This window comes from Anastrepha ludens, chromosome 2 (assembly GCF_028408465.1).
Source record: "Anastrepha ludens isolate Willacy chromosome 2, idAnaLude1.1, whole genome shotgun sequence".
Lineage (NCBI taxonomy): Eukaryota > Metazoa > Arthropoda > Insecta > Diptera > Tephritidae > Anastrepha > Anastrepha ludens.
This window is the reverse complement of record NC_071498.1, coordinates 53,677,732-53,821,910: the sequence shown is the minus strand read 5'-3', so window position 1 is coordinate 53,821,910 and position 144,179 is coordinate 53,677,732. Positions and strand designations below refer to the sequence as shown.

Here is a 144,179-nt window from a genome sequence, read left to right as displayed (position 1 = left end):
CCCAGCCACCAGAGGGAGTCTCCAGGTTCTCCTACCCTGACGGTTGTACGATATTGGCGTTCGACAATGACATCCATGACCTGTGCACCAAAGCAACCGATTACTTAACTAATCTCTCTCGCTTTTTCACTGCGAGGAATCTTACAAATTTGTACCACTAAGTCCACGGCAACCCTCTTTATCACCTCTACAAAGGAGGTCAAACTACAGCTCAAGGTTAAAGTCGACGACACATCAATACCGACCGTAAACAACCCAAAAATTTTGAGAATTACCTTTGATAGTTTGCTCTCCTTATCTGCGCACACAATTGCTACTAAAGACCAAAACCGCCACAAGGTCCTCAAATCGTTAGCCGGCAGTACTTGGAGGCAATGCAAGAAATGTTGCCGCTTCTAAACGCCGCTTCTCCGGTCTGGTCGCCTGGAACTAGTGTCAGACATGCCAAAACACTACTTTTAGTATAGCCGCGGAATGCCTCCCCGGGATGTGTCCCCTACAACACCTACATAACAAGGCACAGATGCTCCCTGTCAAGTAGCACACCAACTGCTCAGCAAAGAGTTTCTACTCGGGTGCTACTGTAAGTTTCACCCCTGTAAACACCAGCTAGAACCAGAACCACCTCCCAACTACTCTGACGAGATCCACGACAAAACTAACCGACAACTATTGGACCGGACAGTGCTTAGACATACACTCAACGACATTCATCGGGAGACACTTACCAGCTTTTAAACTCTCGACCACCAAATGCCGTAATCGGAGTCCGATCACCACTCAGCTACCCCCAGAGACCAGCGTAACAGTGGCACAATTACGTTCTGGATACTATAGCAGATTAAACACCTGCCTATCCAGAATTGACCCCGCACAATACTAACAACCTTTTCAGATGCCCCATAGAACTTACTTACCTAACACCCCTTTCCCTCTGGACGCAAATCGTCGGAAAGGCAAGTTTCGTTGGCCGACTGTTAGAGGAGGTAGATGAAGACTACCGGATGTCTTGCACTGACAGGGTTAAGTAATGAGTAGCGGTCATTTATTTGCATTTTTGTGAAAAACGCATAAAATCTCGAGAAAAAATTTAACAAGTAAATGCTTGATACCTCAAGGTGAAGAATTTAACAGGAATCAGCTCTAATAGAATGCACTGGAGATAACAAAAAGAGTCTTGAGATAAATTAAAATAGCCCAAGAGAGGTTGAGGCGGAATATTCCCGCTTTTATTTGTGCTGGGCAGTCGAGATTTGTCTTCACTTAGTGAAACGACTGGCGCGCTTTGTTATCGCACCAATCAAGAAGACGAAGAAGAAGTCAAGATTTAAATTCTGTTAATTACTAGTAATAGTTGGAGTTATAGGGTATATTAAAGAATCTGAGGCAAGCAGCTACGTCACTCAAGTCCATGAAAACAATGCGCGCCTCATTAAAACAATGGTCGAACCATTTAGAAGCAAATTAGAAATTAAAGCAAAAGCCGGTATTCTCAATAACTTTTTTAATTTCTCAAACATTATTGCTTAAAAAAAATTAATTACAATAAAATTTAAAATCTCTTTCTGTAAATTTGTATACAATTTTATATTTGTAACAGAAATTTTGGCACAACGAAGTAGGTAAGAAAAGGGAAAGTCAACACATTCTTTAGTAGCCCTAAACCAAGAAAATGTTTTTTATTTATGCACCCAATACTGTAACTAATGCAACAGCGACCATTTCGTTCTTCTGCTAAAATTTTAGCTTTCATTTCAGCAGTTTTCATAAATCCGTCCACTTTTTATCATCAACAAAACGATGCTATCCTCTCGCTAACTTTGCAGGTTAGTTATGAAATCTCTCCCTCTATGTACACTAAGTTAAAAACTTGGCACAGACATTTATTGGCAAGTTTGAACAATTTATTTATTTCTTATTTAATTGTAATAATATTTTTATGAAAATGCAACTCATTTTAAATTATGTAAGTCTAAGGTGTAAACTTTGTGCAAATTAAACAAAAAAAATTTATTAAAAAATGTTTAAAGATTAAAAAACAAAAAACATTTTAAATTAATTTTAAAAAGTTAAAATTTTTTTATTTATTTAAATATATTACTAATTTTTTTGGTATAAAAATTTTGAAGGACCTAAAAAAAAATTAAAAAGATATTAAAAAAAAAAAAAATTTTATATGAAAAAAAAAATTTTTTTAATTTAATTTTTTTATTTTGTAAAAATTTAATTTTATTTATTTTTTGTTTTTTTTTTAATTGTATTTTTTTTTTATTTTTTTTTTTAATTGAATTTTTTTTTTATTTTTATTTATTTTTTTAATTTTTTTTTAAATTTAATACTTTTATCGAAAATTGCAAGGTACATTTTTGGTATACAGTTTCATAGCCTATTGAATTTTTGACCGCTCCAAACTTCTTTTTGTGGGGTTTTTTGAAGTCGCGGGCTTATGTCAACAAGCCTCAGACTCTTGCAGCTGTTAAAGACAATATCCGTCAAGAATGTGAGGACCTATCGCCAGAAGTTTTGGCCAAAGTGATGAAGAATGCCATAAAAAGGGCTCAAATGGCAATCAACTGTGGCGGCAGCCATTTACATGACATCATATTCTCATATTCTTAAAAGACCAAATAAAATAATCCACAAGAAGAATCAAAGTTTTTCATTTTTTTTTAAATTACAGCCAAAAAACATCGCAAGGTTACTTTTGCGCCACCTTGTATAATAAAGTGCAAATTTCAAGTAGCTCAAAAATTGCGTTGATTTATGAAAAATTTCTTTTCACCGCGGTCTTTTATATTTGCTTCAAATAACGAATATTCGACATTTTCATATGAAAGATAACACCCAATATCATGAGGAAAAAAATGTTGTCAAAAATTAGCGCACTTTCTGAACCACTTTAAAATTGCATTTTTTTTTTCAAAATTCAATTTGCCATAAAACTGCATATCCGAATTTTTTCTGAAGAATCTGATTAAAAGGAGTGAAATTTTAATGAAAATTTGTCAATTTTTTTATATTTGAACAAAGCCTGGATTTGGTTGAGTTTTTTCCTAAAAAAGCCGAAATAATTGAATTGCCAAAAGTTGTTACTAAGTCCTGCTTATTTAGCGCAGTGTTTACTATACCAACCCCAATGTAAAGCAAATACAACTACCTTTCAGTAAAACCGATATCGTTTGCAATCTGTTAATATGCTACAATGGAATTGAATACTTATATATTAATTTCGCTGTGAATTCACATGGGCAACCATGAAGAAGTATTGAACAAAATTTTATCGCTGTTGGCCTGGGCGACTGTAATGGACTTTATGCTCACCAAGCGTGCAAAATCATGGCTCAGTGCCAAGTGAATAGAGCGTGAATGCCAACACAAACAACCAATAAAACATATAAAATAAAGCAAACAGAAGTTAGAAACATAAACACTTGCCAATCACCATACAAACACATAGCCATACCATATACCAACTACACACACACATTTACGTTCTATACATGAATTTGCACTACCAAGTGTGTGGGTAAACTGGAAATGCACATAACTGCCTTCCGCCGCACATTTATCATACAACAAAGAATATCATTAATGTCCAGATAAGCAGAAAGCAAATATCGATAAAAGTAGAACTATGCTAAGTCACATTAAAATCCAGATATAAGTACACGATGCCAAACACGCCGAGGTCTAAATAGCAAAGCAAATCAGCTCTCTTTCCACACATTGATTTGCTTGGGCTTTTGTTTGCAGAAACAAGGCGGCTAGTCAAATAGAAAGTAGACTTGAGTATTGAGAAATGGTATTGAGTATAGGCTGTGATAAAAGCGCTCACGACAGCCAAGTGACCAAACGCCAATTGCACGGAAACTCCCACGCACACAGGCAAATTTCCAATAAAAAGAGAATAGGCAAACAGAAACACAGAGCAAGCAAAGGAGGACTCCGAACAAGGAGAAGGACTTCGAACAAAGCCGATTTGTTTATAACCAGCGCAAGTTTCACGTGAAATGTAGTATTCACAGTAAGATAAGGATAATATATTTATAACTTTAGAATTTGGGTATTATTAATGCTTTACTAATTAATGATACCGGAAATCTTACAAGTACTAAATTTTATAGAAATGTGTGTGGGAGTAACGCCACAAAAACACACAAAAAACCATTTTAACCTAAACATTTACATGACCTCATAGTTTTACAGCTTAAAGTACTAAAGGGATAATAAAAATTTGAAAACTAAATCAAAAATTAATATGAAAAAAAAAAAAAAATTAAATTAAAAATAAAAATTAGAAAACAAATTGTAAGAAAAAATAAAAATATAACATTTTTTTTGTCATAATTTTAAAGTCCATTTGAAATTTATATATACAATAATTGACGCGTGTACCCTTTTTCGGTGTTTGGCTGAGCACCTCCTCATATTTGTGGTGTGCGTCTTGATGTTGTTCCAAAAATGGAGGGACCTACAGTTTTAGGCCGACTCCGAACAGCAGATATTTTTATGAGGAGCTGTTTCATGGCATAAATACTTTCGGAGGTTTGCCATTGCTGCCGAGAGGCGATTGCTATTAGAAAAATGTTTTTCTTAATGTTGGTGTTTCACCGAGATTTGAATCTACGTTCTCTCTGAGAATTCCGAATGGTAGTCACGCACCAACCCATTCAGCTACGGCGGCCGCCAAAATTTAACTAAACTAAATAACACTCAGACTAAAAAACTCCATTGTATTTAAAGCTTTGAGTAGATATTCAAGGAGAAAAGGAGAGAAGTAACAGAAGGAAAAAGTTAGGATAGAATAGAGAAATAGAGGTAGCTAGACCTGTGAGACTCTTCGAGATTCTTTCGGCAAACTGAAAATATCCCCCAGTTTAAGAGAACGAATTTTACTCGTTCGCCTGACATCGGAACCCAAAATTCGCAGCCTTGCTCTAGCAAATGCAAGATACTCACAGAGAAAATGGCCAATGCCATTCGCCTCCTTTAAGCAAGACAGACAAATAGGGTTCTCAACGATTTCCAATGGTGGTCATATGTTGTCCCATGGAGTGTGTCCTCTTGCAACCTATCCCTTTCCGACCTATGACAAATCTAGCCAACCAATTGGTATTAATTTTTGGCCCCTATCTCTTTGGTCAGTGTAAAAAATAGCTAAAAAGTTTATTTCGCCGAATCTTCTGTGTATCCTTTATTTCCAGGATACGCACAATTGTTGCGTTTCGGCCTGAATACAAATAAAAATCTATAAATAAATACAAATGCACGTTGCTAGAAATGTTAATTTATTTTATTTTTATTAGGCACTTTTATTATTTTTCTGTATGATATTTCGCAGAACAATTTTGTCTCTTATTTAAACACAAATAAACGTTACATTTGGTACAAAATAAACGTGTGCGGGACTTACAACCAACACGCCTGCAACATCTTGCTGATGACAAATCATGCTCCTCTGGTATATGATTGTACCTATCAAGCCTCTTATCAATGCATGTCTGTTCAGATGGTCGATATTTTGGAGTTTCTTCTTCTTCGGTGGCCTTTTCGCGACAGCTATCAGTTGCTCAGCTAATGCTAATCTAAAACTTAGTAAGTCATGAGAATCCGCTCAAGATTTCGATTTATTTTGCAAGGTTCTCTGTACTGTAGCCAAGAGTTGCAGCATGCAAGATCAATAAAATGAATGAAAACTTTCAACGTCCACTTACGAGTTTTGAAAAACGAACGGTATGCCTCCATTAATTGATCACATATATCTACCCCTCCCATAGACTTGTGGTATTCTCGCACTATCCTTGGAGCCGGTACTTTAGCATACCTCTTTTCCTTTTTTTCCCAGCGTTTTACATTGGAAACGGGCCCGCAACCATAAGCTGATGATGCTAAGATTACCGCTTTGGAATCCTTCCACTGGACCACGACAAAACTATCCTCGCTATGACAAATTTCTTCCATATCACCCCTTTTCATTTGCCTTTCATTGGTAAGGTGGATGTTTTTAACACACTTTTATTAGCTCGGGTTGTATGTATGTTTATATGTAACGGAATCTTTGAGCTTAATTTTCACTGGCTTCTAAAAATCTGATCGACTTGGAATTTTGCACACCTATCAAGGACCGATGACAATGCAATAATTTGATAAATTACCAGGATTGCCAGGAATAATATTTTCCTTTTTTAGACCGTCTGTAGAAGAGTAAGAAAGACAGAGCCAACGCGCGGTCTGCGCATGCCTGCACTCTCCGAGTTACTCTTACTGATTTAGAGAGTCTACGATTTACTCTTTCGAATTCGAACTTGCTCGGGCACGCGGCACTGCAGTATGAATAGAAGGCTAAAACGTTTTCAGGGTAGTTGCATTCTCACTTTGTATAGTCTTTACACATGCGTAGATACTACAAGTCTCATATACGCAAATTTACTCTATTCAATGTTCATATATGATGAAATAATTTTCATATAAGATGTAATTTTGTTAATTACAATAATATAATTAAAACATAAATTTTGAAATTATTTTACGAAACAAAATTTTGGCAAGTATAGAAGGAATTTATCATTACCATAATTTCATTTATAAAATTTTATCGATTAAAGTGCAATCCACAACAAAAATGAACTAAAAAAAAACAAACTGGAACTTTACATCTCATTTTGATGGTGTCAATATAATCCACGGTCTCCTTTTTCTGTGCTGAGAGTGTCTATTCTGTGTCAAGGCCAATGCTGGCCTTTCTTTGGACATGTAGTCGGTAAAGAAGCAATTAAATATAACACAATTAAATCGGACTATAAATCACTGACTAAATGAAAACAATAATTTTCATTCAGAAAAACAAGACTCGACCTTCAATCAATGATCAATATGGGAAAAAGTATGTAACATATTGATTATGTCAGTATATTTTGTTGTTACCTCTCCGTTTCAGGAGTGGGGTAGCCGTTTCTCAGGCTCCCTCCACGAAATAAGTTCTTCATCCCGATCACTTCTTTATCACGGCCGATAACTGCATAGCTTTAGACACACAGTCGATAAGAAAGGAATTAAATATTGCACAAATATATCGAATCATTAATTCATTGACTGCAATGATAACAATAATTTTCTTTCATAATAAAAAATAATAGGTCTATTTATAAGTTCGTGCGGTTTTACAACAGATGGCGTAACTTGATTATTATTCCATCGATCCACATTTCCAAACATTCATTGGAGAGCTACTGTCGTAAGGCACAAACGTCAGTATAAGTTTTTTATTTGAAGCGTAAACAACAATATTTTTACCACACTTGAAAATGTCGAATTTCGTGCCAAATAATGTGTTTTTGCGGGGAATTCTTCTTCATTATTTTAATATGAAGAAAAAAGCAGCCGAAAGTCATCGTATCTTGGTGGAAGTTTATGGTGAGCATGCTCTATCTGAGCGAACGTGCCAGAAGTGGTTTGCACGCTTTAAAAGTGGTGATTTTGGCTTGGAAGACGAAGAACGCGAGGGTGCGCCGCCAAAGTTCATGGATACCGAATTGGAGGAATTGCTCGATCAAGATCCGGCTCAAACGCAAGAAGAGGTTGCAAAAACTTTGGGAGTTGATCAATCAACCATTTCCAAACGTTTAAAAGCCATGGGAATGATCCGAAAGGTAGGCCATTGGGTGCCGTATGAATTGAAGCCAAGAGACGTTGAACGCCGTTTTATGGCATGCGAACAACTGCTTCAACGGCACAAAAGAAAGGGTTTTTTGCATCGAATTGTGACTGGCGATGAAAAGTGGGTCCATTACGACAATCCAAAACGTCGGGCAACGTATGGATACCCTGGCCATGCTTCAACATCGACGTCGGCGCAGAATATTCATGGCCTGAAGGTTATGCTGTGTATCTGGTGGGACCAGCTGGGTGTTGTGTATTATGAGCTACTGAAACCGAATGAAACGATTACGGGGGATGTCTACCGACGACAATTGATGCGTTTGAGCCGAGCACTGCGAGAAAAACGGCCGCAATACGCCGATAGACACGACAAAGTTATTTTGCAACATGACAATGCTCGGCCACATGTTGCACAAGTGGTCAAAACATACTTAGAAACGCTCAAATGGGATGTCCTACCCCACCCGCTGTATAGTCCAGACCTTGCGCCATCCGATTACTATCTCTTCCGATCGATGCAACATGGCCTGGCTGACCAGCACTTCCGTAACTACGATGAAGTCAAAAAATGGATCGATTCGTGGATTGCGGCAAAACCGACCGAATTTTTCACAAAGGGAATCCGTGAATTGCCAGAAAGATGGGAAAAAGTAGTAGTAAGCGATGGACAATATTTTGAATATTAAATTTGTAACCATTTTACGTCAATAAAGTTTCAAATTTCGAAATAAAACCGCACGAACTTATTCATAGTCCTATTAGTTAAAAAAAAAACTAAAAAACACGCTTTTTTGCTAATCGAACTAAAAAGTAGAAAATAAATTTTAATGACAAAGAGACCTATAATGAAGTAATATCAAATCGAACGATCAGTCATAGTCAACTGGGTGCCACAGCTTTTAAGGTACCCATTGGATTTTAAATAGTGTGACTGGCGTACTAACTTGCAGCAACAGCATTATGCCCGCCAACTTCCCACGTCTATTAGATGACTACATAGCGTGCCTGATCCAGTAAATTAGTATAGTACTGGGAACTTTCTTCTTCTTTATTGGCGTAGTAGCTATCTAAGCGATTTTGGGCGGGTTTCATAAAGCGCGCTAGTCATATAGTTCGCGAACTAACCGACGCTAATTGGAAGTGAATCTAAATCTAAGTGAATCCAAGTCATTCTCTACTTGGTAGATACTTCCAACTTTAGGAACTTTTTCTTTCTCTGCTACCACCCACGAGCATCCTAACTAACTCTTCCAGAGCCGATGCGTTTGTGTCCATTTGTACGACACAACGTAGTCAGTGAAGCCATTGAGCCAGTTAGTGCTACCCCGTCACTGGCAGTTGTAAATTTAGAAAATTAGAGAATAGACGAATATTTGGGAGCCAGAATCAACATCAATAGTATCACGCCAGGGTTGAAAAACAAAAGCAGAATATATCTTGCTTACAAGTGCTACGTTTGTCTGTATGGACGATAACAACGCGGGATGTGACGGCTCGTGGAGTATTTGAGAGAACGATTCTGAGGGTAATTGATGGACCTTTGCGCTTTGGCAATCGCAAATATCGTAGGCGACAAAACCATGCGCTGTAAGAGATGTATGCGAACATGGACATAGTGGAGCGAATTAAGGCTAGTAATCAATTAATAAGATTTCTTTGCTATGTTAGCAAATGACAACCATAATCTTCGATGGTTGATTGACGTTCCCAAGACAGTCGGTCCTACGTAAGCGGTACGACCCGGATTTATATCCAGTCAGGGACTGTCACCTCAGCAGCATTCCTCGTATACTCGTATGTATGTTTACGCTGTTACAACAACAACATGGTTGCTTGTCCATTTTGAATATCTTGTGACCGGCCTTTGTACCTTTTACCCTCACTAATGAACTCTTATGCGGTCCAGGAGCTATACTAATGAGTTCAAATTTCATCAGAGGTCACAATTAGTTTATAAATTTCGCCCTCATAGTTTTGACATAAATCCAAAGAATGCTTACAACTCTCCAATGTTCGATGTTTATTGAGCGGTGTAAGCATTCATATACCTATATAAGCATTCACGCAAAATTCTTGTGCAAATGTTCATGCCAAATTTTTCCAGTTCATCCTTCGACATCTGTGGTTGTTCTGCTTTTCGTCACAATTTAGTTCTTCGATCAGCCAATCCTAATTTTTGTTTTTCTTTTTACATTATATTCAATCGCAACTGCCACTGGACAAGCGTTCGATTTTATAGGCCTCTCTATCTCGTTTAAATAACCTAGCAGATTTTTTTAACATTGTATCTTAAGTTTATTTTCCCGCTTAAGAACTTAAAATGATAAAAAGAAACAGAAGTTTTGCTGGAATTTTTTTTTTATTATAATCTGCAAGATAATTTCATGGCATGGTATGGCGTCAGTGATGACTTGAATATTGCAATAAATAGATTATTAAATACGCTGTATGGAATTTCACTGCCTTGTTGGAGCAAAATACCATCGATGTTTAGGTGATAAATTTTGTTAAACAGAAATTTATTCAGCATGGCTCAATTGCGTTCACCGCGACGGCAGCTCCTTCCTCATTTCGAAACACTAAGATCCGATGATGCCGCCAGAGCTCTATGAGCTTCGCGAATAGATTTATTTAATTTTTTTAATCTATATGTCCTCAATTCGGAAGCGTTGTGTTGGCGTGAAACGATTCATAATGACTGGCCAAATCTTACTGAACAGAAATGACCACACAGTTTGCCATCACGAACTAATTAAACCATAGTTACCGATAGCGGCAGTTCTCATGCAGCTAAAAAACACCCAATATATGTATGAAGATGTAAAGTTTCCAAGAATCGATGACATTTCTTTAAGCATTTTTTCCGACTTAGTTATTTTTGTAAAAATGAATTTAATCATAGCGTAGCTTTTTGAGAGAAATACCAGCTTCCGTTGACATGCTGGTTTTACCTTTTTTGGGCAAAGTTTTAATGAAGTGTTAATGAACCAAAAAAGGTCGTGATATTTATATCAACAACAAGTCACACAAAGTGCCTACCTTGGGTAGCCCACCCATCTTTCATCTATTATTTCATGGAACTAAATATCTTTATTCTGTAATGTACTGCCCATTTTGATCAATGACCTTTTGCCATCTTTCAGGCAGCATCTTAATCCAATGTTCATAAAACTTCTGGTTTTTATTAGCACAAAACTGAATCAGGTACGGTTTGACATCATCATCATTATTGAAATTTCTACCATTCAATGAGTTTTGTAAAGATCGAAACAAAAAGCAATCAGATGGTGCAAGGTCAGGACTATATGGTGGATGTGGCAAAACATCCCAATCAAGCTCCAATAATTTTTGCCGAGTGGCCAAAGATGTGTGTGGTCTTGCATTGTCATGATGCAATACAATACTTTTTTGATTTGTCAATGCGGGCCGCTTTTCTTCAACTGCATTGCTTAATTTCGTTAGTTGTTCAATGTAGACATCAGAATTGATCGTTCGGTTGGGTGGTAAGAGTTCAAAGTAGACAATTCTTTTGTAATCCCATCAAACTGATAACAAAATCTTCTTTTGATAAATATCCGCTTTTGATGTTGTTTGAGTTGGTTTACCTGGCCTGCTAAACAACCAATTTTTCATCGCCAGTTGTCAGTCGTTTTAAAAATGGATCATTTTCATTACGTTTCTTTAGCAAATCGCAGCTGTTAATGCGTTGCCTTAAATGCGTTTGTTTCAGTTCGTGAGGAAGCCATGTATCGTTTTTTTGAATATAGCCAATTTGTTGAGAAAAAGTGGCGGGGCAACAGTATTGGAATTTGTAGTGATAGTCAAGCTGCACTGAAAGCCTTTGCTAACCCACGCTGCTCTTGGAAGTTAGCCGGTGAATGTAAGACAAAACTGAACAGTGTTGCAAAACACAACAAAGTTAGTCTTATTTGGATGCCTGGACATTGTGGTATTGCAGGGAACGAGTTAGCTTATAAATTGGCAAATGAAGGTTCTGCAAGTATGCCACTAGGCCCTGAACCCTTTCTAGGTGTCAATTCCGCATCGATTCAACTATGGATTGACGCCTTCATGAGGTCTACCCGCAGAGGTCGTTCGTCTGAGTTGAACTTGTGCCTAGTAGCCTAGTGCTTTGTGAAAGAACCAAACAGGAGAACAGCGACCTTTCTCCTAAAACTCAGCAGGACTTGAGAGTACTGGTGGGTGTAATCACAGGGCACAACGTCTGTGGTCAGCATATGGCTACCATGGGGGTCGTAGGCAGCCCGATATGCCTATCCTCTCTTAAGAATGACGACACTGCGAAGCACTTTCTCTGTAGCTGTCCTGCATTTGCCAGAATCAGTCTTAGGATATTGGGTTGTGATATACTGAGTATGGACAAAGTGCATACTCTTCCTCTTTCGGATCTCTTAAAATTCATCAATGAATCCAAGAGATTTGTGGAAGAGTGACCTCAAACTAATTTATCCGTCGTACCATCCATTTTTTATCTTTCATATCTCTTTTCTTTCTACTGAAATCTATCCGTGTGTAGTACAATGGTCTACTGGCTGAGTGCTTGGACTTGTGCAACCCCCCACAAAGCTAATATAATCTAATCTAGCCAAGTTGCTTTAAGTGATTTTTAATGTGTCTATGTGATACATGAAACTTCTCTGCAATCTCACGTGTTGTACTGTGACGATCCGAATCGATTATTGCTTTGAATAGGGCGCCATCAACTTCTACTGGACGACCAAGAGCATTTTTCAGCTTTGAGTGAAAAATCACCAGAATGAAATTTAGCAAAGCAATCTTAACGCTGTCGTTCTTTTAAGGCTTCGTTATCATAAACAGCACATAACTTTTTATAAGCTTACGATACGGTTTTCCCTTTGCGGAAATAAAAAAGCAAAATATGCCGAAAATGTTCCTTTTGATTTTCCATTTTTGCAAACCTAAAAATTCAACAGAAGCCATCTATGAGTGAAATTATTTAGTTGCCAACCCAATATTTACTTGTATCTGGATTGTGCCAGGTCATGTAAAATAACCACAAAGTACATAGCTATAATACCTTAGTGATTAGTTGTCATGGGTATAAATACAAACAAGCCATTAAAACTACATTTATTTCTACTATTTTAGATATATTTTGTATGTGGAAAGGAAAAATATCGATTGAGAAAATTTCCGAAAATTTAATCAGTCATCATTGAAAGCATTTATTACTTACTTACACATCAGGCGATAGATTTATATTAGCTCTAGCTTTCAGTTAACCCACACCCATATCCTTGCTAGTAATTGCATGAATTCATATGTGCTTAAAGCATAAAACACAGACATTTCCTTGAGATAAGAAAAGAGGAAATTTGGTAGTTGAGCTGGAGGGATCCTGTGAAGGTTTCACTAAAAGCTATGACTTGCTTTTGTCTAGTTCAGCCAGCCTTTGTTCATGTACATCTTATAGTCATACAATTATTACGTTTTTGTTTGTTGTTGTTTTTTTTAACGTATAGAAAACATACACACATACGCCTCTTACGTATACATATATAACTATTTTTAGCACAGTGCCAAGCAATTGCACATCAAAGCCGGATATAAATTATTGAAAAGTTTTGTTACGCGTGAAAGTTTACGCATACATAGACACACACATAGATACACACTAGTGAATTTGATGCGCGCGGAACATCGCAGACGTCAACAATAACTAGCAGCCTATGAGCTAACCATCCACGTGGGGTAATACCTTTTTGGGCAGCTTAGCGAGGAGAGGGGTAGATTCTGGGAGGTGTTTGATATGTAGATGTAGCTGTGAGCCTACAAGCCGTGCATATTGCCATGCCAGTGTGGTAGTACTCTTAAGTGTTTCCTCTTCACGGACGTCATTCCAAACGAAAAAAACACTAGTGAGTAAGTATCCAAAGTGGGATATGCATTGATTTCGAAGCTATGAATTGCTGCTTTTCATAGGAAAATATTTTTTAAGAGGCATAAATTTACAAGATGAAATAAAGAGCGCCAGCGTGATGGAAACGAATTTTTATTTCAGAAATTAATGCTGGAAAGTAATTTCGGGCATATGGCTAGTATGAGTGCGGCATGCCATCTTGGAGTGGCATTTATAACCACAATATTTTTTCGAGTATTACAGGTCGTATGTTATGTATGGATTTTGATGTTTTTTTGTTTCTAAGGCTGCAATAGTTTTAAGAGATCTGCCCAGTTTGCGAGACCGAAAGCATATATCACTTTATTTGCGCTTACCCGATTTACAAAAACATTCGTGTGTGCAGAAGTTTTAATCGATTAGAGGGAAAAGAGTTAGAGACAAGGATGTGACGAAAATTCACAGAACACACGCAGGAAGTGATTGATATGACACTATGTATCTAACGATAAAATATCAGATCATATCACTGATTGGAAAGTACTCCATAAAGATTCCGTGTCGGACCATCGTTATATAGAGTTCAGGCTTGTGGCGGATACAATCCCAACCCCAGCAGACCGGAATCCCCGAAAAGCGAACTGGACACGATATGAGGATCTCACCAAAGAGGAAATCCTTGATGTTCCCAAACTCCGAACAATAACTGCGATTGAAGAAGCCACAAACTCATTGGGGCGAACTTTAATCAAGTGTTATAATAAGGTGTGCCCGTAACGTAGGAGAAGAGAGAGTAAGACAGTCAGTCCCTTGGTGCAACGCCGAACTCTCGAAACGTCTGAAAACTTCGAGGAATCTTCTTAACACAGTTCTTAAAACTCAATTGGAAGGGGATTGGACTGCCTACCGTAAGCTGAGAAAGGAATATAAAAAGAAAATTAGATCATCTAAATTGGGCTTTTATAGAACCTTCTGCAGTGAACTGGAGGAATGGAAGGTTATGCAAGGGCCTCCAAAGAGACCGGACGGCTAGGCTGGACTCACTTCTCAAACCGGTTAGTACTTATAGGGACTCAAAATCAGAAGTGTAGGATGTTCCCTTTTCAACACATTTCCCTGGCTCCAAGAATATTGCTGATCAAAGCTCTATCGTTCAATCTGATCATGTCAATATAATTACCAGCAGACGTGATTGGTTCGTTACGTAGTTAACGAGGAAACGATAAGGTTTGTCTTCTGTTCATTCGAAAATTTTAAGTCCCTAGGACCAGATGTCATTTACCCAATCATGCTCAAGTGTGGCGAAGTACAACTAATGAAGGTTCTGAAGAGAATCTTCACGGCATGTCTTGCGCTCGCTCGTTTGGGGACATTTAAGGAGCTTTTGACAATGATACCTTTGACACTATGTGCTCTTCTATCAGAAGTTATGGAGTAGAAAAATGGATTCACTCCATGCTATCTAAAAGACTGCTAACCATGGATAGAGAAAGCGATGAAGGAGTCAAGGTTGAGGTTAAGAAGGGTTGCCCACATGGCGGTGTATTATCTCCCCTACTTTGATGCTTTGATGAGGACTCTCTTCTTAATGATCTGCAGGAAATTGGAGACATCCAATTCTACGCGGACGATGTATTCGTATTAATATCAGGACAATCACTTGAAGCTTTATGCAGGTAGCTCTAAATAAGATTGAGCATTGGTGCAAATTGCATGGTCTTTCGGTGAATCCTATAAAATGTACCTTAGTGTTTTTCACTAGGAAACGCAATATGGCCGGTCTGTTACTGCCCACATTGAAAGGAGTAATACTGCAACTGTCTTGTGAGGTTACATACTTAGGAGTAATGCTAGATAGTAAGCTTACCTGGAAGAAGCACGTCGAGCAGAAGGTCTCTCGAACACTAAAAGTCTTCTGGCAGTATAAGAGAACCTTTGGCAAGACTTTGGGTCTAAGACAGAATATTACACTGGTTGTACATCTCCCCGATTAGACCCATTATTACATACGCCTCTGTAGTATGGTGGAAGGCTACAACGGTTAACTCCACAGTTAAACCCCTAAACAGACTACAGGGAAGTGTGTGCTTGGGTATCACAGGTGCCATGAGTACGATGCCCTTAATGACATTCTGAACTTGGCACCTCTAAATCTTCAAATTCGCAAGGAAGCGATGAAGGCGGCTTACAAGCTCAAGTTAAACCGAGTCTAGGGAAATGAAGTAAACACTGGCCACTGTCAGATATACCGCCAGTTGTCGGAGTGGTGCACACTGTTTTCGATGCCAGTGAACAATCGGGAGCCTTTCATTAGCTTCAGTAGGAAGTATGACGATTCGGTGCAAAACGAGTTGTTTATGACCAGGTGTTGCTCGATGGCGGGCGAGATGCTGAGAAACAATTTGAAGGCGACTTCCTTTGTGTTTTTCGTTGGGCCCGAAAGGCACCCAGGCTCCCAATTTTTCGAGAAATCCCATTCAATGAAGGTGACCTAGATTCGTTTTATGATCGCCGTTCTTTTTTCCGCAAAGTCATGACTAGTTTAGCAATCGTTCTCCTTCAAAAGTGATTTGAGACGTTGTTCATCGAATTCAGAAGATCTTGCGCTCCGGGACATATCATCGACGTCAAAGCCGCCATTTTCGAGCTCTACAAACCATTTCCATGCCGTAGACTCACCTATGACATCTTCTTCATACACGTCGCAAATTTCCCATGCTGCTTCGGTGGCTTTTTGACCTCGATGAAAAGCAAAGAAGAGGAGGTGTCGAAAATGTTGATTTTTGCCTCCTAGATATTCCATTTCTAAGTCTCAAAACTAATAAAAAATTAAATAACTCAAAAATACAGTTAACATTGTTTTATAGAGCAGAAAGAGTTGTATCGAATGAATACTTGCTCTTTGCCAAACAGTAAACAAATCGTTGTAAAATGCAAAAAATACAAAAATGCTATGAACTTATTCCCCAACCCAATACTAAATGAAGAAAGGTTGAATGAACACATGATGACCATTCATAACAGAAGGGAAATAAGAAAACATGCGAGTAATCGGGGTCGCAATTTAATTTCAGTAATTAATACGGGAGAGTACAGGCTATAGCAATATATGTACATAGCCGCAAAGTAGTTACCAGAAGTTTACTATCCTGCAGGAGACTTACTAGAAATAAAAAGTTGCTTTCGAAGAGTTCTTTACACGCACGGGAGATTTCTCTCACAATCACTATTTTTCAAAATGCTTTAGTTTAATCAGCTGGCTGCAAGTATGTTTTTCCCCACATCTAACGGCTCGTAAGTGTATTTTTGCATTTCCGCATGTGAATCCCCCGATATTCTATTATTTCGTTTTTCTACGGAAGAGCAGTTAAGTAGGTCATAACTTTTGTACGCAGATTAGAGTTACCAAAGTATTATGTAAATGTGGCAAAGTCAATATTGATTTGCATCTTTAAAACACGCACACATTTTACTATTATTTTTGGATATTTAAGTACATGGATGTGAGTCGCTACGAAGCTGCTTTTCTTAGTGTTTAGACAATTTTATGAAATTCTACTCATTTCAGTATTTACGTATGTATGTATATACATATATGTTTACGTACTCCACTTTCTTGCCACGAAAACAAATAGGCAAACATATTCTTCGGCAAATAGATAGCTTATATCCATTTCTTATGTACTTTTCATTTACGGAAATATTGCATAAAACTAATACGTTGAAGATTAGCCTTCACGCAGTGTAAATATTAAGGGTGCCTAATCCTTACTACAAATATGAGTGTCTTACAATACTTGCTCATGGCTTAAAATAGAAACTTCTTCTTCTTAGCATCACTGTCCTTGATGAACCACTGCCTCACAACCTCATCCACAACAAAATAGAAACTCTGCATGCCACATTTTAAAGAATATACAAGGTGAAGTCGAAAATAAACAAGACTGGCGTCATAAAAACGTTTTTGAGAGCGCTACCTTTTTAATAAGTTAGTGCGTTGGTTAGTTCAAGTTACATCCCGAGCTGACTTCCAATGAAAGCTTGGTGACATGTGGTTCAGTGGAAGTGAAGTTATTGCGTCTAAAGTGTAAGTATCTTTGTGTGATCGGTACAAAAATGAGTTTCGAATAAAGAGCTTATATACAATTTTGCTTTGAAATCAGTAAAACGTTTACCGAAACATTTGAATTGATGAGAAAAGTTTACGGCGATGATTGTCTGTTTCGTGCCAGAGTTAGTGAGTGGTTTATACGTTTCAGAGCTGGTTGTGGGGACATAAATGACAATGAATATACTGGCCGTCTAAAATCAGTAATCACCGAAAACTCAATCGAAATTGTTTGTAAATTTATGAAAAATTAACCGAAATAATCTTTGAAATTCATGGAACTGGAGTTGAGTGTCTCCAAAACATCGATTTATCGGCTTTTAAGTGATCATTTGAGCCTGCGAAAGGTCTGTGCACGTTTCATTCCGCACAAGTTAACTGAGGACCATAATTGCTCAGAAATCAACATTGGAAAGACCTCATTAAAGAAGCGCGAAGCGAGAAAAGACGAGAACTTCCCTTACAAATTGCGACTGGTGATGAAACGTGGTGTTTCCAACATGAACCTGAAACTAAACGTCAAATTGTCGAATGGAAGGCCCCAGACGAGCCACCACCCAAAACATCGCGTTTGGAGGAATCAAAAATCAAGGCAATACTCATTTGGTTTTACGATTCCAAGGCAATTGTCCACAAGGAGTTTGTGCCAACGGGCCAAACCGTCAATAGAATTTCCTATCTTGCCGTTTTGAAGCGTTTGCTTGGACGTTCGGGGTCCGTGAGTCAAAATTTTTGCACATTCAAATTAGTACGTAAAATATCTAAATATATCACCTTTGTTAATATATGTTGACTTGAATAATTTTAATTTCACCAACCTTTTTTCTACAAATACAACCCCATACCATTACACTTAATTTCCCAAACTTCACTGTGGGAACAATTTTCGCGTTTTTAGGGCTGTTAGCGGAAGAAATATTTTTCTTTCATCTCACATTATTGATGAAATTTTGAGTTCCAAGATAACTTTACGAAACATTTCGTGACCTACTTTCACACTCTCGCAGTGTTCCAAATCGGTAGCTAACATTTTAAGGCAGCATTACTGATCTCCGTCAATTTGTTTGACTATGGGTTTTTCTATATATCTTTGGAGTGAAATTTTTGGTCTACCACTGGAGTTTTTTAACAATAACCGATTATCGACTTCTACGTGATTTATAATGTTGTACTCTGTCCTCGAATTAATAGAAAACATTTCAGCAATTTGTCACTATTTTAACTATTGTAACTACCTGACCCATCGTAGTTCAGCAGCAACCAAAAAAACACACACAAAAAATCATAGTATACCGTTAAGTTTCTGGTGTTTTTATATGATTCTTCGAGTTTTGAAAACAATTTTCAGAAAACTCCAAATCTGACCTCTACTTTTCCTGTTGGTGATCAGCGTGGCATTCTATGGAAGCCTGACAACACCATGCTGAAATATCTGCCCGATGACATCTGCTTACCCAAGTTTTCTGATCTTACGCTTATAACAACAATCGTGCATCAGCAGCTTCGTTCAACTGGACCAAAGATCTGTGCCGCTAAAACTAAAAGCCCGCATCTCAACGGTACAACCTCGGAGTCATAGGATGTTGACGGCCAACAGCCCGAGTGCTTACAGAAGTTTTGTTATCTTGAGAGCATTGTCGACGCCAGAGGAGGATCTGATATAGAATTTGAGCAAAGATGATGCAAAGCGAAGTCTGCATTCGTGCCTCTATGGGAAAACAACAACATAAGCGTTAGTACAAAATTAAGGATATTCAATGAGTGCTTGAAATTTGTGTTGCTATAAGGGTATATCACTTGGAAAGTTACACTAACAATCACAAAATGCCTCTTAACTTTCACCAACCGCTGCCTCCGACGCATAATAAGAATCTTCTGGACCCGAATAATGAGCTGCTCCGAGTTGCTTAATGTAACCAATCAGGTCGAGATTGCCTGTGACGGGACAAGAAGCAAATGTTAATGGATTGGTCAAACACTTCGAAAGGACGACGACAACGGGGCCAAACATGCATTGCGGTCGAGCCCGTTCTAACAAATAGAACGTGCAATTCAAGGATTTGCGATAACTTGGCGAAGATCAGCCGAAGCCGACAACTCTCAGCTTCCCATAGAGTGAATTGGGGGTCAAAGCGCAAAACCATATCCGATGGCGTTCTGGAGCAGTTGACGCCCTATGCTCCACTTGCAGTTAAAGGAAAACGAAATATAATTACGTTGAAGTTAATATATATATATACATATATATAATTGGCGCGTACACCCTTTTTTTGTGTTTGACCGAGCTCCTCCTCCTATTTGTGGTGTGCGTCTTGATGCTGTTCCACAAATGGAGGGACCTGCAGTTTCAAGCCGACTCCGAAGGGCAGATATTTTTATGAGGAGCTTTTTCCATGGCAGAAATACACTCGGAGGTTTGCCATTGTCTGCCTAGGGCCGACCGCTATTAGAAAAACTGTTTCTTAATTTTTTGATCTTTCACCGAGATTCGAACCGACGTTCTCTTTCTGAATTCCGAATGGTAGTCACGCACCAACTCATTCGGTCACGTCGGTCGCCAAGTTAAAGTTAATATACCTATTACGTTAAAATGAATCAAAGAAAATGTGAAGAAAAACAGGCAGCATCTATAATAAAAGTACAAGAAGAATAACAAGAAGAAAAAGAAGGAGAAGAAAAAAAAAACTTGTTAATTCAAAGTCTCAACCCTAGATGGGCCACTCTATATAAGACGACTATTCTTAGAGTATTCATTATGCTCAATGTCAGGGCAGATTTCGTCCATCAATTATGGAAGTATCACGCGTTCTCATTACCAGTTTTCTGTTGTCAACACCAATCGTCCCCATACCACGAGTGAAAGTATTGAGCTTGGGAAGGGTACAAGGCACATTTATTAAAAGAGGTCGCATTAGACCAAGAATACATTACAGTGGAATATGTTGTACATTGGAATATGATTACAAAAACAGGTATTAAAGAAAAAGAAACGTACGAACTATGTTGCACAGCCGACATCCAGTTGAAGCTAGAAGCAAACGACAATAGTGCGAATAGAACGGCTTGCCCTGATTTCATTCTATGCTTACATCCGGATGGGCACGGCGAAAGAACAAATCAGCTGGTTTACCGCTACCACTCTAAGCGAATTTAGTAACTTAAGTGGCGCCTTGTGAAAACAGTTGCTTTATTTTTCGCGATTTTGACAAGTCTGAGGTCAGCTCCCTTTCCTAACAAAAGAAGGAAAAATTACATGTGTGTGAAAATTCACCAATCCATTCAGGTAATATTGAGATTTGTGAGATTTAAACTAATCAAACTATTGATAACGAAATGCTGTGTGTTAAATTGTGAAAGCAGAAATTAATTTAAAACCTCCAAATGCCGTTTGTTTGCGTTTTTATACAAACAACTCTGTGATATTTGTATATGCTTATAATTTCTTGCATTTGGGTCTTTCCATTGCTTTCGCGTACTCTTCTTCTTCACAAACAAGGTATTCCCCTTCCTTTTGTTTGTTTATCGATGGACTTTTACGACACGGCGAATTCGTAAGATGTAATCTCTTACTGTATTATTCTTGGATACCATCTATAATAAATTCATTTTGGAAAGGTATCATAATTACAAAAGCGAACTCATACAAAGTGTTGGCATTAGAGCAACAACAACATTAACATATTTATTTTTACTTTTTGAATATTAAAACTTCAATCAGAATGTAATCAAACAAAGCAAGGACAATGAAGCAGGTCACTTTGCCGTTCAAAATACAAACCGGAAAAAAAAATCAGATACCCACACTGACGATTATTTTCAAGTTATCCGAAGAATAAAGTGGCAAATCTAAATACGTGTAGTAGTGATTTTTTAGCTACTATCTTTTTAAACAGTTGGTTTAAAGAGCTGACGCACGTTTCGTGTTTTGTTTCACCATCAAACATCTTTAATTTGGTCTATAATTTACAAACGAACAACGCTTGCAAATCATTGAATTTTATTATAAAAATCCATGTTGTATTAAGAAAGTTTAAGATCCACTTTTTCACCGAAAAATTGTGTTAGGCGACGAAGCTCATTTTTGGATCAATGGGTACGTAAATAAGCAGAATTGTCGATTTTGGAGTGAAGATCAGCCAGAAGAATTGCAAGAGCTACCAATGTATCCAGAAAAGGTCAAAGTTTGGTGCGGTTTATGGGCTGGAGGTATCATTGGGCCGTACTTCTTCAAAGATGCTGCGAATCGTAACGTAACTGTGAATGGTGAGCGCTACCGTGAAATGATATCCAACTGTTTTTTGCCCAAAATGCGAGAGCTTGACTTGCATGGCATGTGGTTTCAGCAAGACGGTGCCACATGCCACACAGCACGCGTAACAATGGACTTGTTGAGAGGCGAGTTTCGTGAACATTTTATTTCACGTTCGGAACCTGTCAATTGGCCACCCAGATCATGCGATATAACGCCTTTATATTATTTTTTGTGGGGCTATGTTAAAGCTCGTGTCTTTTCAGACAAGCCTGCTTCAATTAATGCATTGGAAGACAACATTAAAGCATTTATATGTGAGATACCGGCCGAAACATTGGAAAGAGTATGCCAAAATTGGACTAAGCGGATGGACCATTTGAAGCGCAGTCGCGGTCAACAGTTGCATGAAATAATCTTCAAACGTTAAATTATATGGACTGCACTATGGATTTAAATAAAAATTGCATGCATTTTTCTGAATTTTACGTACGTTTTTTTGAAAAACTTTCCTATAGCTCTTAAAAATCACCCTTTATTTCACTAACCTTTCTGAAGATTTTTATATACGAATATTTATCTAAGATTTTCTCTATCCAGTATATTACGATTTCAATCGCTTCTTTTGCTGTTTTATGAAAGTCAAACCTAATACCGTAATGCACTAGCTTGAACGCTGACTATGGCGGATTTTAATGTGACTAATTTTAAATTAAATTTCATCTACTGCCTAATACAGCGCAACTTTCTAAGCAAACCTATTAAAGTCAAAGTGCCCAGAAATAGGCTGTGTATGTGTGCGTGTTTAACAATGACATCTACATTTCTCCGTGTTTTCGCCAACATTTTAAACACTTTATGCCACATTAATATGGCTCGTAAATCTTCACAGGAATTTCTTTTGCTTCTAACAGCGCAACTTTCTTGCACTCGGCTTAATTTTTTTCCTTTGTTATTCCATTTTCCCATTGACTTTACCTTCCGTTGTTAGAATTGTTAGCGGGGTAAAGAGCATTGCCACACCCCTTACCACTCAGGCAGTGAGTGCAAAGCGCGTTAAAGTGCTAAATCCAAATCATGCTGCAATGGCAGCTACATAGCAACAAACGCCTTTCAGTTTTTGTGCTTCTTAATTCTTTCTTCCTTTATTTGCTTGTAGTTTTTGTTCAACGCTGCCTTTTGATTTCTTTCTGATGCATGGCATATGCACACATACACACACACACACAACAACACCATCTCATGTATACGGCCATGTTTACCAGCATGTATGACCATTGGGGCGCACTGTTTGCTTTTTTGCCTCTTCGCTGTAGACTTTGTGCCTACTCGCATGCTGTGTGTTGCTTCTGCTTGCCGCCAACTTAGTTCTGCTGTCGCTTCAATCTTCCATATATTTCGTTTTTAGTGTTGATGTGTATCTCAAAGTTGTTGTTATTTCATTGTTTTCGTTATATCTATCTATCTTATTCCGCTGTTTATTTGTGCGCTCGTTTTATGCTACGCTTGAGGGTACGCTGCCAGCTTAATTTAGACAACTTCATACTTTGCTTTGCTTTCCATTACGATGTTTTGCCTTTCTTTCTGTTTTTCTAACATGAGCCGTTGTTCTATTTTACTTTCTAAATGCTCATAATGTGCATACCCTGTAGGGAAAACTGATGGAATATCGTCAATTCTGCACCGCTTCGCTACCCAAACTGCTCGTAAGCGGCATCTGTCGGCTGAGTGAGAAAGTATCGGCGCACCAAAATGAGTGCAAACTACCAGCCTGCCCTCATAGTGTATTATGATCATGATGTGACTACGGCCTCTGGTATAGTAAATGATTATTTATGACTGGAAGATTTTTTTTTGCTCTATTAACTACTCTCACATGTTTTTTTATATTAGAATCAACTGCATCTAGTATATATACGTATATATACAAGAATCCAGTTGAAGTAAGCTGAATGCAAAGTAAGAAGTTGGTAGCCATGAAGATTAAATGAAGGTTTATGGCCAATGAAGCGGGTCGTTGGGACAAAAAATATAGTCATGCCAGTCTATTAATGCGACAAACTCAATGCGCCTCGAAAAGGACTGATTACATCTTTGCGAAGCTAACATTCAATAGCAACTCTCTTCTACAGTACAATCTCTTTGCAACACTACGGTCTATTCAGATCAAAAATGGTTCCATGGTTCAAAAATGGGCGCTGTTTTTGGAGCAGGTATATATTCTCATAGACTTAAACTTGAAAAATCTGAGCATCTTCCTAATACTTCTAGGGAACCTTGTAAACTACTAATCGGAGATTTCTATTTTAAGGGCAATATCGCTGTTCGTTCGGATAGCCAAGCTTTAATTGAGGCACTTAATTTAGCCGCCGTAGCCGAATTTCATTCGGAATTCACAGAGAGAACGTCGGTTTGAATCTTGGTGAAAACCCCAAAATTAAGAAAAACATTTTTCTAATAGTGGTCGCCCCTCGGCAGGCAATGGCAATCCTCCGAGTGTATTTCTGCCATGAAAAAGCTCCTCATAAAAATATCTGCCGTTCGGAGTCGGTTTGAAATTGTAGGTCCTTCCATTTGCGGAACAACATCAAGACGCACACCACAAATAGGGGGAAGAGCTCGGCCAAACACTCAAAAAGAGTGTACCCGCCAATTATATATATATATATATATATAGTTCAGCTGCAATGACCTCTAAACTGGTAGATCAAAGTTGGAATAGCCTAACCACTTTATGTGAAAACCATAAAGTTACCTTAATCTGGGTCCCAGGGTATCGGAGCATTGAAGGTAATGAAAAAGTTGATGACCTGACAAAAGGGGATCTTGAGGAACCAGTATTCACACTATTAGGTGCACTAAAGAATATAATTTATCTAAAATATCTTCAAATCGCAGATTGCAGATGAAAGGACTAGACGATGCGCAAAATTAGCCAAATGTTATAGCCACCTACAACCTCAAACAAACATCAACATTGAGAAACATGAAACGATAGGACTCTTAAAGATTTCCACCAGTTATAACTGTCCTAACGCTTAAGATGATGGGAATGCCCCGCAATTCAATTTCCAAGCTCATTGCGGTGTTCACTGGGTAATCGGTACTCATGCGGAGAAGCTTGGAACTCCGTACAACCCCTATTGCGGAAGCTGTGAGGATACTGCAGAGAAAGAGACTGTTGAACACTTTTTCTGCAAATGTCCGGTTCTGGCGGCTAGGCGCTTGAGATTCCTTAGCATGCCCTTTGGGGATGGCTTGAAGAAATTCTCCAGCCCCTTTCTCCCTTTTCTCTCCTCCACTACATCAACAGCACTGGATGGCTGTAGAAGGTTTTCTCTTCCCAAAAATTTTTCTTTGCACATTATGAAAAATATCGGTACCTGAACATAATGAAAAACATCGGTATTAATTTTTTCTCCTGGGAACAATGAATACCATTGATTTTTATTTTTTCTTTCACAACATAAAGCGCAAAATCTTAAATCATCTAGACCAGGGCTTCTTAAACTGTGGGTCGCGACCCCCAGGGGGGTCGCAAAGATCTGATACTTTTTAATCATTATAAATAAAATTTTAAAATTAGTATACGCACTACGTACAAATATAAATATAATACAAATAAAAATCATACAAAATACTATTGTAGTTTTATTATAACTATTTTTTGAAAAAAGTGGCAATGCAAAACTGTTATGTAGGGCCTATAAATGAAAATATGGAAGTAGCATTCAAAAAAATAAATACAAAGCGCTCCTCGATTTTCAACTGAACGTTCGACATTGATGTCTGGCCGCCGGCGTCAGTGTTTGCAAGATACAGTGAGGTGCAAAAATGGAACATAAATAACATAAGTTACGTTTAGTACCATATCTACGCAAACAAGCTTGTTTATTTGAATCCAATTGTACATGTATTATATAATTAGTGTGTAAGCTTTCAAATGAGCCCATAACGGTTAAAATCTAACAACAACAACTACTCATTGGAAGAGCTGAAAATAAAAACACAAATATTCCAATTATGCACCGCTTATTTATTTATAAAAAAAAGTACAAAAAACAAATTATTTTAATATTTCGTCCAAAGCCCCTTCGATTTTTTAATGCCTTTATACGGTTTGGCATACTTTCTGTATATTTAGCCACAGTTTGTGGCGAAATGGAGTACCACACATCCTGGACTCGCTCCCAGACCTCATTCAACCCTTTTGGCGGGTTTTTAAAGTGTACGAGCTTTTGTTTTACGAGAATCCACAAATTCTCAATGGGGTTCATGTGAGGGCTTTGTGCTGGCCACTGCATAACCGAAAATTTTTGGGACTTCAGCCAGCTGGACACCATTTTTGCCGTATGTTTAGGGTCATTGTCTTGTTGAAAAATATCTTTTTCAACAGCAAGACCGGTTTTGTGGATGGCAACAGGCAAATTTTCCTGCAAGATCGTCAAGTACTGCTCCTTTTTCATTCGTCCTTCGATTTTGATCAAAGGACCCACCGATATCCCGTCAACGTTTTCAATTATATATATGTGAAATGAATGGGTACGTATTCTTTAATCCTTATTTTATTTACATTGTAAAATAGTGCGATATTACATCTACATCTACAGTTAATACAATATATATTTCATTATATGGAGGAGGGGGTCGTTTAAAATTTCCTAAGCTTGAAGGGGGTCGCTATATAAAAAAGTTTAAGAAGCCCTGATCTAGACTAGAAAAATTAACTAAGAGAAACTTTATGCTTTCATACCTTTATCATTGAGTGCGCATCTCTGGTATTCGAAAAGTCAGGAATGGATTTCAAACGTACTGGTGTGATTGCATTATATTTGGCTGGAAAGTCACAAGAGCTCGAGTACCTTAAAGTAAATAAAGTTTTTGTTTATCGCACCATTACTCGTTGCAATGATACTGGTAGCGTCGCGAAACGTCATGGAGTTGGTTGCCAAAAGGCTGCAACGTCACGTGGAATGGTTCAAAAAGTGAGGAAGCGACTTCAGCGAAATCCCCGACGAAGTGCCAATCAAATGGCGAAAGAATCGAAAATATCTGACCGCTGAACGCCACATACTGAAAAATTTTCTCAAAGTAAAGTCTCACAAGACCCAAAAGACGCATGACGCACACCAAACCAGCAACAAGTCTGACTTGAAAGAGCGAAGGAGCTCCTTCGCTTGGCCGAAAGCGGTCAATTTCCGTGTTTCGAACAATGTGTTCTAACGAGAAAATTTTTCAAATTGATCAATTCGTAAACTCCCAAAACGATAGGGTTTATTTGACGGACCGTCATTTGAGTCATCGATTGGCCATTGGGTCGCTGTAACCGCAGATAGCCGCTCTCCAATCGTTTTCATCGAACCCGGTGTCATAGTAGATGCGAAATATTATCGGGAAAGTGTTCTGGAGCTTGCTTTGAAGCCTTGGGCAGACAAACATTTTACTGGCACTGTCACGTGACCGTGGACGTTTCAACAGGACTCGGCACAGTCTCCCAAAGCTCAAGTGAATTAAGAATTGTTAAAAAACTACCTTCCGAACTTTATAACAACCACACAATGGCTCCCACATTCATCAGACGCGAATCCGATGGACTATTCTCTTTGAGCCATTTGGGAAAGCAAAGGTCGAACTATAATATTCACCAGTCTCGAGGTGCGGTGCTGAAATAAGCCATTGTCCACGAGTGGTCCAAAATACCTTCAAATCACATTCGAGCAGCTTACGATTCATTTCTGGACCGTCTCAATACCACAGTCAAGACAAAAGGTGGTTATATCGAGCAAAAGTAAATGATTCTTAATTTTGTGTCATTTTCACAAATTTTTTACTTAGAATTGAATAAAAGTAATTTTCCAAACTAAACGTATGGCCTTTTTAAAGGGTTATTGAAGAGATTTTTATTGAAGAGCTTTTTCACAGGAAAAACACAATCAAAGGTTGCCTTGCCGCCATTTGGTGTTTCATGGCTGAATTTACTCCTGTGCTCTCTCCCACCTAATCTATTGAGAGCGACCTAGAACACAGTTTTGTTTTCGTTACACAGTTTTGTTTTTGTTTCGGAAAAAAACGATGCTAAGCCTACTAAGCTTGTGTGTGAGTTCGTCTAAATTTTATTACCAATAATAATTTTATTATTATTTTTGGAAGCTGTAAAAGCAAAAGAAATTTATGAACGAATGCTGGGAGTGTATGAGGACTTTTTGCCAGTACAGTAAGAGTGGTTTGAGGAATTTAAAGGGTTGGTCATACAAGCCGATCCGCGCGCAGACGATCCACGCTCAGGGCGGCCAAAAATAGCAACGGGACAAAAAATACAGAATATGGTAATGGAAAATCATCGAGTAACTGAAATTCATTTAGCAGAAGCCCTAGGCATCTCATTGAGCAGTGTAGGCAATATTTCGACTAAGGTATTGGGTTTCGGCGGCCGCCGTAGCCGAATGGGTTGGTGCGATATTACCATTCGGAATTCACAGAGAGGTCGTTGGTTCGAATCTCGGTGAAAGCAAAATTAATAAAAAAACATTTTTCTAATAGCGGTCGCCCAACGGCAGGCAATGGCAAACCTCCGAGTGTATTTCTGCCATGAAAAAGCTCCTCATAAAAATATCTGCCGTTCGGAGTCGGCTTGAAACTGTAGGTCCCTCCATTTGTGGAACAACATCAAGACGCACACCACAAATAGGAGGAGGAGCTCGGCCAAACACCTAACAGAAGTGTACGCGCCAGTTATTTATTTTTTTTTTTTATTGGGTTTCAGAAATCTGTATGCACAACGGGTGCCGCATTCGTACAATGGAACAAAAATACATTCGAATACGATTTTCTCAGCAACATTTAGAGCGTTTTCAAAAGTATTAAGTGGAGATTAAACACTATAGATGAGACTTGGGTATATCAAAATAGTTTTAAATCAAAACACGAGGCTAAAAAGTGGTGTAAACCTGGTTCTTCGACTCCGAAACGAGTTCGTGTCTAGAAATACGCCAAGAAGGTATTCCCATACGTTTTTTGGGATGCGGAAGGAATTTTGTTTTGGATTACTTGCAGACTGGTTAAACAACAAATTTTTAATAATCTGTTAGATCACCTGAAGGAAAAAAATAGTGGAAAAATACCCAATTTGCTAAAGAATATAATTGTTCTTTATCAGGACATTGCACAGTGTCACCGGTGCATTTTGGGAAAGGCCAAAATCCGTGAATTAAAGTTCGAATTGTTGGAGCATCCATCGGATTTACGAGTTTTGGCTTCTAGCGACTTCCATCTGTTTGTAGACCTAAAAAATTCGTGCGTGAAAAGCGGTTTTCATGAATTGTGTGGAGGTTTTAACAGCTGTGGAAGCGTATTTTGCAGCCCTTTCAGATTCTCACTCCAGTGGTGGAATTCATGAATTGGAGTCTCGTTGGAGGAAGTGTATTGATGTGCAGAGTGACCATACTGAATAATGAAATGTATTTTAAACCATAAAATTGTATTTTTCATCAAACCGCAAAACTTATTCAACAGCTTAGTATAAAGGAAATAAGACTACCCATGGGCTTAGCTTCACTACAAGTGACCCCTTTCGGTACCAACAGATATCCCTATAGGGTCATGAATACATATTTATACACATATCTTGGCATTTTATCTCAATGAGTTTCATATATACATATACATACATATAAATCTACACATACATACGTACACATGTGTTTTTTCTACTTCTGGCTTTTTATGCCATCATTCTTAGGTTGAAATGAATTAATTGCTACCGAATTGGTAATGAAGGCTTACGGTTGTACGAAAATACATTTCAGTTATTACTTGAGTACATTAAAGATTTTGCACAACATTTGTGCTTTAGCTTGAAAATCGGTATAGTTTAGTGGTTCCAGTAATAATAGCTGGATACAAAAAAAAAAATAATAATATAATAATAAAAAAAAATGGATGAATAGTGTTATGTAAGAAACCAATATACTCGAGGCGCGAATACTTTTACGGCGTAAAATACACACTAAATAAATACTTACACCACTATTTCCATAGATAGGTAGTAATTTTTTTTAACCATTTCAATTCGATGTGCATTTTGTGTTTAAACACTAGAGGATACTGCTCTTAAAATTGTATATAAAATCTATTCTGCCGTAAATTCAAAGAGGTTTTCTCTAACAAGCAGTTTTGGAGGTATTCCTAAACGACGATGTCTGGCCAAATCAAATCTCAATAAAATCGGTAATATATGACGGATCGGATAATTAAAATACAAAAATTATTTAATATACAAAATTAGAGATTAATAAATTTTTTTTCTTACGATCTTTTTCTTTTTAATTCACTATCTACCCATTCCAATAAAACATATGATTCCCAAATACTTTTAAAATATAATTAAAAATTAAGCTTAAAATAAATTCAAAATTAAAGTATGTTACAATATAAAAATTAAAAAAAAAACATTTTTAGAACAACCGAATATATGCACATCCCTAGCTGACTTCCAGTGAAAGCTGTCATCAAGCTTGGTTCAATAGAAGCGAAGTTGTTGCGACTAAAGTGTCAGTATGTTTGTGTATCGGTACAAAAATGAGTTTCGAACAAAGAGCTAATACAAAATTTTGTTTTAAAATGGGTAAAACGTTTACCGAAACATATAAATTGGTGAAAAAAGTTGATGGTGATGATTGTCGGGTTCGTGCCAGAGGTAGTGAGTGGTTTACATGTTTCAGAGATGGTTGTGATCAGTAATCAGCGAAAACTCCATCGAAATTGTTTGTAAATTTATCAAAAATGAACCGAAATCATCATTGAACCGGGGTTGAATATCTCCAAAACATCGATTTATCGCCTTTTAACTGATCATTTGGGCTTACGAAAGGTCTGTGCACGTTTCATTCCGCACAAGTTAACTGAGTACCAAAAATTGCTCAGAATTCAACACTCGATAGACCTCATTAAAGAAGCGAGAAGCAAGAAAATACGACAACTTCCGTTACAACATTGCGACGGGTGATGAAACGTGGTGTTTCAATATCGACCTGAACCTAAGCGTCAAAGTGTCGAATGGAAGGCCCCAGACGAGCCACCACCCAAAATATCGCGTTTGGAGAAGTCAAAAATTAAGTCGATGCTCATTTGGTTTTACGATTCCAAGGCAATCGTCCACAAGGAGTTCAGGCAAAGGGCCAAACCGTCAATGCAATTTTCTATCTTGGCGTTTTGAAGCGTTTGTTGCACAGTATTTGTCGAATTCGCCCTGAATACCGCTGGCACTTATTGCCTCATAATGCGCCATCTCATCGATCTACTCTTGCGACTGATTTTTTGACTAGAAATCGCATTTTAACCGTCAATCACTAACCGTGTTCATCTAATATGGCTCCGTGTGACCTCTACCTGTTCGGAAAATTGCATTTTGCCATGAAAGGAAAACATTTTGCGTCCGTAGAGGACATCCAAAAGGCTTGTACCGACATCCTGAAGGACATTCCGCTCAATGACCTGAAAGGCTCTTTCAAAAAGCTTTTAGATCGCGCAAAACAGTGTATCGAGGCCAGAGGGGACTACTTTGAATAAATAAAATCGAAGTTATCAGAACAGAGCTCCTGTCGTTTCTATTTTAGCTCAGTCTTTTCGGTTCTTTTCGGACTTCCCCTTATAAATATTTCTCTGATTTTATATTGAATTCGAAGTATTCAAGTTCCATAAACTGAACGATCTAACTCAGAACGAGACAGCTTTGCGTTTTGTTAAATCGCACCGCATAAGATGGCTGGGTCATGTAATCCGTATGCCTGTTGACTGTTCCGTGAAGAAAGCCTTGACAGGAAAGCTAATGGGCGTGAAGGCCAAAGGCAGACCGAGGAACCGTTGGATAGATGCAGTGGAACACGAACTTAAGAAGCTGGGAATATGTAACTACGAAGCAACAACTCAAGATAGACCGCTTTGGAGGAGCATTTTGAAGGAAGCTTTGACGCACCCCGTATTGTAACGCTATGAAAGAAGAAGAAAGAAGTTCCATAAAGATCAGATTAAAATTAAAAAAAAAATTACAATATTAAGAAAGAATGTTTACTTTTCAACTTTGTTCCTCTTGCAAAAAATGCGAAAAAATAGTTGCAATTCTATGTAAAAAAAAGTAATTGAATTTTCCTAAAGTATACTCAATTAATGCCACAAAAAATCTACAGCTGTTCAGCGAAAAGTAAATACAATTTCTTTTAGTAGCCAGATAAATCCCCTTTCGCCTGATATTCAAATTAATATCATAGAGTGAATATGTAAGTATTTATGATAAGAAAATTTTCTAAAAATTGTGTCCTTTTATATCTTCAAAAGCTTGAGACCTTAGGAGGATTTGAAAATGAAAACCTGAGTTTGCAGTATCACTACATATTATAAAACAAAGCCGCTTTTTCTGTCCCTATGTCCACGTAATCGCTTAAATCTTTAAAACTACGCAACGGATTTTGATGCGGTTTTTTTTAAAGATAAATTGATTGAAGAGGAAGGTTTATATCTATATAATGTGAAGAAATATATAAAGGGGGCGTGGCAATCGGTCAAAATGTGGCAAAAAAACATAATTTTTTTGTTTTCACGGCCATAAATCATAAACGAATCAACCAATTAAAATGAAACTTTCTTAGAGTTTAACTTTGAAATATTTACTTTCGTTCTGCATCAAAAAAAAAATTGATATATTTGTTATTTAACCAAAATTGTTTAAACAAAAGCAGCTCTTTTTCCAAAAAAAGCTGTTTGTGTGTTTGTTCGCTGTCAACCGAATGAAGCAACAGGCGTTAAGCGATAATCTCACCACACCTCATTAATGTTGAATTACATCGTATGGTGACGTATGTATGTATGTATGTATTTACGAATCGCTCGCATTATTTCATTTCGGACGTATGTACATATGTATCTATGTATGTACTGAATTCCATGTAATTATATGCACATACAATTTTACAGCGAAATAAAACGCTATTTTCACGTTCTATATTAGTAATTCCCACATAATTAACACGTTCCCTGTCCGCTGAGCCACATATGGTTCAGGAAACGTGCGCCTGATAAGCACTGATACGTTCCTGAGCCATATGTGCGTCAGGGGATATATAAACCACATGTGTTTCATGAACGTGCAGAAGCAAAAATGTCCCTCTACGCTCATGGACCATATGTGTTTCAGGTAGAAATACCCTACATCCGTTTTTTTTAATTATTAGTATTATATAAAGCTATGACTACAAAAAAACTAATTATTCAAAAAACGCTGTTGGACGTGTCGGTCAATTTTGCATTTTTGTATTGGGACAGGGAACGTGTTAAAATACAGTTTTTGAATAGTTTTTATTGATTCGGAGCGCGTTTAGTTTGCTATCGATTCCATACAATAACATTTTTTGTCATTTACTTTTTACGACAACTAATAGCTTATTTTCGAAGTGATTTCAGCAAATAGGTACATCATTAATCCTTAACCAATTAAATACCTTAAATACATTGTTGTTTTAATATAGATCTATGTATATGACTCTTTACAGCATATAATTGAAAAAAATATTTTTCAAGATATTACATCAGTAATTATCTTTTGTTTCTAAATGGTAAGTATTTACATATTTTTAACTGCGGCACATACTAATAATATGACAATTTGTGGATAGGTAATCATACATATAGAACTGAGTAAATTTTCACAAAAATTATAAAGTCATGGCTGCAAGACGTCGTCGTTCGAACATAGGTCGTAGTACAGTGGTCGCCAGAAGACTACGTTCAGCAAGAGATGAAAAATCGTCAACGGAACGTGAGGCACGCCGCAGTCAGATGCGGGATAGATATAGAGCTGAGAGAGAGAGGGAATCTTCAGTAGAGCGTCAGGTTCGGTGCAGCCGGGATCGAGATAGGCATACGGTTCAGAGGGACAGAGAATCGTCAGCAGAGCGTGAGGCTCGACTCAGTCAGCTTCGGGATAGATATAGAGCTCAGAGAGAGGGAGAATCTTCAAGAGAGCGTGAGCTTCGCCGCACCCGAGATAAGGACAGACATCGAATAAAGAGAGCCAGAGAATCATCAGCACGAGTTACTAATTCATGGGTGAGTAAAGAAAATTCGGCCATGAATTATGATCCTTCGATTTCTTACAAGGACGACCGAATAGTATCAATAGGTACTATGTCAGTAGTGTGTGAACATTGCTTCGCATTGAAATTCAAGGACGAATCGAAAGGTATGTGTTGTTTACAAGGAAAAGTCAAATTAGAAGAAATTCTCCCTCCACCTGAACCACTTCACTCTCTTCTTACGGGTGATCATCAGAAATCTAATCATTTCATGCGCTATATACGCCATTACAATAACGCATTTCAAATGACCTCTTTTAAGAGTAAGCAAGTCGTTGAGCGTGGCTTCATGCCTACATTTAAAATTCAAGGGCAAGTATACCACTTAGCTGGGAGCTTGCTACCACTTCGACCCGATGATCACAAATTCCTGCAAATATATTTTATTGCAGATCCAGATACACCAGCATCTACGAGGTGTTCAAGTGTTGCACGGCCAATTGATAGAGATTTGATTAGATCTCTCCAAGATATGTTACATTCTCATAATTGCTACATACAGTCTTTCAAAACTGCGATTGAGAGTGTTCCAGCAGATACTCCTGACTTTAATGTCGTAATCCATGCAAATAAAGTTCCTGTTGGAGAACACAGAGGACGATACAATGCGCCTTCCACGAGTGAAGTAGCAGTGGTGATAGCCGGACAGCAATTTGACAAAAGAGATATTGTATTGCATAGTCGTGATGATAATTTGCAAAAAATTTCAGAGTTACACAGATCTTATGACAGCTTACAATATCCTTTGATGCTATGTCGTGGAGAAAATGGTTATGCTATTAATATTTCTCAAGTTGACCCAATCGGTGGTACACCTCTGCGTAAAACAGTGTCATGTATGAACTACTATTGCTACCGTATAATGACAAAACGTAATGATTTCAACACTTTGCTTAGATATGGAATGTTAACAAACCAATACTTGGTAGATCAATATGCTAAAATGGAATCTGAGAGATTGGCCTACATCCGTAATAATCAAACTAAATTGAGAGCCGAAAATTACGTTCATCTTCAGGATGCTTTACAGGCGAATGAACACCACAACGGCATTGGGCAGTTGGTTATACTACCTTCATCATTCACAGGTGGACCTCGATATTTACACGAAAAATCGCAAGACGCCATGGCTTACGTCAGAAAGTACAGCAAACCTGATTTATTTATAACTGCAACATGTAACCCAAATTGGTCGGAAATCAGAGAAAATATTAACACCAATTCACCACAAGACAGATACGATATAGTTAACAGAGTCTTCCATTTAAAAGTACAGAAAATTCTGCACCTCATTAACAAGTCTCATATATTCGGTCCGCCGCACTGTCATATGTACACAATAGAATGGCAGAAGCATGGCTTGCCACATGTACACCTGCTGGTGTGGTTAGTGAACAAAATTAGACCAAACCAAATTGACAGGGTTATTTCAGCTGAATTACCGGATAAAGATGAAGATCCTATCCTATACGAAATCGTAAAGAAACATATGGTACACGGCCCTTGCGGGACTTTAAACCCGAATTCTCCATGTATGCGAGATTCTAAATGCACCAAAAAATTTCCGAAGTTGTTCCAAACTCAAACAATTACTAGCGATGATGGATACCCCAAATATCGTCGACGATCGCCAGAAGGGGGTGGGCAAATTGCTACCGTCCGAAACATTGATATTGACAACCGATGGATCGTTCCCTATAATCCGCTCCTTTTGAAAATTTTTGATGCCCACATCAACGTGGAGTTGTGCAATTCAATAAAGTCAATCCAATATGTTACTAAGTACATTAATAAAGGCAGTGATCAAGCCACTTTCAGCATACAATCACCAAATGAAGTGGAAATATATCAGTCTGGACGTTACATCTGCAGCTCTGAAGCTGTATGGAGGATTTTATCATTCGAAGTGCACGACCGGTCTCCCACAATTGTCCACCTTGCAGTTCATTTAGAAAATGGACAAAGGGTATATTTTACTGAGAACAATATACAAGAAGTTATTAATAACCCGCCGGATACAACATTGACAGCATTCTTCAAGTTATGTGCTCAAGATGATTTCGCGAAAACACTGACATATGACAGAGTTCCAAGTTACTATACATGGAACCAGAGTTCTAAAGCTTTTCAACGGCGAAAAAAAGGTACTGCGGTTGATGGTTTCCCCGGAGTAAAAAAAACGGATGCTCTTGGCAGAGTCTATGTGATTCATCCCAACAACAGCGAATGCTTTTATCTGAGAATGTTACTTCATATTGTAAAAGGCCCGACATCCTTTGCTCACCTAAGAACTTTACAAGGTGTTGTTTACAATACTTATCAAGCAGCATGCAAAGCTATGGGGCTCTTGGAAGACGATTCTCACTGGGAAAATACATTATCAGAAGCAGCTGTTTGTAGTTCAGCTACATAATTAAGATATTTATTTGCCGTCATAGTAGTGTTTTGTCAAGTAACTGATTCTGTTAGTCTATGGAATAAATTTCAAGAAAATATGGCCAGTGATATTCTGATTCGGCGACGGCAAGAGTCAAACTCTGTTGATGTACAATATGACCAAAACATATTTGACGAAGCATTATTTGAATTAAACAAAATAGTGCAATTACTTTCGGGTAAAACGATCAAGGATTTTGGGCTACCGATGCCAGCTAATACTACTAACTCTGATTTAACTAATAGTGCCGAGTACACAAGAGAAACATCATACGATCAAACGAGACTTTTACAAAATATAGCTCAAGATGAGCCACGATTAAACATCGATCAGAAAAAAGTATTCACTGCATTACTATCAACAATTGATAACAATGAAGGGAAATTGTTTTTCCTTGATGCCCCAGGAGGCACAGAAAAAACATTTTTAATCAATCTGCTTTTAAAAAAAGTGAGATCTACCGGAAAAATTGCGTTAGCTGTTGCGTCATCCGGCATTGCCGCTACTCTTTTGGAAGGAGGCCGAACCGCACACTCTACATTCAAGCTCCCGCTGAAAATCGCAACCGATGATGATAACAGCGTCTGTAGTGTTTCTAGACAGAGCAATACAGGAAAATTGATGCGTGACTGCTCATTAATAGTCTGGGACGAAGCTACCATGTCAAACAAGACGTCTGTGGAAGCACTGGATAGGACAATGCGTTATTTGCGCAACAAAAATTCACCTATGGGTGGATGTACAATTCTGTTCTCAGGAGATTTCCGTCAAATCCTACCAGTTGTGACTCGAGGAACACGTGCTGACGAAATAAATGCTTCGCTAAAAAGATCCCACCTTTGGTCGCATGTCAATAAATTAGATCTTAAAACTAATATGAGGGTTTCGTCATCTTCACGTGAGAACAGGCTATTTCCAGAGATGCTACTAAAAGTTGGCAATGGAGAATTAATACAAAGTGAGGGAAGGATTAACCTAGAAAACCTTTGTGTTTTGATAGACAACATCCAAGAGTTAGTCAACAATGTCTATCCTGACATTGATAACATAAGTTATAAGACAATATCTTGGTTTAAAGAAAGAGCTATTCTGTCACCAACGAACGAACAAGTAGATAAAGTAAATAACTTGATTATTTCAAAGATTGATGCGCCGACGAAAATATACTACTCGGTCGATACTGTTCTCGATTTGGAAGAAGCTGTTCAATTTCCTACAGAATTTCTAAATTCTTTGAACCCGTCTGGACTCCCTCCTCACAAAATGGAGCTGAAAATAGGTTGTCCTGTTATTTTATTAAGAAACCTAAGTCCACCTAAACTTTGCAATGGCACGCGTTTGCTGGTAAAATCACTGAAAACTTTCATAATAGAGTGCACAATACTCACAGGATGTGGTACCGGAGAAGATGTATTGATCCCCTCTGATACCATCGGATCTACCATTCCAATTTAAACGCTTACAATTTCCGGTAAAGACATCTTTTGCAATGACCATTAATAAATCTCAGGGTCAAACCTTCAACGTTGCAGGCTTAGATTTGAGTGTTGACTGTTTATCACATGGCCAACTGTATGTCGCTCTTTCAAGAGTAACCTCTAGAGAAAACATGTTTGTATTGTCTAATGACAAGAAGGCTACGAACGTTGTATATAAAGACATTCTGTAATATAGTAATTGTTGTAAAAATAAAATAAATAGATATGTAAAAATGCAAAAAGTTAATATGCAAAAATGTAGGGTATGAATTTAGATATCCCAAAGATAGCAGGAAATCTTCATGCTATAAAAAAAGGGGAATTGTTTTACTCCAAATTTAACGCGTGCGTGCCACGGGCACTAATGAATAAGCCACAACTACTGGATCGATTTTAATAATTTTTTCAGTGAGTGACATAGGGTATATATTTTATACCCGTGCGAAGCTGGGCGGGTTGCTAGTTATTATATAAAATCAACGCAGCGCCATACGCTAATGATATTAATCAAAACTTTTTTCATTATTTTCAGAACTTTTGTATTCCCATATCTAAAGTTATAATTAAATTATGATTAAGGGGGTATTCTACTGTACGAGTAGAATTTTGAAAAAATCAAAAATCTGTTTTCGTATATTTTCAAAGTTTAGACATTTAAGAATATGTCACTAAGAGGTTTTTTTTTAATTTCTATTATTTCATGACTTATAATCTTCCCGCTATGGTAAAAACTATTATTTTAGCAAAACAAAATCTATTTACTATTTTTAAAATTCAAAAATGTCCAAAAAAGTAGGGAAACATGTACTATTTTTTCGCACAGCCGTAAATTGCAAAAAAATTTTTGTTCACTGTGTCTTAGTTAGTACGATAAGAGTATTCATCTAAATTAATAACTGAGGTGAAACTTCTTAGACGGCGATGGACGAGCGAGAATGGAAAGTAAATTTTCAAGGCCATGCAACGTTTTGGACATTTTCGTTCCGCGAGAGAGAAAAAAGATGTAACTTAGAGGAAAAAGAGAGAGAGAGCTATACCTTATATATATCCTAGATGCACTTTAGGCTATTTTTCCTGAGTTTTTCCTCGTGGTTGCTAATTTCTAGTGAGAAATATCACTGCCTACTTTTTGGCGCTTGTTTGTTGGTGCAAATTTATAGGAAATGTATTTTTGGTGCCTACTTTTTGGCGTTATATTTTCTTGGTGCCTACTGTTTGGAACGTTTTTTGGTCCCAACTTTTTTGGCGTTTTTTTTAGTGCCTACTTTTTGGCGCTTATTTCCGTTTCTTGGCTAGTGCTTGCGCGTACTATAAAGTGCTATCCATTCCGACGTCGGTTTTATTGGTATTGCCTTGCGGTAATTTGTGCCATTGCTGCGGCCTGGAATCGCTGCGTTTGTACGGGTGATTAACGCTCGGAGTAGCGAGCGTTGTTGCCACGGTTTGTGTCCGGCATTTACCTACACCGGTCAACCCTTCTCCGTTTTTTGTTAATTTTGTCTATTTGTATTCTCTGCAAATTTTGTGAATTTAGTTGGATATATCTTCTTTATCTCTCTCTCTCTCTCTCTCTCATTCTCTCTCGGATCTCTACCTCTTTCTTCGTCTGCCTTGAAAGTTTCACTTCTGTTATGTGTGCTACGCACACGCACTGTTTTTATTTGTACAGTGCGTTGAACAGCTATAACACAGGGACTTATTGACAGCAACTAATTTATTTCTTATTTTGTTCTAATAATTTGTTTATAAAAATACTGTTAAAGCCTCTAGTAAAACCATGTTGAACCTATGAAACTTAGAAAAAGATTTAAAAAATTTCAAACTTTTTAATCAGAATATTAAAAAAATTGCAGTTTTAAAGCCCATTGAATTTTGGGCAAGTTCTAAGTAGCTTAATATTTTGACAATTTTGATGACGGAATTGGCTGTTTTTTCACATATGTGAAAAATATCGAGTATTCGTTTTGTGGAAAAAATAGCTCTGCTAAAAGGTATTAAGCAGGCAAAGCAAATAGGGAAAATGTTCTCTAATGCCTATATTTTACAATTAATTACATTTTGTGTTGCTTACTACTCTTGCGCGTATGCTTTGCCTTAACCCTAGAAAGATAACCTACGTCACAGAGGCGCCTGCAAAATAAACATTTCTTAGGCGCGCGTATTAACTTGTCCTTCTCAGTCAACTCAGTCGTCGGTCTGCCGCGAGACGGTTGTGTCTATGCTGTAAGTACCATAGTTCAGCGGCTATGACCAGTTGATGCGCTCGCGAGGCGCATGGTTATCTTTTATTTTATGGTTTTATGGTTATTTTTATTTTTCTGTTTTAAAGTTTATATAATATATTTTCGTTTTAGCAAACATTCTTTACGCAGTTATCATGACGGGCAGAAGGGTAATGCCAGAAGATGAAATATGTTCCATTTTGTGTCGAGAAGAAGACAGCTACGGTGATGAACGTCAGGAAAGTGAAAGCGAAATAGAAAATCATCTGAGCGAAGATAATGTGCAGAGCGACTTCGGAGATGAGTATATCGATGACAATAGAAAAATCGAATATTATACCAAATGAAGATTTGTTACAACCTGTACCCTCAGAGCCCGCTGGAAGTTCAGAGCGTGACCATCGTATAGAGGTAAAAACAGAAATTGCTGGTCTACTACTAAGGGTCGAAGTCATGGTAGAACATCTGCCATAAATATAATTCGCACAAATAGAGGTCCAACACGTCTGTGTCGAAATATATTTGATCCACTATTATATTTTGATTTGTTCATCACCGACGAAATAGTTGAAGAGATTGTTCGGTGGACAAATGTTGAAATCTCAGTAAAACGTGGCGCCTTCATGACCAGTAGCACGTTCAAAGATACAACTTCTACAGAACTTCGAGCTTTGATTGGTATCCTTACCTTGAGTGCAGTAATGAAAGACAATCATTTATCAACTGATGAGCTGTTTGATAGTTCCTTTTATTCCAGTCAGAAAAGTTTGGGATCTGTTTATAACTCAATGCAAACTGAACTATTCACCGGAAGAGCATGTCACAATCGATGAACAATTACTGGGATTTCGAGGAAGATATCCATTTAAAATTTACATTCCCAATAAACCGATCAAATATGCTATCAAAATTATAATGATGTGCGATATTGCAACTAAGTAATATACATATATGTTGAATGCAATGCCATATATCGGAAGAGCCATAAATACCAATGGACTACCGCTGGGAGAATATTATGCAAAAGAGTTATTTCGACCTATTCATGGCACAAATCGCAACATAACTTGTTATAATTGGTTCACCTCGGTACCTCTCGCGAAATCACTTCTTCAGGCACCGTACAAACTGACCCTTGTTGGCACTATAAGATCTTATAAACGCGAGATGAGAGTTGAAAAACACCCGATCTCGACCAATAGGCACATCAATGTTCTGTTACGATGAATGTTTGACACTAGTATCATACAAGCCAAAGCCCTCGAAGATAGTTTATCTGTTATCATCGTGTGATGAAGAAGGTGTCATCAACCCTTCAACCGGCAAGCCTGAAATAATAATGTACATATTACAATCAGGGCGGCGTTGACACATTTGATGAAATGTGCTCAACATCGTCTTGTTCGAGAAAAATGAATAGATGGCCAATAACCATGTTTTATGGCATACTAAATATAGTATTATTCAATTCATTTGTCATTTACTGTCACAATGTGCTAACAAAACGTGATAAGCCTTTGAGTCGGGGAGAATTCATGAAAAAACTCAGTACTCAACTGACAGCACCGTGGCGAGGCAACATTGAAAACATTCTTCCAAAATCTGCTGTATAGGCTTCCACAGATGATGAAGAAAAGCCTCAGCCAAAAAAAGGTGTTATTGCAGTCTTTGCACGCCTAAAAAGAAAGGAATGTCAAAGATGACCTGTGCCAAATGCAAAAAGACAGTTTGTGGTGAACACATTTGTCATGACTGTCTCTAAAGAAATTTTTTATAATACAGGGTGGCGCACGAATCGTGCTACAAAAACAAAACGTAATAACTTTTTTTCTAATCAATGTATTTAACTTTTTGTTTTTTTATTGTATAGATAATTCAATTTTATTTTATGTAACTAATTAGTTTTGAAAATAATAGAACGTAAATGACCTCCATGCTCATTCACGCATATGCGACACCTGATGAGAAAATTGTTCATTGCGCACTGAAGGGTTGAAGTCGGGATCGCCTCAATTATTGTTGTGATGGACTGCTTCAATTCAGTCAAATTACTTGGTTTTGTTTTATACACCTCTTGTTTGAGATAACCCCATAAAAAAAAATCTGGTGCAGTGAGGTCAGGTGACCTTGGGGGCCAGCGGAAAGTGGAATTTCTGGATATCAATTTATTTCTAAATTTTCGTTGGAGCTCCTCCATAACCGGTCTGGCTATATGTGCAGTTGCTCCATCTTGCTGGAACCAAATGCTGTTAAAAGGGATACGTCTTCGCCGCAGTTCTGGATAAAAAAACTCCTTCAACATGTTTAAATAACGGTCCTCATTTACAGTCGCTGTTACACCGTTTTCTTCGAAGAAGTATGGCCCGACAATGCACCTTGATGAAACTGCGCACCACACTGTGACTCGTTCTGGGTGCAGTTCCATCTCATGGAGTATTTGCGGATTTGATTGACTCCATATACGGCAATTTTGCTTGTTTACATTGCCGTTTAGATCAAAATGGGCCTCATCAGACATAAACAAGCAATTTATGAAGTTGTTGTCTTCTTCGGCCATTTCAATAATTTTTTGGCAAAATTCCAGGCGAATAGGCAAATCCAGAGGGTTTAATTTGCTTGTGATTTGAACTTTGTACGGAAACAAGTTTAAATCATCATGAACTATCCGCTGCAATGACCGTCTGCTAACTCCAAGTTACGAGTCGAAACTCTTGGATTTGCCTGAATTGACGATGCTACAGCCGCGATTGTGGCTTCGACCCGAACATGGGGATCTCGATGGTACGGTCTGCGTGCGATGCTTCCAGATTCAGCAAACATGTTCACCAGCCTCATAATGGTCCATATGCTCGGGGGAGTGCCGCCAAACTCCCGCCTAAATTCCCCTTGGACGGAAATGATGGACTGCAAAGCATGGTACCGCTACACTATCCAAATCCTCTTTTCGGTATCCCAAGCCTCCATTTTTAATTTAAGTTTAAAGTCCATTAGTCATTTAAGTTTAAAATTACTTAAAATATAAAAAAAATATATAATATAAATGCATTTTATTTTTGCAATAATGCCTAACCTTTAAAATGACTATGTTAACTAAAATAAATATCCATTGTTAGTATAAAATTGACGCCTTAGAAAAGCATGCGCCTCTGAAGCGTATGGTTATCTTTTACGTACGTTGTCATATGGTTATCTTTCTAGGGTTAATGGCAGAGCAGCGCGTGCAGGGTTTTCCTGGTATTTTATATAACTATAACCTTTTAGGTAAATATTTATTGAACTCGATGTGGGCCAGCGCTTGCGAATGGAAGTATAAATGCAGGAATATGTATCACAGCTAGTGGAACTCAAAATTACCGGCTCATCCACATTACGAAGTTCGGCTTCCATTGTAATTTAGTTAATACTTTTAAAACTATTTCGCCGTAAATTAAAATATTTTTCTGCTCGAATTCATGTTTTTCTAGGGAACCAAATTTTAAGCAACGAAATGTATTTACCTGTTTTTTGGAGCAACAAATATTTGGAAATTTTACAATAACAATTCGCATAAGTTTGTACACATTTTTTCTCCCCCCTCTCCCGCTCTCGTTAGTAACAATTATTTTTTGAAAATATTTTCCACATTGCATGTCACACGAAATTCTATATTCCCATGAACTCTCAACTCACAACAGGCTGCATGAAGCCTTTTACATTTTGGCCACCTTACCGCGCCGTTAACAAGCTTTTACCAAGTGACAGCGTCCAAATGACAATGGCGAATTTCACATATCCCTTCCGTTACAGCAAGAAAATACCTTCATATGAAATGCGAGAAAAAATTAAAGAATTCTCAAGCGCATTTTTCTGCAATGAAAAAATGTGAAGTTGAGAATGAATTCAGTGAGGTAGCAAAGTAATAAGATGTGGGTCAAATAACAGCGGAAGTCAATGCACCGCTATGCCGCATGCATACCAACACACTAAGTTGCATACCAGCTTTTTTGTATATTTTTTGTATGCGAGAATATAGGTGTATGTGTGGTGTTAGTGTTAGTGTTAGGTCATGTACGCCACTGGCGTGCATATTGTGCAAAGCGAATTCACACTAACACAACTACACACACTTTGTGTTGCACATGTGAATTGCGGCAGCCAACAGCCGTAAGTCAAAGTTTTAGCACAAAAATTATGGCAGTTCAACAAATGCACAGCAAGAAAATAGTTTATTGCTTACTCAGTTGTATTTGTCATGAGTTGAGCAAAAATTCCGAACGAAAAATTTCAAGGCGTACATACACACACATGAAATAGAGAATAAAAAGTAACCAGCATACAGTTATATGTATATGCATTTACTCAAATGTAAGAAATTTTATGTAAGTATTTATTTTTGTTATTTTTTACACACATACACACTTACACACACATGTGCATATACTAACATACATATAGAGTAGTAGAAATTATAGTTCCATGGCTGCTTTACTTGGCAAACAAATGCGTCTGTTGGCAACGGCTGAAGTTTAAGTAGTTTCTTGTCTTTGCAGAATATTAATGAGAAAGCGGAATATTTTATGTAAGAAATAGAAGAGAAATTCATGTATTTTACCGCCGAAACTTTCTTGTTTTCTTCTACATTTATTGTTTTATTTTCTGATTTTGTTTTTTGTTTCTTCTCAACAACAGCAATAATGAGTTTGAAAAGTACATTCTTAAGTCATCATTGTCAATTTAAATGTTCAACTTTAAAACTTTTTCAAACAGAGTAAAAGCAAGCTAAGAAATTAAAAGTAAGTTCTACAGGGTGGCGCACGAATCGTGCTACAAAAACAAAACGTAATAACTTTTTTTCTGTATGAGTAATCGGCTTTTTTTTTTTTATTTTGCAGATTAGTATTTAGATTTACAAAAAATGGAGGCTTGGGATACCGAAAAGAGGATTTGGATAGTGCAGCGGTACCATGCTTTGCAGTCCATCATTTCCGTCCAAAGGGAATTTAGGCGGGAGTTTGGCGGCACTCCCCCGAGCAGATGGATCATTATGAGGCTGGTGAACATGATTGCTGAATCTGGAAGCATCGCACGCAGACCGTACCATCGAGATCCCCATGTTCGGGTCGAAGCCACAATCGCGGCTGTAGCATCGTCAATTCAGGCAAATCCAAGAGTTTCGACTCGTAACTTGTTGGCGCAAATTGGAGTTAGCAGACGGTCATTGCAGCGGATAGTTCATGATGACTTAAACTTGTTTCCGTACAAAGTTCAAATCACAAGCAAATTAAACCCTCTGGATTTGCCTATTCGCCTGGAATTTTGCCAAAAAATTATTGAAATGGCCGAAGAAGACAACAACTTCATAAATTGCTTGTTTATGTCTGATGAGGCCCATTTTGATCTAAACGGCAATGTAAACAAGCAAAATTGCCGTATATGGAGTCAATCAAATCCGCAAATACTCCATGAGATGGAACTGCACCCAGAACGAGTCACAGTGTGGTGCGCAGTTTCATCAAGGTGCATTGTAGGGCCATACTTCTTCGAAGAAAACGGTGTAACAGCGACTGTAAATGGGGACCGTTATTTAAACATGTTGAAGGAGTTTTTTTATCCAGAACTGCGGCGAAGACGTATCCCTTTTAACAGCATTTGGTTCCAGCAAGATGGAGCAACTGCACATATAGCCAGACCGGTTATGGAGGAGCTCCAACGAAAATTTAGAAATAAATTGATATCCAGAAATTCCACTTTCCGCTGGCCCCCAAGGTCACCTGACCTCACTGCACCAGATTTTTTTTTTTATGGGGTTATCTCAAACAAGAGGTGTATAAAGCAAAACCAAGTAATTTGACTGAATTGAAGCAGTCCATCACAACAATAATTGAGGCGATCCCGACTTCAACCCTTCAGTGCGCAATGAACAATTTTCTCATCAGGTGTCGCATATGCGTGAATGAGCATGGAGGTCATTTACGTTCTATTATTTTCAAAACTATTTAGTTACATAAAATAAAATTGAATTATCTATACAATAAAAAAACAAAAAGTTAAATACATTGATTAGAAAAAAAGTTATTACGTTTTGTTTTTGTAGCACGATTCGTGCGCCACCCTGTATGATGCGAGAATATTTGCGCATGTTTGTGTTTCGCATTGCGCTTCATCAGAAAACTAGACACACCAAAAGAATTGCCGCCAACTTGCTTGAGGAGGGCCATTACTTTACAATTTTCAAAGAGTCGATTGCCTAAGACTTTTGCAAATTATTAATTGTTATTCTATATCTTCGAGAATATCATTCAAGGGTTTCAAATCAAAATTCAAAGTTCTGTAGAAGTTACAGCCTGTGAGCTAAGCCCATCTTGGAGTGCATCGTATTGCAAGAAAGGGATCTCTGAAAGGAAATTAAATGAAGAAAATGACACAAATTTACTTCATAGTAAATACTTTTTTTTAAGTAAAATTATATTTTTGTAGTTTACAATTTACAAAAGTAATTTTGTTTTTTTCATTAAAAGTAAAAAAATAAATAATATTTTTGATGTCAGTACTTCTTTAGGTGCGATGAACATTTTTACAAAGCGTAAATTCGTGTGTTTACTAACAGCATAAAATTTGTATTTGCAGAGAATGTAACACTAACAGTAGCTGTTGTAGTTGCTGTAGCAATAGTTTCTCCATTCGGTAACGACACGAATAGGGCGTATAGAACGAACCCAGCCGACAAATATACGACTTCCAGAGAACTTATAAAAGTTGCTTGTTGGCTTGCCGAAGTGGCGAGTGCATAACAGAGTCAAATGTGTGCGTAAATAATCCATGTGCGCATACATACAGGTTGTCTACGACTGCGTTCATGAAAGTATAGTTTGCAAATCTTAATTTTAACATAGTATAATAATTTTTTTGAAAATGGGAAAAAAGATTGAAACATAATATTGTTCAAGTGAAAACTTCTTTAGGCGCGTTTGGAAATTTTGCAAGGGAGTAAAAGTAAGAGAGTTGTCGTTAACAGTATGGGATTTTTATTAGCAGAGAACATCTGTAGTAGTTGCTGCAGTAGTAGTTGCTCAATTCGGCAACAACAAATAGCGCGTATAGAACGAACAAAACCAACTAGTGTGTCCAGAGAACAGATACAAATTTTTGCTTGAAGGTTGGTTGGCGAATGAGTGGGCTACTCAAGCAACGCATGGGCGTATACTTGTGGGGTTTCTGCGACTGAGCTTATGAAATTATCTGCTTGGAACACACTGCAGTGATCCGGTAGTCTGAATTTGAGTTTGATGAGGAGCAGAGCTCCTCGGCAGACAATGGCAAACCTTAGAGAATATTTTAACAATGAAAAGCATGCTTATAAAAATATGTACCATTTGCATTCGACATAAAACAAAAGACCCACTATTTTGAGAAGTAACATCAAGACACATACTACAATTTAAGGGAGAAACTCAGTCAAATATCTATAGGGTGCGCCATCTTTTATGTCGGTATATAAACGCTGAGTAACTTTATCATTTACCAACCGATCGACTTCCACATATGTATGTACATGTTTTCAATACGTCAATTCAGTACAGTTTCAACCATGGATCGCTTTACACCGAAACAAGGCAAAATCGATGCTATAAAACCCAAAATGCTTGAGAAGGTGATGACAAACGCAGACAAAAGATTGCAGTTTGTGATTGCTAATAAAGGTGGCCACTTGATTGATATTGTATTCAAAAACTAGTTTTAGTAAATTGTAAATAACCAATCCAAATAAAAATACCTCACTTATACAAATCAGTTGCTTTTTTTCAAAGTTATTCAAAGTTTTCATACCGACATTAAGCACACCTAACTCTCATTTTATTATACAGTTTTCATTTAAACGAAGGTAAAAATATTTAGGGTTTTTACTTTTGCCATGATTCTTTCAAATTGTGTAATATATCTCCAAATTTACAATATGTTGCATATATTTTGTTACACATTTTTGTTTTTTGCACCCATTTCTAAATTAAAAATAAAAACTAAATGATATATTGAAACCAAAATAAGTATTCTAAAGCGATTGGAAGCCTTTTTCGCTATACCTCCGCTTCATTAAATATCTCATAACCCACATATTTTGTTTTCAGATGCGCACGCTGAAGTTAGCGCTGGCTCTTCTGGTAAGTATTTCATAGCGGCTACTATCAGTAGCCCCCTTAAGAAATGAAGTGCATTTGCTTAGGGGAGCAATAGTTAGAGATTAATGGTACATTACAAACCCATTGCACTCTTGTCAACATGCTTAGGGAAGGCTGCTTTTCAAACCCTGCTCGCTATCAACTGACAAACTATACCTGCATAAGAAATTTTTTCACTACACAACAAAGGACCTCAAATAAAGTTACAGCAAATCAAGTCGAACACATAATTATTTTTTCTGTGCAAACTAACAAAAAAAAAATTTTAAGCTAATATTAAGTATTATGATTTTGTGACGTAACATCATGTTACTATGCCTATAGGAGGGTATGGCACGATGCTACAGAATAAGTTGTACTGCTCGCAAGGAACCAGGCCGAAGAGAAGAACTCAAACAAGCAGAATGTTTTACCTCGATAGCTGAATGTCAATCAAAATAGGACCAGTCATCAAAAGGCCGGTGGATACATAAATTGATACCACGGATTAACGAGTGGATCTGTGGAAAACACGGAGAGGTCGATTTGTTTCTAACGCAGCTATTGAGCGGACACCGATGCTTCCTAAAATATCTGCATCGCCTAGACTTGGCTGGTAGTCCTTATTGTGCAGAATACTTGGACGAAGAAAATACGGTTGAGCATGTGGCCTGTTATTGCAGCAGGTTCGCTAAGAAACGCGATGACCTAGCAAGAAAAACTGGTGTGATTCTGACGCCCAATAACCTACTCCCAAAAATGCTTGAGTCGATTAAAAAGTAGAGGGCAGTGCAAGCTTTAGCAGCATGAGTTATCGTGGAACTTCGCAACATTGATGTAGGCGAAGGAATGATGCGAGACGAACGCGGCAGCAACAACAACTGCCACATGGATAAAATGAAACAAGACGAACAGCAGACGAATGTAACGTCGAACTTGAGGTGCTTTTGGTGGCGTCAAAGTTTTACACTGGCTAAGGCCAGTGCATTTACCCCTTGTTAAAAAAAAAACACAAATCATGTTATGAGAACTTATGAATAGCGGGGGTATAAATTGCCGCTTAAACCCATCTCTCCGCGAAGTTACTCGAGACACATGTCAACGTCAGCGCCGGAAGATGTGGTTATTTAGCTGAAGAACTTAAAATTTCATTTCTACTAATTCTGGATATCAGTTTGCCCATAATTATTGCTGAAATTTCGCGAGCCCAATTCACAAAATCATAAACTCGCCACTGTTTAAGTCATAATAATATATAACATTTTTGGAAAGAAATACAACTTATTTTTTGTGAAATTCTGAGGCACTTTGTGAACAAAATGGCTTGAAGTTTTGGTCGAAAAAGTTACTAGAAAATAGTTTATAGAAAAAAGCTCACATTTATTGACAAAACGACTACGGCTATACCAAATAAAATACGATTATCCATCCATAGTCCAGTGTTTCGGTAATCACTCAGTTCAGTTTTAAAAAAGTGGTTTCCACAAAAACGAGTTTTGCGGGTTTTATGAGCTCTTCGAAGCACTCACTGCACCCATAACGAGAATTAAAGGCTCAAAAAAAACAAAAAATTCTATAAGAGGTCAAGTGATAGTAATAAGCAAAGTGTTTTTCCGGACGTCGAACAGATCTCTCTGACCACAATCTCTCTGGAGTTTGAGGGTCGTGCTAGGGCAATCTTCTCAAATAGGCAGGATTGGATCGAAGGGAAAAAGCAAGCTTCAATGCTTCTGTCTTCACTGACTGCTCCAAGATGAAATCGGGAGTTGGAGCTGCCATTTTCTCTAAATCAGCTAATTTTTTTATTTTCTTAAAATTGCCGAATACTATTAGTTTTTTTCAGGTAGAAGTCTTTGCGATCCTGCAGGCATGCAAAATGCTTAGGGAACGAGGGAGCGAGTGAAATGTTAACATTTTTTCCGATAGCCAAGCCGCGATTAAGGCTTCGACGACACGATGGTGCAGATCCAAATTAGTCAACTCCTGTTAGTAGGAGATCAAATATCTTGGGTGTGCAGGTAACATTTCCCTGATCTGGATTCGAGGGCATAGGAATGTAGACTGAAATGAAATTGCTGATGGGCTTGCCAGGAAAAGATCTGAATTGGCCCTAGGGACCTCCTACTCAGTCATCGACATCGCCCTGACAGTTGCTTAAAGAGAATTGCACATATTATTTCTCAGGAAAGCGCAGGAAAGATGGAGCTGTATTTTTTCGTGTGCTATTTAAAAAACACTTTGGTCCCAGTGCAATATATGGAGGACTCAGAAAGTCCTTTATACTCCCCGCCAATCAATTTCCAAACACGCCATTGGGCGATTGACACATATGCAGAAAAGCAAGGTTCACCATTTAACCCCCATTTTAGGGACCTTTCAGAGAAGGAGACTGTTGAGCAATTTCTCTGTAAATGTCCAGGTTTGGCAGCTAGACGATTAAAGCCACTGGGTGCTCCTTTCTTCGACAGTCTGGGGCAGTGCGACCAGAATAATCTATTGTGCGCCCCTAATTACTTAATTATAATTATTTAGTTTACCGAGAAATCGAACCAGCTCCTTAGGAGGGAGTAATTGTAGGTCCTCCTCCTCTAATAGGTACGAGGCCAGGATTCTGTGTATGTCTCCTGTGGCCTAATGTCTCACAGTTGGGGATTAAGTGTTCCATAAACTCCTCTTCACATCCCTCTATCCATCACAGCAGAACCTGCATAATCTTGTCCTAGATAATCCTATTGTGTGTTTATTACAGGCAAAGTGACCTGGAAGTGCTCCACAGAGTAATCTGAGGCACTTTTTATCTAGGGTGAGAGCAGATTTTTCTTTGTTGACATTGAAGTTCAAAAACTTTTTGGAGTGATTAAGGCCGCTGTGCCACTCCAGTGTTCTCTCATGTTTGCTTGGATTCATTTTTTTGTTTCCTGCTTTATATTATTTTTGTTAAAGCCAAAAAATTGGACTGGTCCAATAATTAGGCCTTCTGCGCCGTTTTTGCCATAAAAGTCTGTCTTCTTGTTTCCTTCGTACCCCTCATATCCTGGTACCCAAATCAGTGAGACCTCATGATGAGTGGTCAGTTTGTTGAGTGCATTGTTACACTCTATTAGGGCTTTTGACTTGAATGTGAAGCTATTCAATTCTTTGAGAACCGATTGGCGGTCCGAAAGTATTTTAATTTTTTCTTTCTCGAAGCCTCTTTTGGATATGATTTCCACTGTTTCCATTATGGCGAAGAGTTCCGTATCTGTAGCTGTACTTATTGTTAGGGATTTTTGTGCTCTAGGCCCTACTATTCCTGCTCCTACTCCCAATCTTCTCCATTTTATCAACATCTCTGGCTGGCTGTAGATATCTTCCTGTTGGATGTCTCATAATGGTCTCAAAACGGCGCTTTAGTACTACTTGGGGAGTGCCAGAGTAGCACTTCAATCATTTCTACCTACTAAGCCAAGCAGCCATTTCAGTCCATGCTCTTGTCGAAAACATTAAAAGTACCACCAAGAAAAGAAAGTATGCCATAGTAAAGAAAATAAAAAGCAAAGACTTAACGTTCTGATTATCCTCGGTATTCTATTATGTATTTACAAGAAATTTAATTAAGCTCAAATCAAATTCAGTGCTGCCTAATGAATGGACTGTCGAATTTGAATTTCCAAGTAAGTGCAAATTAATTTCTGTGTAAATAGTTATCAGCCGAAAAGATCGACGTGATAGAAAACACGTGCTTACGTTTTCGCAATAAAAATTTAAAAACAAATTTTATCAAGATTAGTTGTAACGCTTTCTTTTATTATTTGCTGTTTATTGCCGTCAAATAATTTATGCGTTCTTAAATAGTTGTGAGCATGCGTTAATCATAAGCGCTTGACCATGTGACCGAAATATTTGGCACCACAAACAAACAAGACATTGAAGGCAACATTTTTCATTTACTGATACATATCAACTAAAGTATTTGGCAATAAATATACTCACAACACTCACAAGTTTTCAATTTCAAGGCTAAGTGTAGAAGAATGGGAAATGCCAAACAAATTTCGCAAATATTTACTAAAAATATCAGCGGGCATTTATGGGAACAAAGCTTTCGAGCACTCTCGAAAATAAATACAAGCACATATAACCCCCAGACTCCCTTCAACTCAAGCGATTTCGCACATATTTTCACTTTTTTCTTCTTCTTCTGTTCTACACATCGCATAAAATTTATTTGACTTTTTGTTATTTCAAATTCAACTCATTTACTCGCCCAATTGTTAGGCCACTATCAACGCCATCAGAAATCGGTCTCTTTTACTTACTCTCCCTTTCTTTGCGAACAGCACCTCCCGCAGTAATACATACATACATACAATCGTATATATCCATTTTATTGTTACTGCTTTCAACATTTACCGATTTCAAATGTCTATTGAGAGCAGGCGTGCTGGGGAGGAAGTGTTCTCTCGTATAAACAAACTCAACGTACAAGCACCCATACTTGTTTATGAAAGCTAGTCGCTGTGCTAATACTCGTACTTACATGCATGGCATATCAGAATGGCGCCATCTTTATTGCCATCGATGAGCGCAAAAAACTACCAAAAAGCAAAAACAGACAAACCTTCTGTTCAGTACGTAGGTTTGGGGGAAAAAAATGTCTAAAAAATTTGTCCGGAAAAATTGGTTGCTAACACATGTTTTTGGTCAGTCGGCCGCCTCTCTTTCTATTCTGATTGTTTTTCTTTTGCCGCCGCGTTGTTCACGACTTCGGCTGTTGTTTTTTTTCAGATTTTTTTTGTAGCAATTTGCGATAGCAATTGGCGAAGGACAAATAACAATAAACTCATTTTCTGTGCTATGATTTTTCCCCTTGGTTATGTGAATGGTATTGAAATGTAAAAATAGTTAATTTTGTTTTTACTAAATTGTTTCAAATATCGAATTTTATAGCAGTTTTTTAGGTATAGGCCAAGTGTGATTAGCGAAATTTTCCATAAAGTCTGATTATGAAGCCAATGAGAATATTTTCAGGTATAGGCTTTAAGGCCGGCGGCCTAGAAGATAATTACATCAAAATTAATAATCTTTTTGTTTTTTGTTTTCAGATGAAAATTGCAAGTTGTATCTTGTACAGAAGTTGGATACAGGCGCTCTGGGAATCTATTGATAAATCGGCTTACAATATATTGTTGGAGATTGTAAAAATTTTTTTTTTAGTTCAAATAATATATATATTAAACTATCCCCAAAACTTCACTTGGCTAATTGTTTTTTTTCTCATCCTACAACGCTTCGCGAAAACTACTGAATTTAGGACATCTAATTGGCCCGCCGGTCTTAAGTGCGACTAGCGAAATTTTCTATAAGAGCTGATTGTGCAGCAAAGGAGGAGATTTAAAAAAAAAAAAGAATTTTAAGTAGGAAGTTGTAAGGTTTGAAAAAGAAAGTCTATTAAACAATCGATATTCAAGACACGAATCAGCAAATCCAACGCAAAAAGTTCTAGAGAAAGCCCAAACAATTAAGTTTACTACTTAAGATTCTATGTGACACTTTGTCGAAAGCTTTTGATAAGTCTATGTACAAGTAGTCGACTTGAAAACCTGGGAAAGAAAACTATAAACAATAGACACCATTTGCTTTTACACAAGCCTACAAAAGACAAAGCCCTTCAGCTCTTGCAGCATGCACGGCTCGAACCAAAGATTGTTTGAGACTCACCAAATTTCTGCGAGGTCTTCGACAGGCCATGTTCTCCCATTTTGATCACAGACTGTAGTCCAGACGGTCAATTTTCTGCGGCTTTGAACTTAGGAACATTGTTTTTTAGCCAGAACAGGATGGATTTGCCTTATGGGCTGGGGCGAAATCTTGCTGGAAGATCCAACGCTCTCCATAGAAGAGAGTACTGATCACCTATGTATCAACCATCTCTGGTAGCACCGAAATAGTTCATGTTCTAAATGGTGTAAATGATTTTGAATGGAAAAAATTTATAAATTTTATTGCTGACGCTTCAAAATACAGACTATTTATAATAGATAAATAGTTTTGTAAATAAATATCTACCTAATTATTTTGGCAGACGACTTTTAACGTCATCGCCATATGTTCACTTAAATTAAGTAAAAAATACATTTTTAGTGAAAAATAAATGAATCTACCTCTCAATCATCAAAAAAAGCGTTAGATTCCCAAGTCCGCGATACCCAAAGCGAGGAACTAATATTAAACGGACCGCCAATGCAAAGATGAAAATTAGATATAAAAAACTCAGTAAATAAATTAATTGAGTCGCTTTTGCTTTGCACGGATTAATCCTCCAGGAAATTGGCCTCGGTTATGCTGGAACAACACTTCTTCGTTTTGACTTAATTCCAAAATACTTTTGGGTGCGACTTAATAATATTAATTGTTTTAAGATTATGCTCAAGATCAAATTAAATAGAGGGTTTTTTTAATAAGAGGTGTTCTTTTGATATTCAAAGAAAAATGCAATTTCTTAATACCAATTATCTGATGTTTATTTCATTATAAAGAGGAAGGTATGCAGTTAGTAGTGGAAAATAACATCAGGCAAATGACCACCAGGACCACGCTTTCGTGACAATATTCTTTTGATGAAATTTTCCATAACCGAATTGCAAAGTGGCTTTTCTATGTCCTCGATAGCCTTACGAATTCCATATTTGAGATCTTCATTTGACCCAGGGCTGTGGGTGTAGACCTCCTCTTTCACGTGTCCCCAAAGAAAAAAGTCGCAATGTGTTAAATCACAAGATCTCGGTGGTGAATTATGATTACCTCTTCCAGAGATAACATGGTCCGGAAACTTTTCCCCGTAAAAGACCAATGGCTTCGTTGCTTGTGTGGCACGTAGCGCCGTCTTGTTAAAAATAAACGTCCATAAAAAATCGTTAATCATCTCTCGATAGCGCAATACATTCACTTGTAACACCTGTTATTGGAAGACCCTATATCTAGGACAGCTTCTCAGTAGAATAGATGGTATCATACACCGATTGCTATACAAGAACGTGTGCAGGCTGCAAACAGAGGATATTTGGCCCTCGTTAAATCGCTAAAAAACAGGCTATTGAGTAGCCACGTATGTAAAGCGTGGACACTGAAAACTGGTGCAATTACATAGTTAAGCATATTGGAAAGCAGAATACTGGGTCCAGTACGAGAAGAAAATAATCAATATCGCATCAGATATAATAAGAGAGAAATTCCTACAAGGGGAAAACGTTGTGTGGTTTGCCAAATCGCAGCACATCCGGTGGCTTCGATACGTTCGCAGAATGCCAGATAAAAGAATACCTCGCAAAGTTCTAAATACACGCATGCTTGGTGAAAAGAGAATAAGGCGATTGCAAAAAAAGACGTTAGTTAGACGACGTTTGGGACGATCTAAGAAGCATAGGAGCGACCAACTACTCTAGTACGAGTATGGACCGAGATTTATTTATTTATTTATCCGGCAGGACCTACTCATTTGCACTGGAAAACACAACTTATCGTCCTTTTCAGGTTTTCTCTGGTGTTCTTGAAGGTAGTGTTCTCGGCCTGCTTCTTACATCCTACTTAATATAAGTTCCTGCTTTCACTTATATCGCCATTTCGAGGGTTGAAGAATAACCTTTGTTGCAATCTGAACTAAGCAGAGTTTATTCTTGGTGTGAGAAAAATCGTTTCTTGTTATTTGAATAGTGACAAATGCTTTCAAGTAGTTTTTTCAAGAAAAACAATTACTATGTGGTCTAAACTGAAAGCTGTACACCGATTTAAATGTCTAGGGATATATTTCGACCCTAAACACACATTCAGTAACCATATAGACTACTTAGTTCCGAAAGTATACCTACGCTATGTTAGCGTAATGGACCGAGATGCATGGAGAAAAGTTGTGGATGAAGCTAAGGCTCACACTGAATCTGTACTGCTTTGCATGGTGATGATGATGATGATGTTTTTAAGATTTTCAAACGTTTTCAAATTCTATGAATACCAAGGAAATTTATAAAATTTGTTTTTTACGTGTAACATATTGTACACAAAGGTCAAATAAAACAGATCTTCAGTAGAAAAGCAAACAACATTTGGTCAGTACTACACCCCTTCATGAGCTTTCTTTATGAAAACTTTGATGTCTAAATGAAAACCAGTCTGTGTCTGCTATAATATATTATATAAAGGGTGGTTAAGTTTTAAAGGCCGGTGACGATTTGAAATAAAATACAATTGTTTTTGGAAATTATTGTCATTTCTCTTTATTATGATAATATTGGTATGGCTCAATGACGTATGGAACAAAATATCGGTCAAATGGCTGCCGCAGCCTCAGCGGCACACCTCCAAAGACCACCAAATGCAAATAGTTCCTTATCTAAAGGGTGGTGAAGTTTTAAGGGCCGGTGTTGATTTTGAATAAAATACATTTTTTTTTTAAATTATTATCGTTTCTCTTTACTATGATAATACTGATATACAGTTGTACCTCGGTTAACCGGGCCTCTACTAACCGGGTACATCTGTTAACCGGCATGCTGTGTGTTTGATTTTATATCTCTATTAACCGTGCTTTACCTCTATTATCCGTGCGGCGTATAATAACTTTTTTCAATTTAAGTGAATGTGCAAAGAAATAAAATTCGGGGATTCCCATTTTTTGTTTTTATGTAATAAATTTGTATCAAATTTCACTTTCATTCAGTCTGTAAGTGAAATTTGATCTCTTAACAGGTGCTTTTGTGAAAATGGCTCCATCAATAAGTAAACTGACAAAAAGAGCAAGAAAAGTTCTTTCAATTAAAGAGAAAATAGAACTGATTAACGAATATCGCAAGAACCCATCCGTTCATTTTTTATCTGAAAAATATGGTGTTGGCAAACAAACTGTACGAGACTTAATAAAAAACAAAGAAAAAATTTTGAAATATGAATCGGAAAGTGATTCAATTCACGGTTTAAAAAAAAAAGATACTCTGAAAAAATCCGAAAATCCAAAGGTTGATTTTGCAACATATAAATGGTTTCGACAAGAAAGATTTAAGGGATGTCCCATTACAGGTAATATTACTCAAATCCAGACATCCACATAAACTGAAAATTTCCTGCAATTTCTAGGCGAAATGATTACTGAGAAGGCAAAATATTTTCATGGTAAATTAAACATAAATTCCGAGTGTAAGTATTCATCTGGTTGGCTGGAAAAATTCAAAAATCGGCATGGAATTCGTAGGCTGAAATCCACAGGAGAAAAGGAGTGTGCTGATTATGTGTCTGCAACGATGTTTGTGGAAGACTTAAACGAATACATTAAAAATGAACAACTTACAACTGAACAAATTTATAATGCAGACGAAACCGGTCTATTTTGGAAGTGTTTGCCCCAAAATTCGTTGGCGAGTGGTGATGAATATTCTATTGAGGGGTACAAAGAGTCCAAGGAAAGAATCACAGCTTTACTTTGTGCAAATGCAGCTGGGACTCACAAGTGTAAATTGATGATAATAGGAAAAAGTGCTAATCCAAGATGTTTAAAAAATGTTAAATACATTCCTGTAGTTTATAAGTCTAATAAGAGAGCTTGGGTAACGCAAGAGCTATTTCTGGAGTGGTTTAACAACAATTTTGTACCAGAGGTAAGAGAACATTTACAACGCATTGGTCTGGAAAAGAATTGCAAAGTTCTTTTGCTATTAGACAACTGTCCAGCACACCCGGATGTAAATGCAATGATATCTGATAATGTTACAGTAAAATATCTACCACCGAATTGTACATCTTTGATTCAGCCTATGGATCAAGGAGCCATTCGGAGTTTCAAATGCCAGTACCGTAAATTTATCGTGCAAAAACTTGTGGATTCTAATAGTCGACACGAATTTGTTAAATCTTTGAACATTAAGTCAGCTTTATGGACAGCAGCGACTTCGTGGGATTCTGTAACCCCACGTGTTTTAAATAAAGTTTGGAATAACTTACTATCTCAAGATGATGAAAATGATTCAACTTTTAGTATTGAGATACAATCAGATGTATTAATACCACCTGGTTTTACAGCTGATGCTATCTCAAAGTGGATGGAGTGCGATATTGATGTCGCACCGTTTGCTATTGTATCTGATGATGAAATCGTTAACATGGTCAATCAAACAGAAGAATATGAGCTTGAGTCAAATTCAGAGGAATCAGATGGAGGTAATACGGTAGAAACCCCCACATTAGCTCAAGCAATAGAGGCTAGTAGTGTTTTGTTAAAGTTCTTAGAAAACTATACTGGTACAGGTATTTCAGAACCAGACAAAATACAAGTGTATCGCATACAAAGTCATTTACTTAAGGAACAAATGAATTCTAAAAGACAAACTACTTTAAACGAATATTTTAAATTAATATAAATATGCATTTATGTACCTATATGTATGTATATGAAAGTATATTATAAAAACAGTAATAAGATATGTATCTGTATTCATAAGTATGTTAATAGATGCAAATTTACATGTTCTTTTTAAAAATAAATAAAAATAATAAAATTTTTGAATATGTATTTCAAAAAACCTCTTTCAACCGTGTTTTCGATTATCCGTGCTGAGCCCGGTCCCGAGCAACCCAGTTAATCGAGGTACAACTGTAGCTCAATTACGTATAAATCAAAATATCGGCCAAATGGCCGCCGCGGCTTCGGCGGCATTCCTTAATCCCATGGTCCGAATTTTCGATGACGTTGAGACATACTTGAGGGTCTATGCCGTTAATGTGCCGAATTATCTCTTCCTTTAGCTCTTAAATTGTTGCTGGCTTATCGACGTACACCTTTTCTTTCAAATAACCCCAAAGAAAGAAGCCCAATGGTGTCGTTAACTCTTAGGTGTGGTTCACATTCAATATCGGCCCTTGAAATTTAACCTCCCTTTATATATATAATTGGCGCATACACCCTTTTTGTGTGTTTGACCGAGCTGCTCCTCCTATTTGTGGCGTTGTTCCACAAATGGAATTTGATATGACTACTGATACTAATATTAGGTCCGGTTCAGTTGGTCGCCTCAAAGAACTTCCTGTAAGTTCGTTACCTAGAGTGCCAAAATGCCACGGCACCCACCTACATTCAAGCTCATTGCCGCTAATAACACTTTTCAGTCGTCAAATTTTTACTAAACATCTAGTGTATATTGATTGCATGTGAATGATCCTTCCATGATTTTCATATCATTTGAAACCAACTAAGGAGTAATTATAATGAGTAAGCAAATAGTTACCTATTTTAGACGTCGTCTACAAACTTTCCGGCAGGGTATGTTCATAATCAAATTTTTCATCACATTTGTCTGCGTTATACCCAACTTTCTACATTGTTTATTTTATGTTCATTTGCATTGTCATGGCAATTATAATACTATTTGCTGTTGCAATTCCACCGTTATGAGGTGTAATTTTCCATGCGCAAAAAACACAGCATACACATATATGCATTCAAATAAATATATAATATACACACATATGTTCGTATGTACGCAGGTCGGCTCTTCGTTGGCTGGGCTTCATCGTTCATATGAACGTTTAATGGCATATTAATGTCATTATATTCTCATTAGAGTGTTATGTCTCTCTTCCAGAAAGAAAAAGAAGAAAGGATATTTGTTAGATGAGCACGTATGCATGTAAAGGGTATTTAATAAGACGCGCCTAGATGCTGTATTAAAATAAAATTTGTGAGAACTTAGATTCTGGCTTCACTATTTTAAAATACGGCTGTTATCAATTATATGAAAAATTACATAATTTAAATCCATCCACTATGAGCAGGCCTGCAGGCTGTCATACGAGAATTACAATTTTCAAGCACTTGCTCACACATTATCGCATTGAGTTCAGCTATTTCCATCTGAATGTTGCGCTGTAGCTCTGGAATCATTGCTAGATTATTCTTACAGACTTTATATTTCAAAAACTCACACAAAAAGTAGTCCAGCGATCTAACTCTCATGATCCAGGTGGCCAGTTTATGCACCACTGCGTAAAATAATCGACAGGGAGACTTAGATCGCAATAATGCAATGCTTTCCCGTATTTTGTGGCTTGTGGCTCCATTCTGTTGAAAATATAGATCGTCCGCATGCCTACTTCTTCAAGCTCAGGCCACGAAAAATCTTCGATCAGCTGTCTATAGCAAAGCCCAATGAAAGTTGCAGCTCTTTCATTTTCAACGTCGAAGAAAAACGGGCTAATTAATCCACCAGCTAAAATTATACCAAACATTGCATTTTAGTGGATATAATGATTTTTCTGAAATTACTAGAGGGTTTTATTTGCCCAGATGCGAGAGTTTGCTTTCTTGACAAATCCATCCAATGTGAAGTGAGCCTCATCACTGAACATGAAATTGCGTGAAAAACAAGCATCTTGTTCAAAGAACCAATCCACGAAATGTTTGCTTCGCTAAATGATCTGTATGCTTTAATTCTTGTGTTGATTGAGATTTGTAAAGAAGTAATGCAAATTCTTATGTAAAATCCGCTAACCATTGTTTTTATGACTTCCCAATTGTTGAGCACGTCGAGATATCGTTGTTGAGAATGTTCAGCAACACTTTACTCTACAGCAGAAATATTATCAACAGAGCGTCCAGTTTTTGGTCTGCCAGTCCTTTTTCTATACGCGACAGTACCAGTTTCTTGAAGATTTTCCAACAACCTTTGAGTTGTCGACTCATTCGGACGATTATTTCCACCAAAAAAATCACGAATTTTGTTTTTAAAGATTGACAATTTTCATAATAAGTTTCAATAATTTCAAAAGCTTGTTCTATGGTGAAAAATTGTACATCTGTCCACTTGACAATGTTAAAGATGACATAAAAAGAAAGTGCCATCGAGAGATTATTCACTGCTGGCATCTGGGCAGCACTTTTGAAAGACCCGTTATAATACATTATACATTTGTATAGGTGTATGTATTTGCACATGTGTATGTGTGTGTTCTCTGTCAGTTCCATTTAAAAAAAAAAAACAATGTTACTAAGAAGTTATTTTAAATTTATATGAAGGATATTTCCGCAGAATTTATTGATCACCCTGACAAATCATCTAAATGGGCCTCCAGTTTTTTAATATTTTTAATAATATTTTAAACATATTAGACGCGCAACTAAGTTCGCGCTGTTCGTCGACAGATACAGCCAGCAGTGTGTGCTAGTCGATTCTAACATAACCTAAATGTCATAAGCCAAGCCTAGACATATGGCAAACAAACTGCTTCGACACATTAGTGATTTTGTTTTGGTATCAACTACTTTTGGTTTTGTGAAAATGTCTGATTTTGTGCCGAAAAATCGTCATTGCGGGAAGTGTTGATTTTTTCTTTCATTCGAAAAAAAAAACAGCTGCTGAAGCGCATCGAGAGCTACAAAAAGTTTATGGAGATGCTGTTTTAAGTGAAGCAACGAGCCAAGATTGGTTCCGTCGCTTCAAAGACGATGATTTTAATGTTGGCGACCGTCCGCGTAAAGGAAGGCCAGAAACCTTCGAAGACGCTGAATTGGAGGCATAGCTCAATGAGGATCCATGTCAAACGCAAGAAGAGCTTGCTTCAGTATTAGGAGTTACCCACCAATCAATTTTCAAGCGATTGCATGCTTTGGAAATGATTCAGAAACAGCGGACTTGGGTTCCTTATGAGTTAAAACCAAGGGATGTTGAACGTCGTTTTTTCGCCTGTGAACAACTGCTCCAGCGCCAAAAAAGGAAGGGTTTTCTTCATCGCATCGTGACGGGTGATGCTAAATGGATTCATTACAGCAATCCAAAGAAAATAAAGTCATGGGGAATGCCCGGTCATGCTTCTACGTCGTCGCCGCGGCCGAATATTCATGCTGCGAAGGTAATGCTATGTATTTGGTGGGAGCAAGTTGGTGTTATTTATTATGAACTATTAAGACCAAGCGAAACCATCATTGGAGATCGGTATCGAATTCAATTGATGCGATTGAGCCGGGTACTGCGGAAGAAGCGGCCGCAATATGCGGAGAGGCATGAAAAAGTGATTCTAGAGCATGACAACGCTCGGCTTCACTTTACCAAACCCGTAAAAGTCTACCTGGAAACACTGAAATGGGAAATCCTGCCACACCCGCAATATTCTTCAGATATTGCGCTGTCCGATTATCACCTGTTCCGATCGATGGCACTTGGTCTAGCTGACCAGCAGTTCCATTCATATGAAGACATCAAAAAATGACGTGGATAGCCTCAAAAGATGAACAGTTTTGCCTCGGCGGTATACGATGGGTAAAAGTAGTAGCCAGCGATGATGGGAATACTTTCAATGATTCACTGTAACTATTTTTTCAGAATAAAGTTGTATTTTCATAAAAAAGAAAGCGAGTTGCGTAACTAATATATTACAAGTTTAGTAACCTTTTCACAAATTCTTGCGTTTGAACGAACCTCTTCTGAGGTTTGTGGTGTGTATTTTAAATGGAGGGATTTTAGGCTCTACGTACCCCCAGACCATTTTAAGAGTAAGTATGTATTTCGGTATTGATCAGCACAAATACATCCACCTGCGGTCAAGTGTATCTTACTACTAAGGTTTTAGAATGATTTTCAAAAATGTCGAGCTCTAACTGAGTTCAGATTCTTGAAATTCGCTATGAACGTTGTGTCATGACAACAACTATATTTCCATTTTTATTAAATAACCGAAACACGTTGATTTTAAGTGAAATACTCGCGTTCACTTTTTCCTTTAATACGCCGAATGCTCTTTTTTTCTTACAAAAGTTTTCATAGCAAAATTGACCAAACGGTAATTAGTGCCCTAAGCTCATTGTGGTGCATTCTATAGTAGTTGGGGAATGACTGATTTCTCTCACAACTGCATCCGAATACTTCACTATTAAGGATTCCCGGTGGTCTAGAATTTTCGAAAAAGCTGTTTTTGTTTCTTCGATATTTTGAAGGTATAGGATTTGGAAAATATACTGTAAAATTTTTGGAGGGATATTCTGAGTATTTTCGATTCTACAGCCGTTTTAGTTGGAAGAGTCAGATTCGACACACGACGGCATCAATGGTCGCATTACCCACTTTCAAAACTTTAAACTCATTTATCTCAAAACAACATTGTTCGGTTTAGTGTTGTCAAAAAAATACAAAAACTGTTCAACTGACACTTTTTAAATAAAAAAAGTTAAAAAAACCGATTTTTAGAGTATCAAATTCAAAACCGCGCTATTTTGTCAAATTTTTTAAATAATTTTTTTGGTTTTTGTGTTTCATATAAATAGAGGAGCCAAAATGGATAACACTGACCAGGTTCAATTTTTCGGAAGGGCAACTTCAGCGCCATTTTTAAAATTATTAAAATCAAAATTTTTCTTTTTTTTTCATTTTTGTAAGTATATAAAAGAAGTTAAATAAAAAGCCTAAAAAATTGAAATATCGTTTTAAATTTTGTAAAAAAAATTGTTGAAAATACCCTAAATTTTCGAGCTCTAGACCACAGTGACTCCTTAAGTTTATTTGGGTTCTTGATCCCACTGGCAAAGCGGGAAACTCCTCGGCTTATGCTCTAGCTAGGCATAGGGAGGAATTCAATTGGAATGTCCTTTTACATATATTCACTTAAATGGTTTTAGAATCAAAGAATCTTCGACAATGTGACGATGCTGAACTCATAGACTATTTTAAAACCTTATACAATAAAAATAACAGGGGCTTATCAGCATCACCAAGTCCAACTCATTCCATCACTGATTTTTGATTTTGACGGTGCCTGATGATAAATGATGAGTGAAGCGCGCTTATTGACCACATTTTGCACAAATTTATGAAAAACAGTATTTTGGCTTCCATAGTTAAGAATTATTTTTAATATAGAACTTTCTAACTTTGGTTCTTATCTCGAAAGTACGGTTAGTTGCGAAATGCAGGCGTTTCAAATTTTTGTACATAATTTGGTATTTAGGGTGGGCCATGTAAAATTTGCTTCTTGAATCGGCTATAAAAAAAAACTAATCAATATTTTTTCAAACTTGTTTTTTTATTTTGAAGACTGAACATTGTCATTTATGAATGAAAAATAATATAATATCGTTAAAATGACTGCCACGACTGGCTTTACAGTAGGCCATTCGATCAACCTAATTTTTAAGCACATTTTCGAATGTTTGGGCTCCAATTTCATGAATGGCAACTTCGATTTCGTGTTTTAAAGCATCAATTGTCTTTGGATGGTTCGCATAGCATTTTTCTTTAATGGCTCCCCCCAAAAAATAGTCCAACGGGCTTAAATCACAGCTCCGAGGCGGCCAATTGATATCGGAATTCAAAAACGGTAGCCAAAAGATCGAGTGTACCTTTGGCAGTGTGACAAGTTGCACCGTCCTGTTGAAACCAAAGGAAGAAGAAGAAGACTCACCACTTTGGAAATAGGTTTTCAATATTTCCCAATTTTGTTCAAGCGTATAGCGTCCCATTTCGTAAATGTCTAACCTTTAAGTAAATTATGAACACATTTGGCATGTCATTTGTGTTACCATTCTCAAAAAAATAGGTAGTTCAAAAAGCAAACGCTATATGGCCCACCCTGTATTAGCTGTAACTTTGCCTCGTTATCGTTTATTGAAAAGAAATTGAAATTTGATATTTTGAAATCGAACCGCTGTAAATGGATTTTATATGTGTATATGTGTATTTAGGTATATGTTGTATTAGATAGTGTATATATATATTTTATATTTTAACTTTATTTTATGAACTGAGGACGAAATTTGTTCAACAATTCGGGCAACCTATTCAAGTCAAAAGTTTGTATGCATACATTTGCGTATGTAAAAGCTGACTGTCTTGAATGTTTTCCTGTATTCCACTACTACAGTAGAGCGTGGGCAGCACAAAAAGATGCGTCGTTAGGAATGTTTATCGATTACCTACATATACGCTTATTACATATTTTATATTGCATACGCGATTTCAATACATACTGTACGCAAATGAACTAGTTGTAAACTAGTCGCAGACCCAACTAGTCAAAATACCGTTTTTTTTTTGTTCAAACAAATTACTGGTATTTTCGGCATGCTGATGTCCTACAAGACGTCAATTGTCAGATTGTGATTTCGGTCAGAAATATACTAGTTCCATACTAGTTCAAAATAGACTAGTCCAATTATGGACCAAAGCCATTAATTTGAGATTAAAAGGGAGAATCAAAAAATAAATGCAAGATTTCAAATTTTAAAATAAATTCATGAATGTGATTTAAAAACCTTTTTATTACGTATAGTTTAAAATGTTACAGATTTATTTAGAAGTCTTACATTGTCTAAGTATTGATTGAGAGCAGAAAATATATATAATATAATATATATATTTGAAAATTAGAATCATTCCGAAGAATATTATCAGAAGTAAAAGATTTGAAGTACGACCAATACTATTTACTTTTTTATATTTCACGAGAATACTGAATTTGGTTTTGTTGGCAAAACGGCGATAAATTCAATTGTATACTAAATATATAATTGGATCAGTACTCGATTTAATGGCTTACGACATACTCAAATAAAAGGATGAAAGTTGAAGTCAAATATATTAAAATAGGCATAAAAAATCGTTTATAATCGGTTAAAATCTGGTCTCTTAGGGACTACTTTCAATCAGAAAATTCTAGTAGTAAACTAGTCTTTTCTCTAATAACTATGGCTTTACTTGCATGGAGTTATTTGCAAGTGAGTTAAAATTACAATATTGCTCAGATATATACTTTATACACTCAAGCTTTAAGTTAAATAAAGTGAAATGCAAATTAATTAAAACCAAGCAGCATACATAGAAGAGCAAGAAAATTATATGTACATACATACTTACATATACATATACGAGAAAAAATTAATGAGATACTTTGAGCAAAAGCAATTTATTATTTTCAGTTGCGATTTCAAATGTGTGATAAGGAGAACGGATAATATAAGAAGAGGAATAGAATTAAGTAAACTATGTGAGTTGCACGATTCTACTTATAAGCATAAACATGCGTAAATACATATATACATACACACGATGCCCAAAAAATACACGCAACACTTGTGATTATAAATTTTGATATTTAAATTTCTTAATTTAATTTTAACTAATGCTCAATTAAAATAGGCATACTTTTTAAACAAAAGCCCTACGAATTTAATCACTAGACTTTCTCGAACTTTTTAATCAGAGTTTTCCGAAAAAAATTTGATTATGCAATTTTCTTATATTTAGGAAGCCAAATTATGCAAGAAGGCGATGCAAATCATGATGCTGAGAGCAGAATAAGAAAAGCAAATAGCACTTTTGCCTTCCTAAAGAAAATATGGTACGCTAAACAAATTTCGAAGCAGACCAAACTTCGCATTTTCAATTCAAATGCAAAATCGACTTTGCTTTATGCGAGCAAAACATGACACATGCCAGCGAAGAGCACCAGAAAACCTGAATCATTCGTCAATCGATGTCTCAAAGTTACTCTACGTATGTGGGGGCCAGGCGCAGCAGACAACAACCGATTCACTTGGAATTCTGAGAGCGCAAACGGAGATGAACAGGCCATACACTACAGGAACCTGTTTCCGAAAACAGTAGAATGACATTAGATTGGAATCCAAGCGGATCGCGCGAAGTGGGCAACCCCCGAGGCTCATAGAGGTGCAGTCTTAATTATGAAATCGGCGCAGTCTTAATTATGAAATTGGCGCAGTCTTTATTATGAAATCAGCGCCATCACACTTAATACGACATGTCCTCAAGCCAAGGCAAAAGCTGAAAGCGATTTAAAAACATTTGTGTTGGCACTATGCAACCACCAGATGGCGCTAAAGCAACTAATTATTATTGTTATTAATTTTATAGCGCATTCAATTCTAGTACTAAAGTGAAGCTTTGAAGTGCCTCAAAAATCGCGTTGATTTTAGAAAATGGTTCTTTTTTTGCTTACAGTGTTGAAACTTTCCCTTATCCTACTTAGAATATGCGGAAAATCTATAACGCTTGTAGGGACTGAAGAGATTTTGATCTTGAGTATAAACACCGGGAGGTTGAAGATGACAAAGGCTGTAAGGAGTTTAATGATAGCGAAGCAAACCTTATAAAAATCTTTGCTACGCGCTCAATTCTATTTAAAAATACATATAACACCATTAAAACGTGCGTAGGTTCGGATATCCGTGCATGAAACACAAAAATTATACGAAAAATTGCTTATAATTACGATCCCTCTCGGCAGGTAACGGCAAAGCCTCCGAGTTTATCTCTGCCATAAAAAGCTCCTCATAAAACGCCATCTGCCGTTTGGAGTCAGTTCAAAATTGTTGGTCTCTCCATATGTGAAACAACAACAAGACGCACCACAAATAGAAGGAGGAGCTCGTCCAATCACCCAAACAGGGCTCAAGGACCAATTATTTATTTCATTTATTTATATATATATATATATATTATATATACACCCTTTTTGGGTGTTTGGCCGAGCTTCTCCTTCTATTTGTGGTGTGCGTCTTGATGTTGTTCCACAAATGGAGGGACCTACAGTTTCAAGCCGACTCCGAAGCTCAGATATTTTGTATGAGTACCTTTTTCATGGCAGAAATACACTCGGAGGTTTGCCATTGCCTGCCGAGGGCCGACCGCCATTAGACACAACTTTTTTCTTAAGTTTTTGATCTTTCACCGTCCGATTATCACCTGTTTCGATCGATGGCACATGATCTAACTGACCAGCAGTTCCAAAATATGGCCAGTTTCACCGAGACGCTATACAAGATCAACCAGAAAGATGGAAAAAAGTAGTAGCCAGCAACGGGCAATGTAGTTTCAATCGCTATTTGTCTGTCTATAGCTGTAGATGCAGACACCGATACTGATGCACATACCCAGATACAGATGCTGATGTAAATTCAGATACTAATACAGCTACCGCTTGATTCCAACCTTCAACAGAATTCTACAATACTTAAGCTTTTTTACCATCAAAAGTATAAGGGCTGAAACGCACTTTATTACATTGATTTTGTTTTTTTTTATTATTAGTGAAACCAAATTGCATTAAATAATTGATTAGTGTCTTGAAATGAAAATTGCGTTTCAAGTGGGATAAAGTCAACCATCCGATGATTAATTAAATCTCATGACATGTGATTAATATCAAATAAGTCAATTTATTTCAGCACTTTGGACATATTATACATGCATACATACATACATATGTATGTATAGTAAGTGCATGTAAGTATATTCAATCAACGAAGATTCAATCAATATTCCTTTATAAGCCAAATTAGTTGAGGCATTAAATTTTGAGAGAATTTAAATCACTTATTCAATTTTACTGGCTTTAACTTATAAGAAAATCTTGAATTACGACAATTCATCGCTTAAATGGAGCACCATTTCATCGGAGTACATAAATTACAGTTCAATTGGGCTTGTAGATAGCGAAAATAACGGCTATATGTGGCTGTATTGTGTTTATAAAAATGAGCGGATGGCACTTAGCGAGTCATCAGTCGTTCAGCGGGTATATCAGTGAGTGACTGTTTGAACAGTGGGGCATTTCTGGGCCACGATAGTAGTTGTGCAAAATTTACAGAAAAGTTATATAGTATCTTCTTTCGAAAAGTGGAGTAGGAAGCGGAGAAGCAGACATTCTTTTTTGTGTGGTTGATAACAAAGAATTTGAATTGAAGCAAGCACACAATTTTGAAAATTAGAATTAGAAAAATAATTATTTTTGTTTTTAATTTTTTTGGGCTTGTTATCTCTTTCTCCGGATCTTGCTATTATTAGTACTTGTTTTCTGATTTCTCAAATACCTGCAATAATATAATTTCTGCTCATTGGGGGAAAACCACTGCGAATGCGTGAAAGTTAAGTGATTTTAATGAACTTTTTTTATAAGTAGGGATAGTGATTTGAGGATCGGACTAATTATAATTTATTTAGCATATATTCAGCTATACTGACACAAATTTTTCTTAAAAAATATTAAAAATTACAATTGTTATGAATATTAATGCCGGCCGCCGTAGCCGAATGCGTTGGTGCGTGATTACCATTCGGAATTCACAGAGAGGTCGTTGGTTCGAATCTCGGTGAAAGCAAAATTAATAAAAACATTTTTCTAATAGCGGTCGCCCCTCGGCAGGCAATGGCAAACCTCCGAGTGTATTTCTGCCATGAAAAAGCTCCTCATTAAAATATCTGCCGTTCGGAGAAGGCTTGAAACTGTAGGTCCTTCCATTTGTGGAACAACATCAAGACGCACACCACAAATATGAGGAGGAGCTCGGCCAAACACCTAACAGAAGTGTACGCGCCAATTATTTATTTTTTTATTTTATTTTATTATGAATATTAATGCAATGACGTCATAAAAACTGATACACCCTGGTGTCCACGATACAGCGGTGAAATCATTTGAAAGCAAAATCCCAACAAATTCTTAATCTCTACAGATCTATCAATGGCTATCGTAGTACGTGGCGGTTATTTCTTTATTTTTTTTGAGAAAGTGGTGTTGGTTTGAAAAATGAGTTTGTGTTTTTACCCTTTTTTTTTGTACAAAAATTAAAAAAAAATTTTAATCGGTTCATAAGTCGTCGAGAAATCGAGTCCACCGTGTTCAGAAAAGTCGTTTTGAGAAAAACGCGTTTAAAGTTTTCATTGGCCGCTGTAACTCACTACCTGCACTTATTTTATTGGGGATAATTTCGTCAATTTTTAAGATTTTAAGTTACAATTTTTTTTTAATATTTTTGAATATATCTACTTTAAGAAAATGCAAAAATACAAAAAAATTGATTTTTTTGCAAAATCACAGTGGTGTTCCCCTTTAGCTTTCTCAATTGATAAATAGTTACAGAGAAATCGCGTTTTTATTCGAAAAATTCGCAATCCATTTTTTATTAAAAAAATGTATATATAATATTTAAAAACAATGTTATTGAGTATGCAAATCAAACAAATTGCTGCTTTTCTCTCGTTTCTTTTCAAAATTTCATACAAATTGTAAATACATCGTTAAGCTCTACGACCCACTGTGCATTCGCGTTATTTTTGGCAAGTCCTTTCTTTGTTGCTAAAGAGCTGCTGTTGCTGTCAGTACAAATAATTGAATTTTAATTTATATTCGTGCAATTGAACATTGCTTTGCAGAGCCTAAGGCAAGGACAAAGCAAACTCACATAGGAACTTACAAAAAATGAACACATATGAATTGGTCTTTGCCTGTAAGTTTGTACGAACTGACACAAAAAAATTGTTGGTATTACATTCACAACGAGTATTTATGTCGATATATACAGTTATGGACGAAATAATAGAATCGCGATACTTTTACCAGTTTTGATAGTTTTTCGTTTGCTTTTTTAAATTTTTTATTAAAACATAGCAAATTTCACAACAAATATCAATCATCAGAATAACAGTTTAAAATTTTGTACAATATTTATAAGCTTTCCAGAAGTTTTCAACAGAGTTTTAAACTTTTTAATTTGAATTAAACAAAAAACCAAAAATAAATACGCAATTGTGTGGCCCTTTAAAATTTGGTATAAAAACTTTTTTTTTGAATTTTATTTGCTAACGGTATATAAAAAAATGTCGTGCATTCTTTATGTAGAGAAAACGCGTGACACAGTCAAAGAAAAAATTATCAAAACTAAACGAAAATTTTGATCCTCTTCAAGCGAACATTTTATTAGGTCAAAATTAATTGGTTGTAATCCTGCATATTCAAAATTTTCCTAAAACTTTGATCAAAGGGGCAGATACCTGTAAAGTTTCAAAAGAAAAAAAAATTGTTTTCATAAAATGTTAATATAATCCTTTAAGAATATATCAAAAAAAATTTAGAAGATAAATTTAAGTATTTCTTATACAGGGTTGCCCATATTCGACGAACCCGACGTATTTCGATGACTCTTTGGGCCCATTCCAATCGACAAGTCTTGTCCGCAGGCAACAATCTTTGCGTCAATTGAATCCTATACGGGAATAAATGCAAATCAATGCGAATAATTCGTTGTAAAGTGGTCCGAGCAATGCCCAACTGCTGAAAACGACGATTTTGGTGTCCTTGGCGACGTCTCAACACTAGCCCGTACATGAGCAATATTCTCATCCGATCGCCTTGGTCGCATCACCAGTCGAAAACCTTTGGTACAAACGTTTAATGGTGTTCTTAGAAGGCGCACTTTTCACATTATTTAATTTTTTATACGCACGTTGAGTTTTCACAATTGACTTATTTTGTTAAATGTAAATTTCTACAATTTGGGAGCGCTTGCGTGGCGTGCCCTGTTCGATGATAAAAATCTGCTTGGACTGACGCTTCCAACGCGTTATGTCATTAAGCGATTCGACGTCTCTGTCAAAAGATACAGGGGTGACAGATGGGTCCGTCGAATATTGAGAGCTCTGTATTATAGATCGTCAACCGTGACGGCTCTATTCTTTGCGTTCGAGCGCTGGGAGAGGTATAGTTACGTTGTATTCAAACTTTAGACGCGTTTTTCTCAAAACTATATTTTTCGAATTGGCGTACACGATAACTCGAAAAGTTATTGACCGATCTCCCTGAAATTTTGCACACATCCTTTTTATGATATTTCGGCCGCCGTAGCCGAATGGGTTGGTGTGTGATTACCATTCAGAATTCACAGAGAGGTCGTTGGTTCGAATCTCGGTGAAAGCAAAATTAATAAAAACATTTTTTTAATAGCGGTCGCCCCTCGGCAGGCAATGGCAAACCTCCGAGTGTATTTCTGCCATGAAAAAGCTCCTCATAAAAATATCTGCCGTTCGGAGTCGGCTTGAAACTGTAGGTCCCTCCATTTGTGGAACAACATCAAGACGCACACCACAAATAGGAGGAGGAGCTCGGCCAAACACCTAACAGAAGTGTACGCGCCAATTATTTAATTTTTTATATAGAGTTATACTTTCTATGTGAGTTTACAAGTTTTGGAAAATTTTTCGGAAAAATAATTATAATAATTTTTTTTTTCCATTTTTCTTTAATTTATATAGAAATTATGACATTAAAAAAAAAAAATTTTTGGTTTTTTGTATTCAGGTCACTGACGCTGATGCTACGGTGCCCGCCGATTGAGAAGCCCTGCTGGGACCTTCCTGGAAGAATTGAGTGTACATCCGCCATTTTAAATGATTAAAAAAAAAAAAAAATTATTTATATTATTTTAATGTATAAATACACTGTATACCAATTGACTTCTTCATTTTAAATAAATTGAATTTTATATATATTATGTAAAAGTAATTTATAGGTAAAAAGTTTGAAATTTTGGTGAAAACTTTTTTGTTTTTTGTTCTTTTTTTATTTTAATTTGCACAAACATCGAAACTTATAATTGTTTGATATTTGTTGTTATTTTTATTAAATTAAAGCAAATTAAAATTGAAAACGAAAATTGCAAGTAGTTAAAATCGGCCAAAGTAAAGCGATTCCATTATTTTGTTCATAAATGGAAGTCTTTGAAGAATGTATTTATCTTTACAAACAAGTACAAATACATACATACATACATATGCATGCAACTGGCCCTGACTTCACTGCCTGCCACTCTCCAAATAACTTTTTTCAGCCTCAGTATTGGGACAATGTGAATTTATTTTTAAATATAAAGCTGGTTTACTCAATCTGTGTCTTCTTTTGTTTTTTTTTTATTTTTTTTAATTTTTTTTTTTGTGGCTTTGCTTTTGTTATACTGTTTGTCATGTCGTTATTCGTTTTAGCTTTGTTCATTTCATTTCAATATCCAACTATTTACTTTTGGGAAAGCTTTCACTGGCAGAATCATTTCCAAGTATTCTTAGCGAATTTTGATTGTCAAGGAGCGTAATTTGTATATGTAACTTGCATCATAACTAATTTTTGCTCAAATAAATTCATTTATATGTTTATATTCGAGTATTTATACATACATATCTGCATATTTCCGAAGATGGGCTGAGTGCACATATTTATTTTCGATACTTTTGATTCCTTTAAAGAGTTTCTGGTTGCAGCTGTTTAGATTACTCTAAAGTCAAATCACCCTTTCTCTCTCTCTCTGTCTCTCTCTTTCTCTTTCTCTCTCTTTCTCTCTCTCTCCCTCTGTTTTTTTTGTAGGGAAGACAAAATTTGTCGCAAGTCTTGTGGCACCAAAGATTAGATTATATTAAATTTGTGAGAGGTTGGACAAGTCCCCTTTGCTGAGTTTTAGGAGAAAGCACTTGGCTACTCTGCACGAGTTCAACTCAGACCAACGACCTCTGTGAGTAGACCTCATGAAGTCGTCAATCCATAGTTGAATCGATGCGGAATTGACACCTAGAAAGGGTTCAGGGCCTAGTGGCATACTTGCAGGGATTTCAGTTGCCAATTTATCAGCTAACTCATTCCCTGTAATACCGCAATGTCCAGACACCCAAATAAGACTAACTTTGTTGTGTTTTGCAACACTGTTCCGTTTTGTCTTATATTCACCGACCGACTTCAAAGAGCAGCGTGGGTTAGCAAAGGCTTTCTGTGCAGCTTTACTATCACTACAAATTCTAATACTGTTGCCACATTCAAGATGGCATAAACTTCCGTAAGGAATACCGCGGTCATCTGTCCTGTGGCACCCGAGAAATAACCGCTTCGTTAAAAAAATAAATTGTAGAGGTACTTCAAAGCTCCTTCAAGTATTTGGGCAAATTAATTATTTGCATTAGGTTCTTCATGGTGAATATATGTATGTATATATGTGTGTATTTACTTATATGTTGGTTGTTGACCTCATTTGCTCGTTTGCTTTTGTGCATCTGGTGACTTTGTGGCTTGCGGGAGTCTTAAGCTGCTTCAAATTGCTTGAAAACAGATTATTTTCAAGCTCACTGCGTTTCATGTCGATGCTTGTTGTTGTATCGACTTGAAAATCGCTGCTTAGAGCGGTGAAACTATCAGTCGTCGTCATCAATATAATCTATCGGTGGCCCACATAAACGAGCTGCTTTAATGGGGTGGAACTTAAGGGTAAAGGGGTTCGGATGAGTAGGTTTACGTAAGGATTTGAAAACGTGGTTTATGTCATTTGGGGGACCTTCCCGTGCCAGTTATGTATATATTGGGTATGACTGATGCAATGAGGTCTGCATAAGTAGGAGTTCCATCTGCCGCTGTATTCAAAATGTAATTGTGAGAGAGTAACGCGATTTTCGTACCATCTATAAGTATATATCTTAGATATATCTCATACTATAAGTACCCTATGATCTAAAAGTACCGGGCTTAAATAAAACAAAACAGAGTTAAATTTCAGGCAAATTTATTTTATCTCCTTCAAAATATGACCCGTCTGAAGCAACGAACATATGCCAACGTTTAACCCAGTCCTCCATGCACCCCTGGTAGGCCAACAAATGGATGTCCTGCTGCTCCTTCATCACATTCTTTTTGATCTCCTCTGTCGAATCAAATGCCCTTCCACGAAGTGCTAACTTCAAATTGGGAAGCAAAAAGAAGTTGCACGGAGCCATATCAGGTGAACACGATGCTTGCACGATGGTATTTACTTAGTGTTTGCTCAAATAATCTAACACAATTTGGGCTCGGTGCAATTGCGCGTTATCATCATGCAAAATCAAAGAATTGTTTACCCGCTAAAAAGTGAGAGATGTGTGTCTTACAGTTCTAGCAACATAAGAAAAAAATATGGACCGGTTCCCACGTGCGCGGTTCGTTTAAATTAAACATTCCCGGTACTCTCTGAAGCTAATTAATTTGATTCTCTGTACGTTGTCGAACACAACAAGTAAAGTACTGGTGCAAGGAAGCCTGTCAGACCCATTCGAAATCATATCCGGAGTAAAACAAGGAGACGCATTGTCATGTTTAGTATTCAATTTAATGCTACACACGACTGTTAAAGAAATAAACACGAATGGAACATTATTTAATAATGATTTTCAGATATGTGCCTACGCTGATGATATTCTTATTATGGCTAAAGATAGAAACACTCTTATACGCGTCTTTAAATGTATTGATAAAGATGCAAAAGCTCTGGGACTACACGTAAATACCGAGAAAACCAAATACATGATTCGGTCAGTCAACAACACGACACGCGATGACCTAAGTATTAACAACTTTGCTTTCGAAAATATCACTGAATTTAAATACTTGGGTTTTAAACTATCAGCAGATAAAGATTCGGCGATAGCTATTAACGACAGAATCCAAGCTGCAAATAACGCCTACTACGTTAACATAAAACTATTTAAATCAAAAGATTTGTCCAGAGCACAGAAAATAAGAATGTACAAAGTACTGATACGACCCGTCCTTACATATGGTGCAGAAATATGGACGCTGAAAACAAATGATATTCATCAGCTGATGTGCTTCGAAAGACGTATCATAAGGAAAATATATGGTCCGGTTGCAACAATAGATGGCAGCTACCGCATTCGCTACAATAATGAAATCGAAGAAATCGTTCAAGGACAAAATATAATACGTTTTATCAAAGCCCAACGAATTAGATGGATTGGGCACGTACTGCGCATGCCGAAAGAGCGAAATGCTAGGAAAGCTTTTATTTTAACACCAATTGGAGGAAGAAAAAGAGGACGCCCACGAAAGCGATGGTTAGATGACGTCGAATCAGATCTTAAGCAAATGAACGTACACAACTGGAGAGATGTAGCCATGGATAGAATAAAGTGGAGAAAAATTGTTGATGAAGCTATGGTCCACCACGGACTGTGAGGCTAAGAAGAAGAAGAGAGGTACTCTCTGATCATAGGGTGTACATGTACACTGATAATTCTATTGAAATTTTTCAATTAATACTTCGTATGTTATTAAAGATATCTTTGATACATACATGAGATGATACCAACTCGACGCCTCTATATATATATCCTAATTCATATATTCACAGCCCAGTAATTCATATGCACAATATATAAGTTTATATTTCAACTTTGCACTTAATTTTTATTTTTCCAAAACTTGGGTGACAATGAAATCCAAATTATAATACTTCTAAATAACCTAAAAACCTTTGTAGCCCCTTGTATGTAGCACCAACAGTTTTATGCCACCTCCAAATGGCACACGATTTTTTATGAGGATGATTTTCATGGCAGAAATACACTCGAAGATTTGCCTTTGCCTGCCGAATAGCAACCGCTATTAGAAAAAACTTTTGCTATCATTCGGATACGGCGGCCGATCTGTAATAAAAAATTCGGTCGGAATGGTCAGTGCTGATATATGCCATACGGACCACAAAATTGTCGGTCATGAACAGACTGGTAGCTTTCGAAATGTGATTTCTCTGGAGATTGCTTAAAATAACCTGGACCGATCAAGTTTCTAACGAAGAAGTGCTGCGAAGTGTTCACGGTGATAGACAACTTAGGGGTATCAAAAATAAAAAAAAACCCGTTCTGGATCATATCAAGGTCATTGCAGGTCAATATTGAAATAAGAGGAGGTATTGGCCATAAGTAGTAAGAACATAAGGCAGAGGATCGGTATACAGCGTGTGGATCACCTCTTGGAAGCAGTTAGAAATCGAGAATTATTGTATTTTCAAACGTAATTAAGAATTTGTGTTTCAAGAAATTTGCTTAATAGCATAATATTTTTAACTTTTTACAATAGTTTACATTCGAATACGAATTACAAATAAATAAAAAGTAAGTAGCACAACCATTAGGTTAAAAAATCAAAAGATTCTAAAAATCGGTGAAAAATTCAAATTTTGATTTAAGTGCTCTGATATTCGGAAAAATGTTGGCCATTGACCAGAAACTATTTTTAGATTGCACCAAAACTCTAAAAGTCATAGTTACTGGAGAATCAAAATCTGTACATACCTGTATGTATGTATAGTAAACAGAGCGAAGGGAAGGTTAAGTAAAATATGTATACTAAAATTGATCAAGCAGTTTTTGAATGACGCTGTTTGTCAATAGATACCGCCAGCAGTGTATGCTAGTCGATTCTAACATAGTCTAAGCGTCATAAACCAAGCTTAGAGATATGGTAAACAAACTGCTTCGACACATTAGTGATTTAGTTTTGGTATCAAATACTTTGGTTTTGTGAAAATATCTGATTTTGTGCCGAATAATCGACATTTGCGGAAAGTGTTGATTTTCCTCTTTCATTCGAAAAAAGCGGCGGCTGAAGCGCATCAAGAGCTCAAGAAGTTTAAGGAGATGCTGATTTAAGTGAAACAACGTGCCGACATTGGTTCCGCCGCTTCAAAAATGGTGATTTTAATGTTGACAACCGTCCGTTTGAAGGAAGGCCAAAAATCTTCCAAGACGCTGAATTGGAGGCATAGCTCAATGAGGATCCATGTCAAACGCAAGAAGAGCTTGCTTCACTATTAGAAGCCACCCGGTTATCCATTTCCAAGCTATTGCATGCTTTGCGAATGGTTTAGAAACAGCGGACTTGGGTTTCTTATGAGTTAAAACCAAGGGATGTTGAACGTCGTTTTTTCGCCTGTAAACAACTGTTCCAGCGGCAAAAGAGGAAGGGTTTTCTTCATCGCATCCTGAGGGGTGTAGAAAAACGGATTCATTACGGCAATCCAGAGAAAAGAAAGTCATAGGACTGCCCGGTCGTGCTTCTACGCCATCGCCTCACGCTGCGAAGGTTAAGCTAATATATGTATTTGAAGGGACCAAGTTGGTGTTATTTATTATGAACTGTTAAAACCAAGCGAAACCATCAAGGGTATCGACTTCAATTGATGCGTTTGAGCCGAGTATTGCGCGAGGTGCGGCGCAATACGCGGAGAGGCATGAAAAAGTGATTCTACAGCATGACAACGCTCGGCCTTACGTTGCCAAAACCTTTAAAAGCTACCTAGAAACACTGACGTGGGATATCCTGCCCCACCCGTTATATTCTCCAGATATTGCGCCGTCCGATTATCGCCTGTTCCGATCGATGGCATATGGTCTAACTGACCAGCAGTTCCATTCATATGAAGACATCAAAAAATTGCTTGATTCGTGGAAAGTCTCAAAAGATGAACAGTTTTACCGCGACGCTATACAAGATCAACCAGAAAGATGGAAAAAAGTAGTAGCCAGCGATTGGCAATAATACTTTCAATGATTCATTTGTAACCACTTTTTCAGAATAAAGTTGTGTTTTCATCAAAAAAACAGCGGGAACTTAGTAAAAGAAGTATTTTAACTGTTTTTGTAGCCTAATATTGTTTGTATTTCTGATTTACATAACCGCCAGTTTGCGTTACAACTCTAACCTACCCAAACAAGCTCGTCTTCTAATTACCGATTATTTGGTATTTTTAACAGAGCAATGAAAGTTATTAAGCTAGCCAGTTTCTGCATATTTAAAAATTTTATTTAGCCTAAAACTAATGAAAAAAAAAAAAAAAAAAAATTTTAAATAACTACTTATTTTTATTCAAAAGGAAAATAAAACAAAAAATCAAATAAAAAAACAGCAATAAAAAAATTATAACAATAAATAATATAGTAGAAGCATATTTTCTTTGCATATATCCATAGTTGGCCATTTTGCAACTGGTGCATTTCTGGTCGCTTTCAAACTAGTTAGTATGACCTCTTCCACCAAATACCAGTTCATGAACTAGAATGCTTGCTGCTCTGCGAGGCGTATATAAGTATGCAAATGCGTACATAAATATGTATATACGGATTGATTGAAGAAGATTTAAGCCAAAAAGCTGTAAGCGGAAAGCAAATTGGCTTTAAGTTTGACTATCTTCTAAACAGTTTCGAAAACTACAGGCAAAGATGCGGAAATATAAATAAACTTTCCCTACGTGCAGGTAAACAGCTATACCTATGCAAATACATACGAGTTTGCCAGCGTTAATATACACGTATATGTCTGCCGAACTGAAACCACCGATTTGTGTAAATAGTTAAGCAGACGTATGCACTACGCGTATCGCATATATTTATAAATAGGTATGTATATATAGAAAGAGAAATATTAAGCTTGAATGCTTGAAAGTGAAACTTTAGTTGCTTATCTATGTATTTGTTAGCATTCGTGCGTTTTAATTGCGAAATTCATGGGTACACATACATACACGAACGCCCAACTAAACATGCAAACACCTTAAATAAAATGTAGCTTTACGACAAAAGAGGAATAAATTGAAAATTACTTGCTAAATACATATATGTGTGCCCACACATATATACCTAGACGCACCTAATAACTAATTGTAGAGTAGGAAGAAAAACTGCAAAATTAAATATTACGTATACGCAGCGTAGTCACTTGCGTAGTCAGCTCTAACAATAAAACCTCATTAAGTTTTTGTGCAACAGTCACGTACATACTTAGTTTCCACCATGTGTTGGTGTGTTGGTTACCACCAGTAACCTCCAAAATGCGTATGCTGATGTTGCGCGTTGTAGACTTTCGTGCTAAATCATAATTTTTTGACACATGCGAATGATTTAATAAAAAATTTCGTAGAAGCTAAATTTTGAATAACGCATGCAAGTATAAGTTTGCATATTCATACGTTAATGTATACATATATACACATATTCGTATAAATTAACGCAAATTTACGACACACGACTTCATTCTTTCTAACAATTGTAATTTGAGCGATTACACCCCGCCGTGGCGGAGAAGTGCGTTCTAGTTCAAATTTCAGACATACCATTTTGTTTTTCCACAAAAGGTTGGATATCTGCTTAAAGAAAAACACTCAAATTTTTATCAAAAAATTAAAAAAATGTATGTCGAAACTTTGAAGGAAATTTTAAAAGTAATTTAAAATGATATTAAACTTTTTTTTTTTTCAATATTCAAATTTGCTGTCGAAGCACAATGTTGAGGAGAGGGTGAAAAAGGCCAGTAGTGCGTTGTACGCATGTAAAAGAATGCTGGGCGTTACTTGGGGTCTGTCGCCCTCTCTGATGCATTGGTGCTACACGGCAGTAGTTAGACCGATATTGCTGTATGGGGCCTTAGTATGGTGGACTGCGACAAGAAAACTGAAATACTGAATGCCACTGGAAAGGATTCAAGGACTCGCTGCTCTGTGTATAACAAGAGCGATGAAAACCACTCCAACGGCGGCGCTGGAAATGATACTCAGCATGCCATCTATTGACCTTATGGCGGAATACCTGGCAGCGAAATCCGCGAGGAGGTTAGTGGCTGCTGGAGTTTTCACCTGCAGAACTTTCTGTCACAGCTCAATAGGAAAGTGGAGCTCAGGTTGCACAGACTACATGACTCCGTACTTTGGTTGGGAGAGAAGGTTCCGCACTACAATTGAAGAGAAGGGATGGCACAAAGGTATGAAGCCGGGCCATAGAACTTTTCACGTCTATAGAGACGGATCTAAAACTTTAGACGGAGTGGGAGCGGATATTAACTGCTCAAAACTAGGGATAAGGCAGCTTATCAAACTGCCAGACCACAGCAGTATTTTCCAAGCGGAAGTTTTTGCTGTGGGGAAAGCCACGGAGCTAGCCTACACTAGAATAAGAAATAACTCACCAATTAATATATACGTGGACAGTCAAGCAGTAATAAAAGTCATAAGCTCATATTGTATTTAGTCCAAAAATGTTGAACGGAGCAGAGAGGCCATAGAAAGGCTAGCCGCAAGCAGTAGGCTGCATATCTACTGGGTACCTGGTCACAAAGGGATTATGGAGAACGAAATAGTAGATGAGATAGCAAAAAGTGCTGTTAGACTACCTTTTGAACAAAAGAACGACATACCAATATGCAATGAAATAGACGACTACATGAAAGGCGAGTGGAAGCTAGGTGGACTAATCTGATCGCATGCAAAACAGCAAAAGTTATGTGTAGAATTAACGACATAAAACTGACTCAATTCGTACTTACGTTCTAGCGAAAAGACTGCAGAGCTATCATAGGTATGCTGACAGTACATAACTTATTGGCTGCACATGCGTACAAAATAGGAATTGCCAACACGGACAAATGCAGGAAATGCAGAGAGGATGATGAGGAAACTTTAGAACACCTTCTGTGCGTTTGTTCGGCATTATTAAAAACGCGTTTAAAATCCCTGGAGCCCCATTGTTTGAGGGTCTGGAGAACGTCTCAAAAACGGATCTCCCAGCACTGCTTAGATTCGCCAAAAGCGCTGACATCCTACATGATGTCTACTTTCGCTATTCATAGAGGTCGGTCTCCATCTGGTATTGCTAGGTATGCGTGGCTTATTGCCAACCAGGCTAACCTAACCTACGCTCATCATTCTTATTTCCACTTTTAAAGTTTGGCGTATCTGTTGACACTTTCTGATCATCAATGAAGATTCCGCCTACAAGCGATATATCGTATTAAAGATAATTTTTACTAAAATTGCAACAATGGGACACTTCCTAAAGAGAACTATTGCAGAACCGTCCACATTAGTTGGGGATGAGGGCTTCGAAGTTAAAATTCTATCTGATATGTCCACAGTACACAGATCCAAATTATCAAAATTTTTGGATAAAAACTGACCACATTGGGAAACAGTACAAGAGTTACTATGCCACGGACAAAGTTTGATTAAAAAAGCTGCACAAATTGGCCATCTCAGGAGGAGGATTTGCTACTTCGTTATCCAGACAAACAGCAGTTGGTACACGCATGCAGGTCTAATTAGATTTTATGAAGTTACAAAACGCTTTCTGATATGACTTAAGCATAAAAAAATTAAGCTGTTAGCAATGCCCTCTCTTATCGACCCGAAACTTATTAAGCAACCTAGTATTTATGCAATTAATTAACTTTACGCAGCGAAATCCTAAGAAGTGTCAGTTGTTGCCTGCTGCATGCCTTTAGGTATACTAATGCTGCTAATAAAATTTAGACGAAATCGCATCCAAGCTGGGTAGGTTTAGTATCGCTTTTTCCACAGCTTATAAAGGGTTTTCCAATAACAGCCCGCTATTTTGGTAGATGTCACTTTTGAAGCAGTCATTTTTTGATATTTGACAAGTAGAAACTACGCCATTAATAAAAATGGAACGAGGCTCGCTTCAACAATGCAGTCAAAATTTTTCAAATTCACTATAAAAATAGTGAAAATTTGGCAGAGACGATTCGTAAAACTCGAACATTTTTGGAGCATTGTGAAGCATCTTGTCGGACCGCAATACAGAAATTGGTGAAAAAATTCGAGCTGTTGGGACAAGTTAGTGATGTGAAGAATGAAATCCGTGCACGTGGTTCAAGAACAGCTGAAAATATTTGCTTCTCTAGCCGAAAGTGGTGATGAAAGCACAGGTTTGTCCATTCCCCGTCGTTCTTTGGAATTAGGGATTCCACAAACGTCATTGCACAGTATTTTGCATAAATATTTGGGTCTTAAGGCTCATAAAGTCCAGTTAACACAAGAACTCAAGTCGGCCGATCATCAACAACGTCGTGTCTTTGCTGATTGGGTCGTTAAAATGCATGAAAATGATCCGGAATTCCATTGAAAAATCATCTGCAGTGATGAGACAAATTTTTACTTAGGTGGTTTCTTCAACAAGCAAAATTGTTGGATCTGTGGCTCAGAAAATCCAAGAGTTATTATTGAAAAGCCTCTTTATCCTGAACGTGTGACTGTTTGGTTTGGCTTATGGTTCGGCGGAGTCATTGGACTTTACTTTTTCGAAAATCAAGCTCAAGCAACAGTAACGGAGAATGGATTGCGCTATCGTGAAATGATTAACGATTTTCTGTGGCCGGAATTGGATGGTATTGATCTGGACAACGTTTATTTTCAACAAGACGGCGCTACGTGCCACACAAGCAACGCAACCATTGATCTTTTACGGGACTAACACCTCCTATAGGAAAACTCTTCAACACGAAGAATATAATTACAATGAATTAAGACAGTTGAATTCTTTTAAAAATTACGTATACTTAGTACAGAAATTAGAGTTATTGGTTTTCATGAACTTTTTATAAAATTGATTACGTAGATTCTTAAGTTTTGTTTTAGCTTGAATATTCCCCCAATCAATACCACATAACAGAAGCAAAAAAAATAGCAAATATCTAGAATAAATAAAAGCAAATCTCTTTTGAGTTACGCTTGTAGCAGATTCTTAAAATTAAATTCTAAGTCGCATTGAAACATGGTTTCTATCACCGCGTTGGGAAACTTACATTGCAACACAAATGAGATCAATAACTCAGCTGAGTACATTTTCGAAATAATTACTTTAAACTAAATCTAAACTCAATAGATGATCGCTGAAATATGACTCAAGGGATGTGGGAACATTAGTTGCAATTAAACGAAAGTTAGAAATATTTTTAGACCACAAAATATTCCGAAGATTTTATGCTTACAAGTCATTTGAAGTTGATTGAGTATCGTGCATTAATCATATTTGTTACTCTCGAAAGTTTATCAGCAACAAAAGGCTGTAAAAAAATTGGAAAAGTGTTAAAATAATTCGATTCTGTCCGTCATTTCCAGCTGTGCATCGAAGAACTTCAGAGTGCATGGGCACATTTGGAACCAACCTCTATTACGAACAGACGCTAGGAAACCTAAGATGTCGCCAATATATCGAAGTAGATATTAAATCAAAAATCACAAATGAGTGTTCGAGTTCCCCATAAGTATGATACATACATACGCAGATATGCATAGATGCAGCAAGCAGTGCACAAATCTGCAAGAAAGCCATGACCTACAAAATATGAATCGGTGTGTGGATATGTTGCATGCATATTTGAATGTGCATACATTTATATATTTACAAGACAGGTTACAGTTACTTGCGCAACATGTCATGTTGATAGAAAGAAAGCAAGCAGAGATAAATATACATATAAACATTTTATACGCACACATGAACACATTTGTAAATAAGTATATCAAAAGTTTGGTAGTATGAAATATTTGTATGAAACTTTTCATGCCACAAGCCGCCCCAAAAAAGCAACTGTGCAAACATCACAAAACCACAAAAGATGTAAAATTTTCTGTTTAAATTAAAGTGAGTTGTGGTTGGTTAGTGGCATTTTAGGGGCCTTTGTGGCCCACTGCAACCGTACACTTCTATGTTGCTGTGTACTTAGTCCTTGACTTTTGCAATACGTACTTTCCCTTAACGTTTCCCCCTCTCTATCTTTCTCACTGGCACTCGCTTGGTTTTCTTCACTCTTGTTGGGCCCTATGACCAAGTTTCAATTCAAATCGTATCTACTCGCCCCACACACACCAACATCAATGTTGGCTTAGCAACTGGCTCAACCACTACCCATCTTCAAGTTGTTGTTCTTTTTTTCTTTTTCTGCAATTTTTGTTGTTGCAGTATTTGCCGTTTGTGTGTTTAGCTGCTCTGCATCAAGTTCCACTGTGAGCCAATTTCGCTGCCAGCATAGCAAGTATTGCACAATCATATCCATACTCTATTCCAAAAAAAACCGAAATTTAAAAAATAAAGGAAATTATGGATCAATTTTGTGGAACATTTTTGAATCCATCAACAAGAAATGGATAAGTATTAATATACTGTGAGCTAAATATCATATTTTGATATTTTGTTTGTACTGCGGCAAGAAAATTAGTGCCAGGTATAGAGGTTCGAATAGATTTTATGTTGAGAGGCTGTTTCAGTGTAGTAATGGAAAAAATAGCTCTTTGAAATATTGAAAACAAAAAACCGCTTTAAAAAATTGTTCAGCGGAATAAAATGAGTACCTTTTTTTAAGTATTATAAAGGAAGAAGAGCAGCTTCATAGCGTTTGGTCGACAGCTTCCTAGTCGTTGTCTTTCAGGGTACCCAGCCGGATCGGCTGCTTCTGCATTTTTTAATTTACAGTGAACTTTTGTTTTCGTCTGCACCGTAAAGTAGTGAAATTTATTTTAAAAAAATTTCATGAGCACGGAAAACTCTAGATTTTAGTTTAATGGAACTTTGAAGTTTGAAAGTACTAAATTTTCTACAAATGATTTTAAATACCAAACGAAAGAACTCGTCTTGAGCACACGTATGACCGCTGCCCTCACCTCCTCAGAAATATTGTATTTGTTGGTTTCAAGGTCAGGGTGGGCAAGAAGCATTTATTTGGTCAAACTGTCGGAAAACTCCTCCTCCATGACAAAACATCCGGGAACAGACTAAAGCTGATCGACTTCATTCGAACCTGAAATATGATAGCCTGTAGTATCAGGTTTCAGCACAAAAAGTTGTAATAGGCGGCCGCCGTAGCCGAATGGGTTGGTCCGTGATTACCATTCGGAATTCACAGAGAGAACGTTGGTTCGAATCTCGGTGAAACACCAAAATTAAGAAAAACAATTTTCTAATGGCGGTCGCCCCTCGGTAGGCAATGGCTAACCTCCGAGTGTATTTCTGCCATGAAAAAGCTCCTCATAAAAATATCTGCCGTTCGGAGTCAGCTTGAAACTGTAGGTCCCTCCATTTGAGGAAAAACATCAAGACGCAAATAACAGGAGGAGCTTGGCCAAACACCCAAAAAGGGTGTAAGCGCCAATTATATATATACGTTGTAATAGACGGAAAGCTTGCTTCCAATATCTTTGACAGTGCGCATGAAGAATTCACATCGACTCGGATCAACATCGACTTGGATCAACATCTTATTGAAACCAATATTCGCACATGCATATGTACAGCCCTTAGACACAAGGAAAGCGTGACGTCGGAAAGCTGTAGTTGCAACAGACAGCAAACGATTTGCAACTCGGCTTACACTCGCGCACAACTCTCCGAGAGCACTATTCAGTGAGATCACAATGGGATCACATTTCTCGGTCATTACGGACCACCAGTGAAGAAGTCATTGACTTTCAGAGAGCCTGAAGCAACAACTGCTACAATGAGGAAAGTCGAATCACCACGAAAAAAATATGGCGTTTATGGAATCGCGATACAATACAACGGGCGCAACTGAAGTTGTGTAAAAGCGATATGGAGAATGGACACGTAACTTAGGCAAAAAGATGAGAGAGGCCGAGCGCAAAGCGCTCGAGATGCTAGCCGACAGGAAAAATGTTCAAAAATTTTTCTAGAAAGTGCAGAGACTTACACCAGGTTTCAAGACTGCGGCGATTTCCTGTAAGAACGAAAACGGCGATCTGATATAAACGGCGATAAGATATGGAAGGACGACTTCTCGAAGTTACTGAATAATAACCGTGGAAACAATTACAGAGGCGATAAGGAATCAAAACCCCAAGCCGTGAACAACAGTATTGATGTTCTCTCACCTAGCCTTAGTAAAGTGGAAATAGCGCTACTATGATTAAGAAATAACAAAGTATGAAGCCAACGGGTTACCAATTGAGCTATTTAAGCACGATGGCGAGTTGCATACACCAGCTAATCTGCAGAATTTGGTTAGATGAACGCAAGACTAATGACTGGAACTTAAATGGACTCTACCCAATTCACAAAAAGATGATCTTCCGAGGGATTAGTTTTCTTAATATCGGATATCTGATTCTATCGAGCATATCTACTGTGTAAAATACTAAAGCCCACCGTCAATGAACTGCTTGGACCTTATCAATGTGTCTTTAAGCCTGGTAAATCAACCAATGAACAAATATTGACAGTACGCCAAATTTTGAAAAAGATCTGCAAGAAGATTGTTGATGGTTATAAGTCAGGCAGTATTTAAGTTTAGTCGCTTTCATAATTTTTTCCACAAAATTAATAAGTTATTCAGCCCTAACATAAAATCCGTCGTAGACTGTTTTTCGTAGAAACTAAGAAATTGTAATCATACAATTCGAATAGCTCCGAATGCACATTCGAAATTCGTAGAGTAACATTCACTGAATACACTCATAACGTCAAATCTTTCAGTTTCGTACAATTTTTCTACGACAACGTTAGACTAACGGACAAAAATTAGAAGGAGTAATAAAAAGAAAATTTAAAAGAAACATATAAGAAAGTTGTAAAATGTAAGTCCTATATTAACTAAGCTTTGACCAAATGTTGCGAAGCAGCTTAACAGTATAGGCCCACGAACCACAGATGTATCAAGGTAATACATTAACCGTTTGCACAACACACTTTTATTTCAGGTGTGGTTAAATTGCAAGGCTTATATAAAGCGAAAATTGTCCGAAAACAAGAGGAAGCAAACAACAACTGGCGGTGGCCGATATAAGCAGCACCACTTTAATGAGATGGAAGAAGAAGTCATCAGACTGACCGCTTTAGAGACCAGCACGCACGGTATCACGGGCACAGTAAGTGTGGGACTTCCTGCTACTGTCGAAGCAGATAATAGTGGACCCGATCCGGACGTATCCATGCTGTTGAATAATTGCAGTCCTTATTTTACGAGACGTGTACCAACTGTCCAATAGCGAGTTGATACAAGTACTGCAGATCTCATTAAAGAGCAGCTAGCGCTTCAAAAGGACTTCCAAGCAAAGAGTCTGCAGCATTTTGAACAGCACGATATGAAGCTAAAAAATCTCGCTTCCACTATGCAGCGAATGTATTCGACACTTGAAAAAATGTGCGACTTGAAAGCAGCCGACCTGCAAGAACGCGTAGGCATTATATAATGCTTGAATGCGGCCAAAAATCAAATAAAACAACAAATGTTAGAAGTAGAAAAAAGAGCTTCGAAGCGTTTTCAAAAAAAAAAAATATTAATACACATATTTTATTGAAAACCCCAAATGTTTTGTGTTAAAATTTATTTTATTTGTCACTAAGAACAAACTTTATACTAGTGCTCTACATATAGATTGTCTAATATTTGAAGCAGCATCATTATAAGTGGATGATAACAATTGTTCTTTCTATAGTATTTCGAGCCTTTGCGTGTATGTTGTTATAGTTCATTTCAGGGCTGCCCATTTGAGGTGAGGGCTAGGCGCTTGAGATTCCTTAGCATGCCCTTTGGGGATGACTTGAAGAAATTCTCCAGCCTAGATCACTTTTCGCTCCTCCAATATATCAACAACGCTGGATGGCTGTAGAAGGTTTTCTCTTCCCTAAATCTTTTTACAGGTAGTGGTCCACATTATGGTATCAAAACGGCACGTAAGTGCTACTTGAAGTGTACCTAAGGTAGTCTTGCCATCTCATCTATCTACCTTCCTTCTCACTTCCTCCATTAACACAACTGCAGATGCCAACGAATACATTTTAATATGAAAATTCAGCTAACTTGACAAAAAACTTAAAGATTATTTGCCAAATTGTCTTCTTCACATTGAAGTGAGCTGTTGTCGAAATATTAAAATTTGACATTTGAGTTTGGCAGCACTTTTTTCGTGTTCACATGGAACCCACGATCACAATTTTTTCGTATTCGTAATAGACATTCGTATTCATAGGTTTTCTACGACGGATTTATGATAGGCCTGATTAAATAAATAATATATTAAATAATAAAATAATTTTCTTTAAATGCCCTACTTTTAAATTTTCATAGCTTTGTTCCTCAATCTGAAAAAAAAAATTTCCGACTAACGGAAAAAACGCTTTGAATAAAAAAAATTTGAAGAAGGAGTCTCTAAGGCTATAAAGGTTGTGACTGCTTGAAAATGCACTACAAAACAAAATAAAAAAAATTAAAAAAAAAAATATTTTCTTTTATTAAAAAAATTTAGTTTTATTAAAAAATGTAAAGAAAATAAGGAGAAGGAAAGTGAAACTTTCCACAAATCCTACAAATTTTGAAAACTTTCTTTACAAAAGAATAGAAAGATATGAAGTCAGAGTTGAATATAAATTTTTTTGGCATACGAGCTATTGAAGAGTTTCGTGCCTATTCACACTAATCACATCGCGCTAAAAGACAAATTATTTCGTTGAACTAATCGTATTACTCATTTGATTTCATTATTACTTACTACCGAAACAACTTCTGGCAATGAAAGAAAAGCATTATGAATCAATTGAAGCTATGCAAACTTTCCTGACCAGCATTCCAAGCAATACTCCTAAAAAGGACATAAGCAGCTCGTTTGATATTGGGAAAAGCGTCCAAAATTTTGTATCGAAGTAGAAGAGGAATACACTTATAATGACTATTTATTACTTCAATTTATAAAAATAATAATTTTTCTTTTTGGGATAGAGTGTGCATACGCACATACATATATACCACAACATGTATTGCTCACCAGCCATCGTTGCTGTCTACTGCTGCCCTTTACTCAAACATCACATTTCATGTCGTCCAATTCTAATTCTGCCTCAACACACTTTGAGTTGCTGGCAAACCGGCAGATGTTCACACTTTTCATTTCTTCATTTCTTTGCTGTTCTTTCAACGCTTTATGATTGCCACAAGGGCTTGTTTGTTTTTCAGCCCCTCAATTGATTGACAGAATTTAAAATTCAAATGTGTTTATTTGAATATTCGTGATATTCAAAAGCCCTGTCGTCATTCACCTCGAGTGCAATTGCGGTCGTTTAAATTTATGAATAAAAATTTTTGTGCACAGGTATGCATAGTAAGTATTGTGCGTGTGTGAGCAGAGTAGGTTGCATAAGCAGTGAGGTTTGTCACATAGAGCGTGCACTCACACAGGGGAATTAGCTTTTTGATTGCTGTTGCGTTATGAATTCAAGACTTTAAATTAGATCAAGGATGTTGGAATGAAGAATGGTAAGAGAATATGGAGTGATTCGAATAAAATATTTCTACGTACGAGTAAATGTGGGTTTATAACTGTCTTAACCACGTGTCTTGCGCCAATGATCTCTTCTCATATAAATACCGCTGAAAAATTATAAACTCATTTTTTGTTATTCAAATATAGTTGCGGCAACAAAATTTATATAATACAAATTTAAAATTTTTCAAAATTTCATCAAAATTTTCAACTTTTAAGGGGCTACATACGTCTACAATTTTCACAAAATCAATTTTTTCTTTACAGATTATTATTTTTTTACAGGGGTTGCGCATATTCGACGGACTCATGTGTTTTTTGGGCCCATTCCAATCGACGAGGCTTGTCCGCAGGCAACAATCTTTGCGTCAGTTGAATCTTATACGGGAATAAATGCAAATCAATGCGGATAATTCGTTGTAAAGTGGTCCGAGCAATGCCCAACTGCTGAGAACGGCGATTTAGGTATGTCCTTGGCCCGTACAAGAGCAATATTCTCATCCGCTCGCCTTGGTCGGTTTTGATTTGGCCTCTTTGGATTAGAAAGAGCATCACCAGTCGAAAACCTTTCGTACAAACGTGTAATGGTGTTCTTAGAAGGCGCACTTTTCACATTGTTTAATTTTGTATACGCAAGTTGAGTTTTCCCAATTGACTTCTTTTGTTGAATGTAAATTTCAACAATTTCGGAGCGCTCGCGTGGCGTGTACGGTTCCATAATAAAAATCTGCTTGGACTGACGCTTCCAACGCGTTATGTCATTAAGCGATTTGACGTCTCTGTCAAAAGATACAGGGTTGCCAGATGGGTCGGTCGAATATTAACAACCTTGTAGTTTTAGGCGAATTTCTGAGCAAATCGATTGTAAAAATTTCCCATAGATACAAAGTAATGGTAGAAAATGTAACTGCCCGACGAGAGTTTGACGCGCACAGGTAGCTGTCCTTCGTTTGAGGTAGCGAAAATGCACTTTAAAGTTTAAACTCGTTTTTCTAGAAACTACTCTGCATGATAACTCATAAAATTTTTAATATTTTTTGATGGAATTTTTTTTTAATATTCGAAAGTGTTTTCTCAATTGTCTGTCGTGCCGGATTTTTTATATTTTTATTAAAAACATTTATAAACATAATTAAAGTGTGACATTTATGAGTATGCGTTTTACATACTTTTTTTTTAAATGCCGTAAATTGCAAAATTTAAAAGTCCGGCTCGACAGACTATAACTACAACTTTATTTTACAAGTTTTATACTTTTTACAGCTCCATCAACATTTCAAGGAGAAATGATGCAGACTGTGGAGCAATTTGTTTCATTATCCTTTGGGTCACATGATTTTGTATATATCAGTTTTTGTAAAGAAAAATTAAAATAAATTTTTTATAAAGTTGAAGTATTTATAAGCAATGCAAAAAAAAAGTTTTATTTTTTCAACTTATTTCCCTTCTGAAAACAGTTTTTCTTTTAGCGCGTTTTTGACGCTGCTGGATGTATGTAACACCTTCAGTAGAATTTTTGAAATTTGTCTGCTTATGCTATTTTATAGTCAAAAGTTCTAGTACAACATAAACAAGTTTTCAGATACAGCGCACGCTCGATAACGTGAACGCTCTAAAGCGTGAATACCCCAAAACGTGAACAGATACTTTTGTGCATTGACTACTATAAAACGTGAACAAACCCAGGAAGCTCTATAACATGAACAATAAACGTTACAATTATTTGAATGTAGTTTACATTGATCTCAAGTAATTTTGAAATTGGGGAATCCCCTAATTATAATTGCATGTAAGGAGTAAAATATTTCAGTCGCGCTTTTGGTTTTGCAAAGAGTGTTTTGTCCTATGTTTTCTGGTGAAAATGAGTTCTAAAAAACCCGTGTGCTTGACATTAAAACAAAAGGCTAAAATTTTCGGCTTTTTAAAAAAAGGCTCATCTGTGACGATTTTAGCAAAGAAATATAATATTGCTAAATCAACAATTTCTAACATTAAAGCGAAAAAGCAAGAGACTCTAAAATGCGTAAACGACACGTATTGTGGACCTGGAAATAGAAAAACACTGCGTTTTTCAGAGTTGCCCAAAATGGAGAGAGCTCTTTATCGTTGGTTTATCCGAATGCGAGATAAAAACTTCCAGTAAGTGCTCTAATGTTGAAAGGAAAGGCAAAAACACTGCATGCAAAATTTAAAGAAAATCAAATGCAAAATTAAAGCGAATCACGTTTTTATGCTCTTCAAACGCCACTGGATTCCACAAGCTTAAGCTTTTAGTAATTGGAAAGGCGAAGAGTCCACGCTGCTTTGAAAACTTTCAGTGTCTTACCGACTATAAGAGCTCGAAATCCGCCTGGATGGCGTCGGCTATTTTCAAGCAATAGTTTCATGAGTCACTTATTCCACAGGTGAATATTCCTATTAAATGTTGTCCGATTTTTAAGGTTAACTGGTTGTTTTTTAAGGTTACATCGTTTTTAAAGGAGAAAGCCTTACCAATTAAAGCTCTCCTGCTATTCTACAGCGCTTCTTTTCACCCAAATGAAGCTGAACTGACAACGGAGAATGGGCAAATTTCGGCAATGTTTATGCCACCAAACGTTACTCCCCTCATTCAACCGATGGATCAGAATGCAATAAAAATCACTAAGTTGCATTACAGAAACAGCCTTCTGGCTTCAATAGCAGCGACAATGTCTGATTTGCTGAAGTCGTTGAAAAAAATTAACTTAAAACCCGCTATAAATCTTTTGGATGCGGCTTGGTTTCGTGTTGGTGAAGCAACATTAGCTAAGTGCTGGAACAGTATTTTAAATTTTGCGGTAAGCAATGATGATCCCGAAGATAATGTTCCGTTGTTTAAAAAAAAATGGGAAGCTGAACTTCGCACCGTTGATCTCCTTAGTAGTTTAAATCCTGAGGCTCGTTCGTGTTCGCAAATATGCTCAAAGATATGTATGTGGGTTATTGAAAAAACTGTTTTTTAATTAAAATTTCCTGGGATTCCAGGAATATATTACATTAAAAATATCTCGAAACTTCTGTATCAACAATCACCGCTAATATTGACATGGCTACTCATTATCTTAATCATAACATTATGAATATTGCAAACTTTTTCGTGTGTGATAATTAGTTTTTACTGGATAATAGCGTACCGTTACCGCAGTCTATACCGTTTGTCCATAATTGGAGGCCTCTACCGAATTTAAGCACTTCCGCAAGTTCTTTGTTCCATATCACCATTGGTTTAGTGCATTGGTGGGCACAATCACACCATTTAATTTTGCGTATTGTGTAGTACAGAGAAGAAATTGTGCGTTGTGCATGTTTCTTTACATAAAAAAATAAAAAAATAATTGGCGCGTACACTTCTGTTAGGTGTTTGGCCGAGATCCTCCTCCTATTTGTGGTATGCGTCTTGATGTTGTTCCACAAACGAAGGGACCTACAGTTTCAAGCCGACTCCGAACGGCAGATATTTTTATGAGGAGCTTTTTCATGGCAGAAATACACTCGGGGGTTTGCCATTGCCTGCCGAGGGGCGACCGCTATTAGAAAAAACGTTTCCTGCATTTTGGTCTTTCACCGAGATTCGAACCAACGACCTCTCTGTGAATTCCGAATGGTAATCACGCACCAACCCATTCGGCTACGGTGGCCAGCGGTCTCTTTACATAGCTCCTATTTTTTCTTTACGGCAAACTATCATTCGCCTAGACAACGGAATTTTATTAAGAAAACTAATACTAATCTTGTTTTACTCTAATTGCATGCATTTTTATCACAGTACATACACAATCGTGTGAATAACTTTTAACCATTAAAATAATTGCATAACCTCACGCCAATTAAAACTCGACACCAACTGCCTTACTCTCGCCTTGTCGGCGTGCCCGTATCTGTGTGAAGAAAATCACAATGACGTACAGAATACTAAGGTCTCGCTCACTCTCAGCAAATTTGAAGGAATCAGCTGGTTTGCTGAATTACTCAGTGAGATGACAGCTGTTCGTTTTCATATATGATGTACGAGGGACCTATCTCGTACCATCATTCCGCTCTCAATGAATTTGAGAGAATCGCTGAATGTATGACGTAATGTTTTAGAGTATTATTGGTATGATTTCTTCTTCTTCTTACATTCATGCTCGAATTTTCGCATTTTTCTCACGTCTCCAGCTCTCAACTGCACCTGATAGTTATGCAATCTCATTTTTAATCACTCTTGGTCTACCTCTGTAGTAAACTTATATCATTTCAGACATTTTTTCTTCCATTTACTTCGCGCATCTTTTTGTCAGCTCACCTATGACGTAGCAACTAAAGTTGCTCTCACAATTTTGCTTAGATTGACCAAATCATGCACTCTAACATACTTGGTCAAAAACAGCTGATGTTTGCGCTGTAAGAGGAATACCTACCACTGATTTAGAATAACGCCACTTAAACGTGTGAGTCTTCGCCTTGCAAGAGCTACACTTTGTAAAATGTTCGCTATGAAGACCCGTAAGTTTATGAAATCGAGTTGCTAGCTGGTAAAACTAAAATCCAAAATTTTGGTGAGTCATAATTTTGGAAGTATTCCATCGAAAACTCGGCTTTATCCATCGGTTTTATCTATTTGTACGATAGAGTGAAAAACCATCAGGCAAGTTTGGCCACTATGACATCAGCCGGTAGAGGTCTTTATAGAACACCGAAAAACATTTTTTTTTCATTAAGTTCAGTTTTAAAAATTAATGAACTGGGATTTTTATGAGGTATAGTACCACCAATCATCCCATACTTCTTAGATTAAACTCGTAATGAACTCGGTTTTTAGAAAAATACTGATTTTGTAAACTTTTTCATTTATTTGTGTAACATTTTGGTAGTTTACCTTGAGTCACTTCAGATGTAAGCAGCACTCAGTGGACAGCCAAATCAGCAGGAAGGACTTGCCCTGAAATAAAAAGAAAAATATTTTTTAGTACAGTTTAAATGTAGCTTTATAAAGTTAAATAATTTGTTTCCTGGTGAAATTATAGAAAATATATTAAACATTGCTCTAGATAATGAACCGTCAGGGCATCGTGAGTTATTTCATATAAAGATATCATATTATTATAGATAAAGCTGGAAATCATTCAAGAAATCTAAAAATTATGAGATTAATCGGATTTTTAGGGCCCTAATAATAGCAAATAATGACATAAATTTGAATAAGTCGTAGAACCAATATTCGAAGAGCCAAAGTTTTTCAATCTTAAATTCTTTTTTTTTTTTTTTATATCTTTATCAAATTTAAATCTAACTAGTTTTAGCCATTCTCAAACCATCTAAATTAGTTTCAGCTGTATAAACTGATAGAAATAGAAAATAGCTCCTGCATTGACAGCAATGTTTTTTTTTTTGTTTTTAAATTAAAGCTTTTTCGAAGTTTTCGAAAATGTTAATATTGATTTACAACCAGATGGTTTCATTCTGATCCAGACATTTCAGAATCTGCAGCAGCTTCCAAACATTTTTCTGATAGCATTTTTAATGCAACGCTGCCAATTTTGATGCATAAATGTATTTGTATAGGTTGTACAACGTCCTGATAGTTATGATATTAAAGGGCCCCATGATGAGTTTATCAAGTCCTTCGTTGCCGTTTCTCTTGAAATTTTTCTGTGTGATATCTGTGTGTCCTACTCTATTCTGAAGCGATAAATGTATACAATAGTTTCAAAGTGTATGGATTAGAAAATTCAGAACCAAAATGACCAGAAGTACGATAGAACTTAAGCATATTATATTTGGCTCTGAAATAAGAATTTAGCATCAAAAATCACACCAAGATCAGAAATTTCCATAAAGTATTTGAGTGAGAACCATTTATACAATATAAGGTGGTGCAAAATTAATCACCCTATTTGGCTTTTAAACATTTTTTTAATAAATAAGTATTTGTTTAAATTAAAATACTAATTTTATTTAATTACTAAATAAAATAAAAATTTTTTTTGAGTGATGGAAATCTTTGCTCTGACCTTTACGCATTTCATTTCTTGCCTTTTTGTATACTCCAGCTGTCTCGTTCACAAGTGTCATATGATTGATGTCTGACGCTATCTGCAAAAATTGTAAGCCTTCCGATAGGGTGATTAATTTTACTCTACGTATAAGGGAAAGGCATAAGAAAATTAGATTTAGAGAAAGCAATGCGGAAACAATACTAAAAACTAATATCTAATTTAAGGTGATTTTTTTATTTTTATTCAGCAATTGGATTGCAGCTTAACAGCACCTAAACCGTAGTGTGCCACAAAATGTTACATGTACGTCAAACTATAGAGTTTATATAGTACTTCTGCTTTACATGCTGACTCTATATGGCTGGCGTTGAGTATAAAGGAAGTTCCCGCTAAGATAATCCACCTCATCAGAGCCCTTTACGAGAACTCCGAACTGGTTGTCTTTCACAATGGCAACATCAGCGACCCAAGGTTGTCCCATGTCGCCCCTTCTCTTCGCCATCGTCCTAGACGACGTTATGAGCCACAAAAGAGGCATCATATGCAGTCTCATTAGACATGCTGACCATCGCCAATACCAAGGCTGTGAGAGTCAACCACAATAAAGCAAGACCTATAATTCTTGACGGGTGTCCGGTGGAATTTATCATGCAGCATGGGCGAGTTCAAAAATCTGCAGCGCACTAAACTGCGAACATTCAGCTCATCATCTGTACTGTTGCACGGAAGTGAAACATGGCCAACATCACACAGAGGCTACAATATTTCGTCAGTAAACGCCTTCGCATCACCTGTAGAATATTCTGGCCGAATACCATCACCAACAACGCGCTGTGGAGATGAACGAATGAGGAGTCCATTCTATGGCAAGTCAAACGCAAAAAGTGGCGATAACTAGGTCACAGACCTAGAAAATTACCAAATAGCATCCTGAGAATGGCACCCGCAAGGGAGCAGAGGTCACGGTCGGCAAAAGTCACTTGACAAAGGTCGATGATGCGCGAACTAGCAGATGCCAGCATCTCATAGGACGGTGCAAAAACAACAGCCTAGAACTATATACGGTTGAATAGTCTTGTCGAGGTCCTATGCTCCCGAGCAGAGTGAACAAGGATATAAAAAAAATAGTACTTCTGCATACTCAGTTTGCCATTTGTTCATCAATTAAACTTTTAAAGGAATTTAAAGCGTGAAATTTAGAAACAAAAGTTTTAAGTATAATACTCACCTTACAGCATTAATATGTTTATCAAACGAAAAAAAATATACTACTGTGGGCAAAAAGTAAGGTGAATTTGGTTGTACAATGAAAAATCTTTATTTATTCTTGTAAATCAATTTCATCCCCTTCGAAATAATCCCCTCTCGATGAAATACATTTATGACAACGATTTTTTCAATCCCCGAAACATGCCAAATAGTCCATTTCCAGTATAGCCATCAGCACCTTCTTCGATTCAGCTTTTATCTCCTCAATCGACTGGAAACGCGTTCCCCGGAGTGGTCTCTTGAGTTTTGGGAATAGCCAGAAGTCACACGGAGCCAAATCAGGCGAATACGGTGGTTACGGAACGATATGCGTGGAATTTTTGGAGTAATGGTCACGAAGAACGAGTGCAGTGTGAGACGGTGCATTATCGTGATGCAAAAACCAAGAGTTGTTGGCCCATAATTCTGGTATTTTTTGACGAATTGCTTCACGTAAACGACGCATAACGCTCAAATAATATTCCTTATTAACAATTTGGCCAGGTGGAAGGAATTCATAGTGCACCACACCACGAAAATCGAAAAAAACTGTCATTACCTTTATTTTTGAACGACTTTGACGTGCTCTTTTCGGTCTGGCCTCGCCTTTAGCACGATATTCGCTGGATTGGTCGGTTGTTTCAGGGTCGTAAGCATAAATCCAAGTCTCATCTCCCGTAATGATGCATTTGAGCTTGTCCTGATAGTCTGAAAGCATTGTTTCACACACATCAACGCGACGACTTTTTTCCAAGAAATTGAGAGTTTTCGGTACCAAACGCGATTTGACCTTTCGTAGGCCCAAATGGTCTTTCAAAATGGTTTTCACAGATCCTTCTGATATTCTGATCATATCAGTAAGGTCTTTACCAGTCAACCGACGATTTTTGAGCACTAACTCCTTCACTTTATTGATGTGCTGGTCATCTGTTGGCGTCGATGGTCGTCATCAACACGTTCTCGACCCTCTTTGAAGTCTTTGTACCACTTATAAACATTTTTCTGCGACATAGTCGAATCACCAAATGCCTTCTGCAACATACTAAACGCAGCCGAAATTTCATTCCGCAAATAAAATTTGATGGCACTTCTCTGCTCAATCAAATCAGACATTGTAAAAATCGAAAAATGCGCTCTTGGTCGTTTGGTAAACACAAGCGTAAGTAGGGATAATGACATTCGCATGAAAGTTGGCCCAGATGTTATTAACAGTGCTGCCAACTCATGAAAAAAATAACTAGAGCGAAATTTTAATCCCGCGAAGTTTGACAAATAAATTCACCTTACTTTTTGCCCACATTAGTATACAGCTATTGAAAAATTTGTTTACTATTCGCCTAAGTCTAACAAAAATGTATACAATACATTAGTACCTATTGCATATACTTTACTTACACCCATTTTGGGTGTTTGGCCGAGCTACTTCTCCTATTTATGGCTTGCGCCTTGATGTTGCTTCACAAATAGAGGAGTCTACAGTTTTAAGCCCACTCCGAAGAGCGGATATTTCTTATGATGAGGGTTTTAATGGCAGAAATACACTCGGCCGACGGACGACCGCTTCTAGAAAAAATGTGTATATTACATATTTTGGTGTTTTATGCACGATGCATGTTTCGAGCCTACGCTCTTCCGAATTGTAGTTTTACAGCAACCCATTCGGCTATGATGGCTGCCACCTTAATCAATTGAAAACTCAATCTACACCAGAGTTTATTAAAGCTAACTTTCCAGGCATCAATAAATTCCCAAAGAAATTCAAAAAACTAAAAAAATCAGCGGAAGCATTCGCTGTCTCTGCCGCAGAAATGGCATGAGTTTTACCATAATGGTTTGCGATTACATTTAGTATCAGATTAGAATTTTCGAACGTAATTTTAGTAAAGAGTTTTGCTTAAAGATTTAAATTGTCCAGAATAACGCAAATATTTATCTTTATTAAGTAAAGAGCTAGGCAATATGAAGTTTTTATACAAATTTCTTCTGAAATAGTTAAACATCTTTAATGAATTCGTATGCCATGGAAGCTTATAATATTATATCTTTCCGAAATACTTACTATACAAATTTTATTGATATGAATCAAAATTGTTTGCTACAGGCAAATGCTGTCGCTATTTTGTGGTTTTGAGGTTTCTTTTTCAACTAGCCGTGCATTACAAACGCATTGGATTGTGTCAAAGTAAGTGTCGAAATACCACAACGAAGTTGCCAATAACTAAAAATACGCAGGAAATGATTTAATCAAAATCACAAATACTCAGAAATCAGGCAACCACAATTGCAAATGGTGCATAGTTGCAAATTCATCATTATTTGAAAGCATAAAGCAAGTGCCAAGATGCAGGCAGGCATTCATGCAAAGACATTCCACATAACAAGGGATGGCATGACTGCAATGCGCTCACACACACGCACAAACACATGCACATGTGGGTTGCAAGCACAAATTTTACGGATGCTCCTTCATTGAAAATGGCAGTTGGCGTGCGGTTAACTGGTGCACACGTAACAAATGTAAATATTTATATAATATTACATTTATGTTTGTATGTGCGTATTGTGCGTATTTTGCATGAGTGCGCGCATAGATGTGCGCCAGCCACAAAATGTTGCTTAAGAATGCTTGTTTTGCCTCTTTGCTGCTGTATGCCGCATCTATGCTAAATACGCTCGTACATATATACACACATATACATGCAAATGTATTTATACAGTTATTTATTTGCGTGAATATTCGCAATGTTGCATAACTGAATTTCTTCTTGCTTGCTGTGTGTGTGCTGCTACTTTCTCTTTGTGCTTTATCTACTTAAAAGCCGCACCACAAGTATTGTGGTTTTCTATATGTTTTTCGCATAGTCGGATGTAAATATTGCTTTTGCATATATCCGCTTCCCCCTTTGTACCTCATCACTACGCTCTCAAATACAAGCATAGCTTTGGGCTAAACGTCCTCTTATATTTGGCTATTTGAACGCCTGCGTTTTGCCATGGAAGTTTTGCTTCAGCATTTCGCTTAAAAAGTAAATCGGATTGAGATTGATTTGTGGTTGCGGTTACTTTGCTGCCATGACTCGCACAAGCAGAAATATGAATTTGTATGATATAAAGCGTATATTTGTTTGAATATTATTGTGGTCGCACTAATTTTCGATTGGCATCTTAAAAGATTAGATACCACTAAACAGTAAAGTATTTTCGTGAGAGACAAGCTGTTAATAAAATTTGGTTGCATGAATGTAATTAGTGAATGATTCAATTCAAGTATAAAGTTAGAGATAGATTTATTTTAAATAATCCTACTTTAGTAATCGATCCATTTAAAGTGCTTGTTAGAATGCATCAGCTTTGGTACAAGCAGTAACAATTTAACTTATATGCATTTTTATAAGTATAACAAATTTTCACTCAGAAAAAATTGCCTAATCACATTATAAAATGCAGGCGTTATTAATAAAGGAGGCCCACATATGCATTGGGTGTGCTCCTGAACATACCACCGCTTCCAATTCTAATTGAAAGGGAAGCTCGCTCGAGTGCATTAAGATTAAAAGGTATATCTGAACTTAAAAGTGGGGATATGAAAGGACATTTAAAGATCTTAGAAAACTTCCTACATAGTCCCATTCTTCATAGGGATGATATACTATCACCCAAACCAATACTCTTCAGGAACTTCCAAGTTATAATCAATGAACGAACAGACTTTAGAACTAACTCAATCACTTTCAAACATGGCTCCCAGCTATGGTTTACTGATGGGTCCAAATTGGAAAATGGTAGAACAGGGGCAGGAATCAATGGGTCCAAATTCAAAAAATCGATTCCAATGAAATCCTACCCAACAATATTCCAGGCAGAAATACATGCCATTGAAATATGTGTGAGAGAATGCCTTAGAAGGAAAATGAAAGGTACTCACATCTATATACTTTCAGATAGCCAAGCGGCTCTAAAAGCCCTTCTATCAACAACTACCACCTCTAAATTGGTAAATGATTGCCTAAACCTTCTAAACACGTTAGGAAACCTCAACATAGTAACACTCTGCTGGATTCCGGGACATGAAGGGCATGCGGGAAATGAAATGGCTGACGACCTTGCAAAACAAGGAGCAAATATGCAACTTACGGGTCCTGAGCCTTTCTGTGGACTGACAAAAGGCCACATTAATGAATTCCTTAGGAAATGGGAGGAAAGAAAACTTGCCGCACACTGGCTAAACTGTGCCGGTCAGCGTCAAGCCAAACTCTTCCTAAGTCCCAACAAAGGAATATCTGACAAACTTCTCTCACTAAACAGAGTAGATCTGCGTCTTTTAACCGGATACCTTACAGGTCACTGCAGCCTGAGGTACCATCTAAACAATATTGGTCTATCCGAGACCAATGTCTGCCGCTTTTGCGAAATGGACATAGAAAGCTCAGAACATGTGCTTTGTGAATGTCCTGCGTTGGGCAGACAAAGACTTCACCACCTTGGTGGTATCGTAGTATCTCCATGCAATCTTTGGAACAACAAACCCAAAACTGTGCTAAAATTTCTAAAAAGCCTAAAACTCTAGCGTTACAAAATAGACCTTTCACAATAGATCAGCTCTGGTCGCAGTGCGTAATGGCCTTCTAATAATAATAATAATAATAAAGGAGGCAAAGAAAAAACAAAAACAGTACAAAAGATTCCTCTACGAACTTTCATACAATAAACACTTCTATACACTTAGAAATCTTGTTCTTCTATACTTTGTTCGATTTTTGTGAACCTCAATAAATTTATGTTTTTTAAAGTATTTTTTGTTTGTGGATGATGGGCAGGTTTGCTGCCTAACGTATGCGCCCACCCTGGAGTCGAGTTCGCATCACTTCAGAATGACGTTCCATCTTTTTCATTCCTCATTACAAGATGCTTGTGTGCCTTCGATATCTTTTATTAGCCTAGCCGTTCATCTACCACGGTTTTCGTTTCTTCAGCGGTCAGCGGGCTTGCCATTGCTTTAGAATTTCGTCCTTTATTTCACGCTCTGCAGGTTTGCTGACTTTTTCTTCCATCCCACATTCTTTAATGCCCATAACGTTTTCCCCTCAAAGACTGGTAGGTCAATCGGTATTGAACTGCTTATGACTTGAACAACTGGCACCGATACGGTGCGGTCGCCAGACTTAACTCTCAGAGATGCCGTTTGTTGTCCCGATGTTCGGAGCTTATACCGATGATTTGCCTTTAGCGCATTTGCCCACAGTTCAGCTCCGTATAAGAGTACGGAGAGCGTGGTAGCCATCATCATTTCTCGCTTCCTCTCGGCTGCCATCAGCTGTCGCTGGGCTGCTATAGCTGCCATCACCCAACTGAGTAGCAAGGCCATCTGATATGTTAAGTAGTAGTTTTAGGCTGTAACACCAGAGACATCAAAGAAATCCACAAAATTGTTTAAATGTGCGAAAAGTGAAGTTGCGTGAGTTAGCTTACATCGTAAATACTATGTACATCCAAAGAATGTGTTGGCAGACTTGGCTCCCAGCGATCACTGTTTGCAGATCTAAAGAAATGCTCGCCGGTAAGAAATGTGGCTCGAATGAAGAGATTATCGCTGAGATTGAGGCCTATTTTGAGGCAAAGATAAATCGCTTTACAAAAGTGGCATTGAAATGTTAGAGTAGCGCTGGAATGATTGCGTTGTTCTTGGTGGAAATCACGTCGCCGAATAAAGCTAATTTTTAACAAAATACATATCTTCTTTGTTAGGCACAGGACTTTTGGGTCCATGTGTTATATATACATGGCACCATTTGAAAAGAATTGTAGAGGTGTGACCAAGATTAACACGTTGGCTGCCAATGTATCACTGGTGATCATTTCAAAAACCTACCCCCAGGTGCCTATGTATCACCAGTGATACACGCCTAGGCCCCTAGATTTTAGAGGATGGGACCCTAACGGAAGGAGTTTTGGGAAAATCGAAAGTTTATTTTAAAAGAAAAAATATTTTATTTCATAGTAAAATACAAAGTTTTGAAATAATACGAAATTAAAAATGAGAAAATTCAATTCAATTCTGGAAACAGAAAAAACTATATTTTTTGTTTTTAATCTTAATGTAGTTGTTGAAAATGTTTAAGACATAGGTATGGTGACCTCCGACATTGGGCGCAGTATGTTGCCACTAGTTTGGCCTTCTTCCTGGCGACTGACAACGAGTTTGTCGTCTTTAATTCTGAATAGCACATGCCGCAACGATGTCTCTTGCGCCTACCATCCTTTGTTGCTTCTGTCGACGTTATTAAAAAGTGTTTTCCCTGCGGAGGTGAGCGCGCTATTGAAGCGCTATCTTTTCCACTCATGAAAAGGATAATGCTTTGTCGAAAGTCAGATATTTGCATTTTATAAGTTTTTGACACTGTTTCAGAGGACTGGGCATTATCTGCGAAGTGAATGAATTTGAGCAAGATCTGGAACCGGTTACGAGCCATAACTTGTGGGACGAATGCGTTTTTGAACAATGTGCTTGGTTTCCAATAGTCGGTTATTGCAGGGTATTTCACCATTCCCATATACATGACTATGGCCAGGATGGAAGTAGCTCTCTCCTGGCGATCAGTATCTTTCCACATATTCATCCTACTGCTGCTGCGAGTACCGATGCCAGTTACTTGAGAGTTTGCATTCCTATTTGTCTTTTCAACAATAATATCCAATATCTCATCGGTCAAAAACTTTCTGTAATATTGAAATGGCGTACCGGCATCGTATTGCAAAACCTGGGGTGGATTGGTAAATTCTTCGAAATTCTTCAAAGTCTCTCCGGTAGCAGGCGAGGTCCATGCTGTCGTAGTTTCCGTCTGTTCTTCATCTGCAGTATTATTAACATTTGTAGCACTAACATCGAGGTCTTCATCAATACTGTCATCACTCCTTGTATCACTGCCTGAATCTGGGATGTACTCATCTTCATCTGGACTAAAATCCTCACCACTACCACTGGAATTTTCCATTGAATTCAACGCATCACGTATTTCCTCGGAATTCATAACTTCACAACTTCACTTCACTATTTTTCACTGTAATTTGCAACCAACTGCTCGCTATGAACTCAAGTTTGATACTGATTTATTTTGATTTACTTGTTCGAAATGTGATCACCAATGATCACATTTCAAAAAAAAATAAGAATCGTTTTAAAAAACGGCAAGTGGTCACCAGTGAACACAGCACAAAAACATGCTCATACGCGTCAGGAGCGTGACTTTTATTCCTGGTAAAAATATCTCGTTAAAATTCAAACGGGAACATGACTTTTTTTGCTTGGCACCTGGGGGTAGATTTTTTTTGTGATCACAGGTGATACGTGGCAGCCAACGTGTTAAGCATTAATTGACTCTCAGCTAATTTGAAAAATCAGCTGATTGGCTGACGTAACCGCGGTCATGACAGTGATTTTTTTACGATATACTGAGATTATATTGGTGATATACAAAAAAAGTCAATGAAGCCTTCGCTCCTGTTACTTCTTTGCCTGTTGAACAACAAGTAATTGGAGGAGTGTGTGAACAGGTGTGAAATGAGTGGCCGGAATTTTCTAGAGGTGAGCTCTTTAACATACCTTTATTCGGCTCTGAGCAAATTTGAAAGAATCAGCTGATGGGCTAACGTCACTTGACATGTGTTTACAAAAACTTGAAGTTGTGTTCGGAAAAAGTCAGCCAATGACACTACTTTACCATATGAAAAACGACTAATTGGACGAGTGTTTGAATGCATGTGAAATGATCGTGCAGAATTCGGTTGCCAAGCCTCCCAAGTGTCGTGGCAGCCAAAATTCCCCTCACAATTTTTTTTTTTTCAACATATTTAAAGAGCAGACATTGTAAATTTATCATCCTTGTGTGGGAAATGAGCAGGAGGAATTCTGTTGCCGACTCCCTTATGACGTAGCAACCGAAATTATTCTTACAATATTATTTTTTAAGTAAGCTAAAAACTATTCAAAAAATATTCTAATTTGCACACATTTTTTGGCATTCCCTCCTATTTTGTATAGGTGATAGAAACTTACAAAATGGGTATGGTTGTAAGACAAAATGTGTTAAAATATTAAAAAATTAATATTCAAATTGCCAAACATATAAATAACTCAATCGATTACAGTAGTGGTTTTTGCTATAAAGTTTGAAATGCCTACTATCACTCAGCATAACAAGAATTTTTGATCTATTTCCTATTACTATTAAAGTTTTAAAAATAAGGGAAGTGAAGAGTTTCTGTTTGGTGCATGTGCGCGCTGTGCGAAACTTTAATAAGTAAGAAGAGTAAAAAGGCAATAAGGGTGATTTGGCTTTTTTTTTTTTAAACTCATAACCCGACAAATATGTAATTTTTTCCGCTTCTATTTAAAGAAAAATAATTCCAACACATCAGTTTGGTTTTCGAAGTAAACATTCTACAATCGACCAGGTACACAGGATCATGCACGAAATAGAAAAAGCACTCGAAAATAAAAAAGTATGTTCTATCGTATTCCTCGATGTGGCAAAGGCGTTTGATAAAGTTTGTCACACAGGTTTGCTTTTTAAACTAAAATTAATACTTCCTAAGCAATTCTACGAAATCTTGGAGTCGTATTTATCAGATCGCTATTTTCGAGTCAAGCAAGATGATGCTTATTCAAGTCTTCGACAAATAAACGCAGGAGTACCCCAAGTCAGCGTTCTTGGGCCTTTGCTGTACCTTATCTTCACACATGACCTACCGTCTGATCCTAATTACGTCCCAACAACGTTTGCAGATGACACCGCCTTGATTGCAGTTGGTCAAACTGAAAACGAATCGACAGCCACATTACAAACCGCGTTAAATAAGATCTGCCAGTGGCCTAATACATGGGAAATTAAACTTAACCACACAAAATCTGTACACGTAGTTTTCACAAACACTAAAATACAACATATACCACTATACCTACATAGATGCTCAACAGGTCCCATACTCAAATTATGCGTAGTACCTAGGTATGGCACTTGACTGCAAACTTCGATGGAAAGAGCATGTCAAGAAAAAGACACACAAATTGGGCATCAAACTCAAAAACATGCAATGGCTCATGGGTAGCAGATCAGCTCTCACGATAGAAAACAAGCTGTTAATTTACCAGCAGTTACTAAGGCCAGTATGGAGTTATGGTGCGCAGCTATGAGGGTGCGCCAGTCAAAGTACGAAAAACCAAATCCAACACTTCCAAAATAAGGTCCTTAGGTGCATTGTCAAAGCACCATGGTACTGCAGAAGTTCCGACATTGAGCGCGACCTTAATATAAACTCCGTCAACACTGAAATCGCAAAGATTGCAGTTGCCCATAAATAAAGACTAATAAACCACATCAATGAAGAAGCTCTTAATTTAATTGAAACCAACGGATTAATACGAAGGCTCAGACGCACTAAACCTAGCGATATCTTACCGCCATAGAAATACTTTATGTTATTTAGAGTAAAAATTGTGTATTGTTATCATAATTAAGTTGCTTGTTAGTCATTTGTAAATATTTATGAACTAGTTGCAATATAAAAAAAGAAAACAAAAAAAATTTAAAGAAAACTGCGACTGAGATGCATCGTATGCCTCGAACACCTATAGTGAGATTATGTGTATGTAGTCAAAGAACGTCACAGAGCGCATGTTACAGCTGATTGGACACCATCAGTGTGGCTTTAGACCTGGAAAGTCTACCATCGACCAAATATTTACAATACGCCAAATCTTGGAAAAGACCCACGAAAGGAGAATCGACACACACCATCTTTCCGTCGACTTCAAAGCTGCATTCGACAGTACGGAAAGGAGTTTCCTGTATGCCGCGATGTCTGAATTTGGTATCCCCACACAACTAATACGGCTATGCAGGATGACGTTGCTCAGCACCAGCAGCTCCGTCAGAATTGGGAAGGACCTCTCCGAGCCGTTTTATACCAAACGAGGTTTCAGACACAGGATGACTCGCTGTCGTGTGACTTCTTTAACCTAATGTTGGAGAGCATCGTACGAGCCGCAGAACTTAATCGCTCAGGCACAATATTTTATAAGAGCGTACAATTGTTGGCATATGCCGATGATATCGATATCATCGGCCTTAACAATCGCCCTGTTAGTTCTGCCTTCTCCAAACTGGATAAAGAGACAAAGGGAATGGGTTTGGTGGTGAACGAGGACAAAACGAAGTACCTCCTGTGTTCAAAAAAACAGTCGACGCACTCGCGCATCGGCACCCACGTCACTGTAGACAGTTATACTTTCGAGGTTGTAAAAGACTTCGTGTATTTGGGAACCAGCATTAACACCGATAACAATGCCAGCCTTGAAATCCAACGTAGAATCTCTCTTGCCCACAAGTGCTACTTTGGACTAAGTAGGCAACTGAGCAGTAAAGTCCTCTCTCGACGAACAAAACTAACACTCTACAAGACTCTCATCATGCCCGTCCGAACGTATGGCGCAGAAGCGTGGACGATGACAACATCCGATGAAGCGACGCTTGGAGTGTTCGAGAGAAAGATTCTGCGTAAGATTTGTGGACCTTTGCACGCTCGCAACGGCGAATATCGCAGACGATGAACGATGAGCTGTATGGGCTTTACGACGACATAGACATAGCGCAGCGAATAAAGATCCAGCGGCTTCGTTGGTTGAGTCATGTCGTCCGAATGGATACAAATATAATAGGACTATGAATAAGTTCGTGCGGTTTTACAACAGATGGCGTAACTTGATTATTATTCCATCGATCCACATTTCCAAACATTCATTGGAGAGCTACTGTCGTAAGGCACAAACGTCAGTATAAGTTTTTTATTTGAAGCGTAAACAACAATATTTTTACCACACTTGAAAATGTCGAATTTCGTGCCAAATAATGTGTTTTTGCGGGGAATTCTTCTTCATTATTTTAATATGAAGAAAAAAGCAGCCGAAAGTCATCGTATCTTGGTGGAAGTTTATGGTGAGCATGCTCTATCTGAGCGAACGTGCCAGAAGTGGTTTGCACGCTTTAAAAGTGGTGATTTTGGCTTGGAAGACGAAGAACGCGAGGGTGCGCCGCCAAAGTTCATGGATACCGAATTGGAGGAATTGCTCGATCAAGATCCGGCTCAAACGCAAGAAGAGGTTGCAAAAACTTTGGGAGTTGATCAATCAACCATTTCCAAACGTTTAAAAGCCATGGGAATGATCCGAAAGGTAGGCCATTGGGTGCCGTATGAATTGAAGCCAAGAGACGTTGAACGCCGTTTTATGGCATGCGAACAACTGCTTCAACGGCACAAAAGAAAGGGTTTTTTGCATCGAATTGTGACTGGCGATGAAAAGTGGGTCCATTACGACAATCCAAAACGTCGGGCAACGTATGGATACCCTGGCCATGCTTCAACATCGACGTCGGCGCAGAATATTCATGGCCTGAAGGTTATGCTGTGTATCTGGTGGGACCAGCTGGGTGTTGTGTATTATGAGCTACTGAAACCGAATGAAACGATTACGGGGGATGTCTACCGACGACAATTGATGCGTTTGAGCCGAGCACTGCGAGAAAAACGGCCGCAATACGCCGATAGACACGACAAAGTTATTTTGCAACATGACAATGCTCGGCCACATGTTGCACAAGTGGTCAAAACATACTTAGAAACGCTCAAATGGGATGTCCTACCCCACCCGCCGTATAGTCCAGACCTTGCGCCATCCGATTACTATCTCTTCCGATCGATGCAACATGGCCTGGCTGACCAGCACTTCCGTAATTACGATGAAGTCAAAAAATGGATCGATTCGTGGATTGCGGCAAAACCGACCGAATTTTTCACAAAGGGAATCCGTGAATTGCCAGAAAGATGGGAAAAAGTAGTAGTAAGCGATGGACAATATTTTGAATATTAAATTTGTAACCATTTTACGTCAATAAAGTTTCAAATTTCGATAAAAAACCGCACGAACTTATTCATAGTCCTATTACTACTTTGAAAGTATTCGATGCGGTGCCAGCTGGTGGTGGCAGAGGAAGAGGAAGGCCTCTTCTGCGTTGGAAAGATCAGGTGGAGAAGGACTTGGCTTCACTTGGTGTGTCCAATTGGCGCCGGTTAGCACGAAAAAGAAACGACTGGCGCGCTTTGTTAAACTCGGCCAAAATCGCGTAAGCGGTTATTGCACCAATTAAGAAGAAGAAGTCAAAGAACGTATCGTTAGTGGCATGAGCGCTTCAAGAACGGTGTTTTCGATGTTAGCAGAAGTCATAGAATTCTCGAAAATTCAAAATTTGTTCCACAACTTGGTGCAGACCCAATACTGTATGCTCCAGCAAGACAACACTTGGCCGCTTTTCGCAAAGTGGGTAAAGATGTACGCAGGTAACTAAAATGGGAGATCTTACCTCTCCTGCGATACTTTCCAGACTTTGCAATTCCAAGTGCTATTTTTTCAATCGATGCAGCCTGGCGTGGCTAACCAACGATTTCACTTTTATTAAGCACTCAAAAAATTAATGTATGGATCATCTCAAAAGGCTAAGTGTTGATACGGTATACGAAATATTGGTAAACTTTGCAGCATACAATTGACAGTACTTCAACACATAAGCTATAGATTTTCAGGAAAAAAAATGGCGCAAGCAAAATTGTACACCAATTAAAATTTGTTATGTCCTGCTTTTCATTTATTTACTTCATGGATATTTAAATTTACTTTGAACTCATTTGAAAGCGTATTTTGTGCAATCGTTTTTGTTTGTGTAATGGTAGTTGCGTTGACTTTTAGACGATGATTTTCGTAGCGTAATTATTATGGCGACAACTTTTAGTCGTAGTGGTTAAGCAATTAAGAAAGTTTTTGGTGGTTTAATTGTGGAGAGTCCATAAGTGCGGAAGTACGCATAGTATAGCTGCTAATTGTTGTTCCTATTTTTGTTGTTTTCTTCTTTTTTTTTTGTTTTGTACGCACTCAGTAACCTCGATATTTTGGCAATGAAAAGGCCGCAATACTTAAGGGTCATACGAGAGTGTGCCGAATAATTAAAGCGACCGCAAAAAGGCACTTAAATGTGTGTGGGAGTCATATAACTGTAAAGATTTTGCCGATGGGGCAACTCATTTGGCATACATATTTACGTTGGTAGGGACGTGTGTGCACATATTTGAAAGCTGTACGTTTGAGGAAATAGTATTAAAATAATTGGAGTGCCAAAAGTCGAATTAAACCATTTTCAAGAGTGCCAACTTGCTCATGCACGCGCGCTCACATACATATTTATACAATTACGCCCACTTAATATTACTCATACGCCCACTGTAGTATGCATGGTCGTAATTTTAATATTAATACTTATGTATGTATGTATGTATGTACTAGGTATACAGGGTTACTGGAAAAGGCGTCCTACATGCATAATATTTTACGAATAACCTAAGTGAATAAACTCAGCAGGTAACGCAACATTTTAACGACACACCGACTCCAAACACTATCTGTTTAGGGACTGGCTGTTTAGTGAATGATATAAATAAAAAAAAATCGAAAAAAATTAGCGAAAAGAATAGGAATTTATATCAGGAATAGAAGCGGTCATATCGAGAATGAATTATAATAAATAAAAAAGTGAAACGTTTTAATTTTCTTATTTAAATCAGGAATTTTTAAAATGTTTTTCTTCTAATGAAATTTTATCCTGCACTAGTTGAGCCCGAAATCCGTCTACGGGATACCTCTGTAATTTAGGTATTATAACTTTTTTCGTAAATATCCAGCGGTTACGCTGGCTGTGACATGTCGTCTGAACGGACACACACGCCTCGGCCCTGAAAGTATTCGATGCGATACCAGCTGATGGTAGCAGAGGAAGAGTAAGGCTTCCTCTGCGCTGGAAAGATCAGGTGGAGAAGGAGTTGGCTTCACAGCTCTACTCCAACTAGCGCCGGTTATCACGTGAAGGAAACGACTGCCGCGCTTTGTTAACCCTCTATCCAGTAAGACCGTCTACAGACGGTCATCGTAAAACCCTCCTTGGTTTTATATGGAATTTTCTTTTTCGTGTGAGCTGGCATGGCTGCCTTGAAATGGCTATAACGGAAGCATTCCAAATCATTTATTGTGTTTATTTGTCTCATTTTGATGTTTTTCGTCAGTTTCGTAATGGCCGTCGTTAAAATCAGTCGAAAAAATTACAGTTCAAAAATTTCATCTTTTCGTTTGTGAAAAAGTGACCAAACATTGCAGAAATTTCTTCAAAAATTCAAAACAGGTATGTTTCTTCATCACAGTGAAATCATCATTCACATTCAATTTTAGATGTTACCTAGCATTAGATGGAGTTCTTTATGTTATCTAAAATGTTACCTAGCGGTGAAACGAACAATAAAAATTTGCTCTTATTGTATTGAATTTAAAATTACTTTGCTTTAATGTTTACGCTTAATCCAGAAAGACCGTATGTAGACGCTGGCGAGTGAACAAACACAGGTAATGTAAAATAGACTTTAAACTCGTTCTTAGCGTACCAAAATTAACGTTATATGAATTTTACATTATTTTTTTACGATTATTTATAGTCTGCTGGATAGAGGGTTAAATTCGGACAAAATTGCGTAAGCGGTTATCGCGCCAATTAAGAAGATAAAGAAGAAGAACTTTTTGAGTAGCTAAAAAGACATACTAGTTTGTAAAATATTCATTTTTATTTATGTAACAATAGTTTACTTATAGACTATGGACAATTCTGTGCTTAAACAACTAGAATTAATGTAAATTTCAAATAAATGTTTCCAGAGAAAAAAGTTCATTAGTCTGAGATGCGGACCTATATGCATTCTAGGAAAAAGTGGCAATCAATTATCGCATTAATAATACCTCACTGTCCTTACTTACATATAGATATATTACAATACATTATCTAGTTGTGTTCGCCCTCAGTGGGAAAGTAGCATAAGTAAGAATAATCTTCAAACCAGGAATACGCGCAATGCAAGTCGATTCATATCGACCCATCAGCTTATTGCCTATTGCCGCTAAAGTAATGGAATCCCCTTCTCCCAAAAGAATGATGCCTTTAACTGAATACCAAAATAAAATTCCAAATTACCAGTTCGTTTTGAGGAAGAAACACAGTACCATTGAACAAGTCCATCTTATATATAAAAATGGAGACGTTTTTTTGTGTTCGTTAGTCGCCGATTCACGCCTAAACGCATTCACCGATTTCAATCAAACTTTCACAGATCATTGGTATTGGCCCATAGATGGTTTATGTGAAGTTTTAAAGAAATCGGTAAAAGTATGCGTGCGTTGTGTAAGTGTGAAAAATACAATATTTGCGTGTTTCCCTTATACGGACATTACGTATACGGAATGAGAATACACACAAATGAATAGAATATACACAGACATGAATAACATTGTTTCGATGTTGAGTGACGTATGCGACTGTATTATTCGTAACGCAATAGTCGTCCTCTCTTTTCTTTCCTTTTTATGCATGCGTGACATGGCATCAAAGCCCATTGCTTTTTTTTTAAACTGGGAAAGTATTTTGAGCTTCATTTGAACGTTTTATGATTTAGATAAAATAAAAATTCGTTAAATATACAATATTTGATTCCATTAATAACCATAAGCCTGTATTTTTCGAAATTCAAAGTTTATGGTCAAATATTGAAACGTTTACTTAAATGAAATGTTAAATACATATATATAAATGCGCAAATGTAAAAGTTTAGATGGATTTAAAATATACGAAATTATTCAGCGGTTGAATCCATACATTTTTTGAAATATATCAATATGGATCGACAGTCGCCATAAATGTTCTTTTAAAAAATAAAATGTGTTAATTTGATAGTAGCTCGAGTATTAAGATCAGGTTTCTATTAGTATAACTTTGTTCATGGGTTTGCGCAAATTTTTTGTGGTGAAAGTCTAAAACCAAGAAAAGAAAACACGAAAGCCGACGAGCAAAATGTAAAAAATAAATGCTCCTGTATGTATATATACTCGAAAAAGTTATGCTAACACTTTTTTCATGCATTTAGGTAGACAATTTTATATGGGCAAACGTACGTTTACGAGATAATGTCTAAAAGCAGGTATAACTAAAATAGCGCTCTCAGGGATTTCTGTTACAATACTTCTGTAAATTTCATTCTCCAAGTGTTCGAGCATTGGTATAGCGCTGAAGGCAAATGCTCAGGATATAATACAAAAATGCATATTTACTTGATTTCACATAGTAATATTATCATTGTTAAAAGAGAAAAAGTTTGTATTAGGTAATAATTAAATAATGCAACCTTATGTGCTGCTTTGACGAGTGGAAAAACCAAAATAAATAATTATATTTGTATGTGTGTTTAAAAGAGTTGGATTATTTTGTGAGTGTAAGCAATTTCAAAGCCAAAGAGTAGTTGCAACATTAAAAAGTACTTGAAACACATTTTTATTTAACAACTAAAATAGCAAATATGAGCAAAATATGTACTTTCTTCATTTTCTTCTGTTGCCAACTTTCTGAAAAACGTGAATTCACCGCGATGCGATACAGAAACTCTCTAAAGAAATTTCTCTAAAATTTGCAATTTTTTTTAATGATTTCTAAAGATTACTTTATTTTTCCCAAAGAGCAACCTTGCGTACAGAAAATTGTGTTGTACTTAAAACTTCACCACTATAAACTTGGTCCTTATAAAGGACTTTCACCACAGTTTGCTTAGATAGGAAATGGACAAATTCCTATTGATGCCGCTACTGGCTTAATCACTTTGCCAGATAATTTTTGTAATTTCGAACACACAAAACAAGAATTAGTTTCAAATGTTTTTCCAAATATTGCGCAAAATTATCAAAATCACAATTGGTTAGCTGAAAGAGCAATACTGGCTGCGAAAAATAAGGATGTTGGTCAATTGAATGCGAATATTTTAAATGATATGCCTGGTGAGATTGTAACATTTAAATCAATTGATACAGTTATAAATAAAGATGACGCTGTAAATTATCCAACAGAATTTTTAAATTCCTTGGATTTACCTGGACTGCCGGCTCATCGCTTACAATTGAAAGTTGGTGCACCAATTATTTTACTTAGAAATTTAAATCAGCCACGATTGTGTAACGGAACAAGTTTAGCGGTCAAAAAGGTCATGAATAATCTTATTGAAGCAACAATTTCAAAAGGAAAATTCAAAGGTGAAGACGTATTGATTCCGCGTATTCCGCTGATTCCACCAGATTTAGCTTTTGACTTCAAAAGATTGCAATTTCCAATACGTCTTGCATTTGCAATGACAATAAACAAAGCACAAGGACAATCGCTGGAATTATGCGGAATTAACTTAGAATATCCATGCTTCTCCCACGGACAGTTATATGTATCATGTTCACGTGTAGGAAAGCCATCAGTTCTGTTTATTTATACCACAACTCAGGGCAAAACAAAAAATGTAGTTTACGAAAAGGCTTTGCGTTAGTTTAAGTTTAAAATTAACATTAATTTTATATTGTAAAAAAAGAATAAATACACATAGAGTGAATTTAAATCGAGTGTTCATTATTCATTTCTAATTTTGACATGCCTAGCGAAGCAGGCAGAGGGTCCGCTAGTAGACTTATAAACAGCATACACAAAGCATTTGAACAGAAAAAATATTCCAAAGAGGATTTTTCGATATTATCAAGCCTTTGACCGTGTTTGGCATGATGGCTTACTCTATAAAATAAAAGACACTCTACCAAGGACTATTATTTATTAAGTCCTTGAAAATCAATATTTTTTTGTCAAACAAGACGAATAACAGTCTGAACTATGTGAAAGTTCAGCTGGTGTACCACAAGCCAGTATTATGCGCCCCACTCTTTCTTGCTTATTCTATACTCATACGAAGCTTCTAAAGAAACAATACTTGGAATGTTAGTGGATGGCACTGCCATACTCGCAATTGACTCCCACGTTCAGGTGGTCTCCCAGAAACTATATAAAAGGACTTGATATAATAACTCATTGGTTGAAACAGGGGCGTATTTAACCAAACAAGACAAAATCGTCCCAAGTCACTTTTACACTAAATGGAAGAATTTCACCACCCGTTAACCTCAATAATATAATCATCCCCCAAATTAACGTCCTAAAATATCTCGGTACGCATCTTGGTAGCAAACTTACATGGAAAACCCATTTTTCACCAAATGGGAGGCTCTAGGTATAAAACTCACTCGGAGGCCAATATTGGTTATTGAAATTCTCATGCTTCCCTCGAAAGTAAGCTTTCACTTTACTCAGCTATCTTGAAACTGGTATGGGCATATGACATTCAACTTTGGGGTACTGCAGCTAACTCCCGCATTAAAATATTTCAAAGATTCCAATGGAAAACCCTCAAAATGATATAAAACGCTCTTATTATATCTATCAATCAAATGCTCAAATTCATTGTGATTCCAAGTACCTACAATATATAGAAAAATATGCCACATCACACAAAACACGTCCCCAATAGCACTTAAATCCTCTTGCCACAGAAATAAATGCAAATCCCATAATCTTCACCAGACTCAAGAGAAAGTCAATAAATACCTCATATGATTAAGAATTAGTCTAAATTATTATTTATAATAAACTTTAGTAAATAGTTGGGTGTATTTCATAAATGTTTTTTCTCTTACAATATTTAAAAATATTACTTAATATTTAAAAAATAGATCGCAATAAAGGAAGGGGTGTGTTCATGTCACAACATATGATAAAATTATCTCCTCTGAACGAGATGTTGTAAAAATGTGAGCGAGGTTTAATATTGAACCGCAGCTAACTTATGTTAGCTAAAATAAACTTTCCTTTTTTCTTTGGACGTCAACAGGTGTGGTCATGCAGAATATACTTTAACATAAGCAAACTATTAAGAGGAAGTTATTTCTAAATATAAGAATCTAATTAAAAATAAAACAGGAGTCACTGAACTGTATACCATTTTAGCAGAGAGTAAGAAAAAGTATTAACTTACTATTATATATTTTCAAGGAATAATAAAAATTATAACAACAAAACATTTTTTGGCGCCCGAGCAGGGACAGTCGGTCCAGTTTTTAAGTAGAACACCTGAATCAACCTAATATTATTTAAATTTTTTAATAAATTTGTCTAATATGGATCAGGTAAATGTACTTACAGAAATTCAAACGCATTTGCTGTGCGAGCTGACGAAGCTTAAAGAAAAGGCACATGGGCTGCGTCCGGAAACGCTTTCTCAGGGATATATAAGGGTGATTAGTGAAAGAGTAGATCATTTATATACATCTTTTGTAAAAAACCATGAACAAATAATTAGGTCTATAAAGGATGAAGGCGTGTGTGTTGATGAAATTCCATACGTGACTAGTGCAACTTTTGATAGCTTGGAAGATTTATATTTCACCTTTAAAGGGTTTTTGTATGATTCTATGCCAGCCTGCTCTACAGCTTCACCGGTGACATTGAACAGTACATTTGTGGCTCCTTCCCATCGAAATGACACATTTTACAGTGACGCTAAATTACCGAAAATCTCCGTACCAAATTTCTCGGGTGATTATTTGGAATGGTTTTCCTTTCGTGATCTTTATACTTCTCTTGTGCATAATAACAGTGCACTCAGTAAAATTCAGAAAATGTATTATTTAAAAAATTGTGTCACTGGAGAAGCTGCACGTCTTATCAAACATATTTTCGCAACCGAAGCAAACTATGATCTTGCTTGGAAAACATTAGAGGATAGATTCCATAATAAGCGTGCTATTGTTGACACATGGTTAAAAAAGTTATTCGCGATACCAAAGTGCATTGTAGCTTCGCACTCAGCAATTCGAACACTTTTGGACACTACTAAGGAATGTATTGCTTCATTAAACAACCTTAATGTCTCAACCACAAATTGGGACCCCCTTATAGTCCATTTGACAATTCAGAAGCTAGATTCTGAGACGAGAAAGGATTGGGAAAAGTCATTACAGGCCTCCAGAGAGCTTCCTACTTTGGAACAACTCATTAGGTTTTTGGAGACATGCTTTCGTACTTTGGAAACTCTCAATGTAGACAATACTCAAAAACTTAAGTCGGCGAATATTCCTCAACGCCAACTGGTACGAAATTTCAACATAACAAACTCAAGCAAAAGTGAAAACTCTATTTCTTGCTTATGTTGTAAAAAATCGCATCGCCTCTTTAAGTGCTGGGTATTTAGGGCTTATTCGCCCACAGAAAGAAAACAATTTGTTACTCGTAATTCGTTATGTCGCAACTGTCTTTTTCCTGGACATTCGGCAAGCGATTGCACTTCTAATCATACGTGCAGCGTATGTAATCGCAAACATCATACTTTATTACATGAAGTTTTTTCAGACTCACAACCTGCTGAGTCAGTAACTCCATCTCGTACTAAGCAGATACAAGGGCTCCATGTAACTGCTCCTTTCTCTTCGCAGGAGTGCAAACGTGAAGTTCTACTTGCAACTATTATTTTAAAAATCGACACGCCTAATGGTGCTGTATTCGCACGAGCCTTATTAGATCAAGGATCTCAAGGCACATTCGTTACAGAGCAATTTATACAATTATAAATTACCATGCCGTTCCACTTCTTTACAAGTGCGTGGGGTAAACACGCAGCAGAAAAATTGTGTAAAGAAATTAGCGTATCTTAAACTGTATTCCTGCGTAGAATACGATTATACACTACATGCAAAGGCATATGTCTTACCCAAGTTTCGTTCATATCTGCCACAACAGAGTTTTATTCCATTACAGCTTAGTTCTGATATTTCAAATATTCCTCTAGCGGATCCTGAATATTTCAAATCACGTTCCATAGATCTTATCTTGGGCGCTGATGTATATGGTTTTCTAATGAAAGACGCTCAAATAAAAACAGATAGTGGACTTATTTACCAAAATACTCATTTTGGATGGGTTATCTCCGGACCAATGTCAACATCGGTTAATATTAAAACAATAAATACACATCTTTGTCATATAGATGATCAGCTTAAGCGTTTTTGGGAGCAAGAAGAATTGCCAAACATAAGACCGCAATCTGCTGAAGATATAGCCACTGAACAACACTTCATTTCTACACACTTAAGGGATAACACGGGTTGATATATTGTATCGCTTCCTTTCCGAGCTGAGCTTAATGGGAAACCAGTACCAGAGCTTCATAATTCTCATTTAGGTGCTCTAATTAGACTAAAGAATATGGAGCGGGTGTTTGCCAGAAACCCAAACTTCCAAATTGCTTACCTAAAGTTTATGAGAGAGTATCAAGATTTAGGGCATATGGAGTTGGTTGGAGAATACCCCAAAAATCTTACTCCGCTTTCATATTATTTGCCACACCATGGCGTAGAAAAGCTTAGTAGCACAACCACAAAGCTGCGCGTTGTATTTGATGGTTCGAGTAAGTACCAAAATAATCGATCACTTAACGAGGAACTGGTGGCCGGACCTGTATTACATTTCGATTTACACCAAATAATACTTCGTTGGCGTAGGCATAAAATAGCTATGTGCTCTGACATAGAAAAAATGTTTAGGCAAATTGTTGTAAACCCTGATCACCAACGTTTTCAAAATATTCTCTGGAGAGAATCTGTAAAGGATCCTATAAAAATATATAAATTAAAAACTGTAACCTATGGTACAACTTCCGCTCCCTTTCTTTTTATCAGGACATTACAACAGCTTGCAAAGGATGAGTCTGATACCTACGCACTAGCTTCAGAAGTATTGTTACGCGACATTTATGTCGATGACGTTATAACAGGGGCAGACAGTCTTTCCGAGGCTTTTCATCTGCATCAAGAATTGTGTGCACTACTAAAGGCTGGAGGATTTTGTTTGAGGAAATGGTCTTCAAATTGCGCTGATCTTCTTCAATCAATCCCTAAAGAAATGAAAGAATTTTCTACTGCAGTATCACTTAGTGATGCAGATTTCATTAAATCTTTAGGATTACAATGGCATCCAGTGGGTGACTACTTTTCGTTCGTTGTTTCTTTCCCGATACCTGATAAAACTACCAAACGAAGTTTATTATCTGATGCGTCAAAATTATTTGACCCCCTTGGATGGTTAGCACCAACAACCATAATATTAGCTAAAATTATGTTTCAAAAGTTGTGGCGTCTTGGTATTAGTTGGGATGATGAGCTTCCTAATTGTATAAAAAGCGAATGGCTCGAGTATCGCAAAGCGCTTCCTTGTTTAGAAAATATTAAAATTGACAGGTTTATAGGCACTTCAAAATCAAGGCGATGCTGTTTACATGGTTTTTGTGATGCATCGCAAGTTGCTTATGCAGCCGTGGTTTACTCGAGAACAATTATGGAAAATGGAGAAGTAGTTGTGCAACTGCTTCAGAGTAAGACAAGGGTGGCTCCCGTAAAATTACTCACAATACCTAAGCTGGAGCTCTGCGCATCTCATTTACTTGCCCAACTGGTAGATAAGGTAGTGAAATCTTTGCAGGGGTGTGTTGAAAATATTACTTTATGGAGCGATAGTACGACAGTTTTAGCGTGGATTAGAGCGGAGCCGATTCGTTGGACAGTGTTTGTAGCAAACCGCGTAGCAGAGATTCAGCGTCTTACAAACGTCAGCCAGTGGCGATATATCCCTACATCCGACAACCCCGCAGATTGTGCAACGAAAGGCATTCTACCAGACAATTTATCAATTCATCCTCTCTGGTGGTATGGCCCTGAGTGGCTACTTCAAAACGAGAGTGCATGGCCAAGTGATATTGACTATAGAAAGGAGACCACCCTTGAAAAACGAAATGTGGTCAACATCTTGCATATCAATTCATCAAGTTATCCACAAATTTTATACAAATTTTCTACTTTAGGTAAAACAATTTCTGTGACAGCCTATATTATTCGTTTTTGTTACAATGCAACTTCTCAACCTCGGCGCTTTGGAAATCTAACAGCCGCAGAGTTGAAATCGGCATTCAATCGTCTGCTATATTTGTCCCAACGCTACGAATATCATGAAGAAATAAAGCAATTGTTACAAACAGGTGAGCTACAGAAGAGCAATCCGATCAAGAAACTGAACCCTTTCATTTGTGGAGAAGGATTTCTACGCGTAGGAGGAAGGTTACAACTCGCTGATATACCTAAGAATATGAAACATCCCTTTTTGTTATCTAAGAAAAACCCTCTAACTCTACTTTTATTTACAGACGCACATACAAGAACGTTACATGGGGGCATACAACTAATGATAACTTTCATTAGGCGAACTTATTGGATACCAAATGCGCGTAGAATTGCGGAAACTGTATTAAAGCGTTGTTTGGTATGCTTTAGATATACAGCGAAAGTAGCAGAACAACTTATCGGACAAATTCCAGCTGTTCGATTGACTCCAGCGCGACCATTCTTACATAGCGGCGTCGATTTTGCTGGTCCAATTGATGTACGCCAATCGGCTCTTCGTAATACTAAAACATCAAAGGGGTATATTTGTATATTCCTGTGTATGGTATCAAAGGCAGTCCACTTGGAATGTGTCTCCGGTTTATCTACTGAGGCCTTTATCGCAGCTTTTCGGCGCTTCATTTCACGTAGAGGAAAATGTACGCAACTATATTCAGATTGTGGGACAAACTTCGTTGGTGCCAGCAGTCTACTGCACACCATGCATCAGCGCAACACAGCATCAATACCGGAAGACCTCAGAGCATGTTTTGCTAGCGAATGCACAACTTGGAATTTTATTCCGCCAGCCTCTCCACACTTCGGTGGTTTATGGGAAGCTGGAGTCAAATCCACAAAATTTCACCTTAAGCGTGTCTTGCAAGACCGCGTTTTGAATTTCGAAGAGTTGACTACACTTTTATATCAAATAGAAGCTTGCCTGAATTCGCGTCCTCTTTGTCCGCTCAATGAAGATGAGGAAAACTGCGACGCACTTACACCAGGACATTTTTTAATTGGAGAACCAACTCTTAATATTCCTGATGAAAACTTACTTGATTTCGCTACTTCTGGATTAAGTCGGTGGCGTATGGTTGAACGCTTAAAACAACACTTTTGGCGTCGCTGGTATTCGGAGTATCTCAGTCGACTACAAACCCGTCCGAAATGGACCACTACTCGTATCAATGCTAAAATCGGCGACCTAGTTCTGATGTATGACGAAAGATGTCCACCTGGCAGGTGGCCTTTAGCGCGCATAGTTGAAATACATCAAGGACCTGATGGACTAACCCGGGTAGTCACTTTGAAATGTAAAGGAAAATTTTTCAAGAGACCTATTCGTAAAATTTGTTTTCTACCTAACGTGGACCCTTCCAAATTAACGGAAGATAGGATTGTTGAAGGCAGGAGCGATACGGCTGTGAGTCGGGGCACAGCCATTCAACCTGGCGATAAACCAATTACCTCCAACGGCTCTGCTGGAAACAATTCTAATTTCTCCGTTTAGTGAAGTACTGTCGTCCTTGGGCCCGGGAATGTTCATGTCACAACATATGATAAAATTATCTCCTCTGAACGAGATGTTGTAAAATGTGGGCGAGGTTTAATATTGAACCGCAGCTAACTTATGTTAGCTAAAATAAACTTTCCTTTTTTCTTTGGACGTCAACAGGTGTGGTCATGCAGAATATACTTTAACATAAGCAAACTATTAAGAGGAAGTTATTTCTAAATATAAGAATCTAATTAAAAATAAAACAGGAGTCACTGAACTGTATACCATTTTAGCAGAGAGTAAGAAAAAGTATTAACTTAATATTATATATTTTCAAGGAATAATAAAAATTATAACAACAAAACAGGGTGAAAAAAATAATAATTATTACACCAAAAGCAAATGAGATAGAAAGAACAGTTCTCATGAAGTTTAATGATTCAATGTTGATTAGCTTACATTTGGCCCTATACAATGGGATTGGGTCCACAAAACTCAGAAATTGGAGGACGAGGCGAACGATAACCTTTTGGATACGCTCAAGTCTTCTGATATGGCAATCAAGATAAGGCCCTCAAATGAAGACCGCATATTCAAATTTGGATCGAGCTAGGGGCACATTCAAGAGCTTCAGGGTATATTGACCACTACAGTCAGTGATAAATGGCGAATGAAAGCTAGCATAGCACAGAATTTGGCGATGGTGCAATTAATGTGACTTAGGAATAAAAACTTTAAGTCAAAAATAAAACCCAGGTCGGAGATTTCACTCAAGGTAGAGAGACGAAAGCTGCCAAAAGAGTACGAAGTGTGGAATTAAATTTTGAGAAAGAAAGATGGAAGCATTTACTTTCATTAAGATGTAGACAATTTGTTTTCACGAAACAGTTTCCATCCAAAAAAAATGTTTAATGATTTGAAGTAGGAAACATTTTGTGAAAAATCGTAAATTCAAAACCTTATCAAGCAGCCATTTTTAGCTAATTTGTATTAATTTTTATTAATTTACTAAAATAAAAAAAGATGTTTTAACTGAACGCATAAAAAAATTAGACCCTTGTACTAACACTAAAAAAGTTGGCATACAAGCAAACAAAAAAAATTGTTTTTCTTTAAAAATTTTGTAAATCGAATATCTCGTAAACGGTTACGTTTTGGACATCATGCCATATAGCCAAATTAATGAGAAATAACCTAAATGGATCCTTATGCCCCTACGTATCTAGTTCGACTTTCGCGGTAACCCTGTATGTGCATTTTTTAATATGCCAATCTTACGCACAGATAAATTGCTGCATAAACTCGTAAAATAAGATATTAGTGGTCATTAATTTTTTTTGTTTTGTTTTTTGGGCAATAATAAAGACAATAACTATATTATGACGTCAAAGCAATGCAAGAGCAGGAAGCAGTTTATGGCACATAAAGTGGAATTTTATGAAACGGAGTTTAAGTATTTTGAGTATTTTATGTAAATATATTTCGGTGGTTTATAATCTACGCAAACTCTGTAAATTTCAGTGTGGTAGTTAAGATGCGTGTGTACCCAAGTTAGATTACTTGAAATTTCTAGCAACCCACGGATATTAGCAATCTACCAGGCGTTATGAGTTATTATGACCCGGCATATTTTCTATTAATGTTTAAAAATATTTTATGTGGCATCTAAAATTTAATTGCAATTCTTACTTTTTGTGTACTATTTTTTTTAGTTTTTCTTATATGCGATGTGTTTTGGTGATGAGAGAATAAAAGAGAGGTCATTGATCTGACATATAATATGAAAATTTTACGACTTAACAGTGAAGAAATGACTAACGAGAAGAAGATGAAGATAATTTTAAAATATCAGAGCTGTTAAGAAATGTTTCTAAAGCGTACTGATGAAGTATCTGAATGTAAAGAGTGCTCGCTACCAAATTCTTTCTAGTTATTCAATAACTCGTGCGAAGAGGCTTTGAAAATTATTTTATCCACTTATACGAGTATAGGTACCAGTACTTCGTTACAGTAAACTTTTTTGCATCCACCAAAACAAACAAAAACAACAATATAAAAAAACGAATGCTTCTCTCAACTGTTAAGGAAGTATTTATACATCTTCTTCTTCTTAATTGGCGCTATAACCGCTTACGCGATTTTGGCCGAGTTTAGCAAAGCGCGCCATTCGTTTCTTTCTCGTGCTAACCGGCGCCAGTTGGACACACCAAGTGAAGCCAAGTCCTTCTCCACCTGATCTTTCCAACGCAGAGGAGGCCGCCCTCTTCCTCTGCTACCACCAGCTGGTACCGCATCGAATACTTTCAAAGCCGGAGCGTTTGTATCCATTCGGACGACATGACCCAGCCAACGTAACCGCTGGATCTTTATTCGCTGCGCTATGTCTATGTCGTCGTAAAGCTCATACAGCTCATCGTTCCATCGTCTGCGGTATTCGCCATTGCCAACGTGCAAAGGTCCAAAAATCTTACGCAGAATCTTTCTCTCGAACACTCCAAGCGTCGCTTCATCGGATGTTGTCATCGTCCAAGCTTCTGCGCCATACGTTAGGACGGGCATGATGAGAGTCTTGTAGAGTGTTAGTTTTGTTCGTCGAGAGAGGACTTTACTGCTCAGTTGCCTACTTAGTCCAAAGTAGCACTTGTTGGCAAGAGAGATTCTACGTTGGATTTATTAATTAAGTATTTAATTAAGTATTTATACATATCTATCTACATTCGATCGGACGATTGTTCGATAATGGGTGATTGTATGATAATGTTCGAGTGCTTGTGGATGTCTTTCTCCCCAACCCTTCTGGCTTTTACACAGCAAGGAGCTTTCAGATTTACACACTAAATCCCCAGATATAAAGGAGGTCAAACCGCAGCTAAAGGTGAAAGTCGATGACACCCAAATATCGACCGTTAACAACCCTAATATTTTGGATATCACTTTTGACAATTTGTTATCCTTCTCAGCTCATACAACCACTATTGCCACTAAGATCTAAAACAGCAACAAGGTCCTCAAATCGCTGACCGACAGCAGGTGAGGCAAAGGCAAAGAAATGTTGCTGGCGGTATTTAAAGCAATTGGTGGGTCGGTACTAAATTACCCCGCACCCATTTGGTAAGCTTCCATCAGTAATTCGCAGTGATCAAATCTCCAGACATGTCAAAAAACTGCTATATGGATATCCGCGGAAGCTTCCATGCTAGTGAACAAAGGAGCGCAGCAGAGTGTTGAGCAAGCAATTTCTAGCTAGCGTAGGAATCACCCCTGAAGGCATTTGCTAGAGTCTGAGCTACCTCCCAGGCGAGTCAGGAGTCAAATATACCGACAAGATCCAAGATCAAACATAAAGACAAGCATTAAACAGCATTTATGGGGAGAATCTCACCATGTTCCTAAACTCCCGAGCCCCAAATGCCGTTATTGGAGTCCAAGCACAACCTATTGTAGACGTAAAGCTTTTGCTGCCTCGTGAGACCCGATTAATTTATCTGGTCAATTACGGTCTGGATATTGTAGTAGGCTAATCTCCTACCTATCCATAATCGACTCCTCCATTCTCAATATATGCCCGGCATGTGCAATAACAACGCTTTATACTAAAAGCCTATTCACATGCCCTCTTAAACCTACTCATTAAACACCTCACTCCCTCTAGACCCAATCTGTCGAAGCAGCACGCTTTCTGGGCTTACCGTTAAATAATTAAGGCGATGATGATCGGCGACTATACTGCCCGGGCAGGGCGTAATGAACTGCTAAAACATTAACAACAACAACAAAGATTAAACTATTGTAATAATTACAAAATAAATTGTATCTTTCATACTAAATTCAAATAATTTTGAAACTATGGAATTTCGAATATTGTTTTTATTACCTCTTATCTTACCTTTTACCTCATCCTTTAAATTCTTAATTAATTGTGGTTACTTTTCAATCATATAATAACACTCTTCAGAAAAGATTTTTTACAGAAACGAAGATAGCCCATTCACATCACCTTTTATTGTTGCCTTGAGTTGCTGAATTCCATATTCAACGACAGAGGGCGTTAAAGTTAACGAACCTGTATTGACAGGGGATTTTGTGTTCAAAGAGTGGAAGAAATCAGAAAAGGTTTAGCAGCATCTTGAAAAATATAAATACTTGAGCATAAACGGTTCTTTTCAATGGATGTAATGGCTGTTCTTGAATGGCTTCGGGTTGCTCTTTAGCCCGAATACTGTAATTTTACTTATTGACGTAGACGTAGCTATTAAGCCAAAAATGGAGCAAAATTCCTGGCCTGAGCGCGCGATGACAACTTTTCACAGAGGGTCATTTTTCGTAATACAATTGTATGATTTGTAAAGTTTGTTGAGGCGTAAATATTTCCATGATGTATTTAGTTTGACAGTAGCCAAGCGTGATATGTGAAAAAGAAACCCTTTTTGGAAAAAGTACCTCCAATCTGACCATCCTTTAGAAATAGATGATAATCACTGAATTTCTGGTCCAGACTAAAAGGCGGATGATAAAAAAAGCTAATACCCATCCAAGTTAGAAGTATTTTCCCTATCACCTTTGCCATGCGCTCGTGTGTCGACTGCAAAAATCCTATTCAACATTTAAAGGGGCACTGAAAAGTGCAAAATATATCTCGTTTGATAATTTAGTAACATTTTGTATCGAATCACAAGGGGACAGACAAAATATGCGCTTGCTGTTTTCAACCAAACTTTATTCCATTTAAATAAAAAACGAATTCTAAATTTCTTTTTCATTTTCATTTATCTGTAAGTTAGACATTCTCGCGCACTAATTAATAATTTTCAACTGAAGTGCGATATGGTAACATTTTGCTTACAAATAAACTTCAACTTTTCTATACAACCGGTATTCCATGGACGAGTGTAAGTATGTGCAAGTTTTATGTTGTACTTAACTGTATCTTCATTTTATTAATAAGCTGGCATAATTAGCTGACAAGTGCAGAGAGCCGTGATAGCGTACTGTCACATACTACACAATGTAATGCGTATGGCGAAGTTCCTGGGAAAAGAGGATACGTTGATGCAATGCTAATGAATGGCAATTTCGTTGCTGCACTATGCATTTACGTAATATTGCTTGTGTGTTCGCTTATCTGCAACTGGAATTGTGGTGTGCATGTGCTGAGTGCTGCATGTTGATATTAGCTACTTGATATTGACGCCAGTGTTTGTTATTGGTAACTTGGCTGGCGCATACAAATACTGGTACATTATGGGGTGGTCTAAAATGTGTGGTAATGAGGAATTGAAGATTAGTCAGAAAGCTGTATGGAAGCATGTGTAAGCGAACCCAACAAGTTATGGGTATATAATTATAACTATGTATGTAACTTACAGGGATTACTGAGCACAGTATAAACTATTCACAAAAAAAAAAGAAAATAGCGGCCGCCCCTCAGCAGGCAATGGCAAGACTCCGAGTTTACTTCTGCCATGAAAAAGCTCATCATAAAAAATATCTGCCGTTCGGAGTCGGCTCGAAACTGTAGGTGTCCCCAGGAGGAGCTCTGCCAAACACCCAAAACGGGTGTACGCGCCAATTATATGTATCACTACATATTATAAAACAAAGTCGCTTTTTCTGTCCCTATGTCCCCTTATACGCTTAAATCTTTAAAACTACGCAACGGATTTTGATGCGGTTTTTTTTTTAAAGATAGATTGATTGAAGAGGAAGGTTTATATCTATATAATGTGAAGAAATATATAAAGGGGGCGTGGCAATCGGTCAAAATGTGGCAAAAAAACATAATTTTTTTGTTTTCACGGCCATAAATCATAAACGAATCAACCAATTAAAATGAAACTTTCTTGAAGTTTAACTTTGAAATATTTACTTTCGTTCTGCATCAAAAAAAATAATTGATTTATTTGTTATTTAACCAAAATTGTTTAAACAAAAGCAGCTCTTTTTCCAAAAAAAGCTGTTTGTGTGTTTGTTCGCTGTCAACCGAATGAAGCAACAGGCGTTGAGCGATAATCTCACCACACCTCATTAGTGTTGAATTACATCGTATGGTGACGTATGTATGTATGTATTTACGAATCGCTCGCATTATTTCATTTCGGACGTATGTACATATGTATCTATGTATGTACTGAATTCCATGTAATTATATGTACATACAATTTTACAGCGAAATAAAACGCTATTTTCAGGTTCTATATTAGTAAATCGCACATAATTAAAATGCAGTTTTTGAATAGTTTTTATTGATTCGGAGCGCGTTTAGCTTGCTATCAATTCCATACAATAACATTTTTTGTCATTTACTTTTTACGACAACTAATAGCTTATTTTCGAAGCGATTTCAACAAATGGGTACAATATTAATCCTTATCCAATTAAATACCTTAAATACATTGTTGTTTTCATATAGATCTATGTATATGGCTTTTTACAGCATATAATTAAAAACAATATTTTTCAAGATATTACAACAGTAATTAGTAATTGAGATCTACCGGAAAAATTGCGTTAGCTGTTGCGTCATCCGGCATTGCCGCTACTCTTTTGGAAAGAGGCCGAACCACACACTCTACAATCAAGCACCCGCTGAAAATCGCCACCGATGATGATAACAGCGTCTGTAGTGTTTCTAGACAGAGCAATACAGGAAAATTGATGCGTGACTGCTCATTAATAGTCTGGGACGAAGCTATCATGTCAAACAAGACGTCTGTGGAAGCACTGGATAGGACAATGCGCGATTTGCGCAACGAAAATGCACCTATGGGTGGATGTACAATTCTGTTCTCAGGAGATTTCCGTCAAATCCTACCAGTTGTGACTCGAGGAACACGTGCTGACGAAATAAATGCTTCGCTAAAAAGATCCCACCTTTGGTCGCATGTCAATAAATTAGAGCTTACAACTAATATGAGGATTTCGTCATCTTCACGTGAGAACAGGCTATTTCCAGAGATGCTGCTAAAAGTTGGCAATGGAGAATTAACACAAAGTGAGGGAAGGATTAACCTAGAAAACCTTTGTGTTTTGATAGACAACATCCACGAGTTAGTCAACAATGTCTATCCTGACATTGATAACATAAGTTATAAGACAATATCTTGGTTTAAAGAAAGAGCTATTCTGTCACCAACTAACGAACAAGTAGATAAAGTAAATAACTTGATTATTTCAAAGATTGATGCGCCGACGAAAATATACTACTCGGTCGATACTGTTCTCGATTTGGAAGAAGCTGTTCAATTTCCTACAGAATTTCTAAATTCTTTGAACCCGTCTGGACTCCCTCCTCACAAAATGGAGCTGAAAATAGGTTGTCCTGTTATTTTATTAAGAAACCTAAGTCCACCTAAACTTTGCAATGGCACGCGTTTGATGGTAAAATCACTGAAAACTTTCATAATAGAGTGCACAATACTCACAGGATGTGGTACCGGCGAAGATGTATTGATTCCCCGAATCACTCTGATACCATCGGATCTACCATTCCAATTTAAACGCTTACAATTTCCGGTAAAGACATCTTTTGCAATAACCATTAATAAATCTCAGGGTCAAACCTTCAACGTTGCAGGCTTAGATTTGAGTGTTGACTGTTTTTCACATGGCCAACTGTATGTCGCTCTTTCAAGAGTAACCTCTAGAGAAAACATGTTTGTATTGTCTAATGACAAGAAGGCTATGAACGTTGTATATAAAGACATTCTGTAATATAGTATTTAATTGTTGTAAAAATAAAATAAATACATATGTAAAAAGTTAATATGCAAAAATGTAGGGTATGAATTTAGATATCCCAAAGATAGCAGGAAATCTTCATGCTATAAAGAAAGGAGAATTGTTTTACTCCAAATTTAACGCGTGTGGGCCACGGGCAATAATGAATAAGCCAAAACTGCTGGATCGATTTTAATCATTTTTTCAGTGAGTGACATAGGGTATATATTTTATACCCGTGCGAGGCTGGGCGGGTTGCTAGTAATATATAATATAATAATATAATTTACTTAAAAATTAAAAAAATTATGAAAGGCAATTGTTTCAGAATATTTTTGAACGAAAAATATTAATTTTCAAACCGTTTCAAAACATTATAATTCTTCTAAAAATTTAAAAAATCAAAGAGTAAAATTTTTTCACAAAAGTTTTAAGCAAAAAATATTTTTTTTTCCAAAAATTTTGAAAAGTAAATTTTCCTAAAAATTTAAAATAATTACAAAAGCACATTTTTTAGAAAAATTACAAAAACAAATTTTTTAGAAAAATTTCGAGCAAAAAATTTTTTTCCCAAAAATTGTGAAGAACGTATAATTTTACTAAATATTTAAAAAAATTACAAGAACAAATTTTTCAAAAAAAATTTGAGCAAAAATTTTTTTTTCCAAAAATTGTAAAAAACGTATAATTTTCCTAAATATATAAAAAAAATTGCAAGAACAAATCTTTTCACACAAATTTTTAGGCAAAACAATTTTTTTTAAATTGAAAAAGTATAATATTCTTGAATATTAAAAAAATTGCAAAAGATGTTTTTCACAAAAATTATCAACGAAAACCATTTATTTTCAGAACATTTTAAAATATTATAATTTTTCTTAAAATTTTAAAAAATTGAAACGAAATTATTTTCACAAAAAAGTTGAGCAAAAAAATTTTTTTTCCAAAAATTGTAAAAGGCGTATAATTTTCCTAAATATTTCAAAAAAATAAATTTCTCATAACAATTTTGAGCAAAACAATCTTCTTGTCCAAAAACTGTAAAAACGCATAATTTTCCTAAATATTAAAAAAAATACAAGAATAAATTTTTCCACAAAAATTTTGAACAAAACAATAGTTTTTTTTAATTTGAAAAAGTATAATATTCTTGAATATTAAACAAATTGCAAAAGAGAATTTTTCCTCAAAAATTTTCAACGAAAACCATTTATTTTCAGAATATCTTAAAATATTATAATTTTTCTAAAAATTAAAAAAAAATACAAACGAAATTATTTTCACGAAAAGGTTGAGCAAAAAAATTTTCTTTTCCAAAAACTGTAAAAGCGCATAATTTTCCTAAATATTTAAAAAAATTAGAAAATAAAATTTTTCAAAACAATTTTGAGCAAAAAAATTTTCCAAAGATTGTGAAAACGCATAATTTTCCTAAATATTAAAAAAATTACAAGAACTAATTTTTTCAAAAAAAATTTGAAGAAAACGATTTTTGTTTTTTAGTTGACAAAAGTATAATTTTCTGAAATATTAAAAAAATTGCAAAAGAGAATTTTTTCACAAAATTTTTAAACGAAAAGTATTGTATTTATTTTCACAACATTTTAAAAAATTATTGTATAATTTTAATAAACTTAAAAAAAATTACAAAAAGTATAATTTTCCTATAAATTTAAAAAATTATAAAGCAAATTTTTTCACAAAAATTTCGAACAAAAAATATATTTTTTTTAAATTAAAAAAAATTATAATTTTCCTAAAACTTAAAAAAAAAATTAAAAACTAATTTTTTCACAAAAATTTGGAACAAAATGTTTTTTTTTTTCAAAAAAATTTGTTTGTAAATTATAACTTTCTTAAAATTAAAAAAAAAAAATATAAAAAGGTTAAAACGAGCATAGATATTTTACTTAGAAAACTCTATACCAAATTTTTCAACTTCGAATGAATCTAAAAATTAGTATTCTGTTTTCTGTTTTCAGCTTACTTCTTATATCACTGAAGTCAAGGCGAATCTATTACAAGAATTGACGACACAATTTTCTCACCGAATATGGCAAATCAGGCAATTATTGAATGATATGATGAAGCCAGTCTGAGATAATGCAAAATAGGACCTTTCCCTACTGATATATGATCCTTTTGTGATTTGCTTTATCCATCTTTCTCGTGACGTTCTTGATATACTCGATCCAAGCATGGATCCCAAACTCATCTTTGGTCTTTGAACGTTTCATGAACACTTCATTATAAAAAAAAAATCTCTTTCCTATTACTCTTTGCAGTATAAATGAAAAAAAAAAAATCTGTGGAAAATGCATCTAGGGGCTGATGGGGTTTGAAAATTGATTGAGCACAGTAGTAATTTATTAAAATAATTTCAAAAAAGCCTGATTAGTGAATCAATCGATATTTTCCGTGTACTAAGTACAATTTTCTTGACGTATTTTTCATCCCAGATTAATTGGACACTATATTTTTCTCAAAATCGTTCAACTATTCATACGTGAATAAGTTTTACCACTTTCGAAGGTTCCTTTGGAGAGGACAAAGCTCTTCTGTAATATGAAAAGCGTTTCTGGAACAGAAATTTAATTATTGAAATAAATTTCTTGGTTCAATATAATCGGGCAATGAAAGTGTCGCAAAATTACAGTTGTTCACAAATCCACAAAAACAATGGAGATATGAAGATTTCTAATAGAAATAGGTGGATGTTGACAAGTTGTGGCAGTCACGTTCTTCAGGTGAAGTCTCCAAAATCTGCGGCTTTTTCTTCAGACATTGATACAATGTAAATCTAAAAGTGCGTGGCTAACGCTTCCTGGCCAAATACGAGACCACCGGTTCTATAGAAAATCAGCTATCTCTATAATACCAAAGAAATGCCTATACTGCAAATATCGCCGTTGACTTTGACAGTGTGCAAAATTAATTCTTTGTGCTGGTATGAATTGGACATTTCGTAGATTTCAACTTGACGAACTTTGTATAGCAGCTTTAGCCTGTAAGTTCAGCTGGTACATTAGTTGTAAGTCATTGACCAAAGGCAACAATAATTTTTGTTAGCAGATGATATCTGGAACACCCTAATTCGCCTGAAGTATAAGTTTTAGAGGCGAGTGACATTTTGAAATGAATGGAAATGTTAACTGAGAAAATTATCCTACGTGAGATAACTCCAATGTCGATGCATCCACAAAAAATAACTGCTTGGTGTGGATTTTGAGCAAGCTTTGTAATCGATTCATACCTTTTCGAAAACGATGTTCTTCGGGCGATCACGAATTTAATTTATTTTTTGTCATTACATTGCCCTAATTCAACTCGGACACTTGAAGCCGTGCAAGATTGCGGTGGATATTGCAAGGAAATGTATCTTCATTGGTAAATGCATAAGTGGGTATTTTATTTCATTTAAAAATAGACTCGCTCTTAATGGAAAACGCGGTGAAGTTCATATTGAAAATATATTTTTCATATTGGTCATATGTAGGAACATTTTTAAAATAAATTTCATTATAAGCATATGAAAGAAGATTTCAATTTTATGCAAACTTGTTACTGAACTTTTTAGACTACCCAATAATACTTAATACTTATATGTGCAATAACATAACTGTTATTGCTATTACTGCATTGGAAATTATTTGTACAAAGTTTACTGTTGTCATCCAGCTGTGAATTCAACATAGTGTAGTTATCATGCGCATGTATGTGTGCGTACATATTTGTATTCGTTGTAAGAACTATACCACAACAAAAACATGTGCAGCTTACTTTTGCCGCAGAACGCACCAGCAGTAGATGATTGAAAGGAATCGATGAAAAGTGAAAACTTCTGCAGCTAACCAAAAGCTGAAATTACTTGAACAGAAGAAGTGTTCACGTACTGCAGCATCAGCAAACAGGCTGGCATGTTTTCCTCCATGTGTGTATTTGTTTCTTGTTAGTGAGCAAATAAAGTTTACTGCTATTGAAAATTCTCGTACTTTTCTGTTATTGCCAACTTATGAAAGATTGCATTCTAACTCCATTCGATAAATGTTTACTTACACATTTTATGCTATACGAAGTGATTGGAATGGATGTGAAAATGAAGCCAAAGAAATCTATTTATATTTGCTGTTAATTTTTTTTTTTAGAAAGTGCGAAGAAAAAAATTTAAATTTCTCAGAAAACATAATTCTTCAATGAGACAAAGAAATAAATAAATTTGTATATTTCGTCAGAGATTCAGGCTGATTGGAAGGTTTTGAACTCATACAAAAGGACATCGACATCAGGTCTGCAAACATCTCCCAAACTAGTTCGGAACAGACACTAAGGTAAGTTTATAGTGGCATGATGGATTGGAAAACAACGAAAGAGCGCACGGTCTCGTGAAATGCGGGATCAACGATATCTGCATGGTTAAGAACCTTTCTGTGGTTTCCGTGCAAAGATTTGAGGGCTTTGATTGCGATCAGGCTTTAGATGTAGTTACATTCAAAGTTAAAGTGGACGCAATTGCAAGATGCGTAGACTTCCGTTTGTAATATATTTGTATTCTTGCCTTGAACTTCCGCCTATCGCTTGCCCGGTCCACAGACAGGCAGGTGCCCCTACACATACCCCAGATAGGGCTTCGTCTGTGTACCATGTTGTGGTTTATTTATGGGTGTTAGATAACCGTTCACAAGAGTTTTTATTGCCCACTTCAGTATTGAAGCGTGTGACCGAACTGAACATCGGTGGCATCCTGTTCCGTGGCACTGAGTAGTCAGGCGCTAACTCAGTAAGAATATAAAATTTTCTATCTTTTAAATGAACGACTGGGACAATGGTAGCTTTGGCTATTCTTATGATAAGCCCTCCTTGCTTGAGATTGGATATGAATTTGAAGTTCTGTGAGCTGTGTGTATAGACGTTAAACTTGTAAGTTTGCTAGTTGTATTAGGGTTAAATTTATTACTGATTGGACTTTAGCAATTTGCATTCATTCCAGTAATTTTGTGTAATATAATGGATGGTTTTATAGTTTTTTTATTTTGTTCTGTTTTTCTAAAAAAAAGATGCTTGAATATTCTCCACCGAAACCTGCATTTTTTGTTTATATTTATTTACTTTTAATTTGCATACTTTCCTGCCATTTTATAGGGACATCTCCAAAGCTGACTGATCCTTGAATGCCCCTTTTACACGTGCTACAAACGGGTTTAACACAATCAATTTTGTTATGATACGAGTTTTGTTAAAAGTTCATTGGATTACATTTTCCATCCCTTATCTATTATTTATTAGTAACTAAGCTGTTCTTCTGCCCCTATTATGGCTAGTTGCTATTGATGAAGTTCTGATAATGCAAAATAAGGGTGGGGTTAAGGTAATAGCATACGCCGATAACTTGGTCCTGATGGTATCGGGACCGTTTCCCTCAGTTACGGCTGAGATTTTGGAAAAGTCACTGGCTGCACCTAGTCGCTAGCCTGCCACTTGCAGCCTCCGAGTGAACTCTGACAAAACGGAGCTGGTGCTATTTACCAGAAAATATAAACCTCCACCCTTTCGACTTCCCAAATTAAACTACCACGTTCTCCCGCTCTCATTTAGAAAATTAGGTATCGTGGAGGGATACTTGACTTCAAACACCTTTGGAAGCTACACATTGAAAATCGGGTAAAGAAGGCCAGAATAGATTTTTACTCCTGCAAATCTATGTTCGGTAAAAAATGGGGACTCAAGCCACAGGTCGTGCTGTGGATATACAACGCAGTGGTTTTGCAAATTTTAACGTATGAATGGGAACGTTTGATGGGAAGCTCTTCGGAAGAGCTATAAAGGGAGGGTGCAAAGGACTGCATGCATTGGCATCACCGGAGCATGTAAAATTTGCCTCAGTGCTGCCCTGAATGCCCTTTTGCACTTATTTCTCATCGACTTTTCCGTCATTTCCATCGCAGCTCAAAGTGCGATCAGGTTAAAGAAGATTGGAGTCTGGAGGCAATCTCTCAAGGGACGGGCAGTTAACACCGTATTTCTCCGAACTTCGATCAGATCTCTCTATCCGCAAACTAGAGTTTGCGGGTCGTGCTTTCCAAATAGGCAGGATTGGATCGAGGGGAAAATCTGCACTTCACTGACGGTTCCAAGATGGAATCGGAAGTCGGATCAGGGGTTTTCTCTAAATCAGCCAATTTATCTGTCTCCTTCAAACTACCGAATTCTGGTAGTGTTTTTCAAGCAGAAATATTTCCGATCCTGCAGGCATGCAAAAGCTTAGGGAACGTGGGAGCAAGGGTGATATTAACATTTTCTCCGATAGTCAAGCCGCGATTAAGGCTCTGACGACGCCATGGTGCAGAACGAAATTAGTAAACTCCTGTAAGGAGGAGATCAAATCTCTTGGGTGTGTAGGTAACATTTCTCTGATCTAGGAACATAGAGGGAAATGAAATTGCTGATGAGCTTGCCAGGAAGAGGACTGAATTGGCCTCAGAGACCTCCTACCCGATCATCGGCATCCTCCTAACAGTTGTTAAATGGTAACTGCACAAATTATTTCTCAGGAAAGCGCAGAAAAGATGGAGCTCAATTTCTTCATGTGCTATTTTGAAAACCCCTTGTCCCCAGTACAATATACGCAGGACTCAGAAAGACCTTTGGACTCCTCGCCATTCAAATTCCAAACTCGTAGCAGTGCTTTCCAGTCACTGGACGATCGGCACACACGCGGAAAAGCTAGGGTTACCATTTAACCCCCGTTGCAGAAGCTGTGGGGACCTTTCAGAGAAAGAGACTGTTGAGCGTTTTCTCTTTAAATGTCCGGGTTTGGCAGCTAGGCGACTAAGGTCACTGGGAGCACCTTCCTTCGACAGTCTGGGGCAGTGTGCCAACCTAAGTCCAACCAATCTCCTCCATTATATCAGCAGCTCGGGCTGGCTATTGGAGGTCTCTTAATGGTATCAAAACGGCGCTTTAGTGCTACTTGAGGAGTGCCAGACCGGCACTTCAACCATTTCACCTACCTACCTTCCTAACTAAGCTGAATTTTGTTAGTACTAAGGTGTAAGGAACCTTTGTTTGTTCATTAGAGTAAATAAATAAATTACGTGAGTCAAAGCCACGTGTTCTTCGTGAACTGCAAGAACGATAAATCTATTTTTTTCCTCGAAAAAGAGCAATAAAAATTTCCTCAACCAATTTTTTCTTTCTACCTATCTGCAATAAATAACAATGACTATGACGTTCTTACTTATTTTTCTGCATCCAAATTAATAATTTACCCTGCGGTACACGCGTCTGCTCCCTGATTTCGAAAATCCTCTTCAATCCGAATGAGAATATTTCTTTTTTGAACCACACACGCCTTCTCTAATTCAAAATCTTTTTGCCCTCTGACAAACTGACCATATTTTACTGAATGTAACGAGTATACTGCCAGCTGCATGCGGACATTTGATGATTGCAGAGATTTACGGCAATACATTTCAAGGCGACAAAGTCATGCGCCGGGCAACAGCACCCGCAGTGGTGATGGCAGCACAAATGTCAAACCATTAACAACTGCCCAAAGAATATAAAATGTAAATTATGCATGGTTGTCCAGGCGAAACCTTGACTTAGCTGACACTCATGCCACAAATGGTTGCAGACACAAATTTGCAATAAGAAGAAGATGAGAGTTAATAAAAATGTGTATAACGACCCAAGCAACTTTTGGGTTAACATCTCTTAAGTGTACATATGCATGTATGTATTTATGTATGTATGTATGTATGAATATATGATACATGGCACACACGCATGCATACTTACATACGTTTATTTTTGATATGAGTTGTGTGGCGAGCGTTGCCGGCACATGTATGTGCATGGCTAGCATCCGATTGGCAGTTAGTTCGTTGCGTACTGCGTACATAGAATATTGAATGATAGCAAAACGGCTTTTTAGCAGCGGTCGAGTGTAATTCTCTCATCAGAAACCTTTTCTCTAAAGCATTTGCCGATCAAAGGCGTCCTAAAATTATAAAATTTTTGTATATGCATCATCAAGATACGCAAAACTGAGACGCGCAGCCAGACCAAATGTCTACTGAGAAGTATAGAAGTGTGCTAATTATGTATAAATGTACTCTAGAAGGCAACACTCTCAATATGAAAGAAATCGGTGCTGTTTTTCAGTTGGAATTAAAAAATTTGTTATTTCTTAAGCGTTCCACCAAAATATTTTAGAAAAATTATAAAGTTTAGGTATTTTGAACCGGTTTGAAAACACCTCCAAAAAGTACTTCTTATTCTTTCATTATAGGTTTTCACCTGCTTTTCTTCACGCAATTACATAGTTATAAATTACAAAGTATTATTAAAATTCAACGTGACGAAATGTTATTGTCCTTCCGCTGATGTCGAAATTCAGCTTTCGCGCCATCTCTTTGGTGGCCTTCCAGGTCCTCGTAAGTCCCCACATTACTTCTATTCCATTGATAAAATTTTGACTCATTTTTAGGAATACCTTTGGTATTCTGTGGGATAAGAAAATCTGTGTAAAAATATGTTTTTAAAATTATTTTCGTTCGCAAAAAACTTAGTATTTGATGATGTTTTTAAATCTGTTAAGTTTATGTAAATCTTAATATTTTGGCGGAAGTACTCTTATAAAATAAAGTTTATAATTCCAGTCAAAATTCCGCAGTTTCTTTTTGGTGGGGCACTCTTATGCAAGCAATGCGTTAAACACCAATTGCACAGGGACTTCTTTGCAAGTTTTTAAAATTTATTTATTCCGCGAAAGAGCCACTCATAACTTTTGACTGAATTTCGAAAAAATGTGTATGCAGATTTATATCTCACAGGCACTACAATGCCCAAATGGTCACTTGGAGATCCACTTTTGACCATTATATCGTAAATAATCCAAACAGGATGAAACTAAATTACCCACTAAATTTCCGTCAAAGAATTTGTTCGCCTACGCTTAGAGCAAATAATTGCCACTCATTCGTACTTTTTGAATGGTTCCACTTTTCCTTCCTGCCAAAACAGTTATTCATCGCCTCAATGACTGCCCAAGCCTTACAGCATAGACACCTATCGGACAATTTCCAGTAAGTATATCTACCGAATTCGAGAGCTGCGGCTTTGTTAGCATTAGAAGTTCCCTCGAGTGCTTACATTTTATTTGTAAGGTGTTTTTCAATAGGTGCGCTTCAACTTTTTTCCGATAGGGAGGGCGAACGGCGCAATATTTTTTATTTTTCGCTTGTCATTTGTAAACTTCATTAGTATACATTTCATCATGGAACGCTACACACTTGAGCAACGATTGCAAATCGTGCAAATTTTTTATGAAAATAATCGTTCAGTCGTTTTTATGAAAATATCGTTCTGTTCCAAAAAATCATCTTCAGTGATGAAGTTCACTTTTGGCTCAATGGCTTTGTCAACAAGCAAAATATGCGTTACTGGGCAGAAAGCAATCCACACGTGATTCATGAGGCACCGTTGCATCCCGAAAAAATCACTGTTTGGTGCGGTTTACATGCCGGCGGCGTAATTGGCCCATATTTTTTCGTTGACGAGAACGATCGCCACGTTACTGCGAATGGAAATCGATACCGCGACATGATAAACAATTATTTTTGGCCGCAATTGAATGGTATGGACTTAGACGACGTGTGGTTTCAACAGGGCGGGTCCACAAGCCACACAGCACACGCTACAATTGATTTGTTGAAGAGTAAGTTCGATGAGCGCATTATTTCCAGAAATGGACCGGTCTATTGGCCGCCGCGCTCGTGTGATTTGACGCCTCTAGACTATTTTCTTTGGGGTTATGTGAAGTCATTGGCCTACAGTAACAAGCCGGCGACGATTTGTGAGCTCAGAGCCAATATTGAACGCGAAATTGCTGGAATTTCGGCCGATTTATGCAAAAGAGTGGTCGAAAATTGGGTTCAACGATTGCACTTCGTAAAACGTGCACGCGGTGGTCATGCAAAAGAAATTGAATTTCATACTTAATTGTATATGTTCAAACTCGATAATAAAAAAAAAATTAGTTAAAAAAGTCAAACCGTTTGTGTTTTATTACAAAAAAAGTTGAAGCGCTCTTACTGAAAAACGCCGTTGCTCCTTTTTTACGGGCAAGAATAATTGTAATATATTATTATTTCACGTTTTCCAATAAATAAATAAAAAAGATCTTAATGACTTTAGTGTTAAACCATAGTTATTTCTCCTACAAAAACCATTTAAACTCACAAAAACTAAAAAAACAAAAAAATCAAAAAATTCCTCAAAATTTAAGAATTTTAGTTCCGATTTTTCAGAAAAAGTTCGATGCTATTTTATAGCCTATTGAAATTTGGTACAGTAAACTGCAAGCGTGAATTGGTTAAAAGAAAATTTAATTGATTTTTGATCATTTTATTTTGTTGGTAGTCTTGAACATTTACACCTAACAGCGTCAGTACAAAAAAAAATCGGCCTTTTGAAATATGCACTTTATTACATCAAATTTGAATGAACTATAAAACTGCGTACTTAAAATTCTTTTTCTAAATTCTGATTAAAAAGTGTGGAATTCTAATAAAAAATGTTTAATTTTTTTTAATTTGCACGAAGTTTGAAATTTGGCTTACTAGGAGAACAAACTATATTTTCGTAAAAAAATATTAAAATGAAATAAAGAATAAGTAAACTGTCAAAACTTGCCAATAAGTCCCTATGCTGCAGGTATTTAACGCAGTGTATGTATGTATTTTTAAGTATTTCTGTGCATAGACTTGCTTACTTGCGTTATAAATTAAATGCTTAAAAATTCATTCCGGAATATTTCACCAAAATGCAATCAAAATCTGTCACCCACTACCAAATGGCCCGAAAGCCTTTCCTTTATAGCCGAGCCCATCAAATGGTGGCAGCTTATCTGCAACTGGACACGCTCGCTTAGAAGTGCCAATAAAATAAGCAAAACGTCGTCGTGTATTTAAATTTTACGACTCTAGCAAACGCAGCCACTTTTAGTGCGTTTCATATTTATATGGTTGAAGGAGTGCGGCACCCAAGGGACCTATACTCATATATGGACATATGTAGATATACGCATATGCGTTACATACATCTCAATGTATGTTGTGCATGTCTTTACTAACACTTAAGCGAATCTCGAAGACAACGAAGAAAAAGGGAGCGATGATGTGGAGTAGCATATATGATTACCTCCGGCTTTAAGGGCTATCGGCCCTGAATTGAGTTGGATTGTAAGGAGTTGAGTTGAGCTGCTAGCACAATTTCTCAAATTGGATCAACTAGCAAATCCCTGCGTGTGACGCCAAACGAGCAAAAGGTACACACGAATGCAAATAAATTTACATACATAAATTCTCACTTGCAAAAATGTGTAGCTAACACTCGGGCTCAAACACGTATACAGTAAAAGACGAAAATTTAAGACATAGTTCAGAAAATACTTGTAAAGAATATGAAGATTTGAGACAAAAATTCCAGATTCTTTTTGATTTGTAAGTAGAATAATAAGAAATAATAATAAAAAAATTCTCAATGTGTCACATAGGTTAGGTTAGGTTAAGTTGAAGCGGTTGTCCTGTGTGACACACTCAGGCTCATAGCCCATTGTGATGCCGCGTGGGGAGCTTGTCCCTCTTTCCTAAAGCCAATGTGTGCTTTTCAAAAATTTTGAAATATCTCTGATTTCTGTAGAACTGAGATCTTCCAACTCATCAAAAAATTGTTCACCCAGAATAGTAAAGCTGCGTCTGGATAGAGCAGGACAGTGGCACAGTAGGTTTCTCTTCCTCGTCCTCACTCATCCTTTGGGCGTGTCTACCTATTAGGCAGTTCCCCGTTATGACTAAGATCAATGTGCTAAGACTGTGTTTTATTTTGGCTTTGCAGAGATTCTGTGCGTTTAGAGTCGGCCATAGTTGACGGGCGCTTTTGCAGGTGGCTTCATTGCGCAATACGAGAGATTGCTTTCTTTACAATTTCTTCAAGGATGAGTAGCTTACATTGTAAGGGTATCCCTATGTCATTATCTATGTACTCATCAGTCAGTTTAGTGCCGAGTCTCGCTAGTTCATCGGCTCTACAGTTACGCTCAATGCCGCGATAGACAGGAACCCATGTTACCTTTAGGTGAAATGACTCAGCCATCTCGTTAAGAAATGTGCGACATTTTATAGCTACCTTGGAGGTTGTCGACTGTTTTGTGAGGGATTTTATCGCCGCTTGGCTATCAGTAAAAATGTAGATATAATTTTCGGATATCGTATCACACTGTATCAGTGTTGCGGCTTTTATTATTGCAATCAGATCAGCCTAAATGACACTACAATGGTTTTTTATGAGGAGCTTTTTCATGGCAGAAATACACTCAGAAGTTTGCCATTGCCCGCCGAGGGGCGACCGCTATTAGAAAAAAGTTTTCTATTTAGAGATTCGAATCTATGCACAATCGAATAGTAATCACGCACCAACCTATTCGCCTACGGCGGCCGCCCTATACATATATAAAAAATTTTGTGAAGAAATATGGTGCGTTAAAAATCGATTTTTCGAATACACACAGAAAATTTAATATCGTTCCGGTAAATATTTTCGAAGTTACACGCAAATTTGAAAAGACGTTTCCTATCCTATGTAAAGTGCTTTTCAAACTTTAAATGGGTTTTTTTTTAAACGTGTTTTCAGAGTCGGTGACCAACATTACTCGAAAACGGCTAAACCGATTAGTTTTAAATTTTAACAGGAACTTCTTAAATATTTTCTAAGAAATCATTTGTTGGTGGAATTTGTTGAAAGACGGCGGAGCAGATGAAGATGTCACCTGCAGGTTAAAAAAAGCAAGGGCGGCGTTCGAACGAATACATACAAATCTCCAGGTGCACTAAGCAGCCCATGTGTGAATTCTGTATTGTTGTACGCAAGTGAAGCAAGGCTAATCTCCAACACCATCATACAGAGGCTAGAATATTCTGGCCGAGCACCAACAGCAACGACGCATCTTGGAGATCAACGAATTATAAATCAAAAGAAGAAATTGACAATGGACGGGTCACACGCTTAGAAAACCACCAGATGTCATCAAGAGAATGGCACTAGACTGGAGTCCGCAAGGGAGCAGAGTTCGCGGTCGGCCAAAGATCACTTGACGACGGTTGATGTTGCGCGAACTAGCAGATGCCTACGTCACATGGGACGGCGCAAAAACCACAGCCCAGAACAGTGCACTATGGAAGAGTCTTGTCGAGGCTTCATGCTGCCGACTGTATTAAATGCTTTATAACGAGTATTAATTAAAGATACTGCTCTGCATCTTTCACAATCAGTTTTGTGTTCTTTTTTGTGTGTAGGTACTATCATTCAATTTTGATGGGCCACCAAAAAAATTTGTCAAAAACCAATAGCATTTTTGAGCCAATTTCAACTCGCCCTTAAAAGCAGCTTTACATCTGTGAAAAACGCAGTGTATTGACAAGTTTGGCATTTTGTTAGCTGACTAGTTTGCTTTAAATTTGTTACTATAGAAAGTTTTCAACTCATTTGAATTATCCGTGGGTTTGAACGCTCATTTTCTCAAAATTATGCTGTAATGGAAAACTTTAATTGGTTGATTCGAATCTACCGCCATAAAATTTATAGTAAATGACTTGCTGATCTCAAACCATGGACGAAAAATGTTGCAGGCTTACAAACTTTAACAGGCGCTCCGCTCTATAGGTGAAGCATAGACTGCATGGGATTCTTCTTGCCAGCTCCGGTGTTTTTTTGCTTAAGGAAATTAAATACGAGGCTGGAAATATTTCTTAGAATAAATTCTAAATAAGACACTTGAAGAAGACAATTTTGTGATTCCAGAACAGAACGAACAAGCCATTTTCAATTGAATGAATTGTTGCTGGCTTATCGACGTACACCTTTTCTTTCAAACAACCCGAAAGAAAAAAGTTCAACGGTGTCGTTGACGTTTAGATGTGGTCCACATTCAACATCGGGCCTTGAAATTTAACCACCCTTTATTTAAAAATTGTCATGCACATTTTCTTGAGTTCTTTAGTTAATATAGAGACACATGAATAAAATAAATCATTTTTAATTTCATTTAGTACCTATAATTTAATTTCTAGTAAGTTGCCTGCCAACATTTTTATTAAATTATTTTAATTTGTCTATAAGTTAGTTTTAGTCCGCGTATTTAAACTTTCGCCTTGACTGTACATATCCACCTACATATTTATATATGTACGTGTTTTCATTTTCATAGCACCACCCTGCTGTGCAAGCAACCAGGATTAAACCAAGACGTTGTAGTAGTGTAAAATGTTACACTCAAGACCACTCGCTGTACGCTGACTGGATAAGCAGACAGGTCACAGAATATTCAGACGCCAGTTAAAGAGGTGCGGAAAAGAAGAGGTGCGAGCAAAAATTACATGTGTCATAAAAAGAAGTTTAATGTATTTCATGCACAGACACATGGAAAGCCGAAAAGTCGACGCGATACCCGGATTCATGTTCATGCCTGCGCATCAAAGCAGCCGCTGCTTAACGAAAGTAACAATAAACCAAAAGGCAAAAGACTAGAGCACGAAGAATGAAGTATTTCGAGCCTAGGGGGCCCGAGTAAGAAAGCAAACAAAAAACAAAAAAAAGTAAATGAAAAACAGGATAACATAAATATAAATTTGCATGCGTGTTGCACGATGGAGCATGAAAAAGATGAATAACTGGTCAGCAGGGAAGAAACGCTGTTTTCCAGAAAGGCAGGTGTGACTTTGCAACTTCGGA

The 144,179-nt window shown here is 37.0% G+C and overlaps 1 protein-coding gene across 1 annotated transcript; it reads left to right on the top strand.

Annotated features, from left to right (window-relative positions):
- Positions 1 to 57,566: 57,566 nt before the first annotated feature.
- On the top strand, positions 57,567 to 118,352 carry LOC128862298 (jerky protein homolog-like). The gene is made up of 3 exons (XM_054100884.1): positions 57,567 to 57,774; positions 57,844 to 58,566; positions 118,231 to 118,352. Exons 1-3 carry the CDS (start codon positions 57,567 to 57,569, stop codon positions 118,350 to 118,352), a joined length of 1,053 nt encoding a protein of 350 aa, XP_053956859.1.
- Positions 118,353 to 144,179: the final 25,827 nt, after the last annotated feature.

Coding starts and splice junctions, on each gene's coding strand:
- LOC128862298 (XM_054100884.1), top strand. CDS start 57,567: ATGTTTGTGGAAGACTTAAACGAATACATTAAAAATGAACAACTTACA. Junction 57,775..57,843: donor TGCAGCTGGGACTCACAAGT/GTAAATTGATGA, acceptor ACATTCCTGTAG/TTTATAAGTCTAATAAGAGA. Junction 58,567..118,230: donor AGAAAACTATACTGGTACAG/GTATTTCAGAAC, acceptor TTTGTCATATAG/ATGATCAGCTTAAGCGTTTT.